This window comes from Petromyzon marinus, chromosome 33, assembly GCF_048934315.1.
Source record: "Petromyzon marinus isolate PM22_M1 ecotype Great Lakes invasive population chromosome 33, UKy_Petmar_22M1.pri1.0, whole genome shotgun sequence".
Taxonomy (NCBI): Eukaryota; Metazoa; Chordata; class Hyperoartia; order Petromyzontiformes; family Petromyzontidae; genus Petromyzon; species Petromyzon marinus.
Genome location: NC_133699.1, coordinates 3,046,363 through 3,190,541, shown reverse-complemented (window position 1 = coordinate 3,190,541; position 144,179 = coordinate 3,046,363). Strand labels below are relative to the sequence as shown.

The 144,179-nt window shown below is 44.0% G+C and overlaps 1 protein-coding gene across 4 annotated transcripts; it reads left to right on the top strand.

The window, feature by feature from the left end:
- The first annotated feature begins 64,691 nt into the window (after window positions 1-64,691).
- Window positions 64,692-143,911, top strand: LOC116948318 (muscarinic acetylcholine receptor M3-like). 4 transcript variants are annotated; one of them, XM_032964870.2, is made up of 4 exons: window positions 64,692-64,968; window positions 125,057-125,134; window positions 140,056-141,295; window positions 142,374-143,911. In XM_032964870.2, exons 3-4 carry the CDS (start codon window positions 140,420-140,422, stop codon window positions 143,559-143,561), a joined length of 2,064 nt encoding a protein of 687 aa, XP_032820761.1. In that variant the 5' UTR covers window positions 64,692-64,968; window positions 125,057-125,134; window positions 140,056-140,419; the 3' UTR covers window positions 143,562-143,911. The 4 variants fall into 4 exon arrangements, with proteins under 4 accessions (XP_032820761.1, XP_032820763.1, XP_032820760.1 ...); XM_032964869.2 differs by having other exon boundaries at window positions 64,693-64,927; XM_032964872.2 differs by lacking the exon at window positions 125,057-125,134 and having other exon boundaries at window positions 64,692-64,927.
- The last annotated feature ends 268 nt before the right edge of the window (window positions 143,912-144,179 follow it).

Sequence of the window (144,179 nt, the reverse complement as noted above, 5' to 3'; positions counted from 1 at the left end):
TTGCCCTTAACCTTTCCAGAGCATTACCCATGCAGAATTTGTTGGGGTACTCTGCATCAGCAAAATTATGTTATTATTATGTTCAGCACTGGTTTGGAACAGGGGCAGAGGGGTGAATAATGTGCTGAGCTATGAACCCATCACCTGAGTTCAATTGCCATCCACGACCAACATCTGTACGGATCCTGGGAAGCAACTTCACTAGCTCGCTCTGACCTTCGTGGTTACGTATCGTAAAGCGATCCTCCCACATGAGCGACACGGCATGGGGGAGATCTTCAACCAGCAGTGGATAGAGGAAAGGGTGTAAAATTATGTTCTAATTATTACATCACCAACTCATGAATTTAAGTGACTGCTTCAACCTCGATTAAGTGATTGTTAGTTGTATCTGCAATGTTTGTTCCAGATAGTCATCATTATTTTTAGTCTGTGAAGGGCTCCTGACTAAAGTGTTCGCGATAAATATTTTAAAGTTTAAAGGCAGTTACTTATTAACGGATTCAGCCGTCGTGTATTTTAACGCGCTTCTGCAGTGTGGTCTTGGAATTCAGTTCTACCAATGTAGTCCCCGAGGTTGTGTTTGAAAACAGACAAGGTGAAAAAACACAAACAAGCATTTTCTACGTCTGCTTCGCCTTGTGGCGATGATACAATAAACGCACGGGCCCGTAGATGTACATCGGCTTAAAGCGGTTGCAATAGACAACTGAGGGCACGTGTCTTAAGTGTGGGAAGTGTGAATCGCAAAGGCATTCAATTTGAAAAATAAATAAAAAATACCGTACACTAATACTCTATAATAGAAGTGAAGGAAGGGAGCTGTGGGTCATTTGGTGGTATAGATGAGGTTGGCGAAAGTCTCGAAAAAATAGGGGGCTTACTCCTGGGAGAGCAACAGCCGTGGCACGGAGAGAGAGAGAGAGGGGGAGAGAGAAATAGACCTGGCGGCTGCAGCAATATTATTCCCTTTTTAAGTCTAAAATTAAAATGCAATTTGAATTCACGACGTTTTCTGCATGCGACCACAACTCAAGGATGCCAAATGAAAAGCATGATTCGATTATATGTAACACCATTTTTGTTCCTGGGTAGTAAGTGTTATTTTCTAATTGCTTATGCCTCAACATTTCGATTTTAAGCTTTCGTGACTGCAGGGATTCATCTTATTGGTTCTTTCGGTAAAGTCACGTAGAATGGAAATAAAATAATACAAATAAAACATAATCAAATAAAATTCTCACGACGTTTCGGCCACAACACAAGTAGCCTTCTTCAGGTGAAGGAGCAGAACTGTCGGGACGACAGCACTTCAATGAACGCTGCTAAGCTTCGCAGCGTCTTTTGTGCTAGGTGGGAGGAGCAGAGCGCCTTGACAAAGGAGTTTACATATCAACAGAATAATTTAGCATTGAAATAGCTGTGTTAAAGTATTAGATTAGCAGGGTGTTAAAGTCAGAAATGAGCATGTAACTGGGAGATTATCATGATGTTAATGTGAGGGATTAGCATGTAACTGGTCACGGAAATAGCTATGTTAAAGTCAGAGTTTACATATCAACAGATGCATTTAGTATATTGACGCTAAAGGACTGCAACTACCCAACTATCATACAATAAACCGATGTGAAAAAAAACTAAGTATAAACTACATCAATATAATAAATGTACTCAATATTTTCTTCAATAAGTTGAGCTATTAACATAAAGAAACTGGTTATACACTACACTATATAATGAATACCATATAGTAAACTGATAACAAACTAAAATATAAACTACATCAATGTTATCATTAACCTTGATGTAGTTTTTATGTAAATAGAAAATGGCTATTATTCCCCACAAACTTTGCTTTTGTGACCAGGACTTTATGTGAATTCATGACACAAATGCACACCACGTTTTCTGATTGAAAATAGGTACATTTCATAATATCGCTGTCCTGGTCACAAAAGCAAAGTTTGTAGGTAATAATAGCAATTTTCTGTACTTTTGAGGCATAAGCAACTAGGAAATAACACTTACTACCCAGGAACAAAAAATAAATTAATTTGTTACACTGTTATTAATAGAGTGGATGATTAACTTTGCTTTCGTGTCCTGGTCACAAAAGCAAAGTTTGTGGGGAATAATAGCAATTTTCTGTACTTTTGAGGCATAAGCAATTAGGAAATAACACTTACTACCCAGGAACAAAAAACAACATTTTTGTTAAACAGTGAAATGGGGGAAATGTGGGCCCTTTTTTAATCACATTTTTAAGGATGGGATATTAGCAAGAGGGGCAAGTCTCACGTGTACGTATTTTTTTGCAGTTGAGCTGTACAACTCTCCGTGTATATTCTTGGTTCTTTCGGTAAAATACCGCATCGGAGAGTCCGCGGAAGGAGTCCCTGCGAAGGCGAGGACATCGCTTCACTTCCTCGCGGCAAAAACAAAGACGTGACGATGGATACGCCCGCTCGGTTCGATCCGCAGACGTGCCGGAGCCTTAATTACGACCATGTTTGGGGACCCCCCCCCCCCCAATTGTGTTTTTTTTTTACATTTAAAAACATTTCCACTTCTAAAGCACCACGAACGAGCGAGCGAGCGAGCGAAACCATTTCTGCCAAAAAGCCTTCTCGGCTGCGCTGGCCGACTGGACGTGCAGGATGCAATATCGATCCAGATGCGAGCCACGGCGCTAAAATGATCTCGGAGCTCAGCACTAAGGAAGTGTCGCTCCTTCTTCCCCTTCCTCCTCCTCCTACTCCGGCCAAGCGGTGTTCGCCAACGACGCCGCTATTGACTGGCACGCCGGCCTCATGCAACACGGTCCAAGCAAGCCCCTTCGGCATCGACTGGCGAAACATCCTTTTGATTTATCGTTACAATTTGCGCCGTTACTTACGCTATTAATTATAAATAGGCCGGTCGACGCATTACGTGCGATGCATTTTTTCATTACCATTTTAATTATGCACCGTTTTAACCTCCCGCCTCGAGAGACCGAACTAATTAATATCGAGCCATCTTGCCAGCCCCGGATCATATTGTTTTGACCGATTTGGTATTTATACTTGTACAGTGGGTGAGATTGGGGTGGGGTCGAAATGAGGCGTGGGGAGATGGTGAGGATTATAAAAGAAGCGGAGGTTACTTTGGGCGAACAGAAAAAAAAACGACGTGAAATTACAGAGCAAGCCCCGATGACACCCCCCCCAGACCGCTCGTATTTGCTGATGAGATTTGCTCTTCGAAATGCCGAGGTGGGATATCTCGTCAAAGCAGCTGCCCCTCTGAAAACTAAAATCGGAAAGAAAAAAAAGCACTTCGAGTAGACGGACGTTCTACACCACACTGCGGCGATCACGTGGAAATTAGTTTGCAGAGGAGTGCTCGACCTGACGAGCCACAATTGAACGGAGCACCTGGAATGGGATGGGATGGGGGAGGGGGGGTAGTGAATCGTCCCGTCGATGCTTGATAATGTCCACGCCGTCCATTCAAGAACAAATGAAAAACGCGCGCACATAGAGAGATATTCCTGTTCTCTACATAGCGTGAGCGATTCTAACACGAAGTAGACTTTCGCGACTGATCTCATTCATGATGAAGTTTATTTTTGTTCATTTTTGGGGTTACATCGCGTCAATGTAAATCCGTCGTACACAAATCTGTCCTCCACCTAACACGGCCAAATCGGCGGGGTGTGTCACCTGAGCAGAACGTGCCCGTGTGTCACGGCTTCAGCACACCGGTGTGTGAAGAGGGAAAACGTTCCGGCAATCGCCTCTTAACTCGCCGGCATACTGACGTGCAGTGGACTCGCAACGTCGACACGTTTCGTGCAGGTGACAAACCTTACTAACCGGCTGCGTCGTGCGGAGTTGGGTGTCCGACGCGCCCACCAATCTCGTGACCCACAAGTTCGTAATCACGAATAACGCGAAGCACTTTCACAGCGGCGTCTATCCCTGGCGCTATACGCACACCCGTCACCGTCAAACGCAAAGTCCTCCGACAGAAGAAAAACTCACCGCGAGAAAAACAGAGACGTGGGCGCGCGCGCAAGTAAATAAATGAAGCGCTCACCCACGAGCAAACGTTCTGTGGAAATAAACGCATTATGTTTTTTTGCACGCGTGTACACGTGTGTGTTCTTTCGCACTACAGACTGTCAATCTCCTTAACCGATTCAAGGAGGGGGTGGGGGGGGAATACAGCTGACACTCCTACCCTCATAGCAAATTACGTTTGGTGCTTTGAGCCATAAGTGCCCAGGCCTTTTAAAGGATGTGCAGAGGCGCCAATTAGGGCTGCTCGCCTCTAATGGCTTCCATTGAGGGACAGGAGAATTAAGTGACATTGGGTTTAATTGACGTTAACCACAGTCAAGGTACTTTGCACACACTCATGTTGAACAACGTTACCATCACATTTTCGGCGAAGGACAAACACACACACACGCGCCTTTGTGTTGTTTAAACATAAACATTCCCGACCAGACCGCGTGCAGCACAGCAATCTCAGACGCTTTACCTGAGGGAGAGCTTTTGACTCTGAAACGTGCATGTGAGAGGAATTCGCTTGCTTCAGACGAAGGCCTACGCGTCCCAGGATAACCACTTTGCTCATTGGCCTTTGTGATCACGCTTTGCTGTCGGCACATGCCCCAACTCGGCTGTCCACTCATCGCCTAGCTGACGTTCACAAACAAAACAAAATTAATAAGGGCATTTTTATTAACAGCTTTCACTTTGGGGAAAACGGGGGCTCTTTGCTCCCCAGGGACCCCCTCGAAGCCGATTGCGCCTTCTGAGAAATGAGTTGAGATCAAGTGTGGATGTTGGGAATATCTCTAAGGGGAATAAGGCAGAATGAAGAAGGCTTAGCAAGGGGTTACTAATGGTCTTCAGAAGGAGAGCAAAGCAGAATGGAGATCGTTTCGGGCAGGTGTTTTGAAAAGACAGATTATGAAATTATGAAGGGCTGTGGAGACCCGTACACTCACATAGAGACCAACAGACTAACACAGAGACCCATTGTATCACAGAGAGACCAACAGACTAACACAGAGACCCATTGTATCACAGAGAGACCCGCGGATCGGAGGGGCTATGGAGATGCCACCGGTGCAGCGGAGAAGGGCTAGACAGAGACCCAGGGTGAATATTGGAGGATGCAGTGGAACGAGATTCGAAGACGGTGAACCTGACTCAAGAAGAGGCACAGCAATATATGTGCGGTACATGGGGAAATAAGGATTGAGCAGCTGACACGATGCGTCCATGCGACTATTGGCTTAGAAGGAGAAAAAAACACGGCTAATCGAGCCAAGATGTATTTTCTTCAGATGGGATGGTGACGTTAATTCATTCGTGGACAATACGTGTTTGAGGCTATTTTTACACTGATTAAACGCTGCCTTCACTTCAATGCAACGTGTTGTTGTCGTGATCGATGGCGGTGTGTGATACACAGGTACACATTGGCGTGAATTATAAATACCAGCCTTCATTGTCATGCTCCGTTTCCTTGACAGATATGGTTAAAGATGAGAGTATATAAAACACTCTCGCTGCTTACATCTAACCGCGTGTGATCCACTTTTGCCATCAGTCCACGGTTTAATTGCAACACGAGTGAAGCTCCCTTTCCTCCTCCTCTTCCACCCTCCTCCTCTTCTTCCCCCTCCTCTTCCCCCTCCTCTTCCTCCTCTCCTTCCCCCTCTTTCCCCTCCTCTTCTTCCTCCTCCTCTTCCTCTTCTTCCCCCTCTCCCCGTCTTCCTCCGCTTTCTCCTCCTCCCCTTCCTCCTCCTCTTCCTCCTCCTCTTCCCCCTCCTCCTCCTCTTCCCCCTCCTCCTCCTCCTCCTCCTCTTCCTCTTCTTCCCCCTCTCCCCCCTCCTCCTCCGCTTCCTCCTCCTCCCCTTCCTCCTCCTCTTCCTCCTCCCCTTCCTCCTCCTCTTCCTCCTCCTCTCCCCCCTCCTCCTCCTCCCCCTCCTCCTCCTCCTCCTCTTCCTCCTCCTCTTCTTCTGCCACACATCACTCCGGGCCGCGTTCTCCGCACCGCTGTTTGCTGCCACACAAATGGCTCTGCCACTGCGGGACACGACACGGAGCGACGTGCGCAACAGCGCGAGCGCGTCGACTGCTCGTAAGTCGGACGACTGGGAGAGAGGGCTCCCTGTAGCGCAGCAGCACAGCAGAGTGCTTTTCCGATAATACGAATACAAAAACCCACCTCAATGAGACGCTCAACACACGTGTGAACACACACATACACACACACGAAGACTACTGGAGCAAGGGCTGCTCGCGAGCATCCTATGATAGCGCCAATCCTGGTCGCCTTTGTCTCTCCAGTACTGATTTTCACAAACCTGCAATGGATGACTCATTTTACGGCTGAGTCCGTCTAGGTGATTCCCAGTACCGGTTCATATGTCAGTTGACCGTGAGTGGGAATTGAACTCAGGTGAAATGTGTGAAAGGAGCGGTAGTGGGCTTGTAGCTTGCAGCGCAGTTGCGCTAACCACTACACTACCGCTGACCACTACACTACCGCTCCTTTCATTCATACACAAATGTAGAGATACATACACACGCAGATATATAAACACACACAGAAATACGAGACAAAGATCCCCCGTATAGCCTTAATGGACTTTTGGGGCAAGTGCTGTTTGCGGCCGGCACGGTATTCAAGGGGATGGGTGGCCAGCACCACGCCCGACCGCTTTTGTGTCCCCAGTGGCGATGTTTACACCGCACTTGGTACTCATTTGAGGCTGAGTCGATCTGGGGGAGGCTTAAGACCAGTATAGATTATCGTCGCTGGTGTTGGCCCTGAGCGGGAATTAAACTGGGTTCGCCGGGTTCGTAGCGCTGCGCCCAACCGCTCCCCACTACCACGTGTACACTCAAGTGCCCACATGCCCACACACTCTCCGGCTATTGCAGTAAGTTTCTCTCCCTTGGCGATGGGAGAAGCTAATACAATTCTTAGTACACAAGGGCTGCATCGTGGATAATCGCGTACACCCCACTGCTCTCCCATTTCTCCCCACAATGGTGCGTCTTCAAATTAGCAATCACGGGGGCATGCACGGGGGAGTGCGGTAGAATGCAGGGCAACGCAACCTTATGGATCTACCGGGACATTTCGTCTGACCTTATAATGCCGTAATTAACGCTGCAGAATCCAGTCGCCCCGTTCGGTTTGAGGCGTGGTGGCCGCTCGGTGCCGGGTGTGTGTTCAGAGTTAATCTGAGAGCGTGGGTGGCGGAGCAGATTGACGAAGAAGAAAAAAAAATCCAACCCAAAAATGTGCACAGAACAAGATAAACCTAACAAGGAAGAGGCAGGTCTCTGCCAAACAAGCTCATTCTCCCTGAGCCCAAAGCCAATATCCCTCCTGTCTCTTCCCATACAGAGCCCCACGCAAATCATGGTCTGTCTCCTTTGATGGCTAATGGGAGATTTGTGTATTGCCGCTCCACGGTATTTCATCAGGGCGCGATTGAGAGAACATTGTAGAGCTCTCTGCGTGATTCCATCAAACGCCGATGAACTCAATGCATTGTGCTGCATTCGTCGGTGCAGAATGCCTGGGAATTGAAATCCACTGCACTGGCTCGAGTGATGACCGTACAGAGTCAATTGTCCGAATTACGCTCTCCAATGTGTGCATTAACCCTCAATTTCATTAACAAATGCGCGTGTAGAGCAACCCCTTGAAGATCAAATATAAATGTTTTCTGGGTCGCTGCTTTATCTCTGACCTTGCCACGTTGTCTTGTCTTTACAAACATCTATTCTCTCTTATCATCTGTTTATCTGTCTATCTTCTGGCCTTTGTGTCTTTGTCCATATGTCTCACCAGTCTCTTTGTCGGTCTGTCACTGCCCCTATCGCTGAAGTCTCTATTCTTTTGTTCTCGATCTATCGCTCTCCCTCCGCTCCATTTTAAACCACGTGGGTTACAATGCCTCTGGCATACAGTAAGCAAATGAAGGTCTTTGAAGAAAGGTATTCTAAACATTTAAATGCTTAAACATCATGCCCTCAGGATTTATCTTAGTCTTGGCAGACCACAACATGGGTCATTAATCAGCTCCAGTCATGGACTGTCCGGACTTAATTAAAGATATGTAACTGTAAAAGACAAATTAATTCCCACTGTTCTACAATTGCCCATTTGTTACAGTTCTCCTAATTGCTTTAGGTTGACAATTCCCTAATTCTAAGTAATGAGATTTCTTTTTGCTGTACGTTAATCTAAACTGATCTTTTTTTTAAAGTGCCCCTTTAAAAGAACGACATATTACCGTGATGTAATGTAGAGGACACTGAAACAATGGGGATTTTTTTTTCCCCTCCACTTATGTCCACCCAGCATAAGAAATGGCTACATCACGGTTAATGTATCTGCAGGTCATGCGTGGTGGGGCAACGTGTGGGTACTCCCACCTTGACATGGATCCTTGCCTAGCGTGGAAGAGTAGGCCAAAGTACATTTTTAAAGGAGCTTTTTAGGGTTTCCTCTCGTGGAGGTCGTTATACCAGCAGTGGCGTGAGCAAGCGGTTGCAGGGCTGCACATTTACCATATTTTAATAAGACATGCACTAAATGGTTCACACGTAGATTTAAAAAAAACACATTTCATATTTCTCAAGTAAAATAATGCACACTACTATACGTTTGGAATCATATAGCTTCCAAATGTAACCGCATCTCAACATCCATAATTATGAATGTATTTATTGCTTAATGTTCATATACCCGCGATGTAACGTAACAACAAAGTGTAATGCACGATGGTAAGAAAGAAAAGGACATGCAATAGCTGCACTATCAACCTGTAATTGACTTCAAAGCTGCACAATATTCTCTGAACAAATTAATGACCGCTTACGCATTTTCTCTTTCAACCACTTGATCGATGCGGTGTATATAACATTTGCGAATACTAAAGTTGTCCTCTCCGTGCCGAGAGGAAATTAAGCGGGTGCTAGTGGGGGGGGAGGGCGGGGGCAGTGTTTAGAGTGGTCGAGACTGAAGTCTTAAACACAAATGTAGCATCCTCGGCTCAGTGCTGTCACGTAGATGAAAGCAAGGCTTGCGTACGGGAAGTAGAATTGGACAAACATTGACTGTAAAGGTGTTTATTCGTGCGGTCGTGCTCTGACACGCGGCCGTATACCACCATGAGTGCACATCAGTGTGGAAGGGCGAGATTGTGACATTTGAAGTCAGAGCCAAATGCCGAATCCGTGCGTGGGCTTAATTTATTCTTGTACGCATGGCCACGGGCAAAATGCGGGCAACAAAACCCAAAGCAATTGTAGCGTTAATTGGGGACGCCCAATTCAATATGCGATCTCCCACCAAAAGACTTCTCGTCTATTGGCGGCACCCCACCCAGCTGCCGTACACGCGCGCTCCCTAGGAGAGCTTCTCCGGCGACCGCGTGCCAAGCGGGCACCGGCTCTCCTTCTATCGGCCACGATTGAAAAGACACCTGTTCAAAACAACAGCAACAAAAATAAAACCGAGTCTAAACCAGGTGACGAATAATCTGTCCGGTTCACGACCGCTCCGAAAAAAAAAGACAGAGGGTCCAGCTCAATTTTAGCCGGCGCTGTGGAATGGGAATTTGAAAGCCAGCTCCGTTTTTTGTGCTCTGCGGGGAGGCGGGTCAGTCGGGGGGTGACATGCTTTGTGGCGTGATATTTGTGAACACTCCCGGTAGAAATGATGCTCATTTAATGTGCCGCATTAAAAAACGCTTCTCTGCCGCCTTAAATGGCTTCTTTTCCCCTTTGCTAATGGTGCACTCAAGTTGCGTGGAGATAACATTGGTAAAATCCAAAATAATGAGAAGTTGTAAGTCCCCCCTTTTTTTATAAGTCGCTTCCCTTTTTCCATGACAAAGATCAATTTTAATTGCGCGCCACGTATGTTTGTAATCATACGTTCGTATGCTGTTGTTTGTTTATGCTGTAATTCTTATTGATGTGCGTAACGCTGCTGAATGTGATTCTTACAGCCCTGTCAATGTGCCCCATTGCAACATGAAAGCCTCCCGGTGCCGTGTCAATTGGCATGCGTTGTTTCACCTTGCTTCACCACACTGACCAGTGCGGATTGGTGAAGGGGGATGCCCTCAATTACTCGTTCAGATATTACTCACCACTGATGTTAGCACGGGCAGGTGATGAACCTCCTCTGACTGACGAGTCCACAGTGCAATGCGCTAACCGCTCCACCACTTCTCCACCCCGTGCTCATCTCCTGTTTTACAGCACTGATGAGCCAGTGTGGAAAATTCCACATTCCTATGACGGGGGTGAGCATTTAACTAAAATATTTGTTTAAACAATTTTAATGTTACCAGGTAAGGCCCACTGAGCTATACTGCTCTTTTTTCAGAAACGACCTGGCCACAAATGATAGCTCAGCGAGGTGGCTTATCACGTGGAAATCTATAGCAGCCAAATACTCTAAACGCACGCAACCACAGGGAGAACATGCACATTCCAAATATACAGGTGTCAGGGTCGGGATCGAACCCACGACCTCCTGCATACCAGGCGAGGTAGTTATCATATCATAACCACCGTGGCACCCATTGTTGATCGCCCCACAAATTGGTAGTCGTATCGATCGCGGAGGGATAATGGACGAAGCCAAACCCTCAACCAGGATTTGAACTCTCAGCCTTCCGATTTGGCGCCCCTCACTCTATCGCTGAGCCCCATAGCCGGTTCTGATATGATTAGGTTTTACAATAAAATAATGAAAACAGCAACAAGAAAAAAGTAATGTAACCAATGTTTGAGGTGCAAACAAAACACGCAGCTCTACACGGTCACTCGAAGAAAATGTAACGATCACACTTTAACGAATGCGAACCAGTTATCGTGAGCACGAACCCATGGAATGGCATTTGTAGGGAGAAGCTGAATATTAATGTCATAATAACTGACTCGGGCTCGTTAAAATGTTCACTTCAAAATAATGCTCACTGTGTTCTATATTTTAGCATACATTTTTTTCGCCTTAAAATGTGATGGGCAAATGCAACATTCTACCAACTTAAATTGGACCATTACCATTGAAGTTAGCCCAATGGCCCAGAGTTCCAAAGAGCTGATAATCTTACATTTAATTAATTTAAGTTTGCCCTGTACAGTCAGATACAAGTATAAACAAAGCGCGTTTAAAAAAGCCAAATTACCCTCTGATTGTGCCATTACATTTGAAATCAATTATCAAACGAGGTACAGTTTATAAACAATTCACCCGTACGATGATGTGGTAATAATAAGCCACTTTATACGAATTTCAGGGCATCTGCACACTTCGCTCAAATTGCAGACACTTATGAACGCAGCAAGTCGCCAGTGTAAATGATGATTCCGAAAGAGACCCACCGCCGTTTTCATTATCCTTCAAGGAAACATCAAGTAAAGCAAGCTCAATAATGCCTTACATCCTTATTAGCTCTGAGGCAAGAATGCTGATTCGTCGAAGTCATAAACACTCGCGGTATTTATCAATCAGCGGCCCTGCAAAAATATATATAAATTGATTGCAGAGGGGAAAGTAATTTGTACGCCCCACTTAATTCCTCACCAAGGGAGAATTATGATAATTGATGGTCTCTCACGTAATGCAATATGCAGTAAATTTCCAAAGCTGTACTTTATTTACATTAGATATCCATGCGGAGGGCGGGTGATCAGAATGTTTACTGGAGTTGGAAATGTAAAGGATTCACGGACCAACCCTGCCGGGATTTCCAGGCTAGTTCCAATCTCAACTGACAGCTGATGTCAGCTGTGTCAGGAATTGAACTCGGGTCACCAGGATTATTGCGCGGTGAACCAACCAGCGCGCCACCCACCGCCTCCGGCAGTACGCAATATGTGAATGAATGCGCGGCCTTCTCCAATGCTCTATCCATATTGCCCAATTGCCCTTGCAACTTATCAGTCTCAAAACATATTTACTGCCCATGCTGTCTCCACTAGTGACCCGTTCTGTGTATATATATGTGTGTATATATACACACATGTATATGTGTATATATGTGTGTGTATATGTGCAAAGCATGCGTGCTTGCCATGCGGCATAACTCAATCCCTTATACTCTTTGGTTCTATTGGGTAAAGTCACGTAGGTGAAAATAAAATAACAAAAAATCACGACGTTTCGGCCACAACACAAGCGGCCTTCATCAGGTGAAGGGACGAGACACTCCAGCGCTGTCCTCCAGACAGTCTCGTCCCTTCACCTGATGAAGGCCGCTTGTGTTGTGGCCGAAACGTCGTGATTTTTTGTTATTTTATTTTCACCTACGTGACTTTACCCAATAGAACCAAAGAGTATGGATCCTAGCAGTCACGAAAGCTTTAAATCTAGAATTAAATCCCTTATACTTTCATAAGGCAGATATTACCTTCTTCACTTCGATACTGATGACTGCAGCATTGCTATCATGATGCCCATTGCACTGTGGCTGAAACGTATCAGAGTCTCGTGTCAGCGTTGCTTCCACCTGCGCCTTCATTAAATGTCTATATATAACTAGATAATTGTTATTTCAACTTTTACAGAAGTATGCATGGCCAGGAATACATTTTTTTCTGTCAATGAACGAAGACAGCATGGTCACTTGTGAGCAGGAATAATTGAGCACAAACGCGCGAGCTCCGATGCAGTGACATCCACTTTAGATGACCAACTTTAGAAGTGACATTTTCACAAAGTAAAGCAACTTCACTGTTGTGTGAGTCCCACATTTGTTTCGCACGTGTACCTGACGCCCAGCATTGCTCAAGTCAGATCGATGGCAACACAGTTATTTGAAGCTTTTTCTGTCTCGAATTTAGCTTTATCCGAGTCTGAATACAATCAAGCTAGGGATGAGTGTATATATGTGTCCAAGTGGATAGCGGCAATCCTAGGGCTTATGGGATTTCTGGGTAAAAACAGTGATGTACCGCTGCATGTATGTCTTCTCCGCTGTTTGAGTAGGTGTGAGTTTGTGAGTGTGCTAGTGTGGGAGAGGTAGTGTAGTGGTTCGAGCGCTTTCGCTACGAACCCGGCGACCCAAGTTCTATCACGCTCACGACCAACACCAGTGATGATTCGATCCTGAGCCTCCCCTATGTCGACTCAGCCTCAAATAAGTAACTGGCACGGTGTAAAATACTGCTAACGGAGAGAAAAATGTATCTTTAGGTGCTCACCCATTGTGGACTAGTTGTGCAGTAGTTAGAGTGACATGCTATGAACTCAGCGACTTGAATTTGATCCCATCCATAGCTGACGTCAGCTGTGAGCGATATCTGAACCGGTCCCGAGAACCTGCCTCCAACAAAAAACCCATTGACCAGCGTGGTAAAGTATGGTCCAACGACTTCCTTGACCGACACATCGCGAGGAGGCCTTCATCCAGCAGTGGATTTAGCTGAACATTTAAATTGTTACATAAACCATCGTCTGTGCTTCGTGAAATTAACGTTTTGTTATTAATTGAGGTTGAAAAGTGCACGTGGAAAATACTTGGTTTGTAACAAACTAGGCCTCCAAGTGATTTGACGAATCGTCACAATTGAGGGTTGTGATTCGTCTCATTTTCACTCTCTTATTGTATCATGGCATTTGTTCCTGCTAGTTTTCTTTACGGTTTTGTTCACTCCATTATCATAAATGTGGATATGCACTTAATTTGGCAAAAAAATTCCACCTCTGAGAATTAACCATCGGAATAAACCGTCGTGCCGATGATCATCACTCATATGCCGAGTGGGTGGGGAAGTTTTATCCTCGACTGGACCAGAGGCCATCTTAAGGCATTTCTGGGACCTCAGCTGTTGTGGGCCGTTCTCTCTAACACGACGAGTCGCACTGCTCTGCGACAAATCTGAATGGATACTTCATCGCATACCATAAGGCCACTAGCGCTTTCTGGATACATTTGGGGGGAGAAAATAGATTTGAATTTTTTTTTAAAGACTCCTAGCTTCACAAATCTTGTGCTCACTGTTAATTGGACTTGGATGCATCGTGAACGTAATAACAGAAAGGTATTCAATGAAATGATCTGTTGTTACACGTCTGGAAAATAGCACTTCTTAGCTTCTAGATAATTATAATAATTATGATTATTTTCTCTGTAATGAATGTAGATTCTGTACGCTTCAGTAATTTTATATTGTGTTCTATAGATGCATAGAGCGCCTTATTCCAAGGCGCTTTACAGCAATTCTAAAATTGTATGTACGTAAGAAAGTGGTTGAGATAAAGAGTGGGATTGTCATGAGCAGTGACACACGATAAAACATATATAACATAAACATTTAAGTGAATACCTCCACGAAAATCTTCCCATACGTATGGATATATTAACGGAATGCCATGATCAACATTTCATAGTTCAGATTGATCCACACCCACATATTTCCATTCAAAAGCATGTACACAGACACACAAACAGATGCACGCGTAATCATTCAAAGTATAATACCGCTGGCAGGAAAGGTGGCGTAATATGCCCACATATTCCTTTTGACATTAAAAAATGTCATTAGTAATTAGCCTCTGCGGATGTGTATTGTAAGAAATAAGCAATAAAGTATGATGGCAATGTATAAATTTTATATCATTGCCACCTGGGGATACACAAGGTTGCTATGCACCAGCAAGATTAAAACGGCGGTAAAATGGTATAATTTATGCGATGTTATGCCTCCCAAAATAATGGTTCATGATTCTGTAAGTCATCCCGCCAAAGATGAGTCCATCTAGTAGATCAGCTTACCTTATTAAATATCTCTCAATACATTCGACCTGAACACTGCTTTAAAAGGAATACATAATAGATGATTTTTGATTTAAAACTTTCGTGACTGCAGGAATTCATATTCCTGGTTCTTTCGGTAAAGACACGTGGAAGGGAATCAATAAAATAAAAATATATAAAACAATAAAATTCTCACGACGTTTCGACTGCAACACAAGCAATCATCATCAGGTGTGAAAACCACAGCAAGAAAAATTGAAAAAAGTGGCGTTTTTTTTAACGTTAGCACCACGGAGAGCGATTTGGCAGTTATTCAGATGGACGAGTCCATCTATGTTCGGAAAAGAGGAAGGGGAGACGAAAATAATGGATGCGGTCTGAAAGCCACCGTAAGCGTGAACAATCAATTAAGACCCGAAATGGTTTATCAAATCCTTCCAATGATTGCTAAGCCAGAATCCATCTTCTCGGTTGAAATTGTCTCTGTGTTTGTATATGTGGATAGCCTCATGAACGAATCTCTCATGGTAGCCAAGTCAATGTCATGTGAGCCTACTGAATTATAACAGTGATCTGCCACGGCCGAGGTGTTGGTCCTACCGTGTTTTAGGTCTGCTTTGTGTTCACGGATGCGGTCCGAGACATGTCGTTTGGTTTCTCCAATGTAACTACTACCACAGAGGCAACTTAGTTTGTAGACGCCAGGGTACTGTATGTCCGAAATCACATCTTTTACAGATGGAACGAGATAATTTCAACCGAGAAGATGGATTCTGGTTTAGCAATCATTGGAAGGATTTAATAAAACATTTCGGGTCTTAATTGATTGTTCACGCTTACAGTGGCTTTCAGACCGCATCCATTATTTTCGTCTCCCCCCTCCTCTTTTCCGAACATAGATGGACTCGTCCATCTGAATAACTGCCAAATCGCTCTCCGTGGTGCTAACGTAAAAAAAAACCGCCACTTTTTAAAATTTTTCTTGCTGTGGTTTTCACACCTGATGATGATTGCTTGTGTTGCAGTCGAAACGTCGTGAGAATTTTATTGCTTTATATATTTTTATTGTATTGTTTCCCTGCTACGTGACTTTACCGAAAGCACCAATAACATAATAGGTGATGTTAAGAGCAACGGCTCTTCTCGTATGTGCGCTATACAGAAGCGTCATTGTACCAAGACGTTGCCTATTGTACATTTTTGAAGAATTGTGTTGAGTTTTTTGTGCATGGTTGTGCACCATTGCCAACGGTGCATCACCAAAACATTATATTAACATTGCATTAAATATCTCCGTGCCATGCGAATATAGAGAGTAAAATGCAGTTAATCAATGCATTGCCCTTGGGTTTTTTCACATTCCAGGTGTCAATGAAGAGCAACCGTGTGCTTGGTCACTCTGCGCATGCCAAGGCCTTTATTATTAACATGTTCGCTGCACCGCGGTGTCAAAATGCCTGGCAGTATTTTTGGACTGTTTTCAAAAAGAATTTCCCCAAGGCCAGTTAATGCATCTTCCTCGCGAACTGAAGACAGCACATCCCATTGTTACCTCGATGTACCAGTGCTCCCCGCCACTGCCTAACACTAAGGGAGCGCACTCTTTAACGAACTTACTTTACAAACACGATGTAAACGTCTTACCTGCCTGTCTCTCAAGGCATTTTGAATGAGAATCGAAATGGCTTTAGTCGGGGGTGGCCGAGTGGGGGGGGGGGAGAACGGAAGAAGGAGAAGCAGTGGGAGCGAGTGATTTACACCGACAAGTGAGAGTTTATTAGTGTTGTTGTTGTTGTCGTTGTGCTGTGTGGTGAAGGAATGCTCACGTGGTAAAATCGGCCATTCAGGCTTTGGTGAAGTGGCTTATCACAATTTTATCCGTAATAATGTCAACGTCTCGGCACACCGTGCAAAGTCGTCCCCGCTCTTTAAAATGCGAGCTGACCGGCCTACACATTAACCTTTAAAACATTTGTAATTATTGTCCAGTGTTGGCCATGTGCACAGCGAGTTGAGAGAAAATCTCCAGCAGCGGTGTCTGCCAAAAAAAAATCCTTGGAATATGGCTCCCGAATCGCGTAACTAAAAATGTTTCCTTTAATCATTCCAATTTTCCAGTCCATTTGCAGGCATATTATTTAATTACTCTCCTGACACGAATAAAAAAAGTCTATAAAAAGCAGCAGCAATTGGTGAAAAATGCCATTATATTTAGAGACAATAAGCTCATGCATTCTGCACAGCAAGCATCCTCAGCACAAAATCCAATATACGTATGTTTTCTATTACATATTTAACATAGGTCAGCACGGAAAATACATTTTATCAAGGGTGCAGAATAGGCCCTAAGGTCTGCGAGGATTATAACTCAAGATAACAAGTACAGCAAAGATTAATGATGCGTCTGTGTGTGTGTGTGCGTAACGTGTGTATGGTCTAGCGGGAAAGGGCCCGGGCTATCATTTTAATCAGAAGCCGCTCTGCTTGTAAGATCAACCTCATTCCCAATCACCGGCTCGGAGGTAACGCTTTAAACCTCCGCGCCCAAGGTTCGCCGGTTCATAAACTCATTCCTGCGCTGCCTTTACATTCATCTTACGGCCCCGTGAACAGCCCTATGGATTTCACCGCACTCGTCACGCCGTGCGGGCACATTCACCCTGCGCGTCCCTCGTTCACGTGGCCATCCGTCCGTCGGCGAGTCCATGCGAGCGCGCGCGTGCGTCCGTCTGCCGTCCGTCTGTCCGTGCACACCGAGGCGGAGCGAACGGGCTCACAAGCGAATTTCGAGAGCGATGGCGCTCGACGGGGGAGCTGACGCATTTCTTCAAGTTGCTCACGGAACCGCGAGGTCAGCGAGCGATGTCCATCTGCCCACGGGCTTCCACGTGTTGCCTGCCCACACCCAACCCCGGCTTCTGTCGCGCCCCATCGCCCCCCCCCCCCCGCCAAAAATGCCACGCACGGCGAATCAACACGATGCTGCCCGTGGGCCACTTGGCTCGCTCTCGTCACGTGCGTAATGCAGCAACTCAGTGCCCCGTGCTCTTCAGTCACCTGATTGCGTGGCCTGTATAGCTGCAGTCAAGCCGCAAAGAGGGGGCCGACTGTGCGTCTAATCGCTTACTCCGTGTGACCTTGAGGAGTCGAGTGAGGAATCGTGCATCACACAGCAGCCAGCATGTTTTAAGGGACAACAATCGAAGGGACATGGTGGACGGGGGTTGTGATGATGTGAGTGTTTTTTTGTGTTCGTGTTCTGTGCAAGGAGCAGGTAGGACAAGAGCACGATAGAACTCAAGTGACAACAGTGGGAGAGGAGTTGGGTTTAGGGCTCAGAAGAGCCTTGAGATGTTCTGTACATCATCAGGTAAACATTTTAATATTATGAACAAAGATTTAAGTGCTCACGTCACTGCTGGCGGAAGGGTCTCTAGTCGCGAGAGAACCCCTCTAGAGGGCATTTTGGCCTCCTCTTCCACGCCTGCCCAAACGTATTGTAGGAGGTGGGATATACCCCCACTTTACCCCACCACATGCGACCTGGTGTTCGACAAACTGCGGTGAACCCACTTACACTGCTGGGTGGACTGTGGTGGGAGAGCTTTCAGACACGTGTCCCATTGTCTCAACTTCTGCGCTGGGAGATTAAGATAGTGACCTCAGAATTACAAGTCCAGTGCGGTCACGATTAACCCATCAAATTGGTAACCAAATATTGAACAGAGAAGAGAAATTCAACAAAAATGTTGCCAAATATATCCTCAACTGGCTCGACCACAACTAACTGACTGAACCATTTTATTTCTTACCAGGCAAGGCCCACTGAGCTACAGAGCTCTTATTTTCAGAAGTGGCCTGGCCACAAATGATAGCTCAACGAAGTGGCTCATCGTGTGGAAATTGATAGCAGCCAAAACTCTAAACGCATGTTTAAAAAAATACATATTTAACGAAGTCCACTAGCAGCTCGGCAACCACCTTCTTGACTGCCATTTATGATTCGCAAACCAATGGATGTTTTCATGAATATGAGAGCGTATGTTTGGACATAGCGATGGGAGAGAGTGTAGTAATAGCAAGCGATCATTAACCGTTTATCGCGGCGAACGGCCTTGGAAGCGATTTAGCGGGGCAAAACTATTTTTGTTACTGGCTGATTGTTTTTTTGGCATTTGGACCTGTGCTCAGCAAGCCATGACATATAATTATAAATACATGCTTATAGACAACCATCATAAGAATGATTGCGCAACGTATCGAGTTTTTCCTAGAAAACCGATTTATGTGAAACGGACACGAATCATAGAAGATACACCACGTCATCCTGGATATGTCAAGACTGGTATTGAGTCACAGTACCTGACACATTGATTAATAAGCATATCTTAATTAGTTAAAGTTTTAATCCGGTATAAATAAGCAAACAGGATAAGCCTAAAAGCAGATCTTTTAGTTTACGTTTTGAAAAACTAACTTAGACCAGCGGATATTTCTTTGTTGAGACAATGAAATTTGGACGGAACCGAGATCATAAACCTATAATGGGATTCAAGCCAAGAAAGCTGGGATGAGATGTTCTTTCTGAAATTGAACCACGGGGTCTTTATAATCCACAAAGGCTTCGTGGCCCCAGTATTTTAGCAATACAGGTTTGATGATTATTTCTCACGTTCTGAAGGAGTCAGTTGCGCTTGATCAATTTCAGACTTGTTTGTGGAGTTAACTGTCTTTTTTTCACTGAAAACTATGCACAAAAAAATGTTGCTTCAAAAAACAAATTAGTCGCTAGAGTAACTTGGTGCTAATTAATCCCAAAACAATATACTGAGCAGGATTTTTTTCCACTAAAAAATGTACATCTCTGTCAGCCAGAATATATTTAATTCATAGCACGTGGGCTGAGTCATTGCTCTCCAAGCCAAGTTATGAAAACCAAAACAGTTGCTCTGGTTTATAACCTACACTTGATTAATTCATGGCTTTGAGATCTATTACATGTATACTGCGCTTCTGGATAACGTATGAACAAAGGTGAACAGTGAAGGATCCCAACCAAAAATCATCATCATTTGTAAAGACTCGTAAACCGCGAGGACACTCTCTCTACCCGCGCGCCGTTGTTCCACCCGCAATGCTAAAAGAGCGTCCCCGATTAATGCGTGCGTACATTTTTTGTTCTTCCATCGCGCGTACAAAAAGGGGGAGAAGCCAGACGCTCAATGACCGTGCGCACGTGTTGCCGCGGTGGCGCGGGTGGCGAGGTGCCCTTGCGTGCGCGCGCGACGTCAACAGCGATGTCACCCACGCACCGCGGCAGATGCGCTTCGTGTAACCTGTGACGACGATGGGCTGTGCACGCGCGTGCCACTGGCTGCAATTCTGACGCACTTCGTGAATAACATTTTTTTTTAATTCAGTCATAAAAGTGCTCGCGGCACGAGCGCGTGAGTCACCCGAGCGTTGTTCTTTTGTCCCGATGTTTTTTTTTTGTGTGTGTGTGTAGAGTATTCAAAAAATAATAATGTATACAAGTCTTTGAGAGATCATTAAATTTTGGTGAATGTAATTTTAAATAAATAAAGCGCACGAAAAGGCCATAATGCACTTTTCTGTGCCACGAAAATGTGTTCGTGTATTTACCCAATGGTAAAAGATTGTTGCTGAAATAATATAAATTGTAATGTTTACACTAATTATAATGGTTACGACAATAATTTAAAGGAATACGTCTGAAGTTTCACCACCAGTTGTTTCGAATTCCCATCAACCTCTTTTGTTTTGTTATTCGGGGGGGAAATAATGAATAAAATTACACGAATCATCCATACAAATGAAAGTTAATGCAAATGAGCTGTGTGGGATCAAAAGGAAAGGCGAAAAAAAAATCCTGCATTTCTCCAATAAATGATTAAATTGACACCCGGCATAGATTACATTGAAAGCATTGTCCTTTGCTTTTTCCGATATCGCCTCTTTCTCTGGTAATATTGTTCTGCTTTGTGGCCTTGATTACACTGTAACACATCTTTTTTGGGTAGTAAGTGTTATTTTCTAATTGCTTATGCCTCAAAAGTACAGAAAATTGCTATTATTCCCCACAAACTTTGCTTTTGTGACCAGGACAGTGATATTTTGAAATGTTCCTATTTTCAATGAGAAAACGGGATAATTTGTGTCTTTTTGTTCACATAAAGTCAGAAAAAAAACATGTGAATAAAAATTAACATCTATTTATACTAACGTAATACAAAAATGACTACAAAATATTTAGACACCAAGGTGCACTACCACAGACGGGACTGGCCACAGCGGACCGAGTTCTCTGTGGGGAGGAACAATCTCGAAAAACGATTCACTTCTAAATCTTTTGTAGTCATTTTTTTATTACTTTAGTATAAATACATGTAATTTTGCATTAATATGTTTTTTTTCTGACTTTATGTGAACTAAAAGACACAAATTCGCCCGTTTTCTCATTGAAAATAGACAAATTTCAAATATCACTGTCCTGGTCACAAAAGCAAAGTTTGTGGGGAATAATATTAATTTTCTGTACTTTTTAGGCATAATCAATTACGAAATAACGCTTACTACGCAGGAACAAATATTGTATTACATAGTGTTATGAAATAGTCACATCAGTCATTATATCTAATTTCACCATAACAGTCTTCAAATGTACAACAATGTCCCGCATGAACAAACCCACAACTGTAGAATCACATTCCCTCCCAAAAATGTAAGGCCATTTCAGCATGCTGTGTGCGCTCTTGTATACTAATTTAAATGCAGGCACGGAATTACCCCGATGTCGCGATAATCCATTGTCAAACACCAGCATGTGAAATGCTACGGAAAGATCCATTTGTGTTATTATTATGATGATGATGTGATGATGATGAGACGAGTATACCCAGGGAAGCTTTACTCAAGAGTCTCATGATGCTTTTTTCAGGAGGGTCCTGTCTGTCAAGTTTTCACAGCATATTTGCTGCAATGTGTAATCACAAAGAGAGTAATTAACAGATAAACTTTCAGCCAACATCAACATATACATTTTTATTGCTATAGGACGAAACTTTAGAACCTAAAGGATACACCCACGCAGAGCAGGAGGAGAACGTACAACCTCCGCACAGGAAGGCACCCTGGTCAGGATTTGAACTCCAAGTGACCTTCTTGCTGTAACTCACGAGGTGTGACCCCTTCGCCACCGTGCCCGGGCTGCATTGAGTTCGTCTCGTCGAATCTCTTTATTGCAAATGAATAGACCAAGTCACGTGTAAAATTTAGACAGCAATTCATCTGCGGGATTTTTTTTTTGTTGTCGACAAAGTTCAGAGGGCCACAAATGCTGTTGCCGGTCTACGAGAAAATCCGCGCGCCGGTCTACGGCAGGCAATTTCGGCAATGCCACGGTTTGCTATACTGCTAGAATAATAAGTCCTGATGGCTGGCTGAGTCACTGCTGCTGAACTTTGGTAGAATTTGGATTCTGCACACGACCATGGCAAGAGATTAAGAATCGCCGTAGATATAGCAGGCCGGTGACGAGTGCTGCGTTTCTGCACACTTTGTTCAACGTGAATGAACCTTGTGGCAGTGAACGTAGGGCCACAGCATCCAGGGAACGAAATCGCTATGTATACACTATTGAGAGGCAATATTTGTTTTGTAAATATCGTAAACCATAATTGTACAAGCACACTGTGTAATGCGGAGCACATCAAGTACCGACAGCTCATTAAACTGAGGTCGTGGAAAATATAACGCCTGTTACATCGAGTTTATCATTTACATATGAAACGTTACAAAAGAGACACATTTCCGCGCTTATCTTCACGGAACGTCAGGGGGTAAGTGCTGTTAAAGAGCACCTAGGTGAACAGAAGATTACTACGGACACATGCACACACGGGCACGCACACACGCCACACGCAAGCACTCAATATCTGGCATACACGCTTTCATTTATCTGTGAAAGCTCCCCTTTCTTCAAAGGCACACCATGATTGGTTGTGCAAGCGGGAATATATGTGGATCAACCTTAACCTTAAAGTTAAAATCTCTAAAAAGCCATGTCAATCACGTTTCGGAAAGCTTGGCCCAATTTCCACCGCACACGTGTGAAACCAGACACCGCTCAGCTCAAGCACCGGTTTGAATTCTCCAAGTTGCGTTCACGAAGACGCAAGAGCAGATGCAATGGAAGCAATTTGTGGTTTCTAATCACTTGCGGAGAGTTGAATGGTGCTCCAATTGCACCAGTTGATGGTCCTGAGTGAGTGTTGGAAATTCCACAGTCCCGTGGTGGGGATGAGTGCATTCATTTTACAACCACTCTTGGATTCCTCCATCAAAGGATATTACGAGGTGGTGATCATTGCGCATATATACTCTACTATTTTACAATTTTTATTTTACCAGGTAAGGCCCACTGAGCTCTATGGCTCTTTTTCAGAAGTGACCTGGCTACAAATGATTGCTCAATTAAGTGGCTTATCGCGTGGAAATGTATATCAGCCAAATACTGTACTCTAAACGCATGTTTCTAAACGTGGAGGGAATAACCGGAGGACCCGGAGAGAAATCCACGCGACCAGGGAAAGAACATTCAAACCCCACCAGGCGAGGCGGTTAAGATCTCGCCACCGTGGCGCCCCATGGTGGCGCAGTTGTCAATCATCCCAGGTAAACGGTGATGGCGTCACCTAAAAAAAACACTTCGGTGAGGCGTGGGGGAACAACCTCAACTGTCCTTTCTTAGTAGTGGCTCAAGCACCCCAGGGCATGTGGCGAGCGCGGTGTTGCCAAGTGAAGAGGGGATGTGGGGGCAGATTGAATGGAGGCAGCTTGAGCTCTGGACCTGCCCCCAAGGCATAGAGAGCTTAAGAGAGCAAAGACATGATGGGTTGAACTAACCTTGGACAGGATTTGAACTTGTGCCCTGTAAAAATCATTGGTTTGCCACTCTTCTGACTGATCTACCTGGGCTATTTTAGGACTGCCTTAGGCTCATAACTAAAGCTGCGATTTTGGCAGAGGTGACGAACGGTGGTCACGTAAATCGTGAATTTGAATGAGGCCCGTGAAAGATTGGGATAGCCTGATTAAAAAAAAAACCCGCATGTGATTAAGGCCCATCCTTTATTTCCTTTTAACAAAAATGCCACACGTCATGCACTGAAAATATTATTGCAGAGGAGGGGCGTGGGAGGGAGAGGCATAAGGGCTTTTGCCAACCCAAGTGACCCTGACTTTGATTATTCATATTCGCGTTGAATTAATTATACCCAAATCTGAGTATGAACGCAAAAAAAATTCTTATACTTAAATTGACCACACTTGATAAAACAAACAAAAAAACTTTCGAAGCTTATTTGAACAGATTGTATTTTAGTTATAATACTATATTTGAAAGTGCATTTTAAGTGCGGCACCACATCCCCTGTAGTTGTTCTCTGGATTATAGGAGCGGGGAGCGTTCACCGCACCTCGGCTGTGAATTAACTAAACGTTACCGTATCCCCAAACGTGTAACCTTACCAACATCACCAACAACAAGATAGAGAGCGATATAACAGCTCTTATCATCCACGGTTCCCTCAAACACCCCCAACCCAACCCCCAGCAGCTAGTCCGTAAATTTGATCACTACGTATTTAATGTTAACATTAACTTCTTGCATCGCTTCTTCGTGCCTGTCTTGTTAGTACACTGTTGCTCAATTTGTTAGCATAAAATGTACACTGGCATAACATTTGCATAGACATTGCACGCATTGCGATAAACCGGTTCTCAAGTGCACAATTACACACGTGTCGTGATGCATTGCTGCAGGCCCAGTGTTTACTGCCCCTGGGAGAAGCTGCATCCCCTCCCCCCCTCCATCACGAAACCGGCTGCCGAAATCCCTAGCAGATCTCTAAATCAAATGTTCTGGAAGCACCACGCATACACGACTGCCCTTGGACGACAGGGAGCGAGGTAGGAGAACGTGAGAGGGGATGGATCGTTGTTTTCGTAGATTCACCAGCGCACCTTGTTTCCCATTATGGAACTATTCCACCTCCAGTCGTGGTGTGCATGCGACAATAATCATGCTCGCAACGCGTTGTGTCCTGTCACGAGGAATCATTTGAGCCAACGTCTGTCGTTGACCCAGAAAATATATCTGCACCCGGCACACCATATCCAGCAGATCCCCCTCTCGCTATCGAGCACACCCCTCCAATTGGCCGGCAAACCCGGAAAATATTCAGTGAGAAATGAAGCCCTGGCTGTCACCGTTTGTTGCTCAATGCGCAGACTCCTCTGGTCCCATTTCAAAAAATTATATATAGACAACAAACAACCACTTTCATCTGACCTCCCGTGCCCTGGGCTCATTACAGCTTCGGAAGGAATATCGTGCGCCACGTAAATCCGCATCGCTCGATTGTGTAGCCAGGCTCTGAGATCATCTCAGTTGTTTGGCTTGCACGCCAATCTTGAACACCCGAAACACTCTAAGCTGTTTGAAAATGTGTTCCTGCCAAGAAAAATGCACGAAGCCTGATTGTTTTGGTGACGCTGCGTTGGCAGTGGTGCCCGAATGCAAATAACAAAAAAATAATCGTCAATACCGCTGTGGCCTTAAAATGAAAAATGGATAATAGGCGACGTTGTTTGGGAAATGGCCTTTCTTCATAGCGTAAATAGAGAGCCCAGAGAGATAGAGTCGATAAGAATTGAAGACTGCTCTTTATTCTAAGGGGGCGTGATGAAATTTTACATTTGTAACGGTCTCCCGATTATATGATCAGTTTTTAAACTAACACATGAATGGCTACCTATTCATGGCTTGTGAGTCATGAAGAAACTCTTCAACAATCAAAGCTATAATATAACAACAATTATAATTGCCGGATATGGAATAATAATAACAACTGGAACAGCGTGGCTGATACCCCAGTCCCAGTACCTTGCATGAGTCGTAATTTATGACCTGTAGATTCTCAACGGTGCACTGCCCTCCGCAGTCACCATTCGGGCCTCTTGCTCATCACGCCCTGACATTGCGGCAGGGCCGAGCTCGACGTTACATATCCCTGCTGCCACAGTGCCGTAACAGCCAAATCCAGAGTTCATAATGAAATCTGTCACTTCCGTGCATCTTCCACTTCCCCCAAGCCCTCTCCAGCATTCGCCAGACGTAATGTATAATAACAGCATCTACACGGCTGAGGTGGCTAAGGTGAATACGTACGGGGGTATGTGTACGAAGTGTGTTTATAAAATGTGAACCTGATCATAATGACGATGATGATGATGATGATATGGAACTTCAAAATTCGGAGCAATAGAGGTTAGACATGTACAGTGAGGGAAAAAAGTATTTGATCCCCTGCTGATTTTGTACGTTTGCCCACTGACAAAGAAATTATCAGTCTATAATTTTAATGGTAGGTTTATTTTAACAGTGAGAGACAGAATAACAACAACAAAAATCCAGAAAAACGCATGTCAAAAATGTTATAAATTGATTTGCATTTTAATGAGGGAAATAAGTATTTGACCCCCTCTCAATCATAAAGATTTCTGGCTCCCAGGTGTCTTTTATACAGGTAACGAGCTGAGATTAGGAGCACACTCTTAAAGGGAGTGCTCCTAATCTCAGCTTGTTACCTATATAAAGGACACCTGTCCACAGAAGCAATCAATCAATCAGATTCCAAACTCTCCACCATGGCCAAGACCAATGAGCTCTCCAAGGATGTCAGGAACAAGATTGTAGACCTACACAAGGCTGGAATGGGCTACAAGACCATTGCCAAGCAGCTTGGCGAGAAGGTGACAACAGTTAGTGCGATCATTCGCAAATGGAAGAAACACAAAATAACTGTCAATCTCCCTCGGCCTGGGGCTCCATGCAAGATCTCACCTCGTGGAGTTGCAATGATCATGAGAACGGTGAGGAATCAGCACAGAACTACACGGGAGGATCTTGTCAATGATCTCAAGGCAGCTGGGACCATAGTCACCAAAAAAAAACAATTGGCAACAGACTACGCCGTGAAGGACTGAAATCCTGCAGCACCCGCAAGGTCCCCCTGCTCAAGAAAGCACATCATACATGGCCGTCTGAAGTTTGCCAATGAACATCTGAATGATTCAAAGGACAACTGGGTGAAAGTGTTTTGGTCAGATGAGACCAAAATGGAGCTCTTTGGCATCAACTCAACTCGCCGTGTTTGGAGGAGGAGGAATGCTGCCTATGACCCCAAGAACACCATCCCCACCGTCAAACATGGAGGTGGAAACATTATGCTTTGGGGGTGTCTTTCTGCTAAGGTGACAGGACAACTTCACCGCATCAAAGGGACGATGGACGGTACCGTCAAATCTTGGGTGAGAACCTCCTTCCCTCAGCCAGGGCATTGAAAATGGGTCGTGGATGGGTATTCCAGCATGACAATGACCCAAAACACACGGCCAAGGCAACAAAGGAGCGGCTCAAGAAGAAGCACATTAAGGTCCTGGAGTGGGCTAGCCAGTCTCCAGACCTTAATCCCATAGAAAATCTGTGGAGGGAGCTGAAGGTTCGAGTTGCCAAACGTCAGCCTCGAAACCTTAATGACTTGGAGAAGATCTGAGATGTGTGCAAACATAGTGGCCAACTACAAGAAACGTCTGACCTTTGTGATTGCCAACAAGGGTTTTGCCACCAAGGCATGTTTTGCAGAGTAATCAAGTACTTATTTCCCTCATTAAAATGCAAATACATTTATAAAATTTTTACATGCGTTTTTCTGGATTTTTTTCATTGTTATTCTGTCTCTCACTGTTCAAATAAACCTACCATTAAAATTATAGACTGATAATTTCTTTGTCAGTCAGCAAACGTACAAAATCAGCAGGGGATCAAATACTTGTTTCCCTCACTGTATCCCTTGTTCATGAGGCAATGTTGTCTCGTTTTCCCAAATGTTTAACGTAAATTTCAAATAAATTAAACTCAATAATCCACATGGCATTGGGATGATAATGCTGCTGATGCCAAATAATATTGACTTTACACCACCAAGTTGTGTTTATTATTGAAATTATATTTTTTTCCCTGTGGCAATTAAACTCGTTTGCACCAGGAGAGTATTCATGACAGACTCAGGTTCCCTCTACGTGTGACAAAGACAACCATGTGCCTATCGCACGAAAATAAAATGCAAACAAAACAAACACATTTGCAAGGCCCTCTCTGGGAGGGATATGCCGAGTTATGCAGCCAATATTTAAATGAAATGTTGGAAAGGATGAAACTCGACAGTACACATGGCTTTGACAAGTGATGCTGAAGCCACTCTGTGTTTACCTTCAAGGTGGCACGGTGGTCGGCGCACTGCGCTCCAAACCACGGCACCCCGAGTTCAACTTCTGGACACGACTAACAATCAGCGGCAAGTCTGTACGCATGTACGCTGAACTTCTTTCGCACCGCACGTAGCCAACCGCGCTAATCGGAGGTGCGGGGGGAAGTGGTATCTGAACTGCGTCTGGACGATCTCTCCATCACCGACACCGCACTGACCAGCGTGGCGAAGTATGGTCAAACAACCCCGATAACTGCAACGGCGTGTGGCTTTCACACAGACGGTGATTGACGAAGGGCCGTACATATTCACGGTTCCCCAGACAACGCGAGACTGTGCTCGCTTTGAAACTCTTATCCGACTGCTGCATTGACTTGTGCCACTGCGATGCGATTCATCTCCTTGGAACCAAGTTCTTTTCAAACGGACATAGCCACAAAATCTGTCCGCACGGTTTGACACGGGAGATAATGCTCCGAGAACACGTGCTCGTGGCGTTCTCTATCTCTCTCTGTGTGGGTGGGGGTGGGGCATGAATGTTGTCGGGCAATGTTTTCAGTGAGTTGGATCACAGTGTAGCTGCATAGGGCAATGCTAACAAGACCTTTTACCCAGAGTACGGGACTGCACAGTAGCTGTTCTGCAGCAGCAGCAGCAACAACAACATCACGAACAAAATACACGTTACGTCGGAAAACTCGGTTAATACAAAGACGAATGCCCTTTATTTACACGAAAAAAATCTCACCAAGCCATACACTGGCATGTTTGGCCAAATCCATTGATGGCGCTGTCTTGTAGACTTGAGTTGTATCGCTTTGCCTGACTCCGCCTAGGATTTGTATTTTGTTACTTTCTTCATGCAATCTCAGTGCAGCTGTTCCATATTTACATTTGGATGTGATAAACTTTATGCGTCAGATCAAAATAACGAAGCTTTTCTTGAAAAAATAAAAACCTCGGTGATGGATTCAAGAATCTGTTGTGGTACCTGCCATCTCCTGGGTCATCACGCAGCCTTCTCACTCCACTACGGCGCTGCCTTAGCGATGAGAAGAACCCACGCATAACCCAATTACTTTACAAACAAGCCAAAAAACAAATACATTGGAATGAAACTCAGAGGTTTTTTTTTACAAAACAGTAAAACACGTATAAGGCTCTGGCAAAGCTGAACTTTTATTTACATCGATATATAATAAAATCTAACACGTTTTTTTCTTCTTCTGAGTAATAAATAGCGATCAATTGTGAAGTTCTATCAACTGTTGCTTCCATTTAGTTCAAGCAGCGCCGTGTTGCTAAGCTACTGTGACACACGGCGACAGGCATTTTCATTGGGTCGCAAGTCGCACGACCTTCTGCTTTGCAACCTGCAAGCGGCTGGGCACAAGCCCCAGGCCCAGAGCGTGTCAAGGAGCCAGCAACAAACAGCACTATCAACGTTGTGAGTCGATACGGGTCGATAAGCGTCCCGAGCTCAGTGGAGCAATGTTAAATTTTGATTTAAAGCTTTCGTGACTGCAGTAATTCATATTCTTAGCTCTTTCGGTAAAGTCACGTTGAAGGGAAACAATAAAATAATAAAATATATATGAAACAATAAAAACATTCTCACGACGTTTCGACCATAACACAAACGGTCGTCATCAGGTGTGTCGGTTTGCATTAATTTGTATTATTTTAATATTTTTAAACCGTTTTAAAATAAATAAATTAATGCGAACCAACACACCTGATGACGACCGTTTGTGTTATGGTCGAAACGTCGTGAGAATTTTTTTATTGTTTCATATATATTTTATTATTTTATTGTTTCCCTTCAACGTGACTTTACCGAAAGAGCTAAGAATATGGAGCAATGTTGTTATTATTATTTTTTTGTAAGAGCTTGGAATTTGAGACAACGAGAGATAATTCTGAAGTTGAGCCGTGCGAGGGAAGATGTAGGAATTGAAGTTGTGGGCGATTTAAATTTTGATTTAAAGCTTTCGTGACTGCAGGGATTCACATTCTTGGTTCTTTCGGTAAAGTCACCACGTAGAAGGGAAACAAGAAAATAATAAAAATAAAAAACAATAAAATTCTCACGACGTTTCCATTGCAACACAAGCAATCATCATCAGGTGTGAAAACCACAGCAAGAAAATTTGTGGGCGATTGTTTGAGCGCAGTGTGGATGAGACGAATCAGTCTCTGTCTGGTAGACCGAGTCCCGGGTAGGGGAATCAGTGGGTGAAGATCACACAATCAGTAACCATGCTAGACGAGTAATACGGAGGTGCCCTGCAGCTGGGTATATGATGTCAGGCTAGGATTAACACCAGGGTTGGCGAGTTATCATTTTTTGACGATACGGCGATTATCGCAATATCAGTTTAGTTGTAGTAAGATTAGTTTAGTTAGTGAATGGGTCTTGCTTCGCACGGCTCCGCTTTGGAATTCCCTCCCATCGCCTCTTTTCGCAAGCTCCTATAATCATAAATCTGCTCAATTCAAGAAATGTGTTAAGTTTGTTGTCCTTTCCCCCGCACCTCCGATTAGCACGGTTAGCTACGTGCGGTGCTGAAAAAGTTCAACATACGTACACACATACATACAATCAAAGCCTTCCCATGCATTTGAGAAAGTGTCGAGGCCCGTAGCTCTACTGCCAGCCTAAGTGGAGTAATCTAATTGAGGCCACCCAAGGGGAGAACGACAATGGGTGGTATGAGTGAGAAATCTCACCTCGCTCTCAGCCAAACCCTGTCGTATATAAACCACTGACCCAGCAGCCCGACTATCAAGTTTTATCAAGAGCGATTGCTATTTTTCACTACTTATATTTGCTATGAGCATGACCTCTCTAAAAACTTCCAACCGCCTTCACGATGGAGCTTCATACATTATTTATAGACATCCGTATGTGTAAATATTTCAGAAGTATGCTTGTATACAGCCATCATTGTGCAGGCTTTGAGCTGTTCAGCAATGTTTGTACACAACATTCGTAACCACGAAATGAAACGTCTGTCGTTTAAACACAACGCATCTCGTTTTATCTTTTGTTTGCTTGCTTTTGCACTATGTTCACATCCAAATGTGCAACCTGGGACTCAATCCAAATAAAAGGAGAGTTTTGTTCAAACCTGTGATGCTGAGATAGAGAATATTTTTTTTTGAGAGACAATAAATTCACAACTTGTACCGAACACACTCTGTGCTTCATTATTTAAAGGAAAATGTGAGTTTCTGACAAATATGACATTTTAATAAAGAAGAACGAAAGTTTTCTTCCTCGGTCAAGTAACCACACACTGCTACATTTTTATATTCCCTGGAACACGACCATGTAATGTAAAAGTGCCAGATATCGACATGTCATATCTGCAGTTTGCCACGGAAAATGTCGCAAAAATTGGAGATTGAAGTATGCTAGATAAAATAACAGCAATTTTGTGCTCAAAATTTCAATGGAAACTTTGAAGCAAGCAAAAAAATCTAATTATTGCGCATACTCTGCACAAATATTAAATCTGACATCGGCAAGGCATGCACAAAGAGGTAGCAACAATTAATAAATTGGTCTTGAGCAGGCAATTAACAGAAAAATGTATTTTAATTAAAAATTAATAAGCACTGCAAACCATCCTCCATTTCCCCACAAACTGCACACACAGAATCAGAATATGTATTTATACTGGATGAATCAGATGAGCTATAAAGCTCTTTTTCACAGATGTCCAGTAGGGGCGGATCAGAACGTTACAACAATAAACAATACAAAAACCACGATATGAGTGCAAAATATAGGAAAGGCAAACAAATCAGAAAAAATACAAATACATCTAAACCATATATATTTTTTTATTTTACCAGGTAAAGCACACTGAGCTATTAGCTTCTTTCTCAGAAGCAACCTGACCACAAATGAAACCTCAACGAAGTGGGTTATCAACGTGGAAATTTATAGCAGGCAAATAATGGTCGCGAAATAAACCTCCGCCTTCGCACCTGAATTTTTTTTTTGTTACGTGATATGTTTTAATATATATAGATATCTGCATAATAATTCACTAGTTTAATTGTTCTGTCACTCATCCTAGCCACGGCTAACATCAGTGGCGATTGATATCTGAACCTAGTTAAATGGCCTTTCCCATGCCCACTTCACCAACACCGCAATGACTGGCGCAGTGAAAAGATGCTCGAACAAATGCCCGTGATCTACACAGCATGAAAGAGGCCTTCATCCGGAAGCAGACAGAAAAAGGTGTGCAAATTATTATAATTATTATTATTGAATCCCCGTGGCACAAAGTGTGGCTCAGTGATTTGCACACCAGTGGGCCATTAATGAGTCACTGGCTCTAACGACTGCTGCGAGCTCAGTGGATTCGGATCCACAGTCAAAGCCTGCCGTTCGTCATTTGTACCTCCGCAGAGCGATGCATTAGCATGGTCCCCGCATTGCGTTGCTTTGCAACAAACAATGTTGTTGCAAGAGAGAGGCAGAGAAAAAAATGATTCTTACAACTGGCCGCATTCGTTGGTGTCATGTCGTGAGGCAAAATATCCGGAGCAGTGCAACCCCGTGTTACGGAACAGCCCTCTGAAGGAGAGATCATGGAACTACCTCTGAAATCCTTTCAAGGGATGATTTTTTTTTTCATCCACAGGCTCGGACTTTCCCCATTTGCCGGCCGCCGTGAAAAGTTTAGCGCACGACGATCCAATAATTTTTCAAGGAAATTAGCAATTTGCATTCACCCCGATAACATTGCGATCACGTTTTGCCGAGCTCCCAACGGTTTCGCAGTTTTGCACGCAAATGTTGACTTTAATATGCGCACGAGTTTATTTTTCTATGCATGCCGCGGCCGCATTTGCAAAGTGCCGCGGGATTAACTTCCTAATTCAATGGAAGAGCATACGATGAAACGCAAGAGCAAATCGAGTCACTGATATTTTAAAGCGAGATGTGTTTCCTCTGTTCGTCCACATAATGTGTACGTTTGAAAGAGCGAGCAGAATAGAATATGGGAAATAACGGGGCACAGAGGAAGGACACTCAGCTTGAGCCAACATTTGCACACACGCACAAGGCTGAAATGGCTCCAGGGGTACAAATATATGCGCGTGGGCACCCTTCGGCTATTAATCACCTCGTTTCACGTCATTAAAGTAGGAATTTGTGAAGCAAAGAAGAACCCCTCTGGCAGACCGTGCCTATTCCATCATTGGTTAGTTTGGGATTTCTCTTTCGTTGCATCTCCTCTCACACACAAATTGGTATCAGTTCGTTTACAACGTCGCTCTGTCTTTGTATCGAACGTGTCCGAGACCAGCCCATGGCCGTGATGAAAAGGCATCCATATATGAACAGAACACTCAAGGAATGTGTCAATTACAGTCGGCTGTGAAGAGCCCTCAATACACATTGATGCCCATCGCATCAATGTGTATGGAGGGCTCAATTTCCCATGGATATTTTTCACAAATATTTTCTGGGGGAGGGGAACAAGTATTTTCCAGAGCTCAGCCTCTGATAGTTCGAACTGAATTGAATACCTTGTTTAGCTTATTTATATATATGAAAGCTGGACGAGGGATTCATTTGAGATATATTTTTTTAAAAACTAAACCTCGTGCAGTGTTTTCATTTCAAATGGCTTCCTGCCTGTGGTGAGCGCTGGCGGAATTTTTGCCGAGCACGCGCGCGCGTTGGTCCAAAAGAACACGGTGTGAAAACTACACACGGGCTCACGGACGTGAGACCTAACGATGCGTCGGATCGCCTCGAAGGCAGTCAATGAATATCATTACTGTAAGATCGATGTCAACACTTGGGCGGTTTGTCAATCCGCACTGCCCGAGTATTTTTTTTTATTATTTTGTTGGGGGAGACGACCACAGCCCCTTGTGTTTCTTCGCAGATAACTGTTTTCCAGTTTAACACGTAGGCTTTCGCGACCAATATCATCCATATAATACAGGGTGTTTTTTTGGGTTAGATCGCGTAAATAGAAAAATAAAATAAAAACACATTCACGTATTACTTTGTACATAGACCTCAAAGTCAGACCACTTCGAATATTATGGAAAAATGTCATTATCATGATCAACCATGATCATTGCCACTTCCGCATGAAAGCCACCACAAGTTGCCATTTACGCGACCTAACCGAAAATGTGTACGCCATCTAAACCAAAGAAACCTGCATTATGAAATGCCTTCAATTTACGGTCGCCGCATCAGCGCCACGTGATGTAATTGGACTCTTAGATAACGGAGCCGATTTCCTTTTTTGGAATTCACTGCGACGCATCCAGTCTGCGATTGCCCCAACAACTAAAAAAACACACGCGACTGTTAACACCGGTTGTCTACGGTAAAACCCCGAGGGATCAATATGCGACATCAAACAGGGGTATTTTCCTAACCCTGAGCTGATTAACGGTAAGTGTACTCAGGGTAGGAAAACAAGCCACTGACCGAAACTGTAAACGTCAAACTGATTAAACAAACCCACGACTGCAAACGTTCCTTTCACAACCTCCAAATATGAACTTTTACAAAAGGCAGAATCGGTAATTATCCCAGTTTTTTTTGCCCATTTCTCTCTCTCTTTCGTTCTCAGTGGAGTAAGCGATATTGATTCCACATTGGTAACTACGCCATCTGAATTTACTCAGGACAAATGTTCACATTAACAGCACTGATCTCTGAAAGCATTTGTTCCACCGCTGGCCTAATGAAGAGTTGCGGAAAACGTGGGTGACTTTTCATGAATTTTACATTAGGGATGCCACGAGGAAAGCCCAAGGGTATGTTTTGCAATTAGGGGTTTTACCCACAACTTTTGTGCAAGAGTAAAATAAAACCACACTGACATCACTTTGTACATAGACCTCAAAGTCAGACTACTTCCACTATTATGGAAAAATTTAATCATCATTATCAACCAATTATCATTTCCACTTCTGTATGAAAGCCACCACAAGTTGCCACTATCACTCATGGTCATGCGATGTAATAATCCACATCGCACCAGCGTAGGTTTCGATTTCATCATTCCATCCCCTCTCGGACATAATACATTGGAAACATATATGAAAATAAACTCTATAGCTTGCCTTTATATATTATCTGCTGCTTTATTTGTGTTTTCTTTATTCCTCAACTATGATATTTCCAGCGTTGTCGTGACATTCACCTAAAGGTATAGGTGCAGCACTGCAGTTCCTCTCTCACGCCACTGCTGGCAGAAAGACCTCCACGAGAGGTATCTTCGAAGAGATCCCATGGAAGAGATTTTGTTTATACTCTTTGGTTCTATTGGGTAAAGTCACGTAGGTGAAAATAAAATAACAAAAAATCACGACGTTTCGGCCACAACACAAGCGGCCTTCATCAGGTGAAGGGACGAGACTGTCTGGAGGACAGCGCACTCCAGATAGAACCAAAGAGTATGGATCCTAGCAGTCACGAAAGCTTTAAATCTAGAATAGATTTTGTTTACTCTCCCACCCTGGCCAGACATCTTGGAAGAGGTGGAAAGTGCCCACACTTATGAACACCATAGCAGACCTGTATGTATGTATGTTGCACTTCGTTTGCACCGTACATAGCCAACCGTGCTAATCGGAGGTGATGGGTGGGGGAGGGGGGATAACAAGCTAAACACAATAAGCAGTTCTAAAGAAACGAGTTTTCAATCTAGATCTCAAAGTGCATAGCTCCCAGCGGCTTCCTAATATCGGAAGGAACAGCGTTCCAGACGGCCGCAGAAGCACATCTGAAAACGCGCGTTGCAGTTGGACCGTCTTTGTTCGATGGTCAGCCAATCAACTGCGGTGTAGCCATTTATTGCTGGGCAGACACAAAGAGGTGAGGGCGGGCTATTTAAGAAATTGCCCCATTGCTTCAACTGCCGCGCCAGAAAATGCAACTGTACCGGCGACTTATACACTTATCAAATTCTGCGTGCTAACCGTGTACACCATGGCAGGATCCTCCATAACATTCCATTGCTGCTTTATAAATACTGCTCGTGCTGTGAACACGTGATGATGATGATGACGACGATTAGGAGAGGCCCCGATGTCAGGCTGGTGACATTTCATCTCCACGCGCGAAAGCAGCCGACGTTCTGAGTGAAACATCGGCTGCTTCGCTACCATCCTTGCTTCACCTCGTCCGCCCCCCCCCCCCTCTGCACCCAGGAACCAAATGTGTGAACCCTTGACCTAAGCATGCATGCTTCCTCCGCCGGAACCATTTTGACATTTTCACCGCTCCCCCCCCCCCCCCCCCACAGATCCATTCACACATTTGTAAGGCTATTGTCGTGAATGTAATGAGTAAAAGCGGCTCAATACACACACACACATTTTTTTTTATTTGGATCCGTCAGCGGGCCCGTCTTGCCCGACGCGGAATTTTCCCGCGGCCGCTGTGGATGCAGGAATTGTTGTAAGAATGAGGAAGGTTGTGCTCTCGTCGTCACGTTATGAGACAAAGAAGCCAATTTAGAGCCTTCGCAGGCCTCTTTTTGTGCGTTCATCGCGTTACATATAGAATGGGTCCGCGCAAAAGGCGATTAGCAATGACAATTATTTGTTCTGATATTTCAGAGCGCAAATGAACGGCGCGTTGTACGCATTTATCTCACATTTGGTTGTGTTAGTGCGGCACAGAGCGACTAGGTGAATCAACTCAAGATATGGGCGTTGCTGCTCACAAACCATTGCCTACTGGGAAAAGGGCAGAGCCCCCCCCCTTCACCCCCCCTCCCAAAAAAAATCGCCCACCTTCACCATTGCCACGGCCTGCAATATGAACGCAAAACCCATTATCCCTGGGTGATTTCACCACCTTATCGCAAAGTTCAATAAACCAACCAACCCAATAAAAATTGGAGCTCTCTTTCACGAAAAAAAAAATTGCATCGAAATCAATTTTTTTCAATTTTGTTTTCCTTTTGCTTGTGCCCACGCTGTGAAGCATTTTCATGTGTCAAATATAATTTTCTGCCCGTAATGAATTAACTCGGCTTGTGCGCTAATGCAATGTGCGGAAACGACATCATGGCAAAAACATCATACTAAACGTATTGAATTCAAAACTGTAAATTTCACAAGGCTATCTGCATTGCTTCTGTGCTCTTTAATCCACATGTTGTTGAATGAAAGAAACGCGGCACAAGCCCATGAAGAATTCTTTTTTTTTTAATCGGGAAGCGTGGTGAACAAAGAAAACACCCGACATGCAGATGTCGACACTACAACGTGAAAGGTTAAGGTTGCAGCCCTGCAATGTCTTGCTAATGCCGCTGCTGGCAAACGGGCCTCCACTAGACGGAGATCTTCCAATGGACATTTGGCCTACTCCTCCACACTGGCCAGACACCTCGGAAGACGTGGGCGTATTTAGCACGATCAAAATAGCGTCCCAATTTCCAGTGGGAGACTGCAGACACATTTCTAACAATTGCATATTTTCATTGCCCGTCCCTTCATCTTGTTTCAGTTACATTTCCCTTCACCTTACACGTCTGTGACCCGCCCAATGCAGATGGCCGCACAAATGCACTCTGGCCTCGCAATACCGAGTCACGGGGTCAACTTCCTTGTGTGGGAACGTTAAATGTTGAGCCATTTGCGTCACGTGACCACTGGCCGTGTGACTACGCAAGATTCCACACACAAACAAAAAAAACCACCCCACAGGGGACCGCGACAACAGGCTGGTTTGGGTGTCGCTTGCGGTGTGGCAAAGTGTGGGTATCTCCTTCTTTCTACGGCACATGGTCAGGGAGGAGTAATATTGTGTTAAATTGCACTGAAAAAGCGGGGGGGGTTGCGGGGGACTCCCTCCAGCTGTGAGAAATGGGCCCGATATGCAGCCTGACATTTACCCTCGACGCTGTCTTACGCGTGAGTGATGGGTGCGCAGCCTGATTATTACGTTCTGCCCGCTGCTCCCAATCGGAGAGCCGAGGCACAGCCCTGCGCACCTACCCCAGTAAAGCTGTTGCATCACTGTGTCCAAGTACTCCTCTTCAAACACCTTAACCAACGGATAATTTCCAAGGCAGTTTCCCTGGCACGTTTTTAGGGGGGGTGGGGGGGGGTTGGTCACGATGGACTTGCTAACGTGTTCGCTATCGCACCGACAGACTGCGGGATAACGGATTCTCCAGCGCATCACCTGCCGATGCCTGCACCTCGCCGAGCTGAGCGTGACCAAACTAAGTGCAAACACACATTTGTGTGAACATTCTTTGTGTGCAAATACACACGCACAGGGTCGACCGAGCTTGCGAGCAAATGTGCCGCGCGTATGAGGACCTCTTTTTTTTTTACGCTTCCAAATGGGATGGAACAACTTTATTTGTTTATGCTCTCCTGCCTCGCGGACTTAAGAGCGAAGATCACAGAGGTGATTGCTGACTACCCGGACACGATGCATTTATTCCAGGAGCCACCAAGTAATGTTAAAGTGGGATTTTTTAGTTGTGCATTCTACCGCAAAAATAAGGACAAGGGATCTGTATGCACCCCCATCAACCCCCACAAGCGCGCAGGGGAGGAGCTCATTGTGGCTTCTTAAATTTCAAATCATGGAGAGGTAAAGCCAGGTAGCTCAGGGGTTGCTGCCCCGAACCACTGGCCCCAGCTGATATACGAACAGCCGCTCGTGATTAATCTGGGATCTCAAGTGCAGCGGGTTAATGGTCTCAGCCCAGTCGCCAATGCCCCCACAAATGACATTATATTAAACCTGGTTTGTCACAGAACGTGGCACTATTCCAGCCCTTGCAATTAAATAATATTGGTCTGTCGTCCAACAAACATGTGTCTGTGGCTGGCGAATTGCGAAAGTCGTGTCAAATGTGCGTGGATTTGAAGAAAAAATTACTGGAAGGGATCTCAGAGGCACTTCCATGATGTCTACTTCAGAGGGCTGTTCTCTAATACAGGGTTGCACCGCTCTGAGAAAGTTCCACGTGGATATTTTGGCTCATGACATGACACAAATACCAGTGGTGGAATAACAATGCACGTCCTTTACAGTAGTCAAGCCACTGCTGGATGACGGCCTTACCAAACTGTGTCAGTCACAGTAATTATTTTTTTTATCATACTTCCCCATGCTGGTCAATGCAGGGTTGGTGAAGGTGGGGGCGAGGAGGGCCGGAGAGGGCCGGTTAATTTATGACTAACCACTGAAGTTAGCTGTGGTCAGGAATTGAACTTAGGTCGCCAGATTCACAGCAGAGCGAATGGTCCACCGTGCCACCGCTCCCGATTGAAGTGGAATAAAATTGGGGAAAAGGAGACAATATAAAAAAAGTAAGGAATTGGAAAATACATCAGTGTTTCAATACTGAATCAATTCTGACTAAAATCAATGACACTTTGTCAATTCTGATTAATTTGCTTGTCGATTAAACAAAGATAAATTTAACGTTGTTATATGTCTATGTAACCAACGCACAAAATGACTATTTGTAGGTTTGTTTATTTATAAAATAATCACTGAGCCTAAGGGACTATTTATCAGGAAGATACTGCTTGGGACATTTGTCCAACATATTTAATAAAAAAAAACATTACCTGGAACAATCCATATACAGTACTCTATTGACAATGGTAACACTAAAACATAATTTACCTACTTGTGCCGCTGCCATCTGAAGACACCTCAGATGTGCACAGAATACAGGAGGGGTTATCATTATTGTTGAGTTTATTATATTGATCAACTCCGTATAATTCTATTCTTGAGAAAAGACAATGTTTACATATATATGCAAATGTGATTTTATTGGGTAAAATACAGTAAATACAGATTATATAAATACATATCATTATCAAAAAATAACCATAACTATATCTTTTGATTTAAAGCTTTCGTGACTGCAGTAATTCATATTCTTAGCTCTTTCGGTAAAGTCACGTTGAAGGGAAACAATAAAATAATAAAATATATATAAAACAATAACAATTCTCACGACGTTTCGACCATAACACAAACGGTCGTCATCAGGTGTGTCGGTTTGCATACATTTATTTATTTTTAAACGGTGTATTTATTTATTTTAAAAAAACGTCAGCGCCACGCGCAGCGATTTGGCAGTTTATTTAGAAGGACTAGTCCATCTATGTTCTGAAAAGAGGAGGGGGGAGACGAAAAATTAATGTATGCTGTCTGAAAGCCACTGTAAGCGTGAACAATCAATTAAGACCGGAAATAGTTTATCAAATCTTTACAATGATTGCTAAGCCAGAATCCATCTTCTCGGTTGAAATTGTCTCTGTGCTTGTATATGTGGATAGCCTCATGAACGAATCTCTCATGGTAGCCAGATGGCTTACAAAGAACCTCTGTCTTGGAAAAGTCAATGTCATGTGAGCCTACTGAATTATAGCAATGATCTGCCACGGCAGAGGTGTTGGTCCTACCGTGTTTAAGGTCTGCTTTGTGTTCACGAATGCAGTCCGAGACATGGCGTTTGGTTTCTCCAATGTAACTACTACCACAGAGGCAACTTAGTTTGTAGACACCAGGGTACTGTATGTCCGGAATCACATCTTTTACAGACGGAACCAGATCACGGATTTTATGTAATGTGTTGAAACGGACCTGGATCGTGTGTTTATTCAAGATTTTGGAGATCTTTTTTGTGATCCCCGCAATGTAGGGTAAAGTGATGGTTTTGAAAGGCTCCTCAAGAGGGTCCTTCTTCATGGTTTGAGTGATAGCTTTTCGGATTGTATAGTCGGAGTAACCATTAGCCTTAAGAGCTTGGTATACGTGCTTGAGTTCACTGCCTATGTGTTCCTGGTTGAATATGCATTGGGCTCTATGATACAGAGTCTTGATGAGATAATTCTTCTGTGATGGATGGTGGTGGGAATCCGGTTTCAGATAAGCATCCGTATGGGTAGCTTTCCTGTAGACAGAGTGGCTCATTGAACCATCAGGTCTCTTTTTAATTAGGACATCCAAAAAAGGTAGCTTGCCATCTTTTTCGACTTCCATGGTAAATCTGATGGCTGGGTGTATGGAATAAAAAAGGTAGCTTGCCATCTTTTTCGACTTCCATGGTAAATCTGATGGCTGGGTGTATGGAATTTATGTGGTCAAAGAATTCGTCTAGAGCAGGCCGGCCATGTGGCCAGACGACAAAAGTGTCATCCACGTACCTCTTCCATAAGGTTGGGCGCAGAGTGGCAGTCTGGATGGCGTCAGTCTCAAATTTCTCCATGAAAATGTTAGCTATAACCGGAGAAAGGGGGGAGCCCATTGGGGTGCCCTCAGTTTGTTTGTAGAAAGTTCCATTCCAAGTGAAGTATGTATTGGTTAAACAGTGTCTCACCAGGGGGGATACCTCAGTGTTTAGTCCTTGATGAACCAAGTCTTCAATGATTGCGATGGTGTCAGGTACAGGAACCCTGGTGAACAAGGAAACTACATCAAAACTGACAAGCAGGTCGTCTGGGGACAGGGAAATACCCTTGATTGTCGATACCAGGTGAGTAGAATTTTGTACCGCAGAGGTGGTTTTTCCAGTGAAAGGACGCAGGATTTCAGACAAAAAACGAGCCAGTTTGTAGGTGGGGGAGTTGATAGTAGAGACGATGGGACGAAGGGGTGTATCTACTTTATGTATTTTTGGTAAGCCGTATAATCTTGGTGGCCTGGCAGCAGAAGGTTTCAACGAAAACTGTTTAGATTGGTCAATTAATGCGGTTGAATCAGAAATTATTTCGTTAGTTTGTGTGACGAGGCTGTTGGTGGGATCTCTTTTTATTTTTGTATAACTACCATCGTCGAGTAATTATTTAATTTAGTTGTTGTATTCTATTTTATCCATGATGACAGTAGCATTGCCCTTGTCAGCTGAGAGGACTACAATATCATCCCTCTTTTTTCATTTGTATAATTCAAAACGCTCATTTTTGCTGAAGTTGCTAGCTGGCATCGTAGCATTTTGAGGGTTGCAGCGATTTCAGATCTTGCTACGTCTGCAGCGATGTGACCCAAGACCCTGAGAGCAACGTCTACTTGGGCAATTATATCATTAACTGGTATGTGTTTAGGTGTGACTGCAAAGTTTAGATCTTAAGCTAAAACAGATTTCAGACCATCGGAAATAGAACTGTTACTGTGATTAATTACGACTTTGTTAACGTCTAACTTTTGGTGTGTGGGTCCGGTCTTTTGTTGAAGAGGAGGTTAAATTTGGAAATCAGGTTGTCCTTACATTTGGTCGACATAGTAGCAGCTGAAGAGGCAGTCATATTGTCTACATGTTCCCAATCCGATGTGGACATTGTTGCCATCAATGATAAGTGTGATTTGAAGAGTGTCTTGTCTAACTGATCTAGTTCGGTGCGTATAAGTCTGATTTTTTCCGAGATAAGAGCTAAGCTAGTTTTGAAAAGAATTCGTTTCACATTAGAAGAAGTTACAGCAGCAGAGGTCAGTGTAAATGCGATTGGTATTACCCCAGAGTCGCGGCATCTCTTCAGAAAGGTGAGAGACTCGATCAGCTGAGCCTTCTTATCCCGGAGTTTGTTGAAGGATCTTAAAGTTATGTGAAAACCCTCCCCGTAGAGGCGGTTGAATTTTGATTTAAAGCTTTCGTGACTGCAGTAATTCATATTATCAGCTCTTTCGGTAAAGTCACGTTGAAGGGAAAGAATAAAATAATAAAATATATATAAAACAATAACAATTTTCACGACGTTTCGACCATAACACAAACGGTCGTCATCAGGTGTGTCGGTTTGCATAAATCTATTTATTTTTAAACGGTGTATTTATTTATTTAAAAAAAAACGTCAGCGCCACGCGCAGCGATTTGGCAGTTTATTTCGAAGGACTAGTCCATCTATGTTCTGAAAAGAGGAGGGGGGAGACGAAAAATTAATGTATGCTGTCTGAAAGCCACTGTAAGCATGAACAATCAATTAAGACCTGAAATAGTTTATCAAATCTTTCCAATGATTGCTAAGCCAGAATCCATCTTCTCGGTTGAAATTGTCTCTGTGCTTGTATATGTGGATATCCTCATGAACGAATCTATCATGGTAGCCAGATGGCTTACAAAGAACCTCTGTCTTGGAAAAGTCAATGTCATGTGAGCCTACTGAATTATAGCAATGATCTGCCACGGCAGAGGTGTTGGTCCTACCGTGTTTAAGGTCTGCTTTGTGTTCACGAATGCGGTCCGAGACTGACGCCATCCAGACTGCCACTCTGCGCCCAACCTTATGGAAGAGGTACGTGGATGACACTTTTGTCATCTGGCCACATGGCCGGCCTGCTCTAGACCAATTCTTCGACCACATCAATTCCATACACCCAGCCATCAGATTTACCATGGAAGTCGAAAAAGATGGCAAGCTACCTTTTTTGGATGTCCTAATTAAAAAGAGACCTGATGGTTCAATGAGCCACTCTGTCTACAGGAAAGCTACCCATACGGATGCTTATCTGAAACCGGATTCCCACCACCATCCATCACAGAAGAATTATCTCATCAAGACTCTGTATCATAGAGCCCAATGCATATTCAACCAGGAACACATAGGCAGTGAACTCAAGCACGTATACCAAGCTCTTAAGGCTAATGGTTACTCCGACTATACAATCCGAAAAGCTATCACTCAAACCATGAAGAAGGACCCTCTTGAGGAGCCTTTCAAAACCTTCACTTTACCCTACATTGCGGGGATCACAAAAAAGATCTCCAAAATCTTGAATAAACACACGATCCAGGTCCGTTTCAACACATTACATAAAATCCGTGATCTGGTTCCGTCTGTAAAAGATGTGATTCCGGACATACAGTACCCTGGTGTCTACAAACTAAGTTGCCTCTGTGGTAGTAGTTACATTGGAGAAACCAAACGCCATGTCTCGGACTGCATTCGTGAACACAAAGCAGACCTTAAACACGGTAGGACCAACACCTCTGCCGTGGCAGATCATTGCTATAATTCAGTAGGCTCATATGACATTGACTTTTCCAAGACAGAGGTTCTTTGTAAGCCATCTGGCTACCATGAGAGATTCGTTCATGAGGCTATCCACATATACAAGCACAGAGACAAGTTCAACCGAGAAGATGGATTCTGGCTTAGCAATCATTGTAAAGATTTGATAAACTATTTCCGGTCTTAATTGATTGTTCACGCTTACAGTGGCTTTCAGACAGCATACATTAATTTTTCGTCTCCCCCCTCCTCTTTTCAGAACATAGATGGACTAGTCCTTCTAAATAAACTGCCAAATCGCTGCGCGTGGCGCTGACGTTTTTTTAAAATAAATAAATACACCGTTTAAAAATAAATAAATGTATGCAAACCGACACACCTGATGACGACCGTTTGTGTTATGGTCGAAACGTCGTGAGAATTTTCTTAATTGTTTTATATATTTTATTATTTTATTGTTTCCCTTCAACGTGACTTTACCGAAAGAGCTAAGAATACATAACTATTTCTTCAATAAAATTACATAACAATCGGAAGATGTGCTCCAATTTGAATGTTTAATTCAATGATGTGTTCCGTGTAAATGGAGTTCGCTACCCGGGTACAGCTAACATCAGTGGTGAGTGATCACTCATTCAGTCCTGACCACTCCACCCATGTTTCATGGGCTAGGCCTTAATCCAATAGTGTATGTATCTTGAACTTATTTTGCACCCTGCAGAGCCAACCGTGCTAATCGAAGGTGTGGGAGGACAACAAAATAAACACAAAAAACTGTTATAAAGAAATTAGTTGTCAATCTAGATCTCAAAGTGCATAGCTTAAGTGGCTTCATAATATTGGAAGGAAGAGTATTCCAGACGGCCGCAGAAGCGCCTCTGAAAGCATGTAATGCACCGACCGTCTTTGTAATGACCCTGCATGATAAACATATTGATGAAATCGCTTTGCACTAAAACTTGCGTAGTTGTTTTTATTTCATACGTTTTTAGTTTACAAAGATGCATCACTATTAATTTGACTTGTATGAAAGCATTACAAGCAGGTGTATGTTTTCAGATTGTATTTAATTATTTAAATTCCATGTGTAGGGGACTGGAAAGAGAAAGTGCTAGAGTAAATGTTGAGATAATTCGGAACAGGTGGCCGGAAGGTACTGTATAGATTAAGACACGTGCCATAGTGGGGTGGAGGCCACTGTCCGATAGGGGCAGGGCTGAGTGGATATATAAGGGAGGCGAGGCCCGCAGTCTGGGCACGTGAATGGGGACCAACAACGCACAAGGTGGACGACATTGGGGCTGACTGATCGTGGAGCGATAAGGTGTAAACCATCGGATCTGGCGAATCGGAGACTGGGAGCGGAGTAGTAATTCCAGGCGGAGTTGTAATTATGCTTGAAGTTGTTATCTTTAGAAAGAAAGACACTACCTATTCAAAATGGACGTCTCAAAGGAACTCTTTTACACTGGTGGCAGCGGTGGGATGTCTGTCTTCGGTATCTCATAAGAAAATCCAAAGAGGAGCTGAATTAGAAAAGGAGGCATCGTCCCATAAGCGCCCCAGCTTCTCAAGACCCGGAACCCAGCGGGAGCCGGACTCCACTAGCAGCTACATTCCTGAAGGAGGTGGAGGCCCTGCCACGGACCGGGGAACTAGAACCGCCAAGCCAGGAGAGCTCCCAGGAAGGCTGGAAGCAACTAGCTTGAAAGACTGGTTCATCTTACCTCGTCAATTGATCGACTTTTGACAACGATCATTCATGAGAGGGAAGGGGAAAGAGCCATCGCTGTGTGACCTGTGAGCAGCCGCCGATCCCCGTAGTCCAGGGCAGCGGTAATTCCCCACGGAGCGACGAGCTGATATCTCTGGGCCCGGGGCGGCCGCCTCCCCTCGCAGCGCAGCAAGCCGGGGCCGATCCACCTGCCCGGCCACCATTACGTGCCGCAGCCACCTCGCTCACACGGGGGCTGCTCCCAGTGGTGCCGCAAGCCGAAACTGTATCGCCCGAGCTACCACCATGGACGCTCACTATGGCCACCGGAGAAGACTGGGCTGCATTCGTCAAGCGATTCGAGGCGAAGGTCAAAGTCAGCGGATGAAACGGAAGAGGAGGCCCTCCCAAGCGTTACTGACGGTGATCGACGATGGAGCGCTGACGGCCTTCTGTACCATCCCTGAGAGTGAGCGCGCCACGCTACAACAGGCATATGAAGAGATGGCAGAGATTCTTTTTTTTTGCCCTCCATCCAGTGCAAGGCAGCGATTTTCAACCCGGCGGCGATGAGACGATGAACCACCGATAGCATACCATAGCGCCCTGGTTGGCGCCCGCTAAAGTGGCGTTCCCACGGATAGACGAGGCGGCTAGGGATGCGCGCTGGTGGTGGAACGGATAGTGAAGCCTCCAAGGGGGGAGTGGCCTTGCGCTACCTGCGCGCTTGCCCAGGGAACCAACAACGAACAAGGTGGACCATATCGGGGCCGACCGATCACGGAGCGACAAGGTGGAAACCATCGGGGCTGACCGATAGCGGGGTAGTAATTACGCGCGGAGCCGGTGATTACGCTCGAAGTTGTAAATACGTTAACTTTAGAAATAAAGACTCTACTTATTCAAAATGGACGTCTCGAAGGAGCGTCTTTATTACACATGTTTGGACAGCATCAAATATTTAAATTGAAGCCACTCTATATTTATAATGAGAACTTAAATCTGCCTTGCCATGTGCTGTAATAGTCAGAACAGCTCACCTCAAGCCTGTTAATTATGAATTACGTGGAAAGGTCAATTTACAATACACACTGAAATCATCTTATTTCTTTAAAGGTTACTGACTTTAACGACATAATTTTATTTTATGAATGTTAAACATTTAGAAAAAAAGGTTTAATTGACTTTTAAATGGTGGCATATTTAACTTTCATCTATAATGTTGCTTTCAAAGGGCAGATGCTGTCGAGTTGCCGCGTGAGAACTTTTTAATTGGCTTAAAATAAAAATGATATATCTTCATTTGTTTATTGTTTGCCACGAACTAGAAGTGCATTTATAATTAAATTGTGTGATTTCCACGTAACAAAAATAGTAAACAAAATGTGATTCAGCTTGGGGCTTTCAAACTCATTGTTGTGGAGCATTGTGTCAAATAATAGATATATTTTTTTAAGATATAAAATAAATGGTAGAAGCAGAACTCCATTCTGTATATACACATAGTCCATCAGCCTATTGGCTTTCCATGGTGAGACCTCGAAGTTGGAAATCGGTACACAGCTTGTTCGCTTATGCAAAAACTGCTCAATGCACATTAATCTGTACTGCCGATCGGCCGATGAATTTAGAACATTCCTGTTTATTCGGATTCACAGAACACAGCGCTGCGTATATCAGGGCACTCGCTGTGAACTTGCAAGGCACTGCAGCACGGGCTGCTTACATTGCCAAATCATTGCACGTAAATATATTTCTAGTTTCCCCCCCCCCCCCTCTGGGGGAAGAGCTAATGAAATATTTCCAAAACCGGCTCTATTCAGAGGCATCTGGCTCAATTTTATAATCGCAAGAGATTGCCATCAACATGGGAAAGTGGGGAGGGGGCGAAAGACTGGGTGTTGAGGAGGGAGGAGGGGACGAAATACGGGGGGCGAAAGATTTGGGGGGGTGGAGGGGGCGAAAGTCTCGGGGGGGGGGGGGCGGTGAGGAGGGAGGTGGGGACGAAATATTTGGGGGGCGAGGAGGGAGCGTGGGCGATAGATTTGGGGGGGGTGGGTGGAGGTGATGGGTGAACGAAGCGGGAACATTTCGCGGTGCGGTGCGAGGCTCCGAGGGAGTTGGGGAGAAAGGGAAGGAGACCTGGAGGGCGAAACTCTTCAAAAATCAAAACCAAATAAACGCTCTAGAGTGGCGGCACAGAAAACTGCATTCAAACACAAACTGGGCTCGCAGATTACAGAGCACAATGGAATTGTGATTTCGCTGAAATTACAATCAGGAGACGGAGTAATGCATAAACATCAAAAACGTTACCAGCTCTCTTGTGTATGTGAGGGTGGTATGTGTGTGGTAGCAGTTGATTTTCTTATTACGACATTCAGTAAATCAATTGTGTTCAGGTGATGTGAAAACATATGTTATGCGCTAGTTAATGCCTAAGCTTCAACAATTTGTATTGGGGGGAAAATAAAATTAAAGAACACGGCAAACTTTATATATAATGTAGTGTCGTTTGTAATACCTTTCTTGCACCTGCCACGGTCGCAGATAAAGCAAGCCATCCAATTATCACGGAATGATAGCGCTGCACGATTAAAACATTCCTATCGAACCATAATGCTGTACCCAGGGAGAAACGACGCATTCTCCTTCCATGGCACACGTGTGAGCTGGTGGAGAGGGGGGGGAGATGCAGAACAATTGGGGGGCACAGGCCGTGGTGATGGGAGAAGGCGGAGGGTGTGTGTAGGCAGTGTGTGTAGGGAGTGTGTGTGTGTAGGCAGTGTGTGTAGGGAGTGTGTGTGTGTAGGCAGTGTGTGTGTGCAGGGAGTGTGGGTGTGTGTAGGGAGTGTGGGTGTGTGTGGAGGGAGTGTGTGTGTAGGGAGTGTGTGTGTGTGTAGGGAGTGTGTGTAGGGAGTGTGTGGAGGGAGTGTGGGTGTGTGTGTGTGGAGGGAGTGTGTGTAGGCAGTGTGTGTGTGGAGGGTGTGTGTGGAGGGAGTGTGTGTGTGTAGGGAGTGTGTGTGTGTAGGGAGTGTGTGTGTAGGGAGTGTGGGTGTGTGTGGAGGGAGTGTGTGTAGGCAGTGTGTGTGTGGAGGGTGTGTGTGGAGGGAGTGTGTGTGTGTAGGGAGTGTGTGTGTGTAGGGAGTGTGTGTGTAGGGAGTGTGGGTGTGTGTGGAGGGAGTGTGTGTAGGCAGTGTGTGTGTGGAGGGTGTGTGTGGAGGGAGTGTGTGAAGGGAGTGTGTGTGTGTAGGGAGTGTGTGTGTGTAGGCAGTGTGTGTGTGTAGGGAGTGTGGGTGTGTGTGGAGGGTGTGTGTGTGTAGGGAGTGTGTGTAGGGAGTGTGTGTAGTGAGTGTGTGTGTAGTGAATGTGTGTGTAGTGAATGTGTGTGTAGTGAGTGTGTGTGTAGTGAATGTGTGTGTAGTGAATGTGTGTGTAGTGAGTGTGTGTGTAGTGAATGTGTGTGTAGTGAATGTGTGTGTAGTGAATGTGTGTGTAGTGAATGTGTGTGTAGTGAGTGTGTGTGTAGTGAATGTGTGTGTAGTGAATGTGTGTGTAGTGAGTGTGTGTGTAGTGAGTGTGTGTGTAGTGAATGTGTGTGTAGTGAGTGTGTGTGTAGTGAGTGTGTGTGTAGTGAATGTGTGTGTAGTGAGTGTGTGTGTAGTGAATGTGTGTGTGGTGAATGTGTGTGTAGTGAATGTGTGTGTAGTGAGTGTGTGTGTAGTGAATGTGTGTGTAGTGAGTGTGTGTGTAGTGAATGTGTGTGTAGTGAATGTGTGTGTAGTGAATGTGTGTAGTGAATGTGTGTGTAGTGAGTGTGTGTGTAGTGAATGTGTGTGTAGTGAATGTGTGTGTAGTGAATGTGTGTGTAGTGAGTGTGTGTGTAGTGAATGTGTGTGTAGTGAGTGTGTGTGTAGTGAGTGTGTGTGTGTAGTGAATGTGTGTGTAGTGAATGTGTGTGTAGTGAATGTGTGTGTAGTGAGTGTGTGTGTAGTGAATGTGTGTGTAGTGAATGTGTGTGTAGTGAGTGTGTGTGTAGTGAATGTGTGTGTAGTGAATGTGTGTGTGTGGCGTGTGCGTGTGTGGAGCAAGCGGGGTGGGGCCGTATGTGTTTTTTTTTGTCAAGGGTCCAGTCGCTAGCAACAAACCCGCGGCTCCGCCTGATTGCAATCCAGGCGGAGTTTCGGCTTCCCGTCTCAGAGCCCGGGACCCCGGCAGTGAGCGACACGCGCGGTTTTAATGCAAAATCCCAGATCGCTGCCGCCGTCATCCTCGGCTGCACCTCGCGACACGGACATCGCCGCGCCTGCTTGACAGCTCTGCCGTCCGTGTTTCATTGATTCGTTCGTTTCCGCTATTCACATCGTGCGCACAGCACACACGCAGCACACCCTCCCCCCCCTCCCCCAGCGCATATCTGCACGCATTTACATGCGAACACACTTGCCATAGTCATGCAACGCATGCACTGACGCCAAGGAATCCGTACGCAAACGTAGAAGAGGTGATACAGAGCCATGGGTGGAGACGGGGTGCAGTCCTTAGCATGCCGCGATGCCGCGCTATGAACCCTGTGACCTGAGTTCATCAGCGGTAATTAATATCTAAACCGGTCCCGAGTGGCACCCTTCATCAACCAGCAGGGTCAAGGATGGTTAAAGAAGCCCCATGAGCAATTCAGCGTGGGGAGGCCTTCATCCAGCAGACGATTGACGAAGGGCTGTAAATTAAAGTGTCCATCCATACACAAACATACCCAGCACGCACCTCCAGACATATATGTGCATACCGAGACACGTGACCCACCGCACAGAATAACACTTTGAACACAATGCTCGGTAATGCATTTTAGTTTTTTTACAAGGCGAGGAAGTTGTTAAAAAATAAATATGTCAATATATAAACCACTTTCATGCATTGCCCATCTATAACCATTTGATGCCCCTTAAACAGTACCCCGTAGGTTCCTCGATGTGAGATAAGTTGCTTGAAGACTGACGGTGAGACACCCCCCCCCCCCTTAGGAGGCACAGTGATGCTTTGAGTTGAGCTGTGAACTGACAAGTAATGGCATGTTGACGAGTGGAGATGTCTACAACTGTGGTGGCTTCTTGCGAGCGTTAATAATTACCGAGGCTGTCCGCACGAAGCCTTCAATTAAACGTGTTAACAGAGAAAGAGGCGGGGGACTGTGGCTAATTTTGTGCCCTGTTTTACATATTTTTTTTTCTAACAGTCACCTTTAAGGTGGTGGCTTTTGCTAGATATCAATGACGTGACACGGTTGAAAAGGGAACACATTAAAATAATATACTGCTTAATATTGAACACTGCCGTATGAACTGTTAACTTGAGGCATATTAAATGATTTCCTTAACTGCCACACGTACATCATTGGCTGATTGGGGTTATAATGTACGTGCAAAATCGGAAATGAATGCCAGCAAGTATTCGCAGGATGAGTGAACTTGGAATCCTGCCACCACTTAACAGTGCACGCCTATGAGCCGGCTTGAATGAAATCCACCCAAAATCGTCCCTTGAAAAAAATGAAGTATCATTACAGGTTTGAGAGAATTCTATGAAAAATATCTAAGTATTTCTAACGATGTCACTGTCAGGTAATTATACATTGAATTCAGCCAACAAACAATTTAAAGCAGAAAATCATTACCTGCCTCAGCTAACATTTTGGGCTTAATTCATCACTGCCACCGTTAATACGAAACTCCAATTTTAACACTGACATTTGGAATAATTTATCATATTCGAAATTAATGACCTATAACTTTACAGAACAACGTGAATATCGCAACATGCATCGCACAGCCGTGCGCAGGAGCCGATGTAATCAGGTGATTAATTATGCCGCACAGAGACAAAAACACAATAGAAATGTAATGAAGAATTGTGGCACACGTTGAAACAATAACATTGAAACGAGGCGGGCGAGAGGGGGGGGAAAAAAGCCGCAGCACGACAAACAAAATAATGATGAAAATAAAATTTAATCAAATCTTACGTTGCCACACCAGCACTTGGATTGCCTGTAGCAATGATGAAGAATATTGCCCCACGATCCATTTGATTAGCGTAATGAGATGGTTGAACGAGCACAAACCGAGGTTCACTTTCTTTTGTTCACAAACGCTACATAATGACCACGGCACGAATGTAGTTTGCTGTTTCGCAAAAGCAGGTTGCTCAGCATTGTACTGTGGTGGAGGGAAATTAAAATGATGATGCTGTTATATTTGTTTGGTAAAAAAAAAAAAACAATATATAAATATATGAGCATGTAAATAATTGAAGTCTTCTTAACTTTCTTCTGCCCATTCGTAATGCTGTTAAATAAATTGATATTTATAATTATCCTGGGAGTATTCGGTATCCGAGCGCGAATCACCATTTTTTTTTCTATTGTAAGCTTCACAATGTCCTCATTAATAAAATAATTTCATATTACTGCTATAATGAGCCAAGAATGTCCGTTTGTGTGTGTAACGCGCGTGACGTCACTCCGCATGCCGCACCCCCATCATGAATATTCATGAGCGGGTGGATTTTAACACTCAGGCAGAAGAAGGTCGAGCGGTAGGAATATTTTTTTTCGCAAATTCGCATTAAGATTAACGTTTCTTTATTGAAATTGAATCAAATAAATAATTATACGCAGCAACAACGTGCATTTGGTGTCTTTATTTATTTCTTCAGCACTTGAGACAAAAGGTAAGTCTAATTTATGCTTCTTCATTCTGCTAAAATCGACATTTCTCGGTGATTTTCCAGATATTGTATCGAATTCCAATTTATTTCAACCCAGCGACCGAAAGCAGAAGAGAATAGAGTATCAGAGCAGTGAATTTAAACAAATTGAAGGTCAATAATACACAGTGCTACAGTGACATCAAGTGAAGTATTTTATGACGTAGTCTTGTGCAGGATTCACTGCCATTAATACAGTGCTACAGTGAAATGCAGTAAAGTCTTTGCTGACATTCTTTTGTGCAAGATTCACTGCCATTAAATTTACACAACATACAAATATACTCTGCTCATATTCTTGTTTTTTTCGGTAAAGTCACGTAGAAGGGAAACAATAAAATAAAAAAAAACTATAAAACATAAAAATTCTCACGACGTTTCGACTGCAACACAAGCAATCATCATCAGGTGTGAAAACCGCAGCAAGAAAATTTGAAAAAAGTGGCGGTTTTTGTTTCAACGTTAGTACCACGGAGAGCGATTTGACAGATTGGTCAGATGGACGAGTCCATCTATTTTCGGAAAAGAGGAGGGGGAGTCGAAAATAATGGATGCGGTCTGAAAGCCACCTTAAGCGTGATCAATCAATTAAGACCCAAAATGGTTTATCAAATCCTTCCAATGATTGCTAAGCCAGAATCCATCTTCCGGGTTGAAATTGTCTCTGTGTTTGTATATGTGGATAGCCTAATGAACGAATCTCTCATGGTAGCCAAATGGCTTGCAAATAACCTCTGTCTTGGAGAAGTCAATGTCATGTGAGCCTACTGAATTATAACAGTGATCTGCCACGGCCGAGGTGCTGGTCCTACCGTGTTTTAGGTCTGCTTTGTGTTCACGAATGTGGTCCGAGACATGTCGTTTGGTTTCTCCAATGTAACTACTACCACAGAGGCAACTTAGTTTGTAGATGCCAGGGTACTGTATGTCCGGAATCACATCTTTTACAAACGGAACCAGATCACGGATTTTATGTAATGTGTTGAATCGGACCTGGATCTTGTGTTTATTCAAGATTTTGGAGATCTTTCTTGTGATCCTCGCAATGTAGGGTAAAGTGATTGTTTTGAAAGGCTCCTCAAGAGGGTCCTTCTTCATGGTTGTAGTGATTGCTTTGCGGATTGTGTAGTCGGAGTAACCATTAGCCTTAAGAGCTTGGTGTACGTGCTTGAGTTCACTGGCTATGTGTTCCTGGTCTGATATGCATTGGGCTCTGCACCATAGAGCTGTGGTTTTCACACCTGATGATGATTGCTTGTGTTGCAGTCGAAATGTCGTGAGAATTTTATTGTTTTATATGTTTTAATATTTTATTTTTCCCTTCTACGTGACTTTACCGAAAGAACCAAGAATATGAATCCCTGCAGTCACGAAAGCTTTAAATCAAAATTCTCTGCTAAATTTATTCGTAAATATTACAGCTTCCGTCCTCGGACGGGCAAACAAGCTAGCTCCCTCATTATTAATAATAATGAACAGGTTACGTCCTCCATATGGACCCCCCCCCCATTCATAATAATTAGCAGATCAGGGAAAGAGACATGTGGCAGAATTGGATTCCGCTCTGTAGTCGAAGACTAGCTGATATAATGGACGTAAGAACATGCACTGATCATACATTTTCTTCTTCAAGCACATTGATATTTTTATTTTCATCGTCAGCTTCAGTCTGCCAACAGCACTCCTCGCCTGCTCTTTAGCTGTCTCTTTAATTTATCTTGAATGTGGTTCCCCTTCAACAATTACCCTCGCAATGCGTATTTATTATGCGTTTTTTATGTTTCCCGCCAACAAATATCGCACTTGTTTACGAGCAAACTTGTTATACAGGACTTTTGCTTTGCTCATATTTATCTTGAGCTCACCTTTGCTTTTTTCTTATTATCTTTGCAATGAATGGAAACAAACATTATTATTGTAAAGCTTCAAATATTTACTGCACCATTCTAAAATAATACACACAATGAAGAATACAAAAAAAATAAGCACATTTTTAAGCTCCACGAAATGTTAGGTTCAATCTACTGGACATGTGCACATCTGAAAAAACACACGTGCACCGACACACACACATCACCACGCAAGCCTTGTGAACGTGTTTGTAGATAATCCCAGCTCGCTGAATAAACCACGCGAGAAGAGTAGCCACAGATGTCAAGTGTTTGCGATGGCGAAGTCTCATCCAAAAGATATCATCTGACAGGACTGTTATTTTGAAACGGATTCAGTTGAACTCATTTTCCGGAGCATCAATCAGTCGACCAACTGCTGTAAATCTAGTCCAGGACACTAAGGAGTTCAATGCCTTCAGTCACTGTGTGTGTGGTACTAAGCATTGGCAAGGGAAAAGAAGGAGGAAAATTGTGGATGGTGGAGGAGCTGAAATCAAGTGAAAAATTGGCTCATTAGCCTCAGTGTTCAGATGCAAATTTTTATGTGACTATGGCCATCGCTTGTGATAGAGAAGCGAAAATGGTGTGACCGTGGAAATTGTACAAAAATATTGTCGGGACTACACGTTGCATGTACACAGTTGGAGCGTAATTGTCAGTGGGAGCGAGATAATGCACGTGTCTGCTATACGTTGTTCATCTCCCATAATCCCACATTAATTAATTACAGAATTTTAAATTAATGCCATCCCTAATGGGTGATTTTCAATCAGGCCTTTGCGCTTAATACCACAGCCATTAATACGCCAGTCATTAGAGCATATCTGCGATGATAGATATGAGAAGATTTACATACAAAGATATACATCATCGGGGTTTGGTCTTGTCTTACATCAGTACATGTAAGGTTTCCAAGACTGGCTAGAGTCGTTTATTTCCACAAACACTCACGTACGACCTTTTCTTACATTCTCTGCAACGTCCGCCACTTCTTAACATGTGCTGGATCAAGCCTTGTAACGGATGTCACAGTGACCACGTAAAATTTATTATATTTTTCATGATTATAAATGTAAAAGGTAAAGGTGCAGCCCGACAAATACTTGCTCACGCCACTGCTGGTGGAAGAGCCTCTACGAGAGCGAGTTCGAGAAGGTATTTTGGCCTACTCTTCCACCCTGACCGAACGTCTCGGAGTAGTTGAGTAGGTAAACATACTCTACCCCGCTACCTGGGACCTGTCGAGTAACTAGTGTGTGTTAACACGTAGGAGGCTTTCGCGACCAATATCATCCATCATAGAGGTTTTATTTGGGTTAGATCGCGTAAATATAAAAATGTGTCGTTAAAACACAGATTGTAAATGTTGTTGCTTGGCTCTTCAATACACCGGTGTGCTGTACTAGTATACTACACTACTATCCAATACACTATACACTAGTGCTGTGCTAGTGACGAATTGGCTCCGTTCTGTTTACGTGACAACCCTTACTAGTTGGCTGTGTCGGGTGATGGCGGGTTTTAACGACACATACATTTACGCGATCTTTCCCCAAAAAATACCTCAATTATGGATAATTGTGGTGTACTCATTTATCCCGCATGGGTGGCCAGAGGTGGGCTGATTTAAGCAACGTCCCTCTGTGTTTCAACTCACCGCGCCTGGAGATCGAACCGGCGATCTCTGTGTGGTGTCAACTTTTACACCACGCACGGCATCGTTCCTCACATACAATATCCAGCAATACGAATGTCATGAATTTAAATAAAATAATAATAACAACTGTTTTGCATGACATTGAATACGAAAGAGCATACCTTTCCATAAACTTGGTGATGTTTTATATTTTTAAAAAGTTGAAAGTGATAATGACAGCGATGAGAGTGATACAAGTTTAAGGGAGGATTTAGGATGTCATTAGTGCACAAGGCATGCCACACACGCTTTATGTTTTTTCCTTTCAAAGTTCAGTTTTTCTCTGATGCATAAATACTCTCAAATCACTTTCCCGGGGCAAGTTCAGCAAAGCAAAGTGTAAAATGGAGGAGGAGTGCTGGGGGCAATATAAGAATCCTTATCGGTATAATGCAGCGGGCAAACGATATCTCTAAGGGCCCAAGTCATGGTCTACATGCCTTAGGAGGGAGTGTATTTATAGCAAAGTAGTGCATTAGCATGCTGATCTGGAGTTAACCATTTCATCAATGGCCATATTTTATTTTCGTGACTCTGGCCAGATTTAGAAAAACAAAACAATTAGGGGCTTACACTTGCACCAAGGCAGTTTATTTATGCTCCCAAGTGCTCACTGTAGGCGAGGGGATTTTGAACACAATACTCGAGATACCTGATATATATACACAGTATATAGAGTATATGTACAATGTGTACGTGCCGTTCATGCCATTCTCTTTTTTTGTTTCATTGTCGGGAACCAAGTATGTATTTTATCGTGATTCCTCTAGGATAAATATTCTGCATCTCACCTTTACGTGCTCATGTTTTATCACTCTTTTTTTCTCTCCTAGTGACCAATTACATTTATATATGTGCTGCATTCTTTGAACTCAGCCTGGCCTTACAATTCAATCACACGTGCTTTCCAATCATGCCTCAATAAGGTCTTCATTCCGCAGATGTGACCTTCCGGTCAAAGCGAGCCATCCAGATGCCATTTTTATGCCAATGGAAATCCCCCTTGAACCCATTGCTGCCAGGAACCCACCCCTTTCACCTGCTCGTATTTTGGCTATATCCCAGATATAGGTCAGAGAGATGAGAAACAAGCACACTCTCTCTGGAGTTGGACACACAGGAATGCACAGATGGGTGTGCGGGGGAATTTTTTTTTCACTCATGATGTTGCAGATATGGGAGAGGGGAGAGTCTACAGAGCAAAGGTGGTGGGTGGGTGCTAATTACTGGTGGGCATTGACTCTCGGTTGACCCACGCATGTTACGAAAAATTGTATTTTTCTCTGGTCGTTGTATAAAATAGAGGCACGTGCGTGAGCAATCTCTCCGAGAGGTGGCTGGGTGGTTTAGAGGTCAGAGCCCTGAGGTGGCATTGCTGAGATCGCGGGATGTAATCCATGCAGCTGCCCGTGATGAAACAGGGGTTTCTCAAGTGGAGCGAGTTGGTGATCTCAGCCTGTCCGCGAATGACTGCACACACACACACAAAACCCATCGCGATAAAATTTAGTACTGCATTTAATTGGGATAAATTTCAAGTATGAGAATTACAATATAGGTGTCACTGTTATGTGACGAACATCTCATATGCAGAGTGGTTCGGGGAGTGATGCCCTCTACTATGTTGCCCAGAGGTCATTTGAATGAAGATATTTCAGAGCTGGCTGCTCTATGGTTATCCAATTCTCTCTCACGCGAAGCGTTGCACTGCTCTGTGAGCGATCCAAATGGATCCTTCGTCTCGTGACAAGATGCCAATAGCACAATTGGGATAAAATTGGGGAAAATGACCAAGGAAAAATATAAGCGCTATTTCGATTAAAGCAGCGAGGGCAGTAGAGGTGCAGGGGTGATTGTGAAAAGTTTGATTCCTAGTCATGGTTAACATCGGTGGCGAGTAATGTCTGAGCTGGCCCTGCCCCCCACGTCCCTCCCTACTCACCAACTCACCCTGACTGGCATGGTGAAGTATGGTCAACCCCGCCACCCCCATGAACAACATTGAGTGGGGAGGGCCTTCATCCGCAGTTGCTTGATAGATGGATTAAACATATTACATGTAAAAATAATATATGCACGTTATTCATAAATAAGCATAGTTATTGGCACGGAACAGCAGGGCATTCTATGTCGTTAGTAAGCAATGGGCCCACAAAAAATCCCTACCTAGCAATAACAGGCACTGCTGGAGACAATGAAGCAAAAAAACAATAAACATTAGTGGGGAAATATTGCCGCTTTCAAAAGCAGCGGGAGCTCTGCAAGCGTGGGGTCCTTGATCAGCATCCGTGCGTGGTCACCAAAAACCGATAACTACATTAACCGAATCTATATATAGCACACATTTTAAAACCTTTCCTGTAAACGCATATCGCCAGCATCTTATATCGGAGCATTTTTCATTTCCCCTCGGGTAATTCTTCTATATAATAAACCAGGATCACGCAAGATATCCGAGGTTGATCATGCAGGTCAAAAAGTGTGCTTTTAATGAAAAAAATAACCCAGATATGCCAATATGCAATACAGTGCACGCTTTGCCGTATCGCTCATCATACAGATGTTGATTAAATAGAAATAAGAATTTGAGGCGATATCTATCTCGCTGAAAGGGGAAAAGTTCAATTGTGAAGGCAATTGTGTGTTTTTTTAATTGTTTAATATTAAATAGTGAGGTAGGATAACATTTCCTTGGACTGTAGGCACGAAACTTTGTACACGCGAAGTGGGGGTGGAGTCGTGGCAAAGTGATTAGAACAGTGCACACTCGTGAACATGGCCACTTGAGGTTGATTCCCAGCCATGTTCAACAAGTCAACAACGAATTTCAGTCCCGGAAGCGCTCTCTTCAAAAACCAGAGCGAACAACATCGTGAAATAGGGTCAAACAATAATGAACGTCTTTTTGGGTTCGATCGTTTTAAATTTAAATGTGTCGTTAACCTGCCACCACCCGACACAGCCGATGAGTAAGGTTTGTCACGTGAACACAACGTGCCAATCGATTACTGCTTCAGCACACCGGTTGTGTTGGAGAGTTAAACCACACGACATATTTATATTTACGCGATCTAACCCCTAAAAAACTGTATTATTATAGATCATATTATGGATAGCAAAAATGGTTAAACAAGCCTTCATAACCTACGTGTGAAGGCTTTCATCCAGCAGTAAATTGACATGGCCGTAGATTATACGCTATGTTAAATAGTTTATTTATCTGTACCCTTAAAATATTAGATGTAAATATGTTGATGAATATTGCATTTAAGGGATGCCACCATGGTTACCACACACAGGGCTTGCAATCCAGACGGCGCCTCTTTGATCCCCACGGCGTAGCAGTTGGAACAATTTGCCAAGTTTCTTAAATCCCTTCCAACGTCTGCCAAACCCAGCGGTGCAAATGAAATGCACGCATAGTTAGTCGATGGGCAAATCGCGTGCGGTGGGGTAAAGTGTGGGTAACTCGGACATATTCTCAGAGGTGCGATGCGTCTGATCTATTCACTTTGAAATGGGAAAACAATCTTTGAACGTTTTGAATTCGCAACAATAGCGAATGTTTGTGAATTATTTTAAGCCTGCGTAAATACGCAATTTTTCTTCTTGGTTCTTTCGGTAAAGTCACGTAGAATGGAAATAAAATAATGAAAATAAAACCTAATAAAATAAATTCTCACGACGTTTCGGCCACAACACAAGTAGCCTTCTTCAGGTGAAGAAACAGAACTGTCGGGACGACAGCGCTTCAATGAACACTGCTAAGCTTCGCAGCGTCTTTTAAGCTAGGTGGGAGGAGCAGAGTGCCTTGACAAAGGAGTTCACATATCAACAGGAGAATTTAGCATTGAAGTAGCTGTGTTAATGTGTTGGATTAGCAGGGTGTTAAAGTCAGAAATTAGCATGTAACTGGGAGATTAGAATGATGTTAATGTGAGGGATTAGCAAGAGACTGGTCACGGAAATAGCTATGTCAAAGTCAGAGTTTACATATCAACAGATGCATTTAGTATATTGACGCTAAAGAACTCAACTACCCAACTATCATACAATAAGCCGATGTGAAAGAACTAAGTATAAACTAGATCAATATTATAAATGTACTCAATATATTCTTCAATAAGTTGAGCTATTAACATAAAGTAACTGGGTATACACTACACTATATAATGGATACCATCTATTAAACTGATGAAAACTAAAATATAAACTACATCAATGTTATCAATAAACTCAATATACTCTCCAATCAGCTGAGCTACTAACAATAAGTCGTTATACATTACAATTCTATGTCGAAAAAAGTGGCGGTTTCTTTTTTCTTTTCAACGTTAGCACCACGGAAAGCGACGAGCTTTGTTCAGACGGACGAGTCCATCTATGCTCGGAACGGAGGAGGGGGAGAGAGAAACAGCCACGATGCGCTGCACTGTCCTGTGTTGCGTTACAACTATGCTATAAACTAGACTACTATACATTACAACATTATGCATTATATTGATATGTCTCCAACTAAACTTTTTTCTACATTACACGACTATACACCGTAATATACACTGCCATAGACAAACCCCACCCTTGAATTATACAATACGCTACTATACACTACCCTATACTTTAGACTATAAAATATTAGACTTGTAATATTACGCTATGTTTTATTCTACCAACCCTACTGTATACCACACTGCTGTATATTCACTATACAATTACGATACTATATATTGCCTTATGAATTATGTCAAACATTACACTGTTATACAATTGATTATTATACAACATACTATAAACCATACCATTGACCGTCATGTGAAAGGTATTAAGAGGCAGTGCCAGCGAATGGACTGCAGTCTGAAAGTCACCGTAAAATACAATCAAGAGCCGAAATGGTTTATAACGTCTTTCCAATGGTTACTAAACCAGAATCCATCTTCTCGGTTGAAATTGTCTCTGTGTTTGTATATGTGGATGGCCTCATGAACGAATCTCTCATGGTAGCCGGATGGCTTGCAGAGAACCTCCGTCTTGGAGAAGTCAATGTCATGTGAGCCCACTGAATTATAACAGTGATCTGCCACGGCTGGGGTGTTCGTCCTACCGTGTTTCAAGTCTGCTTTATGTTCACGGATACAGTATGATAGTTGGGTAGTTGCAGTTTTTTAGCGTAAATATACTAAGTGCCTCTGTTTATATGTAAACTCTGACTTGAACATAGCTACTTCCGTGACCAGTTACATGCTAATCCCTCACACCAACATCATGCTAATCTCCCAGTTACATGCTAATTTCTGACTTTAACACCCTGCTAATCTAATACTTTAACACAGCTATTTCAATGCTAAATTATCCTGTTGATATGTAAACTCCTTTGTCAAGGCGCTCTGCTCCTACCACCCAGCTTAAAAGATGCTGCCAAGCTTAGCGGTGTTCATTGAAGCGCTGTCATCCCGACAGTTCTGTTCCTTCACCTGAAGAAGGCTACTTGTGTTGTGGCCGAAACGTCGTGAGAATTTTATTTTATTATGTTTTATTTGTATTATTTTATTTCCATTCTATGTGACTTTACCGAAAGAACCAAGAAGATGAATCCCTGCAGTCACGAAAGCTTTGAATCGAAAATTTACGCTATTTTTGATAGATAATTAAAACGGCAGATGCTCGTCAATATAATCATTTTTTTTCTCTCTTGATTTTAGGTTTGTGGTTCACAAGAGATGCACAGATGACTACAGATTGTGCCATATCTCTTTGAGAAGAAGGGAAAATTAAATATATTGGATTGAACTAAATATGTCAGGCAAATTAAATATTTTAAATTTCCCCGAAGTAAACACAAGTAAATCAAATTACAAATGCTGGCATCTTCAGATTAGTCTTATGGAGATGATATGAATCTAAATTACATCTTGAATTGCATTTTCATACAGCGATTAAATATTTAGTTGTGGGCAGTCCTGCGTGAATAACTTTTTTTAAATACATAATGAACAGTATTTTATTGACTCTTTGATGCAGACCTCACCACTCCATATTTGTTATGGCGGTGTTTGAGCAGACCTCAACACTCTGGTTTGTGTGGGTTGATGAAGGAGGACCTGAGATCAGTCAGAACATCGCTTCCGTCGGATGTTAGGCACGTCAGGAAAATAAACTTGGGTCGCTGGGTTCATGATGCAGCGCGCTAACTATGCCGCCACTCTTATCCATCAGCTTAACAATGCTCCTGAATCAATGGAGATTAAATATGACTGCATTTTTTTCTATAAGACATTCACTTGACTGCTGATAGAATTATGTATACCTCCATTACAAAAGTGGGTGGAAATTAACCCTCGATCTGTGCAAGAAACACAAGGATTAAGTAAAAGCATTAATGCTCAGGTTCAACCAGGAATGCTGTAACATGAGAGAGTTTAAGCAATTAAATCTGCCAACACCTAGGCGTGGCCACACACTTTGATGCAAAGATAATTACATCTTTTCCACCGTACAAACGAGACAAGCTGAGCCATCGCAGTGTAACGAAGGGAGGCACCGGCATGTGTGTATCTACTGCAGAAGCTGAGCCTGGCAGCTAACGTCACAGGTAATGAACGAGTCAAGACTCACACGAATGACGCGGTAACACCGTCTTCTCACAACGTGCTGATTGACATCACACGTAATGAATCTGTCATTAGTGTGGCCCCTGGCCCTGCTTGGCCCTGATCCAGATGCCGGCTCGTCTCGGTTTGGTTCTGGATCAGCAGAGTAGATAGCCAGTGGAAAAAGCACCCGCGCTACTGGCTTGGCTCAGATGCGTCAGTGGAAAAAGGGGCATTTGTAACCATTTCCAGATCATTATCGCTCAGTTATCTTGCGAATTTATTCAGCATAATTATTACTTTGACATTTGACCGAGTACCATTGCCTGATAGAAATAGACTGGTAAAAAAACGACTATTTATAATATATTTTATATTCTGTAAAAAAATACATATGATTGAGTGTGTACAGCAGACACATTTCAATTAAAATGTACCAGCTGGCTAAGCTGATATCAAACTCTTGCAGTATATGTGGTTTTGCATCGACAGATGCACAACATATTAAGAATGCAGGTTTCAATTAATTAATTTTAATTGCAACTAATTTAGTGCCAAATATTTAATGAACAATAAATTAAATCGATATTCCAAGGCTTTTTTCCCCATCCAAATCCTAGATATTAAACCATTAAAGCCCCACGACTATCGTATGAATGTTTAATTAATTATTTACCTTGTGCTTAGGAGGCTTTGTAAATGTTATACCATGAATGAACTTAGATTGTGCAGTAATTTATGGAAGAGGGGAAATTGTAACATATCTAAATGCCACATTGCGTACCAACCCATAAGCAACGCGTTATCCCCTAACATGATTTAAATGGAAAACAAGACCAGGCAAGGCTTGCGTGAACATGTATTTTTTTTAAATGCCCACACACAATATAAGAGGCGCACCTTCAATGCGTAACACGTGCATACTTACAAACGAAACATTTATAGACGCACAAAGGCGTATGCTGTATCAAATAGGGTGCACGGTTTGACAACTACTACTGCAGAAAACAAATGAATGTGAATTTATAACCCTGGAAACATGCATGTAAACTTTACACATGTATAAAATGTGCATTTATATATATAAAAAAATGGATTTACATAGAATGAAAATGCTAAAAATATTGTTACGTACAAGAGGTAATTTAAACATATGAAGATTTTATATATAAACAAGAAATAATGTTACATTGATAACACATTCAGAATTACTTGCTGTACCCACATGTACACACATGCATAAAAATGAAGAAAAAAACCCAACAGACCAGTCAAAGCTATACATAGTGGTAATTAAATTAATAATGACAGGACATTCAGTTAAATTAAACGGGCAATTTATCCACCACCGAAAGGGAACCATATCTCACGATAAAATGCTCTTGATATGACTGGCACACTGCATTAGACAACTTTCGTGACATTACGTGGCACAATAAATTAAGAAAATATTTTTAACGGGAGAGAATACCAAAAAAATGGTTAAATAAAACAGCTCAGAATGCAGAAGCAAGCTTATATGCAAATAGGCACGCGGGCGCACACAAAAACAAAGATCCCCCGTATAGCCTTAGCAGACTGTTGGGGCAAGTGCTGTTACCGAGCAGCACTCATGAAGATGCTATGCACGGCACACGAGGGGGTGGGTGGCCAGCACCACGCCCGGTCGCCTTTGTCTCCCCAGTGCCGACGTTGACACGCCGCACCAGGTACTCATTTTACGCTGAGTCGACAAGCACACACACGCACACACTTACATATGCACACACACACATTCACAATGAGCATAACGCTGCCACGCACGTGGGAACACACCTTTCCCCGGTGTCTGATAAATGTGTGACGCCACAGCTCCTCCAACCCTCCCTCCCTCCTTCCCCCTCCCTCCCTCTCTCCCTCTCAGGCGCGATGCTTCTTTGCTGCGAGCATCGACCAAACGGCGTGTGAAAGCAACGGGTAGCGGGGAACGCGAGCGCCCCTCTGCTTGCTTCGCGTATATCCCGCCTCCACATGGGCACTGATGCTGCGCTCCGGCCGTCCCACCAGCCTGCGCTGACCACCTCCGCCACCACCACTCCGTCAACAACCACGGGAGACGGCGTTCGCCCACGGTCCCCAGCATCAGGTGAGAGGAGACTTTGCATGAACGGCGACAAGGAGGCGGCGGTAAGAGCTGTTCCCCTTGGCTCTCGTTTGGCGTGTTGCGGTTGGTTTTGTGTTGGGTTTAAACGAAAGCAAAATTGTACGTAATTTTTCTCGTATTTACGGTACTTTGTGGTTGTGCAAATGTGAAAAGCTGTTAAGGCTGCTCCGCCAGATATCATGCTCTGTGTTTTTTTTCTTAATAATTTTTGGGGAGTAGTGGTCAAAGATAAGTAAGTGTGTGATTTAGAGAACTGCACCTTACCTTCCTCATCAGCCACATCAATCAGTTTTAGTAGAAGTAATTACTTAATGGAATTACGATATATTATCAGTACAGCTATGAGAACTGTGTTCTTGGCTAAGTGTGTACCACACTGTTACTATGATGGATTTGTTATTTTGTTTAATGCTCATTTCGTTGTGGTTTAACCACGAATGCATGTTGGTGTGTGCTTGCTACAAAATTAATGTGATCGTTCAAAATTATGACATTTTATTTAATTACCGCAGTTAGCGAATGGTCAACGAAGCATGAAGCTACAGAAGACGTATTTACAATGTTTAGTTTTTCACCCAAAAGAGAACATACAATTATATCATGCACCAAAACAGTATGACAATCCACTGTTCTCAGTGTCAAAATAATGCTGGTAGGAAGATGATCATTAATGTAGCATTACAGCAATGCATTTAAATATTCAACAGGATCTATTTAATGCGTACTTACAAACAGGCTGTAGAATGCTCAGCAGTCACAATTATGATCTGGCTTTCGTTGCTTTTAAAATAATAATGATCTTTAAAAAATGTACGTGTCAGACCCTTGTGAATTAGCTGACAGCGCTTATGACTAATTTTCCATTTCAGTCAACTTAGCAGGAGACCAGATTTCTCGCTTCAATTAGATACTACAGCGAAAGACGCAGATTTACCACTGCGAGATAGTCTACACATGAACCAGAGCAGAGGATATCATTTTCGTGGTATACAACCAATTAGGTACAACAACACAAACCCAATTACTTTTATATATTTAATTGTTCGTTTTGTTAATTGTATGAGACATGTAGCCAAGTGACACGTCTTAACCCTTACTGACGATCCTCCCCTTTTGTGCAATAAAACGAGAGCCAAAAATATCCCCGCAGCACACTGTTGGTTTCCAAGCCTTCCAGAGGGATTAACATACAGCTATTTTTGTTGGTCTTGCTAATGCGTGCAAGCGTATACTGTGCTCATCATCATCGGCCACGGTCGGTCCACTGCTGGATGAAGGCTTCCCGAGCTGCCTCCACAATTCACGATCCGGTATATTAAGAAAGAGGTAAAGATGCAGCCTGGCAACTGCGTTACTCTTGCCGCTGTTAATACACAGAGGCCGGGGAATACACCTATTTATTTTTATTGTGTGCCAGATAAGGGGGAAACAATGGTGAACGAATGGTATAAGAGCCCAGTGACAGAGATAAGATGTCTCTTTCACGATGGTGCCTGATGGAACGCATCGCTTTTCAATTCACATATACCGTCGGGATTGATGTGATCAGTTCACCTTCAAAACAAACGTCTGGAATCCATTCCTGAAAGGCTGAGCCTGGGAGAATTGCGTCTGCGTGTATAGTTGCACCGTGATTGAAGTTCACAGTTGTCCAGCAATTAAGTGGCCACCGAATCTCAGGTAAAAGCCCACATTTAATTTAAGCAGCTTGAAGGCGTTTAATGGAAGGGAGGGGAGTAGGAGGGAGGAGGAGGGGGGGGTGCTGTAATTGAGAATTCAACCGTCGATCACGGCCAGTCTGTTTTTGGAGCCTGGTGTAGCGACCGGAGAAAAGCTGGCCCCGAAAGAAGGGGAGAAAAAAAAAACCGACGTGAGCTTTTTTTGTGTCATTGATAATTTTAGTTGTTTCCCGAAGTGGGCACCAGGGGAAACGTTACATTGCCGTGTTTATTTTGGGGGGGGGGGGTGGGAATGAGAGCTCGCCCACCTTGCGAGCACGCACACACACACACGCACTTGCGCGTGCGTACGCATGCGGCTATTCAGTGTAAAAATAAAATAAGCGATAAGTCATTTGGCGTATTATGTCAAGACTTATTGACTGAATTTTAAATGAGCGCTTTATGACTCTATGTCACGTTGGCAGGTATGCTGCGCTTTGTGTTTGAAAACAAATATCGTCTCGATACACAGATATAAGATCGTTAAATACTAGCCATAATCATAATAGTCATTCACAGCCTTTTTGCCAATTTACTGTTGGATAAAAGCCTTCCCCAGGCCATGTTGGTCATGGTGGATTATTTGACCATATTTCACCAAAGTGGTCAATGCGAATTTGTTAAGGGAGAGGGGGCAAAACTGTTCAGAAACCACTCGCTACTGATGTTAGCCCGCGACCGGGAATCGTTACTGGGTTCATAGTGCTCCACACCCAATCATGACGTACTTGTAAGTAATTCAAACGTGGGCTCATTTTCAACACTATAAGTCTTGGGAGACACCACGGGTCTAAGTTAAACACGCCCGAAGAATATTAATGGACACAACTAAAAGGGAAGGAAACTATAATCTCTTAATTGTTGACACCTTTTCACACGCAAAATCTAACCGTGTGTTAAAATACGTGATACGGAAACTTCCTGATAATATTTTTTGGTTTTCAAACAAGTTGGGGGGTTGGAGGCGGTGGGGGGGCACACGCTCCGAAACGAGAAAGCAGGTTTGGTTCACTCAGGCTCAGGGCACACGCGGTTTCACGCGCCTTGCGCGAATGGCTGGGAGGCGTGGCAGCGCATTGCTTAACGTACCGTGTGCCATATGAACCTGGTGACCTGCGTTTGATTCCTTGCCACGGTTCGCGTGAGTGGCGAGCGATATGTGCGAATCGGTCCTGAGGTCACTCCTGACACCAACTCCGAGCGAACACAGCTTGGGGAGGTCTTCATCTAGCAGTGGATTCACAGAGGGCTGCAATTATCGTTGGTATTATAATATATGGCTGACATCTTCATATTGATTCATGTAAATACTGCCTGCTGCTGAGTAAATGTTAAAATATTGTGTCTTCCTTTCAATATTTAGACATCACAATATTGGGTTTAAAACCCCAACTTAAAATGCAAATGGGACGAAATGTTTTTCCGTATTTTTTTACTCTGAAATTGTTATCACATTGCTTGTGCAGTGCAATGTTGTGCGTCAGAATAATAAAATTTAAACTGTATAATTCAATGGACTATACAAATCTAGCCTTATTCTACTTCAAAAGTGAACTGCATGATGTATGTTGTAAATAATATATACGTTTTATGTTTCGCAAACAACTGGGACGTAATTTGCATTTGTTGAAATGAGATTGAATGAATGTGTGTGTGTTCTAAAAGGGGGTTTACGTAGGGGAAAGAGGACTCCATCCGTGTAAAGCCATGAATCAGGTTAGTCGCAACACAAAAAGCAGTAATGAAAATCACAGTGATGTGTTTGTGATGGATGTCCGAGGACTGGAATGGCACGGCGAAGGCATTTACTAAAAAATCACCGCCACTTTAGGACCTCTCGTGAATTTACAGCAATGCCTGCAATCTGTGGAAAAATTCCCCCCCCCCCCCCAAGGTTCCAAGGTTAAAACTGAAAGTATAGACATAAATAAGACTTCATTTCTGCTTGTCAAAAATTTCTGACAAATGTAAAAAAAAAGATATTGTTAATGTAAAAACAAAAAACATAAATGTTTTGTCCATAGTTTTAAGGCATGACCAAGCCCATTGTGGACAATGCATGCCACAAAAGTTTGTATTATCCTGAAATGAATCAGTGGAATTTTGGTTGATAGCCACATTCGCGTAATCCATGTTACTTATAATTGTGGTCAAGTTTGTGCAGTTGTTGCAGATTGTTTTTAATTCAAGGAATTTCAATTTTTTTTTATACTAACACAAACATTTCTCATACTTAGCATTTCAGGAATTGGTAAACATGTAACTTAAGGAGTCGGTGTGAGAAAAAAAAATTCACGTGAAATTTTGCACAGGTTAAATTCAAAGCAAGACATATGTCAAAGCCATGCGTTTCTGACTGATGTCAAAAGATGACAGGATATTTTACAACGAACTGTTTGCAAGCGCCTACTATGGCCACACTGCTCACGAGGGGATGGTGGGATCAGGACCATGCCCAGCCAGCCACTTCCGTCTCCCCCTTGCCCTGATGTTTACACATCCATTTAAGGCCGAATCAACCAAGGGGAGGCCCAGGAACGGTGCTGATATCACTCGCCACCGACGTTAAACCATGAGCAGGAATCAAACCGAGGTCATCGGGTTCCCAGTGCCAACTGCTCCCCACACATGCACACGCACACACAACACATTTGTAACGGGTAGAGACGTATGCAATGTTGAAGGAAGGCGTTCGTGATTCCAATACGAATTCTAAAGAAATGAAGTTTTCCCTTTTTCAGGGTCCAATGGTTGATTTTTTTTCCATCTCCGTGAATACTTAGGCATCCTTTCGGGAGGAGCTCATTAATTTTTCACGCGTCCGATGTGCGATGTGCATTCTGCTTGGACTGACATAGCTCCAGCCAAGCCACCCCATGGGCATTTTATCGAAGTCATACATGCTCAGAGATGCACAATGTTTATATGTACACGTTTATTATATATACGTGTGCATACACAGCGAGTGTATACACACACAAATATACTATATGTGCTTGCGTATGTGTATGTATATATGCATTGCATTATTGTGCATTTGTTAACAGTGGAGTGAGTGCATTTTTTCCCTTTTTTGCTTTAAAGAATAAAAAAAACGTGCATTCAAATAGATTTCAAAATATGCTTGCACAACCCTTGGATGAGAGCCTCACCATGGCGTGCGGGTCATGGGTGTTACTTGACCATACTTCACCAAGCTGGTCAGTGCGCCTTGGTTGAAGGCGGGGAGCATATACGTTGGAGCTTAGTACAGTACAACAATGAATACTGATGGCAATGTAATTCCGCTGCAGCCCTACAACACCTGTTTTATGCGCTGCAGTCACCCATCCAAATACTCGCCAAATCAGTCTCAATCCTACTTTTGAGATCTGATGACATCGGTTGCATCTAGGTGATTTGTTCATAGGCCATAATACATATATATAATTATTGAAAGCTGTGTTTATCCACTGCTGGATGACGGCCTCCCCATGCTGAGTCGGTCATGGGGGGGGGGGGGGGGGTTGTTGGTTGGTTTGACCTTACAGTCACCACACGATCGAGCATCCAGCAGTGACCCGACAAAGGGGCTGTGCACCATATAATGTGCACGTGTTTATATTTGCATCACAATAACGTGCGCACTTGCGCCCATGTCTATATAGAGCTCTCGAGCACGTAGATATCGACTCGCGCCAGTCAACGACGCTCATGAGTGGCTCGGGCATGTATGCACGTACACACGGCCGCGGCTGTGTGTATGACAGTTGTAGCCGGCTCATCGGTGAACGTAGCCCGGCACACGCTCGGACCGAGCTTGCAAATACTTCATTTTTACAACCCTCTTATCCTGGTCCACAGACTACAGGAGGATTTCAGCGGCTATAAACCCACGCGCGTATTTGAGTGGTCGTGAGACTCGACAGGCGGCGTGTATGAGGGATGCACGACTTGAAAATAGCGTGCAACACAAAAAAGGGGGAACTTTATCTCTTTAAAACAGGCACAATGCGGCCGGTTTTTTTGTGTGTGTGTGTGAAATCAGTGCAATGGCAGGCTTGGCGTGTTGTCTGGAATGGGATGAATTTTTGCATCGTTCAAGTGTGCCGGTGTATATGGATGAACACCGCATGGCAAGCACTGCTATGGCAAGGATCCACGGTACCGCGCTTTTATTTGTAAACCATGTGAATCGCATAGAGTTAATCATAATGAATCTGTAACCAGTGGGATTACTATTGCCACGGAGAAACGTGCCTTGCTTTAGTTTAATGTCTGTAATAATGGTTCCGCAGTAAATTTGTGCAATTCGGCCTTGAATCAGGCTTAATATAGTAATTTCTAGCGGTGGCACGTCTTGAGCAAACTGCTATGTGTTGATTTTTACAGGTCCCGCTATGATTCAGCGGCTCGTATCTTGGCAATACAACAAAGTGCATAGCCCACCACAGCCTCACACTGTCTATTTTGAATACAGGAACTGTGTAAATATGCGTAGAAAGACACAAAACTTAAATAATTTCAGTGTCGCTGCTTGGATGGATAGACTTAAGTGAGTAAAGCGAATGTGCTCTTTTTTTTATTTCACCGTTGATGTATTGGTCCAGAGATTCTTAAAGACTTGCAATCCGTGTGTTTTTCTCCTTCAGAATTCAAGCATACATGCATACATTAAGATCTCCCATGAAGCGTTGGGATTGCTCGAGCTGGTCCTGTTCGAGAGCACACATTAAGTGCAGGCATGGCATTCGAGGCCGTGGCGTGGCTGGTTTCGCGTGAAAAAGGTGTCCTCCCGTTTTAGGAAGTTCACACACGCACGCAGAAGGATCAATGCCCACGTACGCTTATAAGGCACGTGGTGAAAAAAAAAGAATAGGTTTTACCCTTTTCATACTTTGATACTGGCAAAAAGGTCACATTTTGAAGGCGCGTCGTCGTTACATCAGACGAATGTGGAATTATGTTTGAGATCTGCATTTTGCGGAGGATGCAGGGAGGAGGGCGACCACAATTGGCATTGGGCATTATCAAATTGAGGTAATTTGCTCTGAAGCGTTTTAGTCTCTCCTAAAGGCATGCTCGGAATTTGATTTGACAGACAGAAAGGGGAACACATGGAATGGAGAACGTGCGTAGGTCTGAAGACATCCTGTAACTCAAACTGTTAATAAAAATGAAATTAGTCTGGGCACGTCGCGTCACTGGGAGGGATGGTGACCAATGGTAGAGCATCGTGACGGACTGGCAGCCAAGGAATGGAGCGTGTCTGAACGGACGTTTCTCGTGGAGATGGAGCGACGAACTCACATCGTGTGCAACTGCTAAGTGTACTACTTTAGAGATGGCAGTGGCTTAGAGAAGTCATCATTAGGTGAAAAAAGGCCGAGTGATTCAGTCAAATGTGCTCTTGAAAGACGGTGGATTCTGTCACTTTATACACACTACACCCGAGCACAGACAAAGATCCCCCGTATAGCCTTAACAGACTGCTGTGGCAACTGCTTGTTAGCGAGTAGCACCTGTGATGGCCGGAGCCACAGACGAGGTGGGGGGGGGGGGGCAACACCACACCCAGCCGCCTTTGTCTCCCGATTTGGCGATGTATACACACTACACCAGGTACTCACTTGAGGCTGATTCGACCTTGGGGAGGCCCAGGACCGGTTCAGATCATCGTCATTGGTCTTGGCTGTGTGCGGGAATCGAACACAGGTCGCCGGGCTTGCAGCGCACCTCGCTAACCACGACGCTACCGCTCCATAGCACAGCACCCACAGACATATTTAATCAACGAATGGCCAATGGTCCCACCGATGACCTGGCTACCTGTCATGGACTACCTTACTGCACCAAAGAGTAGTAACCCTGCCATCAAAAATGGCTCATTGAAAAAAACCTAAAAAGTCTGTTAACTTGCAACACGCTTGCAGAATTGCGGGTCATAGAGACCGAATTGAAACTGTCTTGGTTTATTTGCCTGAAGGTGATCCGGAATTACAAAAGTGTCGGCGTTAATCGCTCACTTTTAATTTTAACGAGTGCTTTGTCATTTAAGAGTTACTTTCCGATTTCCATATTGCTTGCCCGGAGGTAGCGTCTGGTGGAGTTTAAAAAAAGAAAAACGAGTGTGCTCATTTCTCCACAGACGAGATTGAGAGATGCAAGGACAAGGGGCACAAGCAGTTCTCACTTTCATGATCATTTCACACTGCTTGCATCAGCGACACGGAATTATAATTTTTAAGGTTCAGAGCATTTTTGAAGCATTTTTTTTCGTATTAACCATTGCCTATTGGTAAATAATGCAACGGTGGCTATTTGTTTATCCAGGAATGCCTCACCGAGTCTCAAGACTCCCTTTTAAGGAGAGGAGACCCGCATTGGGATGTTTGGCCAATTCCATAAACGGTGCGTTGTTGCATGTGGAAGAAACGCGGAATTTTAAGCACCTGCAAAAAAACTAGCACGCAATTTTTATTTCTTAACTAGAATTTTTAACCTGGGAAATCGTTTAAATTGGAACAGCTCATTCTCAACGCGTCAATGGTGTCAAGTAACACAGCAACATAAGAAATGGGATGAGATGACACTCAAAAAAGACTCTGCAGAGATCGGCTCAAAATCCGCTTGTTGCACCGGCCATCTCATTGGTCGACTTGCAGCCCAGCGGGGTTTTGAACTCTCAGAGAGCAATGCGATACACGGACCCCCCTTACCTCCAACGTGTCGGATAAGAGGCGTTCCCTCGTCATCCAGCTCACCCACGGTGCTTACTGATGCTGCCAATTTTCGGTGGCTCGCCATCATTTCCACCATCGCCAATGTGCCTGTAATTTCGAGGTGGGGTTTTGTGTGGACCAAGCATACGTTACGCAAACGAGAGACACAAAAAGCGGCACAGCGCCCGTAGGAAGATATGAAGCAAATACATAACACAAAATAATCAAAAGTGTGATTGGGGAAAATATAAATGTCAAACTAGATAAGCATATATGTCTCTCCACGTAAAAAAATATATAAGTATTTCCAAAACAACCCATCAGCTCAACGGCCTTGTGGGATTGCATAATTTGAGTAACAGGTTTCTAACGTATCTGTACAAACTTGAATAATTTATAATAATTGTTATATTATTAAATAATAACTATTATTACATAATGCTTACTGTTAAAGAATGCAAAAAAATGGCATTCGCACCATTCTTAAAGTTTCACGACTCGGGGGCGATGTTGCTCTGCGTAATCTTAACTGAGTAATTTGTGGGTAATATTTTGCGAATTTGACAACCCTTAGACCATGATGCCAGCAGACAATGGCCGATTCGTTTTAAATTGTGTTGGGGGATCTTTGGCGTGCACTGCGAAGCAGACGTCTTGTATATTTCATGGTTGATACACCCGTGGCAATAACCAGGGCGGCCTGCCGGATTTGAACTGTGAACCTCTGCAACAAGCGGTAAACGCATTGTGACTGGGCATGCTATTTTCCTCCCACGGGAAAAAAAAAACGACTTGGTGAGACGATTTATCGAAACTTGCAACCGGCATGTCCTTTGGACGTGACCGCCAGACCATCCTGCTATCCGTCCGAGCCAGCCAGCCAGTAAACGTTTAATCTTACATAGAGCCTTGTCTCTCTTCACCTTTCTCTTGCCTTCTCTGTACTCAAAAATCCCTATGCATCTCGATTGTGTCACTTTGTTTCTATTTCTATCTGTTTCATCAATTCATATATGCCCTCCCTCCCTCCCTCCCTCCCTCCCTCCCTCCCTCCCTCCCTCCCTCCCTCCCTCCCTCCCTCCCTCCCTCCCTCCCTCCCTCCCTCCCTCCCTCCCTCCCTCCCTCCCTCCCTCCCTCCCTCCCTCCCTCCCTCCCTCCCTCCCTCCCTCCCTCCCTCCCTCCCTCCCTCCCTCCCTCCCTCCCTCCCTCCCTCCCTCCCTCCCTCCCCCTCGTTGTCCTTTTTTCCCATCTCTCCCTTTTCCCTTCTCAATCTCTCTTGTCTCTATTCCTAATCCTTCCTCCGACTGCTTGTCACTCCGTTTCTGTCTTGCTCTCTCTATTTCCTCTCCATTTGATGCCCTTCCACTCTATCCCCGCTCCTCTCCTGTCCTCTCCGTATCTTCCTCCAGGCAGGAAGCCAGCCAGTTAAACTTTTTTTCCAAATATAGTATGACATAATGAAGCAGAATCCTCATTAACGATCATTTATTGACTGGCCAAAGCTTTCCTCGTTGAGTTATCAATTATTGTATGAATTGTTGTTATTCAGTATACGCATTGTAAACAATGGGCTTGTTGTTATTCACCCTTACCCACCGAGATATTTACGAATCGTCACAACTCGGGGCTGCCACATTGCTCCATTGAGTCTTCGGGTCGTACCGCGTGTCGTTCGGCACGTTGTCCGATATTTCGATTCACGTGCCGAGAACTTATTCAGGAACTGAGCGGGAATTGAAGAGAAGAAGCTCCCAGAATTTTATTTTTTATTTCATTTTATTATGTTTTATTTTTATTATTTCATTTCCATTCTACGTGACTTTACCGAAAGAACCAAGAAGAAGAAGCTCCCAGCGTTGAAGAGAAGAACTGAAGAAAATTATCTCCCCAGCGTTGCGGAGCAACGCATCGGACGCCTTGCCAAACAACTCAGAGGTATCAACAATTGAATATTCCTTGTCTCTCTTTTTTTACCGTCTGCCTTGTAGTGGCTTCACTATTTTCATTTGTCTTGTTTGATGCAATTTTGTTCCCACGATTAGTTTAAATATAGCATTAGAATATCATTTGCGTGCAATTTCTTTGGCGCGTGTTTGAAACTCGCCAATTCTTACCTGCACCATGTTTGCGCTTGCATGTCGAGGCTATGCACTGATTTTAATCTATGAATCTATACGTTTCATCGTTATACGCTTGCTAAACAAAAACAATACTCTCGAGTCGGGTGCAAAAATCATAATGCGATGAGATTTATTTATTTTTACACAAGGTTTATTCAACAAGGGAAATGTGAAGGTACTGCTATTAATGTACGCCTCAATTAGCTACATTGGGCACATTTGACACGGGGAATTCGCAAACCCCACAGCGGACCATTAAATGCTCTCCTCCCAGCCAAAGATTGGTGACGCCTATGTCACAAAACCCCATGAATGCATGAATTAATGTCAATAAACAATGCATCTGTATTACACTCGTGGTGCCTTTCCACAGCCCTAGACTCCTGTGGCAATCACTGTAATTATTCCCTCTCACGGAATTACTTCATTTAAACAACAGGCAGGCATGCATAACCAGCCATTCCCAGCCTTCTTTTGTTCTCCAGCCAGTGCGCGCGTGCGTACGCGCGTCTGGGCCAGCTCCCCTCCCCGCTGCCACTTCCCCGGGCGAAGCCAAACCTGGCCGCCACTACATCATAGCGCCGCAGATTGAATTATGACATGCAGATAATATAAATAAGGTGCATTAGGGGTGAGTCTGCGGGGGGGGGGGGGGGGGAGGTGCAGCTTCCTGACCGCCTGCCCCTTCGCCATTTATTCCCCCGGGGGCACTTGCTCTCAGTCTCTCGCGTTCCAATATGTGCCGTGACGCCTCCCGCATGTCCGGGGCTCTCTTCTCCAAAGGCTAAAACAATCCCAGGCAGCCACCGGACCTCCGCACCCCACGGGAGCTCCTGTCAGAACCAATTTAGCACACCGGGGTACTGAGCTGTGCTACCCCTCACCTCCTTCCGCGGATAGCTCATAGGAGGGCAATTCTTTTTTTTCCCCCCACCATATTCAACGCGAATTTCTGAAAAAATGCAAAGTTACTGCAGATGAAATTAACAAAAAAAAACACATTGTTAAAGAAGACGGATGCAATCAGAAAAATTACTTCAGTGTCAATGACGTTCACATATTTGACTTAATGTTATTTGCGGTCGGTTTTATTATTCGTGGCGAGGGGGGCGGTTGTATTAGCACATGTTATTCTCCTTTTCGGAATTACCACCACATTTTGCGACAGGCTCATTATCAGCTGCTCACTTATGCCCAGTGTAGTAGCAAAGTGTTGCCATCCTATATTTCACGCACCCTCGTGCAAAAATGAAAACCTCGCGTAGGCTTTAGCCTCCTGTCGCTGTTCGTCTTGCTGCTCAGCCTGCCTGTATGCTGGACATGTGCTCAACACGAAGCACACGGTCTGCAATGAACCGTGCATTATTCAAAACACACACACAATGCATTTGCTTTGTGTATGCACAGCGTTTCTGTAGCCACCAATTGGCTGATCCATGTACCGATATCCCACCAAAAAAAAAGTAATGTTATAGAGGAAAATACAAACTTATTTTCAAAGGCTCTACATATCTCCCGCTGATCTCAAAACATTCATTCAATATTTTAATATGCTCTGATAACCTCTGCCCGACGTAGCTTTCCCCATATTCAATCACCTGTCGAGTTGAAAGCAAGAGGTTCATCAGAAGTCGATGTGGTATCTATTAATCGATCATCAAGTCTGTAACGAAGCATGCAAAGAAGCGTGGAGAGATGCACGCTTGGACTTACACTGCGAAATAGAAGAGGGGAGGAGATGGATTCAGGGAGTTGCAAAATCAGAGACATCAAATATTCTTTGGGTCTTTCTGTAAAGTCACGTAGATAGGTTCAAAGAAAATAACAAAACACTACGACGTTTCGATCGCAACACAAACGGTCATCATCCCCCCCCCCCTTTTTTCTCGATGACGATAGCTTGTGTTGTGATCGAAACATCGTAGTTTTTCATTATTTCTTTGAACCTATCTACGTGACTTTACCGAAAGACCCAAAGAATATGAATTCCTGCAGTCAGGAAAGCTTTAAGTCAGAGACATCAAATTGGCTGTAAATTAAAGTACGCGGACTTGGGCAGGAGACACATCCTGGCTATGAGACATGATGGACAATGGAAGAGGCTGGCAACGAAATGGAAGCTAAAGGAGGGAATGCGATCAAAATGACAACCAGCACGGAGACGGAGCAGTGAGATCGGGTCGGTGCACAGCAATGTGACTGATTGTGGCATGACGGGAGTGTGAGGGATGGCGACAGCACGCCGAGGCCTTCATCCAATGGTGAATACTATTTTATATACACCGTATATTAATATACTTGAATATCTATGAATTCCTGTAGCAGCCTTTATTTGTAAAGGTGCCGTGATGTCACGTCCAGAATATCTATTACCAAACGCCATTATTGTCAAGCCACGCTTTGAAAGGTATTGCCTGCAAGCTGAGTAAAGGCATTTGCCTGTGCCCCAGATGTTTGCCGTGAAAGGCAAATTGGAGCATCAAAAAGCCACTCGGACTTCAATTGTGCTTCGTGCAGGCTGCTTTTTAAACACCCTGTGCAAGTAACAAAAGGCAGGTGGAGCTTCAAACAGTGTGCATCGTCAGTGTCATAGCATTTGAATTTGAAACAAACATTATTGCATACAGATGTATGTTTGCTATCGTTTTTAAAAAGCCGATTCACGACAGCAAAATAGCGTCTGACTGGGCGGAGGAGTGGCGCAGTGATTTGCGCACACTTGCACTATGAATGTGTCCATCTGGAGTGTGATTCCCGGTCACGGCGAATATCGTTGGCGAATGGCATGTGATCCAGTCCTGAGAACCAACCACCCTTCACCAACACGCACTTTTTAGCGTGGTGAAGTATGGTCAAATACTCCCCATGGCTTGATGAAGGGGCTGTAAATCGTTTTTTGTTTTGTGACATGTGCACAATAGCATGCAAAATAGACAACTTCCAGGCATGTGTATACGTATAGGTTTATTAGTGCAGATGTGGTTATGTATATGGGCCATTCCATGGTAACGGAATTGCAAGAACAATGCAGGGAGAATATTAGACACAGCAATGAAAGAGGCACTTTTATGCATCTCAATTGCCTGCTGTGTGAGAACATTTAGGATACACTATGAAAGCCAAAACGATGTATGCGTTAAATTTCATGATTATAAGGTTCTGTGTCCCATGCTGGAATTCCATTACCATGAAATGACCATTTGCAGTATAAATTATCTATATTCTTATAGACCACTCGAACTATAAATTTCAACAAATATTGTGTGAATTTTTTTTTTCTTAAGACATGGAGCGCTTTGAACCCAACAACCCGAGTTCGATTCCCAATCACGACGAATAGCATCAGTGGCAAAGTGACATCTAAACCGTTGCTCGGGTGCCCCTTCAACCAACCCAATCTGACGAGTGACCTGGGTGGTGAAGTACGATCGGCACGGCATGGGGGAGGCTATCATCCAGCAGTGGATTTGGCAAAGGGCTTAGGAGTGAGTGAGTTTACCTGCTTGTGTGGGGAGGGTGGTATTGAACAAGTGTTAAAGAAGCAGGTGGCCCTGCTGGGACATTGCAAAAGGCCAAGGCGAAGCGGCAGCATGACACAACAATAGGTGCCCAGTGAGAGTTTGAAGGAGTCAGGCGGCACATTGTGGCCTTCCTTTACAAACATCGCTCGGCCGACCTTTTTTCTACGTCCAAGAGTGAAAGAGAGGGAACATTCCGCTTGCAAAAGACAGCGCAAATCAATTTCACTGCAGTTTTTTTTTTATTTCCCAACACAATTGTGCTTGGCTTCGTCACACCGAAAGCGTCCCACCTAGCAAACACAAGGGGATCCCCTCCTCCAAGGTTTACCCGGTGGAACTCGGCTACTCTCTCCAGAAATGAGAGAGGCCGTCTCACCGACCATCCACACGCGCGTTCACCGTGCGTCCGATGGCGCCATGTAATTGTACGAACACGAGAATGAAGAACGAGACGCTGTCAAAAAACAGTGCTCAGTGGGAGGGGGGGGGGGGGGGGCATAAGGCGAGGTTGCGCCTGCGAACGTGACATTTGTGTTTCTTTGGAGACACAAAACACAAACACATAATCGGCTGGGCAGATCTGCTTTTCGGGATTTTTGACATTATCATTTGGCATCTGAAAGATAAACCATGTACCACGCGCGGTATTGTGAGCCAGCAGGCCAGTTCGCTCGTTTTAACGTACGAGTGGTAATAATCATCGCTCCCGATCAAGAGAGCATTCGCGAACCTTTGGATCTTCATTCGGCGCATGAGATTGTAATAGGAGACACCAACAGTCGCAGTAACACTCACTGTTAAAGATAGCATCGAATGATACTGTCTGAAGTAAAGGTTTCTGGATGGGAAGAAAAACACGTATTTGCGATATACTTAAAGGCACAGCAAAATAAATAACGTGAGCAGCAGTAGCCAATTGCTTGAGTGGCCAATTCAAGCAAAATCACACGTGCTTCCTGGGACAAGGAGATGCATAGAGAAATGCATGGATAAGATACATAAGACGGTGGATATAATATGACTACGGATCCTATCACGTTTTGAAAAATGCGGTTCACAAAACCGAGGAAATGTGTCACTTGAAGACGTCATCGTGGGATAAGCAAAATGCATCCTCAGCAATCCCACACCCTGTGATATTTAAGAGAATGATGAATATATATACAAAAAATATTTTTGCCAAAATTTCCTCCATTGTACAAATAACCTCATTAAATACGGGACGCATGAAATAAAAATCAGACCTAAACAATTCTAAAATGGTTTTTAGCATCCAGATATGTTAAAAAAGAATGCTTTCAAGTTCCATGTAGGTCTAAGACAATTTGACTGTTGTATTAAGGCAGCTTATCTTGTATAAGGGCAGATCAAGTATACATTTAACATGAGAGGCATGCATATTTAATTTCAATCCGTATAATTGGCTTAGCAGAATAAATATATGAAAGTTTGTGTTGCGTTAATTTGGATTTACACACCCACCCTCCCAAAAAAAATTACGACGCCACAGTAAATGTTGCCTAATTAGTCACATTGTTCTCCTCATCATCTTCCCCTCGTCCCCATTCCCTGCTCCTCTTCTGATAGTGAAAGTGGGGGAGGAGGAGGTGGATGGGGCTGAGGGAAAATTTTCCAGAGCTCAGCCCCAGACAGCTCCAGCTGAGATTAAGGACTGATCATCGTCATCATTCCATATATGTAGCTTCTCTCGCACGCAGTTTAGAAGTATTGTGGCTGGTCAGGGTTAAAGGGCAATTAATAATTTGGAACATTACACTACAACGCAATGAAAACGACATTTTACGATCATTAACCTTCCTTTTGCAGAAGGTTTGCTTTGTAAATTCCCCACATAAAAGTAGACCGGATACCCCTGAAATTTGAGCCATAAATTCCGTGCAAAATGCCTCCAAGGGTAAGCGTACCACCTCCTAGGCAGCACTGCAAAAATACAGGTGCACAACGAACGACCCTCCTTATATTTGTATAGCTGTACGGACTGTTGTAGTTAAGTGCTATTCGCGAGCATCTATGAAGGCCAGCACGGCACACGAGGGGGTGTTGTGGATAGCATCATGCCCCGATGCCAATGTCTCCCCAGTGCTGAGTTTTATATAGCAACATCAGGTTTTCATTTCGGACTGGGTTGAGCTCGGGGAGGCATAGGGAAAGTTCAGATACCGTTAGCCGTTGATGTTAGCTATGGCTGGGATTCGAACCCAGGTGGCTGAGTTAATAGTGCAGTGCGCTAGCCACTGCACCAATAATTATCTCTTCCGCACGCGCAAAGGGACAAATGCAATGGAAAGAAACTGGGTCACGCAGCTGTATAAAAAAAATGTTATCATCGGTAGCAGGATTTATTTGGGTTTAACTGCTGATGGCCACTGGATTGATTTAAGCATTTATAACTTGTTGCGGCCTGATAAGGGGTCGGCAATAAGGGGAACAACCTAATGTCCAGTTGATCTTTTGCTGAGATATACAGGGAGCATTACCTAAGCCAAGAAACTGCATTGACTTTGTCATTGCGCATAGATTTTTGCTTGCTGCATTTAAAACAGTTGGAGCGCAGCTGTGTCTGTCCATTGTTAGAATTAAAGGTAAATACACCCGCGTGCTTATTTAGTTCCATCCGTTTATCCTGTAAAGAGCGCTGACCCATTGCGGGTTAATATTTTGAATTCGGTTAGAAACAGGAAGTACTGGTTTGGTATGTTCATCTCAACCACAGGCCAGACAGGACATCAAACTAAAATTAAGGGTGATCTCTGCATAAGTGGCAAAAATATATTCTCAAATATTGGATTGTGTTATTAACTTATTGATATGTCACTTGCCAAAACCCGTGTACACTTTTATATAGCATCCAGAATGCATTTGCACTCACATGGTAATGGAATAAATTGTATTGCAATTTATATATTAATTTTTCTAGTTCATACGTTATATAAAAATATATAAATATTTCAGATCAGGCCAACGTTGACTTAAGTTAATCCTTTATGCTAACACTTTAAAATACATTTAATGTCGTTCATTTTACAGTCCATTCCATAATAAACAATAATAAATGAGATATGAATGACAAAATGTTATTAGTCTCCAACACGATGCCATGCCAATCATCGGGGTTATTTGACCATACTTCACCATGCTAGTCAGAAAAGGTTGATGATGGTAAATGTTTCTAAGAATTAAAATCAGATAGACGTGTTCACATGCAGTGTGTTAACCATTATGCCACTGTTTCCCCCCACATATATAACACATGAAATTTTAGACCAAATGTTATTCAAAATAATACAGTATTTTGGTTCCTAATTGGTTTATATTGGGTTAGATACTGAGGTATAATGTCAATGTTTTATTTTTTCACTCCAATCCTCCACCACCCGACCGAGGGAATCCAATGAAGGTGTCACGTGGACAAATGTGCAGTGTTGAAAAGTAAATTAACATTTGACAATTTTACGTACCGCCTTTCGCTGGAGATGATATCCAGCATCATCAGGTGCTAAACAAAAGCTCGGCTCTCACGCGACGGTATTCTATGATATTATTATTGTTATACATATTGAAATCGATTACTAAGGCCGCACTCATTAAACACAATGTATATATGTACTGTATGTTGAACTTCTTTCGCACTGTACGTACCCAACCGTGTTAATCGGAGGTGCGAAAGTGTTTGCCACAAATGAACCACAATACCTTGCTGATCTCGTTAAGGCGCATGAACCATCATCACGCAAACTACAGTCGTCCTTGCAGCAGTAGCTTGTGGCTAACCATCGAACGAAGACGGTCACTGCATCGTCCACTTTCAGATGCCCTTCTGCGGCCGTCTGGAATTCTCTTCCTGTCGATATTAGTAAGCCAGGGGAGCTAAGCACTTTTAATCTCGATAGAGAACTAATTTCCTTTGGAAACTGATTCTTGTCTTGAGTTTGTTGCCCACTGCACAGATTAGCACGGTAAGGCTACGTACGGTGCTAAAGAAGTTCAACATACGTACAACATGCTAACCACTGGGGGGGGGGGGGGGGGGGGGTGGAGTGGTGGCTATCAACCGGGAAAAACAGAATTTAAATTCCCTGCCACGGCTAACTTTAGTAGCAAGCGATATCTGAACCGGACCTGAGCCTCTCCACTTGTCCAACCCGCACTGACCAGCGTGAATCGCTGCGAAACAACCCACACGATCGACGCGGTGTGGACAGGCCTTCAGCCAGCAGTGGATTGACACGAGGGCTGCAGCTATTGTTCTAATTGTTGCACTCGTCGCTCGCTTGAACATCTAATCATCATCATAATTCACGTTGTTGTACAAATGTCACGACGTGTCTTTAAAATAGAAACCCTCACAGAATGGTGGGGTGGGTGGTCGTAAAATTGTAAGTTTTTTTTAAATAAGGCCCTACATGAGAAAAATATGTATTTTTCTGGTAAATGTCAACAAAATATGTTCAGGGTCTCAAAGGGGGAGGAGGGCTCTAGACCCCATCTACCCCCCTCCCTGGATTCACCACAGAGCACAAACAATCCAATGCAATTCCCACAACCCAGCATTTATGCGACTTCAGTCCTTGCATCATGATGCACGTTTTGTGTTTTTCTTCTTCATATTTTTAGGTAGAAAGCTATGTAAAAGATACAGGCGCAGCCTTGCAATTGCTTGCTCACGCCACTGCTGACAGAAGGTGCGTCTCCTAGAGGGAACCCTTTCCAGAGGGTATCTGGCCTAAAATTGTCATGCTGGACAGACTTCTGGGAAGAGGGGGAAGTAGCCACACTTTACCCTATCACACACGACCTGCCGATCAACTGACTACGGAGCAGCCATTGATACTCCAGCGTGGACAGATGCAAGAGGTGTTAAGAACACTGCACCGTTGTTTCAACTGCCGCTCCGGTCTCACTGAATCGAACGAGCATCCTCTGGAAGTCCACTGTGCTAATTGGCCCCTAACATGTTTGTCCTTGGCGTATTCATATGTTTTTTTTTAATACACCTTGATTAAAAAAATATGAATTTTTAGAGAATTACATGGGGAGGGGGGGGGTTTACAAGAAATCTGGACCACCCTTACATTGGCATAATGTACGGGACATTTGACGAAAGAATATTGACAGGTCACAAAAAGGTGGCCTCTTGTTTTGGCATGAGGACTGGGGTGTGTGAATTCCTATCCTAAGGCGACAATATCCTGGGATTTATGGCGTGAGATGCCGTGGTCAAAGGGGTTTGCCTATCCTACGTTGACTTAAAAAAAAAGATGGACATGTCCGCAGTGTGTGTGTGTATTTTGTTTGTACTTACACGATCGTTAATACATTGATTACAATTCTTAATGCAACGCCCACCTCTGTCCCGAGCACCAGCATTTAGGCACTCACAATACTGCCCACACATTACAGCCCACACATTATAATTAACTAACCTCAACATGTCTCCAAAACATCACTGAAGTAAATGTCAAATCATAAATTGCGCAATTAAATAAAAAAACACGGGACCTTTGTTCAGTGGTACAGCAGCATAAACACAGTTGTTCCTTCGCACATGGCACAATTTAATGTAACTTGAAGATTAAAAAAAAATAATTGCCAAATAAACAACTCACGCAATTGGCATTGATAGACTCTGGCAACCCTGAGACTCGGACCAGTAATGTTTATAACATTACACAGCCCCGCTGATATATGTGCTACATTATTAATGATAAAATATGGTCTCAAATCGTATAATTTAAAACTGCCCATTTGCAATCAACCATACAAACTTGTTAACCGTGTGTGCACCTAAAGCTTTCGTGACTGCAGGAATTCATATTTTTTGTTATTTTTTTAACCTATCTATGTGACTCTACCGAAAGACCCAAAGAATACGTGTGTGCACCCTCCATCGCAAACGCAAGCTTGCCACCGCAGGAAGGTACATATTTGATGACTCATGTCTGTAACAAATACCAATTGTAATTCCATGCACTTTTCCTCCACGCACTTTTTTCCCCCCCCAGAAAACTTTTGGTCCTCCCACGCCTCGGAAGCCGTGCATGAGACGAATCTCTTAACATTCTCAGCACACTTGTAAGCACATCTACCAGGTTAACTCCTGCAAGGGGAATTTTGGTGTCGGTGTTTTGTTCATATTGCCAGTACGAACAATGACCCAGTCTTGGGCCAGCCATCACATTTTGGCCGGCACGTGTCCCCGATATGCTATGAGCTTATACAACCATTGGATATTTCGAAAAAGAATTTTGCACACGCAACGTTATTGATATTTAATAAGTGCCTACAATACAAAATACAATTTTTAGGGTTTTACTTGCAACGGTGCTATAACACGGCTCCGTATAACTCAAATAGAATATCTCCCGCTGCGTCTCAAATTGTCGCAGAAGCAGCATTGGGAATTTCACGGCGCATTCCGGTCCAGATAACCGTGGACGACCGCTCCCAAACTTTTGGGCTCGGTGGGTTTCATTTCATATATCAGATGAGAAAAAATTGCCAGGGGAGATGGATTCAAAAACCCTTCCCCCTGCGGTCCATCTTGGCCGAATGGATGCCATCAGATGGAACACCAGGAGAGGTTCGGTGGCTGGGGGATTAGGCTCAAGGTAATGACCCCCCTCCCGACTCCCACCCCCTGCCCCCTCCTGCCGATAGGAGAGGAGCACAGAGATAGAGGATAGAGAGTTCAAGGCAGCAGCCACTTCGCCGGCGCGGTAACGTAAGACAAGACGACGGCTGCACTCTTCTGAAATTACACTTCGATCTGGAGTTTGCACATTTTAAGAATTCATGACATGTTATGCAGAGAGAGAGAGAATACGTTTCGTTCTCCAGACACGGTGTCCTTTGTTGTTGTTGTTGTTGTTTTGGTGTAATGAAAACCTGCGGTGAGGGCGTCACGAAATTGTATTGCATCCTATCTGAAATAACAGCATTACCTGCCTCGGACATGCATGGAGTGCACTGTTAAAGTGTTCATGACTGAGGTGGAGGGGGTGGGTCCTCGGTATGTATGAGGGTATGAGGCAGTGCCACAGCCTTAAATCTCGACTCAAATTCTGTTGCATTCACGACTTCGATTTGTGCTGGAGTTTTCGTTTTTTCTTTCCATGCGTACACATTTTTTTTTACTTCGTGCCATCAGCAAGCATTTCTGGACGTCATGCGGGGACATCGGTTGCGAAGTCCTTCCCCCACAGTACGATAGGATTATCAAAAATGCACGCTCCTAATCTCATAAGGCTGTTCTTTATATATGTGTATTCCCTCTCTCCCTTCTCTAGTTTTACTTCTTATTGTTTCTATTTTCTCTTTGAATCCGTCATTCTTTTTCAGCTTTCTTACATAAAACGATCTGCCTTCATTCAACAATGTTGCAATTATTGCCAAATACAGACTTGGTTAAAAATAAGACCCCCGAGATGGAGCAACAAGGTGAGCCAAACACGCACATTCGACGTGCCGGTCAGAGTCCTTGTTTATTTTGCTACGCAAGTCTGCCTCCCTTTTCAAAGGAGGAGAAAATCAAACCAACTGGAACGCCACCCCGTAGTCCGAGCCCAGCCGCCGTGGCGTGCGCGCGTACTCACGCGGACGCCAGGGAGTAATAATTCAACTTAACCGATGAGAATAAACTCCACAAAAAAAACAAAACCCCCGCCGCTTTTTTTTGTTGTCGTTCGATTTGCGAAGCGCCGTTGAGCCAACTCCCTACGCGCTGTCGCGGTGACATTCGGAGGACCGCCTGCGCTTAGGCATTCGGGGTGCTGACCTCTGGCCGGTCAAACTCGCCCAACGGCGTTGTCGTTTTGTGCCCTCCGCGAGAGGCCACCGGGTGTAACGAGCGAGGCGACGCTCGCGGCATGCCGACATCGGCGCCGTCGCCTCCGCCGTCCCTCCGAAGCCGCGCAACGCGCGCACCTCGAGGTAAGCCACCTCTCGGGCGGCAGCCGCCGCGGTTTCACCGCCGCGGATTTCACCGCCGCTTCTCCGCCGCTTTCCGCCACCAAGCCGCGGCTCTGCGGGAAGGAATCGGAGCGGGCCGGCTCAATTTGTAGTCGAAATCAAGGCGCTGCCGACGGAGTGATGTGCAACTGGACGCGTGGAGAGAATGGTTGCACCGAACGGATTTCATGCACGCACTCACTCGTCAAGCGTGACGCTGCTACGTCGGTGCCGACTGCTCGCTTGCGAGGGATGCTGCCGTGCGGTCGTGGTTAGCGCGGTGGACTTGCGATCCCGGAGGTCGCCGGCTCGGGTTAGCTCTGCCGGCCGTGGCTGTAGATACAATGGGCGGGAATCTTTAATCCCTCCCCATCTCGGCCGAGCATAAGTTAATATGCCGCAGTCCATCAGCAGGTCGTGTGTGGTGTTGTAAATCGTAGGTACTCCCACCCCGTGCACGATGTCTGGACAACGTGGAAGAGTAGACCAAATACCCTCCGGAGGAGATGTCGAGAGCACTATACAGTGGAGACCGTTCCACCAGCGGTGGCGTCAGCAAAGCATTTGTAGGGCTGTGATTTTACCTTTGACTTGTCGATACAAGCGGGGCTTCTGTGCTGGGAAACTAACGCACAGGGCACAATTGTAATGGTCAAACATTGAAAAGTTGGGCGGTCAAACCGCTTAATAATGCAGTGCTGGTTGCGTTCAAAACTTCAAGTAAAGTGCAACACGGTGTGTGTGTGTTAGGTACATTGTGTTCACGTGCTGTCACGCCTGAGGGATGGTAATTCCGGCTGCCCAGAATGTAATGAAATGGTGTAGTTTTAAGGAGTTTGTAGGGTGCTGGCGGGGGAGGTGGTTGGAGATTTGGATCGGCCGCTGGGGGAAGCTCATATCGCAGGCGACGGGACCAATACTCGAGGAATGGCCGTGGAAACGGCCCATCGTGCCAACACCGGTGGCTACATTGTGATAACCGCGGTGGTAATGACGCCGACAAAAAAGCGAGCTACCCCGTCCAGGCGCACATTGAGATCGGCAGCGGCACCGAATAACAACAACAGTGATCAGCCATCAGCGCAAACAAATTAGACTAACGTAGGAGGGGGTGGGCCAGAATAAGATGAAGAAGACGCCGCTAAGATTAAATTGTATTTGAAACGCAGTCGGCAAATGATAAATTAAGGTGCGCGGTGGTCTACAACACTGACCTACGCTCCTGGCCTTGGCTAACATCGGCTAATTATGGGCAAACAACCGACGTGGAATGTGGAGGCCTTCATCCCGGAGTGGTTAAGTCATTTCTGAACTAATCCCTGGCGACGCGATCGACACGGCGTGGGCGGACCTTCATCCAGCAGTGGACTGACTTGACGAAATACTGTCAAGACGTGTTTACTTTACTCAATCTTTGCGGTAAGAAAATATAAACTCCAGCAGGTGGACAAACTCTGAAAAGGCATGTCTAATACATCGGGGTTTTTTTTCTCTCTAAAAACGGTGGGGTTTTTCTTTCTGAGCATATGATAGTATAGTCACAGATTCCATGCGAACAATGTCTGATAAACCATTACCACGGTCCTATCTGAATTTCGTTTCCAAACAGGGGCATATCTATTTTAGTAGCTCATAAAAGTTAGAATTTGTAACAATTTTCTATGATTGTTGTGTATATGTATAAAAGTGAACAAAACGCTATACACTATTATTATGAAATGAGATTCTGTTTCCTTGAATAACGATTCTCTTTGGTTTTTAACATGTTGACACCTGTTTTATTTTTTTATTTAAAGCTTTCGTGACTGCAGGGATTCATATTCTTGGTTCTTTCGGTAAAGTTATATTGTTATATTTAATACTGATAAGAAAGGTCCCATATTGTAGCTGCTCACCCCGAGCTATAAATGCCCTGATAGTGGCATTGTCTTTGTGCTGTTCGCCTTTTGACGTTCTCTGGTCTAACACTTCGAGACTAGGCTAAAAACAGTTGTAGAGATTTTGTCAAAATAGTGGAGAAATTTAATTAATTTGACACTGATAGGAGAAAAAAACGAATGGAAGCAAGTCAACCTTGAAATAATTCATCAAGCTCCGTGACAGAAACATTGACTCACTGGTGCTTTAAATGTATTCCCTCCTCCAGGATTGTTACACTATATGATCCCAGTATGGGTGCACGCGCGTGCGTGTTTGTGTATATGGGGAGCGATGGTGCAGTAGTTAACGCACTGCTACCCAAGTTTGATTCCCGCTGACGACCAATGATAAGTAACGAATATTTGAACTGGCCCTCGGCCTTCCCTTGGATAACGTAAATTAATAGGGTGCCCTGATGGCGAGATGTTGTCTGGTATATAGGAGATCGTGGGTTCGATCCAGACCCTAACGTATGTTGCATATTTGCAGTTTGCACGTTCTCCCCGTGGTCACCTGGATTTTTTTCCGGTTCCTCCGGGTTTTCCCTCCACATTCAGAAACATGCGCTAAGAGTAATTGGCTGCTATAAATTTCCACGCAAAAAGCCACTTCGTTGATCTATCATTTGTGGCCAGGTCGCTTCTGACAAAGAGCTGTAGAGCTCCGTGGGCCTTACCTGGTAAAAATTAAACAAATAGTTTAATAACTCGTGTGGTGTGTAAATATCACCACTTGGGAGCAGGTTGGCCACCCGCCCCCATGTGTTCCGTGCCAGCCTTCATAGGTGCTCAAAAACAGCACTTGCCTGATAAATGTCTGTTGGTTCCATGGTGATCTTTGTCTTTGGTGTTATGGTATTATGGTCCGTGCACTGTGCTATGGTGTGTAAACAGTGGGGGCACAAAGAAGGCCAGGAGTGGTGCTGGTCACACCATCCTTTCATGTGGCTTGCCAGCCTTAATAGGTGCTCGCTAACAGCAGGGTCTTGGCGCAAGTGCACACAGGCAAAGATGGAGGGTTAATAAAATAAGTGAACAATACATTACAAAATATCATCAATTAAAAATGTCATTCATTGAAATTGATTAATTAAAATAGCCTTTTTAAACACCTGTGTGACTGTGTGAACATGTGCGCCTGATTAAATGTGTTTGTGTGTACATACATGTAGAGGTATGTACATGTATGCATTGTGGGAAGCAATTGTGCAATGGTAAGCCTATGAAGCCAGTGACCCGAGTTCAATTCCCTGCCACGGCTAACATGATTGGTGAGTGAAATGTGAACCAGTCCTTGGCTCACCCCCGTTATGTAAACTTCGGTTTAAATGAGTATATGTTGCGGTAAGTAAACATTAGCACTGGGGAACCAAAACAGATGAGTGTGGTGCTGACCACACCATTCTCTCTTGTGCCATACCATGCCAGCTCTTAATAGGTTCTCACTAACAGCATTTTCTTCAGCAGACTGTGTATACGACTTTGTCTGTGTGTTTGGGTGTGAAGCGGTAGTTGTGGTGGTTAGCGCTCTGCTGCGATACAAACGCAGCGATCCAGGTTCAATTCCTGCTCACAGCTACCAACGCCAGTGACGATTATCTGAACTGGTCATGGGCCTCCCCTAGGTCGACTCAGCCTCAAATGAGTACCTGGTGTAGTGTGTAAACATCGCCACTAGGGAGACAAAGGCACTCGGGCATGATGCCGGCCACAAACCCCCACGTGTGCCATCCCGGACATTATAGGTGATCGCAGACAGCACTTGCCCCAACAGTCTGTTCATGCTGTACAGGGGATCTTCATGTGTGTGAGTATACGCATATGTAATTTCAAGTGTGTACATGAGCGTGCATGCAAAAATGAAAAACACTTTGCGTCCAGAAAGTAACGCATATTTAAAATTAACGTGTTTAATGTATTCGTCTTAAGCTCATTGTATTTTGTAAGAATATTATGAGCAATAGTCTATGGTAAGAATTTATTTGCATTCCAAATTATAGCTTGTAACAAATCCAATAAAAGTCGAACAACATCCAAAAAAGGTTCAAATACTTTCTGCAATAACATCGGTACAAACGATAGGCAGAGTTATTCATCCGGCATTTTGTGCCATCAGCTCCATTCAAAGCTGCGGCTTGCGCTGTTGGGTTTATTGCCAACAATATCTCCTCCTAAGTTCGTGGGGCATCTGCAGTATGTGCCTCCTGTTAATTGAAACATCTGCTGTGGCAGCACACTCCAATATTCTGTTAGAATTTAACGTGCCTTTGTGGAGGCATCTGACGCGCACCAACAGCGTGCATTCTGAAAGGGGTTGGCAGAAAGATGGCAAAAATATGACGTGTTAAGATACATTTTTTATTATTATTATTTGATAACTCTATGTAACACAATTTTTGTTCATGGGTAGTAAGTGTTATTTCGTAATTGCTTATGCCTAAAAAGTATAGAACATTTATATTATTCGCCACAACCTTTGTTTTTGTGATCAGGACAGTGATATTTTGAAATTCACCTATTTTCAATGAGAATTTGTGTTTTTTCAGTTTCAAAGACAATGCATATATTATCAGAGTATGTTTTAGTTTGCATTCTGACCACAAGTATTCTGGTTAATGCAGACATGATTCCTTGTAAAAGGTTTTAATTTTGTGTTTTAACATCTTAACACCTATTCTTGGTTCTTTCGGTAAAGTCACGTAGAAGGGAAACGATAAAATAATAAAAATATTTTTCAAAAAAATTCGACACAAGCAATCATCATCATCAGGTGATGATTGCTTGTGTTGCAGTCGAAACGTCGTGAGAAACTGAAAAGACACAAATTCTCATTGAAAACAGGTGAATTTCAAAATATCACTGTCCTGATCACAAAAGCAAAGGATGTGGAGAATAATATCAATGTTCTATACTTTTTAGGCATAAGCAATTACGAAATAACACTTACTACCCATGAACAAAAATTGTGTTACATCGAGTTATCAAATAATAATGATAAAATTATCTTAACACGTCATATTTTTGCCTTCTTTCTGCCAACCCCTTTCAGAATGCACGCTGTTGGTGCGCGTCAGATGCCTCCACAAAGGCACGTCAATTCTAACAGCATATTGGAGTGTGCTGCTACAGCAGATGTTTCAATTAACAGGAGGCAGGTGTGGTTTTCACACCTGATGATGATTGCTTGTGTTGCAGTCGAAACGTCGTGATTATTTATTTATTATTTTATTGTTTCCCTTCTACGTGACTTTACCGAAAGAACCAAGAATATGAATCCCTGCAGTCACGAAAGCTTTAAATCAAAATCTTAACACCTGTTTTGTTGCCAGAAAAAAGGGGAAAACCGATTATCATATTTTGGTACTGGCAAAGGAGGTCCCATGATGAACTGGTGGGCTTAAGGCCCCTGTATTTATACTACTATTTATATTACTGGAAAGGTCTAGAATGTTCTAGAAGTTACTCCAAGTTTACTCAGCACTGAATCTATTTGGAATGTTCATGAAAAATAGGTGAATTTCAAAATATCACTGTCCTGGACACAAAAGCAAAGTTTGTGGGGAAAAATAGCCATTTTCTGTACTTTTGAGGCATAAGTAATTAGGAAATAAGACTTACTACCCAGGAACAAAAAAAAAACATTTGTTATACAGCGTAATAATAGTTGTAAAAATTGTAAGTTTTATTCTTTTGCCATTTTTAGTTTTAATTAGAAAATAGCAGACTCACACAGGGGTTAATGGGAATAGCAACAATTTCTTAATTAATTACTTTTAAAGCACCATTTATTTATTCACTTAAAACTGCACGGAGTTCCTTACCAGAGACTGGGAGGTCCCGAACCATTCTTTACTAGGACGACAGTCAACCCTCAAAACATTTTGGCAGACCGCCATGCGCCAACAACTTATTGTCTCCCCCCCCCTCCAATTAAAACAAACTGCTCCGAATGTGCAGTAAATTGGTAATACAAAAATCCACGGAAACGACGGACTCGCATTTGTGTTGACCAATCTAAACAGGTGCGCAATGGCGCAGTAAAGAACGGTGTTTTGTAACGTAAAATGTTTTTTTTATATATAATCTTAATGTCTGTCAACAGTTCGGCAGAACACTTAGCCACAGCCTTGCGAATCACCAGTGGCCCACAAACCACAGGTAGGGAACCAAGAGCGTAGGGAAAAGGCCTCCCGTCAAGAAATACATTAATTCCGCTGCTTGTTAAATTCGCATTTATTTTTGTCACGAGAAGGAACATTTCTGCAGGCAGAGTATATCAACTGAAATATATTGACTAAAAAGAGAGCTTTTTTAAAATTAGTAATGTGATGAGCTATTAAGTGTCTCCCAAGCGTGAGCATGAGTTAAATAAATCACAAGATGAAATTGCTGGATATCAAGATATTTTTTTCATCTCTAATTTTGTTACATTATATTGCCTGGGAACTTACCATTGACGATACACAGTTAATGAAAATGAGGTAAGTTAATGAATACTGAAAAATATAATCTACGTAAAGCATTTTTACAAAGCATCATGCAACACTGCAATTCATGATTCCTCAATTTGCTGGAAAGCAAACGGACTTGGGCAGGACACAGCCGCAAGACAGAATGATAGCCAGTGGGAAAGGCTGGCGAGGGAATGGCAGCAGAATGAGGGAACACATCCAGGAGGACGACTTCTGTGAAGATGGAGCGATAAGATCCGCTCATGTGCAGCACCAGTGCTAGACCGCGAGGGATGGAGAGTGGCCTTGGGAGACCTTCATCCAGCAATGGTTATACAATGGTTGATGATACTGATGAACGATATAAAATATATACTCACTTGTAGCTCTGCACTAAGTATGTCGAAAGACTGGATGATGATACATGTTATAAAATAACAAATACTTTACAGCCGTTTGTTAGCCGATTGCTGGATGGAGAGCTCCTCACTTGGTCTCTCGCATGGGGGGGTTGTTTGACCATACTTCACCACTGCCATTTGGTGGAAAGAAGAGCGGGAAAGTGATTCGGAAGGGAACGGATATCATTGGCCACTGGCGATGTTCGGCGTGACTGGGAAACACATGATTGAGGTTGCTGGGTCATAGCTTAGTATGCTAATCGCTGTGGCCATGCCCTCTCGACGGGACCTCACGTGAGATCAACCACAAAGCCGCAATGTTATTTAACAAATGCACATCACCATGTAAAGGTCCCGTTTTGATAAATGCAGGAGCTATTCGGAAACCTTGAGCAGCCAGCTGAATTTACATTATTATGTCAAATGGATTAAGTATTTTAAAAAACCCAGTTGTAAATGCAGACCTTTACTAAAGAAACAACGATATGAAGGGGTACTCGATACTATACTAGGAACAAGTTATCAACATTACTGTGACTGTGTGATCACACTTACAAAGGAGTTTCATACCCGAGGGATTTTTTCTCCTTTTTGAAAAGGGGCTTTCGTTTGCACATGCTGAACAAAACTAAAAAAAATAATCAAAATTGATATCGTGAAATGTTTTGCCTTGTTGCACCGTGGTGCCAGATAAGCTGTTGAGCAGTGACAATTGTTTTGAAGGTATTTGATGTTGCTGTGTCAGCCTTGCTCATCCCTCTCCACGGACTGGTAAAGAGACGGCACATGTTTCAAATAGGACAAACTTCCAGACACTTAGCCCGTTATAACTTTGCATTGCCCACTTGGGAGCGTTATACCTAATCCGTGTGGTGCAGTGCAATGGGATGTGACGGCAGCTTAACTTGCTTTGATGTCCGCTAAAACTGAAACAAAAGTTACGTACTGAAAATATTCACGAATAAAAAATATATTATGTTCATGTATATATACCGCAAAGGTATAATGGTTGGCACACTGGACACCCCAGAGGTCGTTGGTTCGATCTCCCTGGCGAGATCTCCTCAATGCCTCCACCTCTGTCCACCAGCACCATGAATGGGTGCATCGTCATGAGTCGATCGGCAGCTCGCGTGTGGCGAGGTAGAGCCTGAGTATAATTCTAGATTTGAAGCTTTCGTGACTGCAAGGATTCATACTCTTTGTTTTTTTTTTCGGTAAAGTCACGTAGGTAAAAAAATAAAATTAAAATAAATGAAAAACAACTAAATTAAATCACAAATCGTGAAAAACATAAATATAGATGAAAACAACTACATTAAATAACGATTTGTGATTTAATTATTTGTTTTACCTACGTGACCTTACCGAAAATAACAAAGAGAAGGGTCTGAGTACTCCCACCCCTTCCGAGATGTCTGGCCAGCATGGATGAGTAGACAAACTACCCTCTAGTGGGGCTCTCCAGAGCTCCTTCTAATGGAGGCCCTTCCGCCAGCAGTGGCGTGAGAAGGAAATTGCAGGGACTGCACCTTTACCACTTTTGCCGTTTGTATATTTATACTCGCACGGCCTTGCTGAATCTTGAGGTGTTTGACCGATTGAATATGCATTAAACATGTTGTGTGTAGGCATACATCAAAGTGCTTAGAAAAAGAAATCCATGCATAGCAAATGATATGATTCAAACGCCACACATATATGGGTCAGCATCTTCCTGGCTGTGCTGTCACCTGCATGCGCCTCGCTGCATCTGCAGGAGGGTATACCCATGCATATGAAGGCCCATTCACGTGTTGGTAAATGTTTCTCATCCACCAAATGTTTCGTGTGAAAATCTATCGATGCCTCTGCATACCATTTGGTGAGGATGCCTCATGGTTTCGACAACAATAACAACATCTGCCTCATGAGGCCCTCATTTTCAATATCATTTAGCATTGGAAACAATGTTTTCAAATAATTACCAGTGCTAACATATAGTAATTTAAAAATATATTTTTCAAGAGTAGAGTCAGACCGAGGGGGGAGAGAGAAGGATATTGTGGACCGAGATATGAAAGCGGTGGAGGGGAGGCACAGCATAGAAGCATACGGAGAAAGAAGAATCCAACAGCCCACCCCATGGAACAATACTACTGCTACTAATAATAATAAAAATTCATTAAGCACCCTAAAACAATCATTCTCAAGGCGCTTTGCATGGAAATGTGGAAATAGATTAATATCAAGCAAGGGAGAAGAAGTGAGAGGCTCAAAAGAAAGCTGTCTCGGGTGTGGACCAATCGGTTTGCAGGGCAATGCGTATATTATCAGTGTGTTTTTTGTTTGCATTTTGACCACAGCGGTTAATGCAGACATAATTCCTCGTAAAAAGGTTTCAGTTTTGTTGCCAGAAAAAAGGGGAAACCCCTATTCTTTATAAGAGAGAAAAACGTTTGCAAATAACTAAAGAGAAAGATCCATTTTAAACAGATACGTTTTTAGTCGAGATTTGTGGATTTGTAAGTGTCTCGAAGCCTAAGGAATTCTAAGGAATTCCTGAGTTTAGGTGTCGCAATTACAAAAGCTCCGTCCTCACCCCGAGTGTGTAGCCTCGAGACCGTGGGACAGTGAGCGATGCACAATCTGAGGATCAATGGGACTATTGGCTTAGAAGAAGAATATATATTTAAACAAATGACAAAATGTACACCTACAGCCCTTTGTCAATCCTTTGCCGGATGAGGGCCTCCACACGCCTTATAGATCGTGGAGATTATTTGACCACAGTTCACCGTGCTGGTCGCTGCGGGCTGTGAAGACATGCTGGCACAGAAGGCCGCCACAATGATGCTTATATTCCTGTATCACGTTGCCCCCACAGCTGCCTACAACGACCTGATGCTCGCAGCCGTGGCCCATCCAAGCACGATCCATTCTCAACCGTGCTTAGCTTCTGACATCTGACGAGACCAGGCCCGTGATTAAGTTATAGCCAATTTGAAAATACACATATATCGTGTAGATAAGTTGTTGCGCTGCGAGATGCATGCGAGCAGGGCACGTGCCGCAGCTGATTGTATTGCTGAATGAATACATGATGAGGTCGCACTCATTGCACACAAAGTGCTTGCCACAAGCGAACGACTCCGGTCATCCTCGCAGCATCTTTGTCTAACCATCGAACAAAGACGCTCACCGCCTGCGCGCGCTTTCAGATGCGCTTCTGCGGCCGTCTGGAACGCTCTTCCTTCCGATATTAGGAAGCCACTGGAGCTATGCACTTTGAAATATAGATTGAAAACCAGCGTCTTTAGAACTGCTTTTTTGCGTTTAGTTTACTGTCCTTCCCCCGCACCCCCGATTAGCACGTTTGGCTACGTACGGTGCAAAGGAAGTTCAATGCACATGCATACAACTGTGCGTCAGAGGGTGTCACGACATAGCTACTGGTGACAATGGCAGCGCAGTGCGCATACCACTCCACACGGCAGCCAAATGTCTTTCCCGTTTTTCCGTGCCACAGCCGCCAAACAGACTCTACAAGGACAACAAGTACGAACCTTCCCCTGCCCGGAGCAGCAAACAGGGAATGTCGTGCTTTAATTCAGGAGCTTGTGAAGAACTCTTTGGGAAGAACTGCCGAGCCGCCGTCAGTTTTCAGCTCGCAGCACTCTTGTGCTGCTGAGCGCGGTGAGTTACCGGGCTCTGAGTTGCAGCCTTCAGTTGGAATGCGGATCCCTGGCCGATGCACGTGCGTGTGTATGTATGTATGCATGTCAAAGGGGGCGCAGTGGTTAGCGCACTGCGTAACGAGCCCGGGAGACCCGAGTTCAATTCCCGCTCACGGCCAACATCAGTGACGAACATCTGAACCTGTCCTGGGCATCCACTAAGTCAACTCAGCCTTAATTGAGTACCTGGTTTAGTGTAAACATCAGCATTCGGGAGACAAAGGCGGCCGGGTGTGGTGCTGGCCACCCCCCCCCCCTCCCCCCACCCATGCATCGTGATGTCCTTCATAGGTGCTCGCTAACAGCATTTTCCCCAAATGTCTGTTAAAGGCGATACGGGGGATATTTGTCTTTGTATGTAACATATACGACGAGCTGTCCATGCGTTGCGGGGTTGTATGCGAGGCTTGATGACCCATGCGTGTACGTACGGGAGGATACGCCGCACATCCGACCATCGCACATCCCCTCCCATGAACAAGTGCCCGCGCCCAGAGCAGTGTGTGTGTGTGCACGTTGTGTGCCTATGGTTTTCTACAGATGTTCACGTACCGATCCTTTTCACATAATCCATCTGTACGTCAGTTATCAGGTTGTATGATCCGTGACCTTGTACTCTATCAGTTATATAGCTAACATAGCTCTTTTTCAGAAGCGACCAGGCCACAAATGATAGCTCAACGAAGTGGCTCGTCACGCGGGACTTTACCGCAGCCACATACTCTGCACGCGTGTTTCAGAATGCGGAGGGGAAAACCCCGTATTGACTCGGGAGAACACGCCACACGACCACGGCGAGACAGGCACGCAAACTCCACGCATACAGCATCGAGCCCGTGACCTGAAATACGGACGTATATATGTTTAAACATTTTCGTGTAATTAACCCGTCGTTTCGATCCGAGGAGGAAATGTGCGTGGACGGATGGATGAGCGGCACAGGCAAGGCAGCTCGCACGGCAGCGCTGCTTCTGGCGAAGGCTGTGGCAATGCGACACGCCACTCATCCAGTTGGGGGGGGGGGGGTGGAGGCTTCGCGGGGTTTGGGGTTTTGAACAACGTTGCAACAAGTAGACACTGTCCGAGACGTTATACGCAACAACAGTGCTTAATGTGAATGCATAGATTTGTTTTGTCACTGGGCTAGAGAGAAAAGACAGGATGCAGTGCTTGCGTCAAACCCAGAAGCGCTATCCAGCCACGGTCGCGCTTAGCATCCTCATCCTTTCATGCCATTGGGAACATTACGTGTGAAGTGTATATCGACACGAGTACATATGACTTATTAATGGGGTTTTTTTTTTGTTTAAACAAAAACAGCCATCATCATAACTTAGCGTCGTGCTAGGATAAATAGACTCTTGAGTATGTAGAGGAGCGAAGGACTAATCATAGCAAGCCACGTATTGCCTATACGCACACAAAGCACGATGATAAGAGGCAATTAAGAGCAATTTCGGCCTCTTTCGGAATTATTATGTATTCATCGAATGTATCCTTTTGTTTATGCACCTGCAATGCAATTTTGTTTTTAACAGAAAATCGCACGTAATTATCCTCTGTTCGGGTCTCTATTTAAGCGAGCTCAGTCCAAGCATCCACACCCAATCAGCCGTGGCACATTAACTTGAACACCGACACCAAAAGTCTCCCAAAGTTTCCGTGGCCACGGTGAGCTGCGTCCAGACATTAGAGAACTCAGAGGGGCAATTTTGTGAGCCACGATTTGAACGATGACCCAGGGGGAGGAGGGGGCGGGGGTGATTGCTTAGAACTCGTTCGGCAGAACTCAACCTCCCCTCTCTCACCGCTTGTGCGAGTGAGTTTGTTGGTTTTGACCAAGACGCCCAAAGACATCAAAGTTAAAATACCACAATGCCGTGCGGTCTGTTTGCAATGCAGCAGACCCGATTCGGTAATTCTGGGCTCTGAAAAGCTTTGGCAAAACAAAAGGAGCGCGAAGATTGGCAGCCAATCTTGCCTTTTGGGTGTTTAAGACGAGGCACATTGGCTCGTCTAGGGGAAAGTTGTACATTGTTGAAGGATTACCCGTGTTCCACCCAATGTTTATTAACTTACACTTATTGATAAACAAAATAATGATTTCATGCAGACGGTGCATAGGCACGAGACTCGAGGCTTTGTCTCGCGAGAATGCTAGGAAACAGGTTTTCTTTTCAGCTTGGCAACAGAAAAATAAATGTGTAGCTCGTCGTTCATTCGCTCGTTTCTCAATCCGTTCGTCCTCGTGAGGATCGCGGCGACAGCGTGTTGAGTATGACGGTCCAGACCTCCCTCTCCCTGGCAACGGACTCCAGCACTACTACACTATACACTACACTACTGTACACCACACCACTATATACTACACCACGATACACTACACTACCATACACTACACTGTACACTACACCACTATACACTACACTACTATACACTACACGATACACTACACCACTATGCACTACACCACGATACACTACACTATACACTACACCACTATACACTACACTACCATACACTACACTGTACACTACACCACTATACACTACACTACTATACACTACACTATACACTACACCACTATACACTACACTACTATACACTACACTATACACTACACCACTATACACTACACTATACACTGCACCACTATACACTACACTATACACTACACCACTATACACTGCACCACGATACACTACACTACCATACACTACACTGTACACTACACCACTATACACACACTACTATACACTACACTATACACTACACCACCATACACTACACTACTATACACTACACTATACACTACACCACTATACACTGCACTACTATACACTACATTATACACTACACCACAATACACTACACTACCATATACTACACTGTACACTACACCACTATACACTACACTACTATACACTACACTATACACTACACCACTATACACTACACTACTATACACTACACTATACACTACACCACTATACACTACACTACTATACACTACACTATACACTGCACCACTATACACTACACTATACACTACACCACTATACACTACACTACTATACACTACACTATACACTACACCACTATACACTACACTACTATACACTACACCACTATACACTACACTACACACTACACCACTATACACTTCACCACTATACACTACACTATACACTACACCACTATACACGACACCACTATATACTACACTGCTATACTATACACTACACTACTATACACTACACTACTATACACTACACCACAAACTACACTACTATACACTATACACATACTCTAGCTCTTTCCTGGTGAATTCCCAGGGCCCGGGTGTCTTCGCCCAGTGGGAGGTGCTGCTGCTGCTGCCCGGTAGAGTTCCAGACGGAGTCTACAGAGAGGGCATCCTTACCATGTGGCCGAACCACCTCAACTGGCGCCTCCGAAACTGTTTAATATAGATACTTTTTTTTAAATAATGAAACTATTTTAGCGGAAACATTTTTTTCCACCAGCTATATATAGACCCCAAAAAGTCTGGCACTAATTAAATACACATTTCTGGGTTAAGCTCTCTAATGTATGCACGCTTGTCTATTCTACACAAAACACATCGTACCACATAAAAGTATGAAACATATTAATAGGTTTTACATTTTTTTCAAAAAAACAGTTGTGTTAAGATGTTCAAACACCAAATATAAACCTTTTGCAAGGAATCAAGTTCCTGCATTAACCACACACAGCACTTGTGGTGAGAATGCAAACAAACACGCTCCGATAAGATATGGCATTGTCTTTGAAACTGATTGGCCTACACCAGAGACAGGCTTCTTTAGGGCCTTGTCTCACTACCAGTGTCAGACCAGAGGACGTCAAAAGGCGAACAGCACAAAGACAATGCAATATCGGACCATTTACAGCTCGGGGTGTAATGTTTAAACATCACTTATTTCAGAGATTCGTTTACTATAAAACAAAATGAATACATGACTGATGATCAGCTCCTGCTATTTAGCACATAATTAAATGCGTCCATGGCATTCTCAATCAAATAACGATTCATGTTCATACCAATTCATCACCATAATTATTTAGCTTATCTAACGACCTTTAATATTATCGATTGGAGAAACCCCACATAAAATATATATAGTATGGCTCCATTGGGCTTTCCTGACGAAGATGTCCTTGTATTCCCTCTCTCATCTGTCAACTCCCCCCACCTCTAACCCCCACTACCCCATCACTTCCCGGCCCCCGCCATTCCTTCTGACATCGCCGTTTTTCTTCAATTGGTGTTTACGGTGTGCACTTGTACTGTGTGTGTAGGTCAGAGCACAGGTCAGTGATGGCTATCGCCGTTGTGGGTGTATGTGTGGGCTGCCCTCATTTAGTTTTTCTTTTGGGAGGGGGGGTGGGGAAGAAGCACATCCGACCATAATTTGAACAAAGCCGCTTCGTGAGAACATCTGCCCACGACACACGCACGCGGAATTGTGTGTGGTTTTTTTTTATCGTGACACGAAAATAATGAGAGAAAAACTAAAGCAAGAATAAGAGCAGAATACAAGGATATTTACATCCACCGATCATCGGCCACAGGTCCGTTTGATTGTCGGTATTATTCAAGTTAATTTGTGCCAAATTAATTAGTCATTAGATCGAATCAGCCACCATGATCAACGTGGTTTATGTTTTATTCCTAAGCAGGTCTTTCACAATTTCTCGGCCTAATTTTCATCGAAAAATGAAAATATATTAGCATTCAGATTAGTCTGGATAGAAATGTAATTCCATACTGACTTGAACACCTTTAAGGCCCATACATATATTATTTAAAATTACATCCAAAGAGAAATGCAAAATACAAATGAAGACTCAAACTATATATTTTAATATAATAGTTCGATGAAAGAAACAATGTGCTGTAAATTAATTCTTTTGATATTCGCTTGTGAAAAGTATATATTTCAATGGCACTAAAAGTCTCCTATATAGAAGATATTTAGCGGTTAGCACATTTTTTTTGCATGAAATATAAAGATTAACGGAACATTTTCGAACGCACCGCACTTTTCGGTATGCAAGAGCTTAATTGGATTTTGTTCTCAAAGTAAGTGAGGTCTGTTAATAATACATTTAAATTCCTATTCTAATTTCCATCTATAATAGATTACCAGCAGTGTCACACGCTGTCACGTGGTCAGGATGACCAGTGAGTCGCATGAACCTCTTTCAAAATTAGACACAAAGCCGTCGAAGAGACAATTGCACGTCCGCGCTCATGGCCGTATGATTAAATGGGGAGATGAGCGCGGCAACTAACTGGAAGGGAACAAGGGCAGACGCGAAAGCTGCTAGATAAACCAAAAAATAATCGTTTGAGACATAGCACTCGCCATTAGGATAAAGGACATGACACAGGCACAATACATCACGAGGACAGGTGACAGCCGATGAATATACAGCAAGGGATGGAATATCAGGCTGGAGAATAGAATCCATGACAGCGAGACGGAATGGGATATGGACTGATGAATTATAGTTTGTGTTCACACGAAGGATTACAATAAGACAAGGAACAGTGGTTATTGAGTGGTTTTCATACAGCAGGGGATTGGGAATGACCAATAACGATGATGAGACACAATCATCGTCATCGTCATCAACGTTGGCATTTCAACTTGGCTGTTCTCTGCGTACAGCGTCAGAGACAAGCAAGCAGTGGCCGAGCAGTGGTTGGAAACAATGCTCGCGTAACACCTTCCAAAAACATTACACGTGCTCTGAATGTTTGACTTTGAGCAATCACATCAATCATATCAAAGTAAGGCTCTGTCCGCTCACACTCGTGTTACCCTTTTTTAATAATACTAGATGACAAGCCAGATGTCTCAGTGGGTTCACGGAGGGACTGACAGAAGGTGATTGCCAATGCGAAGAGAATGATCGGCTAATTGTCACCCTATTACCCATGGATCCTGCAGCGTCTTCTTCTGTCTTTGCTCTTTTTTCCCCAATCAATATTTTGCATGCAGCAGCGTTTTGCTCCCTGGATGCTGCTGCTGCTGCTGCTGCCGCCGCGGTATAATGGTTATATTTGCAATACAAAGCGTCGCCTGTTCATTCTCCAGGCACAGAGGTTGAAACAATTGGGCACGTTTATTAAATCCTCCTCTATCTCTGCCCACCCAGCAGCATAGATTGGGTCCACCATAGTTAGTCGATTGACAGGCAGCACGTGGTGGGGTAAATTGTGGGTACTCGAAACTTCTTTCAAGACGTCCTACCGGTGTGGAAGAGTAGGCCAAAATTGCCCTCGAGAGGGGCTCTTACAGCGTTCTCTCGAGTGGACACTAATTTTGGCACAGCAGTGGTGTGAGCACGCAATTGCAGGGCTGCACCTATACCTTTTGGCATTTGTTGTATGCTCCCGGCCAAAAGTGCAATACTGTCTGCAAGACTTCTCATCTGGCCAAACAATCCTTGCGTGTGGATGTCCACAAAAGACAGGTGTCTTTATGCATCACATCTTAATCGACGAATCCAACCATCCAGCAAATAAAAAACATTGCTGAAACATAATTAAAAGAACGGACTGATATGTAAAAAACGGAATTTGGTCATTTGAAAGCGTGACCTGTGCACTGCAAAATCAACAAACTCATAAACGTATGCCGACAATTCTCCACACTTAACCTCTGCTTCCCTCTCGCCTCAAAACACATGAATCATTGATTTAAAAACAACGACACAAGAAACAGCGTTCAAGCTCACAGTCATGATTAGTTTATACGAGGCGCCTATGTTTGATGAAAGCATCGCCAAGGGGGGTACACCATTACGGTGAAAAAAAAACTGCAATAAAAATACACAAACGGCATAGTTGTGATCTTTGATCTTTAAAAAAAAAAATCGACCATCGCGTCTCATATGCAACACAAGTGAGTTTTCTTTTGTTTCCTATACATTTTGTTGTCAAAAACCCATTGTTCATGACCGTGCTGGATTGGCTTAAATTCCATGTCATTCGGAGTCCTTGTCCTCATCCATAATACGTTAGAGATGGGGACAGGATGTGCTGTCAAACACAGCCGCGCGGTGTAGTGCGGCCTATTGCTCTTGGTCGCCACTTCCAATTGTAATAGCAGGCAGTTGCTAATGAGTGTCTCGTCCAGCGCCTGTTCTGACCAGTGGGCATCCGTGGTAAATGGAGTGTGTGGAACGCATGGCTACGGCCATCTGTACCTCCAAAGGAATGCCAATTGATGGCACGTGGGATATGATTTTTGGATGAACGGAACAAAAATCAAGGTCAAGAGGTTATCATTGCCAATGCTGTCGATGCTACCACACATAGCCATCGATTCCTTCCTTCTGTTAGAATCCTGCAGGCGTTGTGAAGCTGACAGCCAACATTGACGATCTGTTCTCTTAGTAGCCCACTCAATGTCTCGCAGGCCTTGATGCTGGTCACTTAACCTCCTGGGCATCACTCCAATTCGCAATCTCGGTGACCTTCCTTTGTCCATCCTATGCACACCACGTCCTTTGCGACGGTAACCTCTTATTTCACAACAAAACAACAAAAAGCAACATATAATGTCTCGCAACAAATTAAGTTTTCATTTGTGTGGCTCTTTCAATATTACACATCGCAAACTGCCGGAGAGATTTTTTTGTATAAGTGACGCCTCAATTAGACGGTTTTAGTCGTAATTATCAAAGGACATGCAGAAGCCATTGGCATTGTTCAGCTATCAATGACAACTTAGAAATTAATACGAAATCCAAAAAGAAAAGTCTTTATGGATGGTATACATATTTAACAAAAGGTCAAGCAATACCACCTGTCCTGCAAACATTTGTCTGAAAGTGTTATCCATCAAGTATTTATTTATAGTTGTTCATTGAGTGGACATGCAATTACTACTTTGTACGGCGATGCCACGACTTTAAATATTGGCCTGGTTCCTGTCTTTTGGATGGGTGGCCCTGGCTATAATTCAGAGAAGTTGAGAAATAAAAGAGAGAGAGAGAGAGAAAAAAAATCCTTCACGATCATCCATTCATAGATTTAGTTCATAGTTCCATGTATTTGGTATAGCCCTGTGAGCCATTCGGCTCTTGAATCGGGTGCAACCGCAACATGTGTCACCCCTTAAATTAGTTACAAATTTCACGGTATTTCTATTTCCCTCTCCTTGACTTACAAGCTGCCGCCCTTTCCTTTAAACAAAAAAAAATCGCTGAAATAAACCAGTGATCCAATTAGTACCCGATCTCATCTACGCGTCTCTGCCGGTGCCTGCCATGGGTGTGTGTGTGTGAAAGCGAAGGCGGGAGTCTGGCTTCGTGACCTTGACTGTGAAGTTGAACCCCTGGTGCTCTGCGCTCAGGGTAGTGCCCCGACGTGCACCTTTGCTGGTTTCACGTGGTGCCCTGACCCTCGTCAAATTAGCTGCACTTCAACTTGAGGTTAAATAACAACAAGGACGGCGACGGAGGCGACTAACGACAAAGCGGACATAAATAAAACACGGCTGCAAAAGCATTTCTCTCAGAAGAATGTTGAGCGCTAATGCTTTTGATCATCGTTCTTTTAGCTCGTCTAGTTGTGTGTCGTCATTCATTGCCGCGTGTTGAATATGCGACGTATTATTAGTTTATTGGATTTGCATTTAATTTAATGGCTTGTGCATGATATTTTACATTTTTAATTCCTGTATTATGTTTGTACCTGCCCTATGTGACCCGTGTCAACACAGGGCCTCAATGTACTCACAACTGGAAATAAATAAAGGTTCGTACGGACTGCGATCCTCTATTATACTCAACCATAATCCCCCGTAGATTTGTTTTTCCTTCAAGAAACGTTGGTGAAAAATAACAAGGAGTAATGCAATTAATAATTTCAGTCAAACGTCAAATGATTTCCTGAGGGAGTGCTCAACTCGTGCTATACGGCCCTGCACAAGAGGCGGAATTTGCACATTCCCATGGTGAGGATGAGTCTTCTCACACGACAGCCGCTGTTGACTCCCCCACAAAGTGTTATTCATTTTATCGACCCCAGTGGGATAATGGGCTGCGTCATCACCCAACCAGGATTTGAACTCGCAGCCTTCCGAATGCGAGCCGCTCGCTCTACTGACGAGGCGGTGAGGCTGGGTCATAACGATCGCAGTGCTAATTAGCAATTAACAATGGTGGAGCAGTGGTGAATTGGTGCGCAGACTGCGCTTTGAACCCAGTCATCTGAGTTCGATTCCCTGCCATGGCTAGTGATATGGCTAAGTGGTGAGTGATATTGAAATTGTCTGGGGCACCACCTTCACCAACCAGGCCTCACCAGCATGAATATATGTGAAGTACTGAATTTATAAATGCAGATATGAAGGGAGAATTTCCATAGGATGGAGATGCATTCATCGAAGAGTGGATTGACACAATGCTGTCAAATATTATTGTTAATTATTGTTATATAAATGCCAAGGCAATTATGAAAAAAAAATATTAGAGGTTAAAGTGTTATACAAGTCTTTGAATCATCATCGGCATCAATATTGCGGTATTTCTGTAATACGTAGATATGTGCTGTTCCTGCAACCTTTTTTTTTTAAGTGCATAGAGAAGCTTGGAGAGATGCGTGCTTGGAATTATAATGAGAAACAGAAAGGAGAGCACACGGATTAGAGAACGTGTGCAGGTTAAAGACACGATTCGAACTGTTCATAAGAGCGAGTGCGCTTGGCCGGGACACGTCGCTAGAAGCGATGACGGCAGATGGCCAAGAGAAATTACACGAGTGGCAGGCGAGGAACAAAATGCGTCGATAATAGGACATACACCAAGGAGATGGAGCACTAAAAATCAGCTGTTGTGCCGGAGCTACGTGGATTCTTGCTTCGCAGAACTGTGAGAAGTGCCAACGGCTTGGGGAAGCCTTCATCCAGCAGTGAATTGATCATAGCTGATGATGGTAAGTGGCGATGTGCTGCTTACCGCTTTTGAATTTGAACAAAATGTGCTATGGTGAAGAATCCTGGCTTGAACCACCCAGAGGCCCATACCCCACAGCGCAGGGTGCTAAGCTGATATCATGGGGCGATGCCTCCACACGTGCCAAGTGAGTGGCCAAAAAAGCCCTTGGCGCAATATTTCACATTAATACATTTAAAGGCACACCCAGTAAAAGTACAAATAGTGGCACGCAAACGGGAGAAAAAAAACCACATTCACAGTTGCTGCAATGAGCGTAGTGTGCTCATTAAAATAAAATCAGCAAAGCTACGTCAATTAGTCAGATGCTTGTTCTTGCTGATAAAGATTACATAGAGATATTAGTTACTCTTAGAGGATATTGCCGGTGCAACCTGGTGATTAGTGGCGCATGTCACTGCTGGCAATAGGCCCTCCACAAGAGGGAACTGCAGAGAGACCCTCTGGGGGGTAATTGACCTCCTCTTCCACACTGTCGTCTTGGACGATGTCGAAGTACCCACACTTGACCCCACCAAACACATGGCCTGCCGATTGACTAAGGTGTACCAATTTATACTGCAGGGTGGACAGAGGTGGGTTGTATAATGCAACCTACTCTTCTATCGAATACGATTTTGTCCTGCACTCATCATTCAGCGAATGAGACCTCTTTGAACGTGTAGTGCCATGAGTTACTGTCTTATAAAGTATATAAATTAGACAGTAAAGATGAACAGTTTTTTTTAACACGACAGGAGATTATATACATACAGGTTAGGCCATAAGTAACGAACTAATTTGTTTTTCCTTTAACTTTTGAAAAATGAAATAAAAACACGAACTCTAAAAAATAGACAATGATTTAATGCACGGAGATTCGATATAGCTATGGAATAATATAATTATCGAATCTCCATGCGTTGCGTTGACGAATCCGTGCTCTTTCAACGGCATTTTCCATCACGTTGACAATCTCCCCTGACTTGCTCAATAAAAGTCGGGATCGACCACTTAGAGTTCGGTCAACACGACGCTTTTCATCCACCGTGGGTCCAGATTCCCGAAATCGGGAAATCAACGCCCGAAAACGGTGCAAAGTTGGAGCAGTTTGGGTCTCAGAATTTTTGCAACAGTGTCTCCGTGTTCAAATAATTGAACAGTTGATTCTGAAATAAATTTAAACTATTCTTGCACGCTGCAGAGGTGTCTACCAGTTCATCATAAACTCCCAGACGTCTACTTTATTTCTGCAAAAAAACTTTTTTGCAGAAAATAATTTAATACAAAATACGGCGATTTCAAATCAGCTAGTTACTTATGGTCTACCCTGTATATGCAAACGCAGATTTATTACTTTAACTTCGGGTGTGATCGCATCAGAGCAGCAATTCACAGAGAAGTCATAAGCTTCGGAAGTATGGGGGTGTGGGGTTGGTTTATTTCTATCTCAGTGCCTTTGTCCCAGTGCAGTGGCAATTTATGAAGGCATCGCTGTAGCCTTGTGTGCATACCACTGCTATATTGCACTATTATTTTCCAGGCACATCTGTGAAGGTGTGACAACTCACAAATGCATCAAATCCCAGAAGAATCGTACCATTTATTGTAGCACATGTTTAAATAGGACACAAAGGTGTTTTAAGCATATATACATACTTTAAAAAACGCAACTGTATTTGCAGAGTGCAGTACTGATTATATGTCAGTATTTACGAAGTGAAGTACTGATTTATACGCCAGTATTTGCAAAGTTCAGTACTGATTTATAGTTCAGTACTGGACTTTTAAATGACAGTTGAACTCTTATCCACGACCATATTAATCAGAACTCCTATTCCCCATGGGAACTATAGGGTCCGATAAAAACTCATTATCTGCACCCCTACTATCTTCAATTATCTAACGTTTTCCAGTGCCTCATTGCAAAACAGCTTTCCATTATCCACCCTTTTATCATGGATAAGTGCAGTTCCAACGGCAGATTCACCCTATTGTCCACGTGGTTTGTTTTTTTTTCCCACAGATAAATTCCATGGATAATGGAATCCATCATTTCTGTTCCCACGCAACTGCGAGTGAGAGGAATCCTCCGGCAATGCATATACAATGTACGCACACGGGGGGGGGGGGGGTGGGCAGACGTCACTGCGAGTGAGAGGCATCCTCCTGCAATGCATATACAATGTACGCACACATAGGGGGCCAGGCGGCGCAGTGGGAAAGCGCATGACTTGCACTAAGAACGTTGCGAGTTAAAATTCCGATCATGGTGAATCCGTCCATTCATCCTTTCCGAGTGGATACACGTACCGTATTCCCATGTTGTGGGGAGATCAAAAGAGATTGTCCTATACAGGGCCAGGTTAAGATTACAGGAGGTAAGAGCCTAAGTATGTATTACATATTGCAAAAAAAAAACATTAAGTCATCAAAAATATGCATTTACCTATGTGAAATTTACAAATGTGTTCGACTTAAGGTAAATTCAACGAACATAAATCACTCACGACACTAATTTCTTCAATAAAAAAATAATTTTCCCTAGCTTTAGCTGTGGCAAAGTCATGAATGCTACGATCGTAATTCTAAGACAATTATTCCGATGGCCATGTTACCGTAGCTCAATTGTTACTAGAATATGGAATGGAGGTCCTCCAAAATATTAGCCTGTTCAGGTTAATCTGACTCTGGTCCTATGGAAGACTCATCCCCACCATAGGAATATGGAATCTCCACCACTGGCTCAGGGCTGTAAGCGGGAAGATTAGCACAGCCCTCTACGAAATTCATTTGGAAACCACTTTATTTATGTGTATGTTTTTATATATAAACACCCATGAATATAAGTGCGTGCAACATTCATAGTATTGCAAATTAAAATTAATAAAGTACATAGGGATCATATATATTTTCGATGAAAAACGCCCTGAGAAAAACATTAACGTAATGATTTAATTTTATAAACATCTATGTCATGTCCTATTGGGGATAGACAGAAGTGGAGGTGACTTCCATTATATATTTCAACAACATATACAGTGTCAGCGGATTACCAATAAAAATAATTGTGATTTTTAATTTATACAAACGAAGTCAAAATTACCCCTAAAAACGTACCTTTGATCTGATGTTTTTAGTCTTACATCAGCTCTAATGTTGCTCATGCACTCAACCATTTTGAAATGTCCTAGCCTGTGACACGTATGCTCATTTTAAAATAATAGAGCAGATAGGAGTAACCTGGCATGTGAAAAACAATTCTGCGGATGCCTCGAAGTCATTTATTACCATTGAATGCCAAAGAGCTCCCCACTCGTATCTTTACGTGCCATCATTGCATGGAAGTATCCCAAAAATCCCGACAAAGGTCCAACTAAGTGTCACAGCCCTAGCTGAAACATGTTATGCGAGACCTTTTAACGTCCGCGCACTGAGCAGAACTGATTATGTTGAAAAAGCCACATGTGAAATGATTTTCATATACGGTATAGCGTGTTTGTGTGTGCGCTGCATCTCTGTTTTCGTGTGTGTGTGTTTTTTTTAAGGGCAAGACATTCACTATTATGACATTGTCAAGTGTTACCGCGTTTCACATTGCCAGAGGATTGACAGAGGGTTTCAGCAGAATCTCTGGCTCTGAGAACTGCAGTGCCATCCAGCACGAGTAAATGTGGCAGCATTTGGATTTTTTTTCTCTCACTTTAAACCCAGACACTGTGTACTTGGCAGGAGAATACGATGATATGCATTCCATACTCACGGTCATCCACATAACATGGATTAACGTGTGTTCCGTGTCCACTTTATAGGGTTGTTTTTTTACATCTCACGAATTCATCCGTGCAATTGTCTTTGTTGTTGTTGTTGTTGTTTTCATCACGATTTGCATCAACGTCATTATTGTTAACGAGGGCTTCAGTCGTTGCATCTGCAAAGGCCGATCACCTTGCAATAAAAATCTGTCATTGCAGCCGTGCTGTGGTTCACTTTTGAAGTATTTTTTTAATTCAGAAAATGTCAATAGTGTTGAGTCACCGTCACAATTACAAATGCACACACATACACCCGCTATTGATTCATTGCACACACAAATCTATTTATTTGCAGTGACGTTTGGCGATTATAAAACACTGCACATTTAATGATACGTAAACATTTATCGGTACGTTATTTAACCCGCTGATTTCACCAACAGCACACAAAGCAAATGCCAATGACTCTTGGATATACAGTGTCAACATTTGCCCTACCGAGAAAATATACGATGCTCTAAAGATGCCGTTCATAACCACACGTTTGTTAAACGTTGTTGACAGGTGAAACGTGAATTGTTTTGCCAGTGCAAGGTTCCGTTTTTTTTTTTAAACAATAATTTGACAAGTAATCTCCCAAAGTGCTGCACGCGACGTTCAAAATGTCAGGTTGTTCTTTGTGCACTGAAGTTATTTGTTGAAGCTGCACAATGACAGGGGAGGAGTGTGATGCATCGGTCTCGCGCAGCCAGAGTAACAGATTCATGCAAGGCAAACTGCCATCACGCAAGGCAATCCACTTACCGAGCCAAAGCTACGCAATCGGTTGTTAAGTGGAGTTCATCTTCTGTGGTTCTTTCGGTAAAGTCACGTAGAATGAGAATAAAATAATAAATTAATAAAATAAAATAACACAATAAAATTCTCACGACGTTTCGGCCACAACACAAGTGGCCTTCATGTTGTGGCCGAAACGTCGTGAGAATTTTATTGTGTTATTTTATTAATTTATTACTTTATTCTCATTCTACGTGACTCTACCGAAATAACCAAAGAAGATGAGTCCTTGCAGTCACGAAAGCTTTAAATCGAAATTTAAGTGGAGTTCATTTACAGGCAACCGTCAATCCACTGCTGGATGAATACCCACCGGCACCATATCTGTTATATATATTTTTTAGCATACTTCACCACGCTAGTCAGTGTGGGTTGGTGAGGGGAAGGGGGGGTATGTAGCCAGTCGAGATATCACTCGACACTCAAGTGAGCCGGGAGTCGAACGCAACTTGGCGGCTTCATCGTGTCAAGTGTAGTTAAACTCTCGTACATTTTCATCGATGACGGTCTCGGCTGATCATGGACGCATGATTAATTGGCTGGCAGTGTTTTGTGTAGTATTACAAATCATGCCGCGGTCAAATTAAATTAGAACAATGGATGGATGTAAAACTCAGTCCATATGGCCTCATTATGAACCCAGGTGTTATGCCATAATCAATCATTGGAAAATATTCAATGCTCATCTGCAATTATATGAAAACAGATGTTAAGGTTAAAGCATGACCGTGCAATTTTACACTTGTAAATCTCGGCTCTTGAGCTGCAGAAAAATATTACGCGCAAGACGTCAATGGAACCGAAAAAGGCACAGGTGCAGCCCTGCAATGTCTTGCTCACACCACTGCTGGCGAAAGGGTCTCCACTAGAGGACATTTTGCCTAACTTCCCACACTGGCCACACGTCCTGGAAGACGTTGGTAGCCCCCCTCGCTTTAAGACCTCACCAAACTTGACCTGCTGCTCCACTAACTGTGGTTGTACCCATTTATACTGCTGAAACAGAGGTGGAGGGATTTAACGAACTTGTCATATTGTTTCAAATGCCGCGCCTGAAGATCAAACTGGCAAACTGTGGATCATAACCACCAAGAACAAGAAGCAACAATGATCGAGGTTTTGTGGGTTAGGTCACTTAAAAAGATTGTCACGTGACAAATGTAACTAATTGGCTGTGTCGGGTGATGGTGCGTTGAACGACACATGTAACAACACTTACATTTATGCGATCTAACCCAAAACACCTATATTCTAGATAACTTTGGTCGTGAAAGCCTACATGTTAAACAAGAAGCAACAATAACAGGAGGCACACCTAACCAAACCCAATGTATGCCCGAAACCAATACGAATTCGCAATAAACATAAATCAATTGTTCAAAATTAAGAATTATCTTTTAAGGTCACCACAAGATAAAATTCGATTTTCCCAATTCATCATCCTGAAGTTCACTCCAGGGCAATATTAAATTTTCCAAATTTATTTCAGCGAGAATATCCCATCCCACCTCTTCACCCCATAACTATAATCACTCCCATCATGATCATAATTAGTATCACTGTCATCACCCCTACGTATTAATTCGTCAATCACGAGCTGGTGAGAGTACATTGAGATTAAGAGCCCCTGCATCTTCACCGAGCTGCACCCTATTTTATTTTTGCTTACGGCTCGCTGACCCACGCGACCCTAAAGATCCTCCTATTTCTCATGCTGGAGACACGACGGGCCAAGGGAAAGTCATTCTCTCTGGATTATTACAATAAATGGTGCCTCCACTGGTCAATACTGAAGCGCATGCTTTGATACGTGGTTCTGCCATTTGACTCGGAAACAACGCTACCGACACAGGGCATCTCATGCTTTGTTCGCGCCCTTGACAGATTGTGGGTGCATGACGAGCGGCATAACATTCGCTTTAAGATATTAGGCATCCTAATGTAATATATTTTTTGGTACTAACAATTGACCACCCCCTTTCCCTTATTTGCTGACACGCCCCCCCACCCCCCCCGTGTCTCTAAACTTCACAAGAGCTTCGCCGATCGGCGTAATGAATAAAACGCAAGCCACGTCAAGCCTGTCAAAAATGGGGAATTACTGCCGTGTGTATTGTGCATTGTAACCTTGACTGAACAAAATCGACGGCAACTTAACTGTAGTATCATATAACTGCAACTGCGTAGCGTGTTAGCTACAATGGTAATGGCTCACCATTAATATCATGTGGGTTTTGGTGCCCCGCGTAAAATAACGTACGTGACCACTTCTGTATGACTTAATGTAAAGCACACAAAACAAGCATGTCAATGTACCACTTGTTATATTATTTTTCGTAAGAAATTGACTAAACATAAGGTGGAATGTTCATCTTAATGCATACTTAGAATCAAGTATGCAATTATTAATGTCAGAGGAATGTTCATGCATTATGTGCACAGATCGAACAGTAATTTATTCATCATTAGACCTTAATGATTTTGTGTGCAAGTGCAGTGCTGTAATCTGCTCATGCTATGATTTAAAGCAGTGGAACAATTTTATATATTTAGGGACGCTATCTGCTTCATTAACCCTTAGAGGGAAAGTCAAACTGGCTTTTGAAAATTGCAGATTCCAGCTCGTTTTTTTTTATTATTCGCGAAATTTGTTTTCGGTGTAGAGGTCAAATGTACCGTATGAGTGCTTTAAGCCCAGAAGCGAGTGTGCTTCCCAACAACCTGCATGCCCCTGCTGTTCCATGCAATGGTGCAGGATTCTCGGATAGGAAAAGAAGCTCAGTCATCATCCAATAGAAGTTGAATAATATGTACGTTATTATGTTTTTACTGCTAACCTAATTAATTTATTAAATATATAAATTCCGGGGGAGGGGGGGGGGGTAAGGTTTACAGCGCAGAGAGGTCGAGATGTCTTATGACCCCATTTAATTATCTAAAAGTAATGTACATTTTTAAGTAAGGTTCATTTAAAACAGAAATTAACATGCAAAGGAAAACAAATGTTGGGGTACGCATTTTGGCGTCCTCTGGTCTAACACCGTTTGAGACGAGACTCGAAAGAAAGCCATCTCTGGTGTGGACCAATCAGTTTCAAAGACAATGCAAATATATTCCCACCTGAATACGGTTGTTTGTGTGGCGATCGAAACGTCGTGATCTATTATTATTTTTCTGCCTACGTGACTTTACCGAAAGAACCAAAGAGTATGGATCCCTGCAATCACGAAAGCTTCAAATCAAGATTGAATGAATATATTACCAGAGTATGTTTTTGGTTTGCATTCTGACCACAAGTAGTGTGGTCAGAATGCAAACATGATTCCTTGTAAAAAGGTTTCAGTTTGGTGTTTTAACATCTTAACACAGCTGTTTTGTTGCCAGAAAAAAAGGGGAAAACATATTCTCAAATGTTGGGGCTCTATTAATTGAGAGAGGGTCACAAGACGTCTTGTCCCACCCTGTACAATGCACAATACAAACGACAAGCATTCCTCAATGGCACGCTTTGACGTGGCCTCCATGTATTCCTATGCCCATCATTGAAGCTCTGAGTGAAAGAGAATTACAGAGTTATGAGCAACATCGTGATACATACTAGTGTAACCATTCTAAATGCACGCCAATTCATTGTTTTATAAATTGCTGTGCATATATATCGCATGTTGTATTCAGTGAGGAAAGGGGGGGGGGAATGATGCCGTATGAGAGTACAGGCGATTTCTTTCTACATGACAAAAGTGCGGTTACATTATGTATGGAATATATATCGAAAATAATTAAACAATTAATTGATCTCATTTTGTGGAATGGGGGAGGCGGCCTGAGCCCGATAGAGATGGCACACTCCCGTTTGCTCTCCAATTAATGTGTTCACCTGTACGTCAAGCAGCAGGGTCCCTTATTAAGTCAGGCACGTGTAATTAGCCTAGGCATTTGTGGAGCGTACCATTTATCATAGAGGGGGGGGTTATTATTTATTAGGTGAAGTTATCATCTTGAAGCGACAAGGTTGTGGTTGATCATGCAAGTGGTTTAAGTAGGCATGCAGCTACCACATTGGTGCAAAGCACAATACATTCGATTGCAAGCGTGCAACAAAACATTACCAATACATCATTTGCATTTACAGCACTGTGCAGGATTTTGTCAGCCCATGGCTGAAGCCCCCCCCCCCCTCCTCCATTATGCAGGTCATGGGTAGTCGTTTGACCATTCTTCACTATATTGGTGAGTGCGAGCTGGTGAAGGAGAGTGGTCCAATATTTGTGCCACATGACTAGCCACTGATGTGGCTGTGGCTGGGAATCAGAGCCGTGGTTCATTGCACAGTGTGGGAATTGCTGCACCACCGCCACACCCCATAATTATCCATGGCACCGTGGGACATACCATTTTTCACATCTAAGCTATTTCCCCACAACGGGAGAGGTGAGGTACAAAATACAAATCTAAATTTGCAGATGCAGATGCGAATTCATATTTCACAGACATCCGTGTAACACTGAATGCAGTTTTATAATGAGAATATAACTTATCGTGTCGAAGGTTTACTGTGGCCTTGTGTTCTGTGAGTATAAACAAGCGGGCGCATTTCGTTTGGCTTTTTAAAACTGCTCGTGCCATTGCCCCTGTTATGCATTCCTGCATCGTGGTGCCAAAGCTAAATAAGTATTCCGGGGGGCAGTGTCTTGCTTCAATCAAGCCGGCAGTAATGTTCGCAATGTTCGCATTACTGCCGATCCTTCCTCTGCCGGCTTTTCGATTCAGACGGCCCCGGACATCTGGAGCGAGTGCCGTCCGCCCCTCTTTCATGCTCCTCAATATTTATCCTTTTTACCTTCTCCGTGGCCTTTTGTGCAGGCTCGCAGCAGGAGTGTGCCCTACATGAATAGAGTGAACAGCACAACCTTTCTGAGCCTGCATTATTCCGTACGCCAGTCACACGTGCCGGAGCAGAGCACGCGGCAAGATTATAATGAACGCGACACAGAACCACAAAATGGCAGTCAATGACGCAATTACATTTTTCTACCCCCCAACCCTCAACCACCACCACCACCACCTCTCAATGCTCCCCTAATGATATTTCTCATACTCTGTCATGAGGTCAGCTTGTGGTGTGGAAGCATATAATTTTCCTAATTAACTGATAAGAGTCTAAACGGACACTCCAGACGTGCAAAATCTAAATTCCTAATTCTCGCAAACTGAATTCACGATAAGCTGCTTAAATGCAAATGCTGACATTTATACGCCGTGTACAATAGGCTTGTTTCTTGGAGCCACTTTTTGTTCCTCTCTGCAGCTCGATGTTTTATTATTATTCCACTCATAAACAACTGGTAACCTTTCACAAGATAAACAAATAGTTTATGTAGCTGTGAACCTGATTTTGCTTCGCCATTGCTTGTGTGACTTACAGCTATAATAATGGCTTTCCGTCAGCCATTACTGCATAAAAGACACCACTGCAATTAAAGTAAATATTTGATCAAGGCTGCACTGTCTAATGTCACTCTGATTTTGTGTTTGTTATTAATCAAGCATCCCACGTATGTTTCTGTTTTCATTGCAAATGATCACTTTTTAATATTTTTCAAATGCAAGGTTATTACGTGTGTAATTTAAATAGTGAATATATGAAGATACACTATTTCCTGTCACAGGAAAATAGCAATGCACTTCCAGATGGTGTGAAGGTTAATGTGGGTGTTTGCATATGTGAGTGGTGGTTTAAGTGGTTACCATAGTGTACTACGAAGTTAGACACCGTTTTCGATTTCTGGCCATGGCTATAACACCGGTGGTGATTATCAGAAACAGACCTGGGGCCTTCCCTTGGTCAACTCAGCTTCAAATTAGTTACTTGGTCCAGTGTGCGAACATCAGCACAGGGGACACAGAAATTAGGCTGGGCGTGGTGCTGGGCGTGTGAGATGCTGGGCTTCATAGCCACTGGCTAACAACCCTTACCCCCAACAGCCTGCGTAGGCTATATTGGGGGAAATATTTATTTGTGTGTGTGTTTGTAACATAGCTGTTTCCTCATACATCATTATGAAGAAGATACAAATCCCTACAAATCAAGTCATATTTTTATTTATTTTACCAGGTATGGCCCACTGAGAGAAATAGCTCTTTTTCAGAAGCGACCTGACCACAAATGATAGCTCAATGAAGCGGCTTTTCACGTGGAAATGCATAGCAGCCAAATATTCTTAGCGCATGTGGAGGAAAAGACCGGAGGACGCGGAGAAAAATCCACACGACCACGGGGAGAACATGCAAACTCCAAATATACAGGTGTCAGAGTCGGGATCGAACCTACAACCTCGTGTATACCAGGCGAGGTCACCATGGCAGGGAGATGCTATTTTCACACCGATACTATATATTTAAAATATTTTGTTGGTGGAAAAGAGAATAAATGGCCTGACCACCTGTCAATTATCTTGTGTAAAAGGCCTCGCAAAATTAAGTTTCACTGGCTCGTGGTGTTTAATAAAAATGTATCATCTGTAAACAACATGAAATGCCATCTTTTTATTACATTAATTTGGTGTTTCGGTAAAGTCACATAAGTATCAAATAAAATAAATCACGACGTTTCGGGTGCAACACAAGCGTCCATCATCAGGTGGGAAAGCATGGCATCAGCAGCAGGCCATGCTTTCCCACCTGATGATGGACGCTTGTGTTGCGCCCGAAACGTCGTGATTTATTTTATTTTATACCTACGTGACTTTACCGAAAGAACCAAAGAGTATGGATTCCTGCAGTCACGAAAGCTTCAAATCAAGATTAATTTGGTGATTGAATGTATATATTGGTGCTGGGATTTGACTTCATTGGAAAGTGCTTGGTGCCATGAACATCCAACATCCAACATATTTTTTTTGCATTAAAATGGTCGCATTACTGGCAAACATAGTTGCATGCACAGCAAGAGTCGCGCAAGAGAGGCTGAAATTATTACAGTACTCAAGTTTTTCATTTTGTGAATTATAATTGGCTTTTAATCAGCAAGTAGATAATTCTGCAATGCAACTTTTAAGAAAACCCATTCGAGCGTGAAGCTATCTCAAGTAAAAAAAAAATCACGTCAATGAAATGAATAGCTCATATGTGTTTTTTGAAGCTTGCTTGGAACTTAAAATACATAATTGTCACATTGTTTTGTTATTGTCTGGTATTACAAGTCACACAAAGTTGGAGCGTTTTATTTGTAGGAAAATTTTATTGTAAGGTTTATCACGTTGCGTTTGTAGTCCTTTGTACAATGTGAATGCATTTTTTCAAGATATGTAAATACATTGAAATTCCACAGGAATAAAATCACTTCAATTTAAAATTAATCATTTCAGAATTCGTATTTTAGAAATCTCAATTCCACATGCAATGAGCCTCATCTGGCTGCTGCGGGTAATCGAACAATAGCAGGAAAAACAAGTTCAGCACAATCACATCTTAATTTTAAATCCTCAGACCTGGTCACGTGACTGTTGACAGAGGAGTTAAGGCGACGGGGAGCAAATCTTTTTCTGTACCTCACGGCTCAATTTCAGAAATTGGATTTTTTTATATATATAACCAGAAAAATAAAACAGCCACGGCGTTACAGCCGACCAAACAACAGAATTCAGATCCGTGTGTGCTCTATCTGCATGCCTGTGAGTGCCTTGCTACCACCAAGGATACACGGTGGGCTGTAGAGGGTGGAGGAGGCATGCGGGCGCGAGTTTGGGGAGGGGCGCGGAGAGTGGGGTGGAAAGGTTGGGGGGTGGGAAGGACGAGGGGGGGGCAGGTGGAGTGGGGGGTGGGGTACATGTGGGCAAGTGGGGGTGGGTCACAGGGGTGGGAGGGTGTGATGGGCGTTCTTCGTTTCGTGACCTTCAGCGAGGGCTTGTCCGCTACGATCGCTAATTTCCTCGCGAATCTTCGCGACCATAATGAGAGGCGGCGAGGTGCGGTGGTCATCAGCGATTCGGGCGGCATAAATGACGTCGCTATGCCTTCGGAATCCAATTACACTTCTTGGAATTTAAACGCACGTCAAGTGAATATTTAACAGCTAAAAGAATGGAGCCCCATTTAACGATTCTTTGAAATTCTAGAGAATATTACAGTCCCCCTTTTTTTAAATATTATTCCAACGACACTGAATATATAACATGCCTCTAGCGTAGCCGACGGTCCTAATGTTTTTATAAGAAAAGCAATTACGGCTCTGAAATACGGCGCTGCGCCACAGAATATTTGTGTATTGCAATATTGTTAACTCTGTCCTTTGCGGAGACACCGCTGTTCACGATGATCATTCCGACGATGATTTCGAGGATCGATTTTAAATATATATTTGATCAAGAGCAATGGCAAATTTCGCTCTACAAATCGTTATGGATGGATGAACGTATGTTAAACTTCTTTCACACTGTACGTAGCCAATCGTGCTAATCGGAGTTGTGAGGCTTGTGTGCCTGAGTTGTTTTTTTTACAGTACAGTAGGCCTTCGTGAAAGTCAGCCTTATGTATCATATAGATGTATTGGCCACAATATTAAGATGCATCGGATCAAGATAACGGCACTGCGTATATGTGGGCATTGTTGCGTTTGGGTTAAACGGACATTTCTTTAGATGCGTGTCAGTCTGGTCACCAGATAATATATCTCCCATCTTTTATTATTATTATTGTTATCAAAGCATGTACAATGAAATATGTCCTTTTTGCATTATCACTGAGACCAACATTTGCCAAAGTGTATAATACCATGGGTTACATTAAGACACAGATACAATCATATGCACTATAAAAACATCTACCGTGACATAAATATGATAAAGTGTGCTGTCGCTCTCATACTGACTGCATTTGGCGTAGAAGAAAATTAAATGTTGATAAATGTTAATTCATGTGTACATTCCAGTTCTTGGTGCAGCATAATTTCATAGCTATGATGTAGTAAAACCAATGGCACGACTTAAATAGCTCGTCGCTACTTGGATTGTCTTCTAATGTTGCTGTGAATTGCTTTGATGAGAGACTCGCATCTTGCCTGACTCTTTTGCAATCTCAACGGAGCTGGTCCATCTCTTCAGCAATGCTTTTTGACAATTTCTATATTTTGTTGTACATTAATGCCTTTGTAAGAGCTTAAATGACTGCATAGTCACAAATGAATCAAGTTAATTTTCATAGTTTATGCGATATGATAATATTCTTAAATTTTTCTTGGGATCTGATTTATAGTATGTTGGGTGGCCCATGATAACAAAACCCCCATTGTAAATTCCCAAAACTCAACACATTCATCAATAACACCGTGGCCTTAAAAGGAAACAAAAATCGTAGACGACGTTGCAGGCAATGAGCCTTTTTCTTCTTCATATCAAATTAATCAATTCTAAATCCATCCTGCTCACGTCTTTGAGATGGCCTCTAAAATAACCATTGCTCACTTCCCTGTGGTTTTCGCTAACAATATATACTCTACTGTGCATGTAATAAAACAACTAATCGGTCTGTACATTTTTCAGATCACGTTTTTCTCCATTTTTTAATTATACGTGTGACGGAAGCATAGCTCCAGAACTGATGTGTTTTACTTCTGCCCACACGTCCGATACATATGCGTGACACTTCTGTTTCAAAACCTGGTTTGCACGACTTGGATGAAACTTTAGAGAAACAAAGGCAAAAGCATACACGGACAGAGTATTAGCAATCTCAGAATTTTCTGGTGGCATAATCAGCATAACGCCCAGGGAAAATTAACTGCAGATTATGATTGAAGAGAACTGAACAATGAAGAGTGCCAAGCTGGGCTCAAAATAAATGTGAGCCAAACAACAACTACACACGTATGACAAGTTTGCTGAATATAAAGCTATAATTTTTGGAGGGGACACAACTGGAATGAGAGCACAAAAGTTACCCCCGAGGGCGTTTATTGAAGGTGCTCCAGGATCAAAATAAAACAAAAGGCAATCGACGGGAGGATGCAATGTTTTTGAAAAGTAGATTAAATCTGTTTTTTTTTTATCAAGGTCAAGATTGTGATGTTCCTGAAGAAGAACGATTTAAATACATTCACGGGGCAATGACAAACAAAATGGAACAAAAAAAAACACGTCGACACACAGGATAAGCATGGAGAGGATACACGATTGGAATTACACCGAGAGACATAAAGAGGAACACGTGGATGAGGGAATGTACACGTGAGTGACGGACACGCCGTGGTGACTGTGTAGGGGAGTCAGTAGGCTTGGGCTGGATGCATCGCTAGAAGAGACGATGGCCAACGGACGGGACTGGTAACAAAAACGAAGGCCGACGGAGAGCGCTTGCCTGAGACTTACTGCCACGACGATCGAGTGATGAGATCAGGTCAAGTGCAGGAGATGGACTGTGGTTATCAGTAGACCAGAGGAGAGAGGGTAACAGCATGTGGGGGCCTGCATCCATCAGTGGATAGACAATGTCGCAAGATTATGATAATGAAGACCACGCATATTAACACGGCTTGTTAAATATGCATGCGTTTTTTGTTTACTGGAACCCGTTTTCATAATTTTCACTTTCAGCTTATGACTGGATGCAGGCCTCCCTAAGTTGCTGCCACCTCTCACGATCCTACGACGTAGTAATCCACCTAGCATCTTGCACACAAGCTGATTGCATCGCTCCATCTCCTTTGGAGGGATGCTGTTCGACGCCTTCAATTACTTGGCTGACGCTCTCGGTCACTATCATTGATCATCTGGCATCATCCCTGTCCAGGCCCACTTGGTTTTCTCAACAGTTTGAATTGTCTTTAACCTGCGTGTGTTCTAGAATCCACGTGTTCCTCTGCTTATCAACGTAATTCCAAACCGCCTGCATCTCTCCACGTCTTTTAGCACGCTTGAAAGCTTTTGTTTAAAGCAAAAATGGTGTTGTTAATGGCCATTGTTATTAATCAAGTATCATAATCCTGGAAAAGTATAGGAACTCTCACCTCTTGCAAGCTGATAAATCAGTATGAAATTATATAACCTCAAGCGCCATTAAAATGTGGGTCTATTAAAGGAATAGCACAAGTGCCGGGATGAATACTTATACCAATCCAATGTGACCTTAACGATCCATGCAAATGAACACACACACAAAACGCAGCCAATCCCTGGACCTTTTCACAGCTTTAATACTTAAACTAAAAATAGGCAAAGAAAATTTTTTTACATTTTAATAACATTCATTGCTTGCTAGAGTTCGATTCAAAGTGTGTACGTTGGAGATGTTTTATTTATTATTATTCACATTTCAAAAGGACAGCACTCCATTGGAAAATTCAGTCGGCTTTGGTGTGGAAGGGTTCAAGCTGTTTATATTTCCACAAAAAAAATGTGCTGCAGGGAACGCCATATTCAAGTTTGTATTATGGGGTATCCAGATGGATTTTTTATGCAAAAATTAAATGTTAACCCGAAATAGAATATACATAAAATGGGCAACGTGCAGATGTTAGTAGTCCTGCTTAGAGAAAACAGCTGCCAATCACTTAAAGGGCGGGTGGGGGTGGGACTGCAACTGGATCTATATGATTGACTGCTTGCATCGCAGATCACATGGCTGGCTGCTTTGATATCATCAGCAAAAAAGGCCAAGCCAAAAAAAAACGACGAGAGTGATATTTACCGTCTATTGATGGAATTGGTATACAAACATGGAAACCCGCCGAATAAAGGGAGGCTTGTACAAAGACATGGGGAGACAGATAGGGGCACAAAGAAATAAACAAAGCTGTTAGAAACAGATTAGAAATACAGACTAGCCATCAGATAAACAGATGAAGCAAAACATTAAATGAAACATAAACAATAAGCAGGACAATTTATCGTGATATTTTTACATGCTGGGCTCTTTAATAGACACACGGTCCCATTTTCAACAAGAGCAAATTAACGTTCAATGTGTGCTGGGTGGAAAAACACATGGAGAGAAGACTGTGCGTGTCAATGCACAGTACATTTATTCATGGAATACTTGCAAATAAAATGGAGTTGGCAGAGCTAGAAACAACTGTCTTTGTTAGCATTTACATTCGTAGGATCAAAGGGATCGCGCAATTTCAGCATTATTTTGTTTGAATGTTATTCTCCTCGATAACCATAACATTTATACATCTACATACTCAAATAAATAAATATTCACTTTTATGACATTTTTAATCGAAAGTGCTGCTTACGGTCATCTTACAACCAATGGGTCAACTCCCAACCAGGTGGCCTTCATCAGCTTGCGCTGCCGATATTCACATTTTTTTTAACGCCCATGGTCAGACACACAGCTTTACAATTATTCCAAGTACTTCAACAAGTTGGCAGTCAGCCGTGGCAATAGATGCCTCCACATGCCAGCCTAAAGGCAGAAGGAGCCCCCGTGAGGTTCCACCGTCGTACTCAAGCGCCTGTAGGCACTCATTCTTAGGTTTCTCTCGTCGGTAACTGACCAGGGTTTGTTTTCAAGCCCTTGTTTTTGCTTGACACCGTATTCATAACGATGCCTTTTAATACGCGCAGCGATAAAGTCGTGCATCTCCATTGGGTTTAAAAAAAAAATCATTTTATGGTTGAATAACACGAATCGAGATATAAATGAAATATTTATTAGGGAACAATGGGGGCGATGATTAACGGACGCGGAGTTGGCTGCCCGGTGAAGACTAAGATCAATGGCGGCAAGTGATATTTGACCTGATACCGGCCGCCCCCTGCCACGCCCCCCCCCTCTTCACCAACTTGCACCAAGCAGCATGGTGAAATATGGGCAACTACCCCCACCCCCAACGATAAATACGGCACGGGAAGGCCTTCGCACAGCAGTGAGATAACGCACTGCACATTGTGCATTTGATCAATTCATTCCTGTGTAACTGACAAATGTGAACAAAGGCACATTATGAACATCAAACGAGTGACATTACTTATGCTGGACTTGTGTCTCCTGTGCTCTTCATTGCAGAAGACTAAGATACAGAAGACGAATATTGAAACGATGAAAGGGGATGGCACCATCTGTGGAATAACGTGCACAAATATGGTAAGAGAACATATTTCTTAAAACATGGAAAGCCTCAAATCAAGCATTACGCAGAGTCGCAAAGAGGTCCCATCGCTGTTTAATCAATACACAATTTAAAGTTTCAACACTGTATGAATGTCCGCAACACTGATATGCATTAGAAAGTTTCACGGAGTTTGTTAATAACAACAATCACTAATTAGATCAAACATTTTAGCGATTTTTAATTAGTTCTGAGCGGTAAGCCTAATTAATTAATCACAGTGTAGAATAAACGGGAATTTACATTCCCCACTCGTTTAATTCGCACTGTGTAGGTCATTGTTTGACCATACTTCCCCACGCTTTGCCAGTGCAGGCTTGTGACGGCGGCAGGGAGCTCAGGAGCAGTTCGGATACCACTTGACGCTAATGTTCGCCATGTCTGGGAATCTAACTCGGGTCGCCGGGTTTCGGAGTGCAGTCCACATGCTGCGCCATCGATCCACCTCTTTACAAACTGATTTTTTTGTTTAAATTATTTTTTGTCACTCTCCACACTGGCTCTCCAAAGTAATTTAAAGGCGTGTAAAATAAATACCATTAACAATTTAGGTGACGACGAATGGCAGCAAATCAAGCATAAAAAACATGACATTTCTGACACAAAAACTAAATATATAAAGAACTCACCATGGTCCCTTTGTTGGTACAAATTAGCACAGTTTTGCTCCCGTGTCACCAGGTTCAAAAAGGTGCAGCTATTTTTAAAACCCATTTCATTGTGCAAAGCTTGTATTATTTAATAAAGGTCACGTGGTAATTCATTGCTAATAATTCGCTTTTAAAAAAAATAATCAAGCGAGCATTTACACGGAGCAGTAGTTTTGCCAACTGCTCATAGGGCTTAACCCAGCATGGCAGGCACAACTCTTCCCCCATCGATGCAAATCACCAAGTGACAGACAATCAATCTCACTAAGCAGCTTCAAGAGAGATTAGGCAGTGTAATGTCCTCGTCTCAGCATACTGGCCACACACAAGCCGGGCACACGTTCCTATGTCTGTCAGTACCATCCAAATGACAATAGCCAAATGGCAATAGCCGAAGGTGTCCAGCCTCCAATGCCGCCGCGCGTGCCATTTCGCCACGGTGACAATGCAGTAAAAAAGGAAGCGGGTGGCAGTCGCAGAGCGTTACAATCCGCACTCTGCGGGGAGAACAAACAACAGGACGTGTACACTCTCCTGTCGCAAACCACTGCTGAACGAGCGTCTGCCCATGGGAGTTGATTGATCATAGTTCATCACGCTGATCAATGCGGGTTGGTTGGGGAAGGGGGGGAGCATAGACGTCGGAGCATAGTGCAGTACAGCGATGTATTTGTTTTGCAGTGGCCCCGGCTGACAGCGTAGCCCCGCAGCGCCCTGTCGTGAGACACTGGGTCAAAAATGACATTAAAAAAGCAATATTAACGTATAATACTTTCCAGTACGATTGCACTGCAATACGATTTTCACACCAGCATTGATGCAAGCAAGCGCGACTGTTGATGAGACACTGTACGTCGAAACTGCTCCAGAGTTTGCTTGTTATGTATATGTATGTATGTTGAACTTCTTTCGCACCGTACGTAGCCAACCATCCTCATCGGAGGTGCTGCTAAAATAATGCACTCTCACAGGGCCGTGCGACCAATGGATTGTGTAAGAAATTCAGGAAGGAGATATGACCAACTTGTCTACATCGTTATTAAAAAAAGATCAATTAATTACCCAATCTGGCACATTGTCTTCGAGTCTGCCGAGTACTCCTGACGGACTGACATACCACACCCGATGCCCTCACACGGTCACCCGCTATCCATTTCATCTTGAGATTAGCATGATGGACTCAAGTGCAAACATAATTTTCTAAAAACCAGTTTTCATCCTCTTGAAGTCATTGTTGACTTGGATGAGCCCATATCGGTGACCGAATGCGAGATGAAAAGCATTTTTGGACCAAGGCACGGCGATAGAATTCTCAGCAGGATGGCTGAGCCGGGAAAAGCGCAGGATGGGGCGCATTAAAAAACTATCCGAACCCTTGCAAAACGTCACCTTATTTAGACGACCAAGATCGACGGAATATTGTACGAGAATAATTAATCGAGTCGTGCATAATTATTATTATTTCAACATTAACACCTGTGAACCTTAATACAGGAGTAGGAAGTCAGTATAAGACAGACGGTACACTAACTTATTTTCTAGCCATCTCTGTTTATAGATTTCCATGCTTAATGCAATTTCATGTCGACAAATGTTTTTTTTTCTTCCTGTTGCAGCGTGAATTATTAATGCCAACATGATCTCGAGTGTTTAGCAGTGGATGTTCTGACACGGCAAGAGCGAGGGCAATATTACTAATGCACAAAAGGAGCTGGCAACATTAATGTTTAATTACCGAGTTTTGCAAACGGCCGTGTTAATGTTTACCTACATTAGCACCCTAGAGGGTTTTGCATGGGCCACGTTGGTGGGTAGCAGGAGGCAGCGGCAGCAAAAGTAAAAAGTACTATACTCCTACGCTCGTGAATATTCACCACCGACCAGCACTGAACGGCACGGTGAAGTATGGTCAAATAATGGTGTGGGGGGGTGGAGGCCCTTATCCAAAGGTGGAATGAGAGTCGCACGTAAGTTATAACTGAACCTCAGTCCCCCAAACACTCACGCGTGCCTTGTTATATTGTAAACTCGATGCATGTTAGGCCCATTCACAGTCACAGTTTAGAAATAATGAGGTGTTAAATTTGAACTTTCCACCGGGACGCGAGTAGATTGGGACCTCAACACATAAACCGGCAATGCTTTCAGAGTTAATTCATCCACATTTTGCATCTGGCATGTGGTGTTAATAGTGATAATGATGGTTCATAGTTTTCCCGGCTTGGTGTTATGTGCTTCACTGGTTTTTGAAAAGGATTGGTAATTCCCGTAGCTTTGTGCCAAATAGCTGGTTTATAAAGGAAACACAAATTTAACACACTTGAATGTCATCCTTTAGCAGGGTGATACACATAGTGGGATGTGGTTTGAGCCATGGTGAAAAAACAAATGCCATTTTTTCAGTGTCCGCATGGCAAGCAGTCAACGAGTAGCCAATTGTGATGTGATCAATGAATTTAGATTCACGTATATATATAAAAACGACTTAAATTGCAATGTTAGATACCTATGCATCCCAGCAATCGCTTGCTCATGTTCACTGCTTGCAGTAGCGCCTCCACTACAGCTCTTTCTAGCAAATGATGTTGGCCTATTCTTCCATGCTGGCAAGATGTATTGGAAAGATGTGGGCATACCCACATGTTAACCCCATCACATGTTAACCCCATCACATGTTAACCCACCACATGTTAACCCATCACGTGTTACCCCACCACATGTTACCCCATCACATGTTACCCCACCACATGTTACCCCACCACATGTTAACCCACCACATGTTACCCCATCACATGTTAACCCACCACATGTTAACCCACCACATGTTAACCCACCACATGTTACCCCATCACATGTTAACCCACCACATGTTACCCCACCACATGTTACCCCACCACATGTTAACCCCACCACATGTTAACCCACCACATGTTAACCCACCACGTGTTAACCCACCACATGTTACCCCACCACATGTTACCCAATCACATGTTACCCCATCACATGTTAACCCACCACGTGTTAACCCACCACATGTTACCCCATCACATGTTACCCCATCACATGTTAACCCACTACATGTTACCCCACCACGTGTTAACCCACCACATGTTACCCCACCACATGTTAACCCACCACATGTTACCCCATCACATGTTAACTCACATGTTAACCCACCACATGTTAACCCACCACATGTTAACCCACCACGTGTTACCCCACCACATGTTACCCCATAACATATTACCCCACCACATGTTAACCCACCACGTGTTAACCCACCACGTGTTAACCCACCACATGTTACCCCACCACGTGTTACCCCACCACGTGTTAACCCACCACGTGTTACCCCACCACGTGTTACCCCACCACGTGTTACCCCACCACGTGTTAACCCACCACGTGTTAACCCACCACGTGTTACCCCACCACGTGTTAACCCACCACGTGTTAACCTGCCAGTTGACTGTGGTGTCCCCATTTATTGCTGGCCAGCGACAGGGGGAATTCAATAAACCTGGCCTCTGTTGCAACTGCCCCGCCACGAGACTGAACCAATGACCTCTGAATTGCAAATCCAATGTGCTAAGTAATAACCCATAATTCTGCTTATAACTTGACACCAAAAGTCCAATGTGCGAACCATTACACTGTGGCAATATCCTTAAATTACAGTAAATATTAAAAATATGTGAAGCCCAATGTCAGTCCACTGGTGGATGAAGGCCAACTCATGCAATTTGGTTTACCATGCTTCTATACTTGCTGGTCAGTGCAGTGGTGAAAGGGGTGATCACGTTGTGGTTCCTATATCACTCGCCACTAATGATAGCTGTGGTCTGGAATCAAACTTAGGTTTATGGCAGGGTGTGATAACCACTGTGTGACCTCCCCCCCCCCCCTCACTAATTTATATAGCTGGATGAAAATAAATCGAATTTGTTGTCGTGAATATTCTAATCATCGTCATCATTATCACATTTTCTAAATACTGTATTTAAAAAAAAATGAAATAATTAACATGAGGGATGACTCTCATAATCACGAAATGGAATTGCATATGCCCAACAACCTGGTGATCAAATCTTTTCCTCAAATTATTTTCATTCGCCACGCACCGTTTAAGTTTTTTTTTTTTTACCAGCAAAGGAAATGGCATCATACGACAATACGAGTTGCATCGCATTGCGAAGTGAGGAGCTTTTGCCTATTGAAAAATGTTGCAATTTGAGAGTTTATTTCATGCCTATTCAGATATCCCAGCGTCAGTTTTTTTTTCTTCCCTTTACACTGCGCACGTTGCTCTACATTATGTTCGTGTTTGCGCCAAATCAATGGGACGAAGATTGCGTAGAAGCCGGTTGTAAGACGGCCAAACTCAAATCGAGAGAAAAAGAAAACCACAGATATTTTTCGCGTTCATTAGATTTTAACTATGCAGGAGCATTGTACTCATTGGCTTTTTCGGTAAAGTCACGTATGTAGAAATACAATAAAATTATATTGAAACAAAACAAAACAATCACGACGTTTCAATCACAACACAAGCGATCTTCATCGGGTGTCAAGAACAAATCATGGAGGTAAATACAACAAGAAGATGAGAGACGAGAATTCAACAAACGCAAGAAACATTATGTGAAGCACAACCAGTCAAGCCAACAACACAGTTAGACAATTCCTGGCGGACCACGGATTTCAGAAGAGTGTTAAATTTCGTGTTCAACTTCTGGATTACACTTACCAGCATAGAGTGAACAAATACGAGGTACAAAGCCAGCAGAAATACATATAGGAGCATTGTACTTTTTTGTATAAATCAGCACAAATAATTTAACATGGAGAGAAAGGAGAGCACTGTCCAACTTTGAATAAATTAATACGACTAACGGCGTAGATATTCATTCGATTTTTGTTTGCATTGGTTTTCTTTTTGAAACACTTTACTTAATTGCCACTTGGGGAAATCATGTGAAAGCGGCGCTTTGCAATTTCTCTAAACCTAATCCTGCAGCGCAATGCAAGTCAATACTGGGCTATTAGCAACATGCGGAGAGACGTTGGACACCTGGATATTTACCTGGATATTTACCTGGACATTTACCTGGTGACCAGGGCTAAAATCCCAGGGGCACCCCCTTCACCAACCTGCACTAACCAGTTTAGTGAAGTATGGCCAAACAACTCCAATTATAATCCGAGCGGAGTCGGGAGGCCCTTATCTAGCAGTGGATTGAAAAATGGCTGTAAATTATAAAGACTGCACATTTATAGCGTACACAATCGACTCTTCGTAATATTTGCATATATATCGCGTGGCTATGTAATACAGCGTAAATTCATTTAAAATTTTAAGAATAAGCAAAGGGTCACATTGTGAAATACAATCTAAATACAATGTAGTACCGTGTTGCTATTACAAAAATAGGACAATCTTGATTTGAAGCTTTCGTGACTGCAGGAATCCATACTCTTTGGTTCTTTCGGTAAAGTCACGTGGGTATAAAATAAAATAAATCACGACGTTTCGGGCGCAACACAAGCGTTCATCATCAGGTGGCCACCTGATGGTAAAGTCACCTGATGATGGACGCTTGTGTTTTGCGCCCGAAACGTCGTGATTTATTTTATTTTATACCTACGTGAAAGAACCAAAAAAATAGGACACCCATAGAAGTGCTCAGACGTACACGTGTTATGCTGAGGCTCTATGACTACAAAAATTATTTTTAAAAAATCAATGTCAAATGCACTGCTGCCAAAACTCCATTCATCATTGCAGCCTCACTTTGAGGCAATGAGGATATTTAAAATTAGATTATAATTTTCTCACAGTACCTCCACTATGGCTAAACAGGGTAAGGAGACGACAAAATCGTCACTGCTGCTTTGGGGTGGATAGAAAATAGCATTGTCAGCGATGTGGTGGTAGCCGATTCCCAGTAGCATCCCTTTGCTAAAAGTGGAATACTCCACACAGTCTTAAATTAAGGGCACATTGGGCCTCACGCCAGGCATTATTCTATACTCCCTCAAGCATGTCACACGTGTGTGTGTGTGTGTGCGTGCGTGTGTGTGGCCGTGTATGTGCGCGTGTGGCCGTGTGTGGCCGTGTGTGTGTGTGGCCGTGTGTGTGTGGCCGTGTGTGTGTGGCCGTGTGTGGCCGTGTGTGTGTGTGGCCGTGTGTGTGTGGCCGTGTGTGTGTGGTCGTGTGTGTGCGTGCGTGTGTGTGCGTGCGTGTGTGTGTGTGGCCGTGTGTGTGCGCGTGTGGCCGTGTGTGGCCGTGTGTGTGTGGCCGTGTGCGTGTGGCCGTGTGTGTGTGGCCGTGTGTGTGTGGCCCTGTGTGTGTGTGGAGAGCGGAGGTGTAGCGATTCGCGCCGTGTGCTATGAATCCGGCGACCCGAGTTCAATTCCCGCTCACGGCCAATACCAGTGACGATTATCCGAACCGGTCCTGGGCCTCCCCTAGGTCGACTCAGCCTCAAATGAGTACCTGGTGCAGTGTGTAAACATCGGCACTGGGGAGACAAAGAGGGCCGGGCGTGGTGCTGGCCACCCACCTCCTCGTGTCCCCGTGCCGGCCTTCACAGATGCTACTCTCTAACAACACTTGCCCCAACAGTCCGTTGAGGCTATACGGAGGGACCTTTGTCTTTGCGCATGTATATTCTTAAATTTCAATCCCCACGGGGTCCTTCACCACCAGCCTGCTGTGGACGCTGGGAAATCGGGGTTCTGATGGACAGCGCGAGCCAGAGACCCCGTGGTCAACCCCGGGCTCATTATCACGGCAAGCGTCGTGGGCAGGCGTGCGAGCCTTCGGGGAGCCGACTTCTCTCAGTGCGGTGCACCTGGTGTGACGGTTACTCCGCGGTCTGACCGCGTGCGGAACGCACATCACGCCCACACGGCGACACGTGGGGGGCCTGCGCAGGTGTGGTTCTATTTAATTAAGCATGTACCCCCCTGCCCGCCCCCCCCCCCCCCATTTCCCCCACGACTCCCGGTCGCCTGGGCAGAATCGATGAATTCCGCTCCGCCACGGTGTCGCGGTGATAGAATGCGCGCCCTCTCAGCCGGACGCCACCGATCCCGCCGTTATCCATTATCGGTGCGCAGCCGCGGACAAAACAAAGTGCTAACCTATCATCTAACGCGATGGCTTTTGCCGTTATCTACGGTATATATATATATATACCACCGTGCCTTATGCACAGACATCATTTGGCAGTAATTTAGTAAATGCCAAGTGCCATTTCACGCTCCATGCGCACTTGCCTCGAAGGGCTCCGAGGCATGCGGCAATAAACGAGCGCATCTGCCGCGCTGCATTTTGCAATAATTGCAAAGCCACTTTAGGTGAACGCCACATTAGCACACCTAGTGCACACACCGTGCCTTTGTAATGGATAAATATCCCATGGATGTGCGGACGCGTGCTTACCCGCGGCCCACAGGCGCAAGTCCATTTGCGTGTCTCCTCGTATGTCCACGAGCACGTGTTTTATCGGAGGCTCTAGATAATGCAATGATTTAGCAGACAAACGGATTACACAGTAGCGATAGGAACTGAATTAACGTTTCTGCCGCAGCCTTTTTCCGAACATACTTTTTCCACCCTCGCGTGTACCTTTAAGCTTTTAATCCCAGCAATCTTTCCAAATTTATATGGCTGGCCATCGCTTTTACGGATGGGCTCAAGATTTCATGAAAACGTTTGCCCGCCCGTTGGAATAAAGGAGAAAACAATTTAAATGCTTCGACTAATGGATAAGCAATGAGAGAAAAAATCATTTTAAAAAAAGTTAAACGGCCTATGGGAAAGCCTGGTCAGACTGACACAATCTGATGTTGCCAATGAATTATAAAATTGGCTAGAGATTCTATGATTGTTGGGTGAGGAAATCCCACGCACATGGCTGCTCGTGGCTCAGTGTTCCATTCGTACGAGATGGCTAGGACGGTGCCCAACATCAATCCAATGGAAATGCAGATTTTGGCATTATTATTGCAATTGACATTTTACAATAAAATACGATATGGATTTAGTGTCTAAATGCAATCGCATCTCAAGACACTGGTACACGGAGAGTGGGCATATTTAACTTTTAACAGTCTTTAAAAAGCAACAAGGGATCTGTGACATTTCATACTGTGCCATTCTCATTTTAATGACCCCAGAGGGATGATGGGCTGAGTGGGACCCCAACCAAGGGTTTGAACTCGCAACCTTCCCCTTGCGAGCTGGTAGCTCTGTCGCTGAGCCACAAGGCTAGATGACTTGTATGCAATCAATCAATCAAACTTTATTCCTTAACGGCATCTTTCTTAATATCAAGCCGCCTGTACATAAATTATTATCCTCCATTATGTAAATAAAATGGGTTCACGTGACCCTCGCAGCTGCTAGAGGCACTGAATTCACCGCAATGTTTACAGATATTGTTTTTTGTATCGAATTGAATCGCGACCTTGAATGGTGACAATCGACTGCTGGATTAGGGCCTCCCACGCCCGTGCAGGCTGTGAGGGATCTTTTGACCATACTTCATGCTGGTCAGTGCGGGCTGATGCTTAGCTGCTGAGAACTGACAAGATCGGGGGCATTGAGGGTGTTTTGTTTATAGACACATTCCTAATATAGTACATCCATATTATTTCGAGGAGCACAAACACAAGCTGAACTACACAATGCATCTACACAGCCCAGGGGGTTTAAGGGTGTAACACAAATACAATACTCTGTTGATAAGAGTGATCAAGGTCCACGATGACGATGTTGACTGCAGGTTCATGATTGGGGTCACTGAAGCCAATTGGAGATGAATTTGCCAATGTTTTGGCTGCCTGTCTGCCCCTGCTGGGGATTGCAATCACAGGTTTACAAGTGTAACCTCGTCTTTAAAAAGAATAACAATGGTATTATTTTTGCATACCGCCTTTAAACCAAATCCCGGGACGTGTATTTGCTCAACGGCAAGTTGCAATGTACTGATGCGAGTCGAAGGGATAGTGGCCGGTGGTCAAGACAGACGTGATAGTGACAGCCAGTGGAGAATGGGCTTGAGAGAATGTCCGTCGCGGAAATGCAGCAATTGGGGAGCAAGCGATGAGATAAGCTCGTGCTCGCATAGCGCCAGTTGGATTGGAACATCACGGGACGGTGAGAGTTGGCGACGGCTCGGGGTGGGAGGCCTTCATGCAGCAGTCTATTGATCACGGCTGGCTGACGCCAAACATGTGAACAGAAACATTACAAAAAAAACATCCAATGAAACAAAAACAATCTTCGTGCAATAAACAAAAATACATCACAATTCTGGAAAAGCCAATGTAAAAAAAAAAATCTGTTTTTGAGATGTTTTTGTCCTGGAGACGGCATAACTCGTGGCCTTCTTGATGGGTCCAGGCAGTGCGTTCCATCGCTCCACCATGACGAGTGCCATAGAGCCACTCACCTCACACAACATCGTTTGGACGGAGGGTTCGTTGGTGGCCTCTATGACTTTTCCGGTAATGAAGTTGCAGCAGCAGCAGCAGGAAAACTCCCATTGTGTGCACCCAGTTCGGCATTCGCTGCACCGTGAAGCAGTTGACGAATGTGCGGCCACTTTAATACGATGGAGCGTGCGCTATGCGCGGCACGGGGCGCGTTACAGGAGGTCGAGGACCCCCCCCCCTCTCCCCCCCCCCCCATAGCACCACTAATTGGCCAGGAGGTCCCTCAATTGTATCCGCACGGCAGTGCCGCTTGCGCGACACGAGGATGGGAAATGTCGACCAGAAAAAAAGCCACGCAGACTCGGCCCGTGCGAGGGGCATCGCTCGATCACGCGCGCAGTCACAAGTGCGTGTGAGGAGGGGGGTTCTGTGTTGGTTCTTTTGCTTTGCTGAAGTCATCCCTTCTCCGGTTGCGGCAAAAGCAGCAGCAGCAGACGACGCAGACCCCCCACGTCGAAGGACCCCATTCGGCACACATTAGGGGCACTGATGACTTCTCAAATATTAGTTTTGGACGCTGGCATGAAGGTATTCGCGCACAATAAACAGAAGCAAGGGAGTCGGTGCGTAGCAACTCGCCGACTAAGTGCCACATTGCGAAGGCAAAAATCAGCCAGAAAGCATTCAAGGGTAAAAAGATCTGCACATAATGCCACCATTTAAGCGCCCTGTTCACTAGTAAAGCACCACTCTATTTATAACCTATTAACCAAGAGTCTGTGCATAGAGCTCTGGGGATACAGTGAATGTGTGGCGTGGGTATGGATTGCAATTTATTTCTTAATTAATCGCTGAACATATCAACATTTGCACGAGTGGCAACATGTTGGGGACCATTAAGACAATTAACTTGCAAACATCATCACTTTCCCCGCACCTCCGATTAGCACAGTTGACTACGTACCGTGCGAAAGAAGTTCAACATACATACATTTTCCTTAGAACGTGATGATTTCAGAACAGGGCAACTAAAATGTTGGAATTTACAAGTGTTTACACCGCAATTTACTCTCTCAATTTCTCCTCCCTCTGTTGTCCTCCGTATGTTCTCTCTCAGCCCCCCCGCCCCCGCACCCTCCCTCGTGAGGCGCGTTCCACTTGTTTTATTCGCACGAAATCATTATAATCAGCCAAGGTTGCCACACGAACAAGCGTGCCGATTGACGACTCTGCTTTAAGCGCGCAGGTGTGTTGGTGAGTCACGTGTCAACGTTCACGTGGGTACGACGTTTCGCTGCTAGCCGCACCCAGCGTCGACGGGCAGTGGCCGGAATTGCTTGTTTGTTCAAATTGGCACGTTCGTTCGCGCGACAACTTTAGTCACCGGCTGTGTGGCGTGGAGGAGGGTTTTATGGCACGCATTTTTTTATTTACGCGACTTGATCCCAAAAAAAAAACCGACGTGTAACGTTCACAAAATAATCATTTGAGTGGTCGTTGAGAATATAAGTGACACGATAAATAAGCAGCTACTATCCCTTGTTCCCATCTGTCCCTCCACGTAAACAATCTAAGTACAGTGAGGGAAAAAAGTATTTGATCCCCTGCTGATTTTGAACGTTTGCCCACTGACAAAGAAATGTTCAGTCTATAATTTTAATGGTAGGTTTATTTGAACAGTGAGAGACAGAATAACAACAAAATCCAGAAAAACGCATGTCAAAAATGTTATAAATTGATTTGAATTTTAATGAGGGAAACAAGTATTTGACCCATCTGCAAAACATGACTTAGTACTTGGTGGCAAAACCCTTGTTGGCAATCACAGAGGTCAGACGTTTCTTGTAGTTGGCCACCAGGTTTGCACACATCTCAGGAGGGATTTTGTCCCACTCCTCTTTGCAGACCTTCTCCAAGTCATTAAAGTTTCGAGGCTGACGTTTGGCAACTCGAACCTTCAGCACCCTCCACAGATTTTCCATGGGATTAAGGTCTGGAGACTGGCTAGGCCACTCCAGGACCTTAATGTGCTTCTTCTTGAGCCACTCCTTTGTTGCCTTGGCCGTGTGTTTTGGGTCATTGTCATGCTGGAATACCCATCCACGACCCATTTTCAATGCCCTGGCTGAGGGAAGGAGGTTCTCACCCAAGATTTGACGGTACATGGCCCCGTTCATCCTCCCTTTGATGCTGTGAAGTTGTCCTGTCCCCTTAGCAGAAAAACACCCCCAAAGCATAATGTTTCCACCTCCATGTTTGACGGTGGGGATGGCGTTCTTGGGGTCATAGGCAGCATTCCTCCTCCTCCAAACACGGCGAGTTGAGTTGATGCCAAAGAACTCCATTTTGGTCTCATCTGACCACAACACTTTCACCCAGTTGTCCTCTGAATCATTCAGATGTTCATTGGCAAACTTTAGACGGGCATGTATATGTGCTTTCTTGAGCAGGGGGACCTTGCGGGTGCTGCAGGATTTTCGTCCTTCACGGCATAGTGTGTTACCAATTGTTTTCTTGGTGACTATGGTCCCAGCTGCCTTGAGATCATTGACAAGATCCTCCCGTGTAGTTCTGGGCTGATTCCTCACCGTTCTTATGATCATTGCAACTCCACGAGGTGAGATCTTGCATGGAGCCCCAGGCCGAGGGAGATTGACAGTTCTTTTGTGTTTCTTCCATATGCGAATAATCGCACCAACTGTTGTCACCTTCTCACCAAGCTGCTTGGCAATGGTCTTGTAGCCCATTCCAGCCTTGTGTATGTCTACAATCTTGTCCCTGAACACTTAGAGAGCTCTTTGGTCGTGGCCATGGTGGAGAGTTTGGAATCTGATTGATTGATCGCTTCTGTGGACAGGTGTCTTTTATACAGGTAACAAGCTGAGATTAGGAGCACTCCCTTTAAGAGTGTGCTCCTAATCTCAGCTCGTTACCTGTATAAAAGACACCTGGGAGCCAGAAACCTTTCTGATTGAGAGGGGGTCAAATACTTATTTCCCTCATTAAAATGCAAATCAATTTATAACATTTTTGACATGTGTTTTTCTGGATTTTTTTGTTGTTATTCTGTCTCTCACTGTTCAAATAAACCTACCATTAAAATTATCGACTGATCATTTCTTCGTCAGTGGGCAAACGTACAAAATCAGCAGGGGATCAAATACTTTTTTCCCTCACTGTATTTGTTACACATCCCATCAGTCGCAGAGCCTGCTGGGAAAGCCATAATTTCAACAGCAATGTTCCAACACAAGCAAACTTCGGATCGGTTTTAACATTCAACGTCTCATCAGAAGAGTCAGGATTCCTTGAACCAATGCTGGTAAAATGCCAGATGTTTATAGGCAAGGACCCTCTCTGTTAGATATGGGTTCTTGTTCAATGTAAAATCATATACATCACAACCGAAGATGACTGTGGATCATGTTTATTTTCTTATTGACCTCTATTTTTCTCTATTATTTGGTCCTGAAGTGTTGTTGCAAATCACAAATATATATTTAATAATTGCAAATGTTTGCAAAATACAACAAAACTACCAATAGTGCAAATAACCTGCATAATTTAAGACATTGTTTAAATAAATAAATACCTTTCCCCCCCCCCCACATTTTTTAATGTTCTAGGCTGTGAAATTATGATACTCTACCATACACACCTTCGGTCAAATTACCTTGCAGCCTTCCTGCACCATAGTTTCATTAAACGAGTCGGGAAGATCGCCTAACGCATATCTAGTACCCATGGAAATGTTATTTGATCTCCAAATGATGTCCTTTACTGTGCGTAGCCAATTCAGCAACAATGCCAGTCAAGTTGAATCTGAAATTTGTGGAAATGGGGTATTTCATGACCTTCAATAGTTTTTTTTTATTAAAATATCTGGGATATGTGAGGACATAAGGTGATTCATGGTCACAGCCAATAGCTCAAAATGTATAGAGCGCCTTAAAGAATCACAATATCTCTACAAGTGGGAAGGCCTTTCAGACATATTCCCCGCCCAATTTGGTTCATCCTCATATTTTTTTCCAAGAATACCAAAATTCACAGAATATAGATACATACATTTGCTTGGTTTCATCCTGTCTAAACGCCAACTCCATAACCACCGACCTTAGCTTCACGTTTGAGCATCTCGAAGCGGGGGGCTCTGCCGGAGACGCGCGCACGCGACACTCACGGTTAACCGTCGTTAACAGATGGCCGTCAAAAGTAATTGGCTCGGGACAGCGGCACGCTCGGCCGACGGGGTCAAAAAATACCGCCCGCGGAAGCCGCACGGGGGAAACGAGGATCGCGTGGGGAGCGGAGGAAGTGTCGGCGATGATTAAGTTGCGTGCGTTTCAAAACAGAGACGCCAAAGAATTACACGAGAGTTATGGCGTACACGGGGGGGGGTGGGGGGGGGGGTTCCTCAGAATCTGCCAAGGGGCTTGTACGGCCGTCCGAAATCTGCGCTGTCACGTGACCATAAATGACAGTTTGCCGTTAGCGAGCGCGACGGACTCTGCCACAATGTGGCGTGGCTCGAACGATCGTTCGAGTGTATCAAATGCAATCGAGATTTCACGCTAACGATTTCGGCAAATAATAATCTTTTGTCACGTTCGCATCCAGGCTCGAAAAGGATGAGAAAAATGAACGTGACAAATGTCAAACTTGGATTAAAAATGATGAAATCTGATATGTGCAGTGTTGTATGTTCATGCACTTGCAATTTATGAGGCTATAATACATTTCTTAAAATAAATGAAGTGTTACAATAACTCACTTTTCTGAACATTTCATTTCTTTTTCAGATCAAACCAAATACGGACAGTAATTCCTTAAAATAGCTGCGTGCTGCTACACCGAAGCTTTCTCTCTTACCTCGATCTGAAACGTCAGTTCAATAAATTCAACTGCGAAGACTAGACATTTTAAAAGCAGCGTCCTTCAAACCATCGTTGAACAGACTAATAACGTGAACCCGGGCGCAAAGAACTTTGAAAATAACCGAGCGATGAAAGACCAAACAGCCATCGAGTGACAAGCATGGAGATGTGTCTATGTCGCAAATGCTATTCACGTGCAGTGGGACGACTCAGCGATGCTCTAGAGTCTGCAGGCCAGCGTCGCTGTCGCCAGCATCACGCCGTTCCATTCTGACGCAGCTCGACTGCTATGGAGGACACTGAGCGGGAGTCCACCGACACCATGTCCGCCGACTTTTTGAAGAACCTCTCGGACCCTCTGCTGGACCACGCCATCGCCGGCAACGACCCACTCGGCGGACACACGGTGCTCGAGGTGATCGTCATCGGCACGCTGACCGGCATCGTCAGCCTCCTGACCATCGTGGGTAACATTCTGGTTATGGTGGCCTTCAAGGTCAACCGACAGCTCAAGACGGTCAACAACTACTTCCTGCTCAGCCTCGCCGTTGCCGACCTCATCATCGGCGTGGTCTCCATGAACCTTTACACAACCTACATCATCATGAGCCGCTGGGCTCTGGGCCAGGCCGCGTGTGACCTGTGGCTGGTGGTGGACTACGTGGCGAGCAACGCGTCCGTCATGAACCTGCTGGTCATCAGCTTCGACCGTTACCTGTCCATCACGCGCCCGCTCAAGTACAAGGCGAAGCGAACGACCAAGCGCGTGGCCCTCATGATCGGCCTCGCGTGGGTCGTCTCACTCGTGCTCTGGGGCCCGGCCATCCTCTTCTGGCAGTATGTCGACGGCAAGCGCACCGTGCCGGACAACGAGTGCTTCATCCAGTTCCTGTCCGTGCCGGCGATCACCTTCGGCACGGCTATCGCCGCATTCTACCTGCCCGTGACCATCATGATGGTGCTCTACTGGCGCATCTACCTGGAGACGCAGAAGAGGACGCGGGAGCTCGCCGGGCTGCAGGGCTCTCAGTTCGAGTCCAGCAGCCGCATCCTCACACAGCCTGGCAGCTCGCGCCAGTCGAGCACGGCCGAGGGGACGGCCACGGACGCGGACCCCGCCCAGCCGGTACAAGTCAAGCGGCCCTCCAAGTATGGCCTGCTCAAGGTAAACCCTTCGTCATTATCATCATCATAGTAATTATTATTAAACGGTGTGCAGGAGGTCGTCGGCTCGATCCCGACCCTGACGACCCCGATATTTGGAGTTTGCGTGTCTCTCTCCCCGTGGTCGCGTGGATTTTTCTCCGGGTCCTCCGATTTTTCCCCTCCACATTTTAGAAACATGTGTTGAGACTATTTTGCTGTGATACATTTCCACATGATAAGTAAGCCACTTCGTTGAGCTATCATTTGTTGCCAGGTTGCTTTGTCTCTGAAAAAGAGCTATATAGCTCAGTGGGCCTTACCTGGTAGAGTGAAAATAGTTTAGTTTAGTGATAATTATTAATCGTTTTTGATTGAGCGTCATCTACTATGGGATATGTCTCATAGCGCTAACAAGCGGTAAGCAACTTATTTCCCATCTCATCTCCAACATTTGGCGGGGGTGCCTTGCCTCAGTGCCTGGCCTGCAAATGGGCATTTTTCTGCCGGTAGGGGGCAATGATTACGATGTATAATCCGAAATTGAGTAAATTGCAGCATGAGTTTGGTTGCTACATCTGAGGACATTTATATATGTATCAAGGATGTAGAATATCTGAATATATCGGAAAATACAGTTTAAAAATTGCGATGATTAACGTGATCTGGGGAAGGCATTCATTTCATTGGTGGATAGATTATGGCTTTGATTAGAGTTGTCACTTGTCCTGGTTTCTCCAGAGTGATCCTTTTTTCAATTAGATGTCCTCCTAGGACATTACATAACACCAATACCAGAAGAGGGGATAACTACATGTTAACGCATTGTCTTGCGTTGTGTATTATAATAATTGTTATGATTACTACGATGCAAATTACAACCAACGGGACTTTCAATGTCGGCTTCTGCAGTGGAATAACAACCTGGTCCCTCCTGAGCTGCATCGGCCTCGCTCAGCAAGGATCAGGCTCGGCCCGGTTGTCCAGTGGAAAATAAATATTGTGGGCCACCAGCAGTGTCAGTATGCGATATGAAAAAAAATCATAATAATCCCCAACTTCTCTATTCCAAACCTCCCCCTCCGACCCGTCTTTCACAGCGAGTGAAGTCCATAAAATCGCGGGATGGCCGGGACCGAGCGCGCAAAGTGAACTGGAACAGCGTGCGCGAGGGAGACCCCTCGCCCATCCATTCCCTCTGCTCCGACGAAGACGACGACCCTCCGCCACAGAGGCCCAAGGCCATCTTCTCCATTGTGCTCACGTTCCCCGGCCACAAGGCCATGCTGCACTCGCCAGAGCCGTCGGACGAGGAGGACACGGACGAGGAGCGCAGGACGCGGGGTGCTCGCGTGGCCATGTCCATCGCGAGCAAGATGATCGCAGCTTCCGCCATCGCCGCCAAGGTGCCCGCCGCAAATGCCGCGAACGCCACGGGCAACGCCAACTCCAAGAACGCCAACGCGGCCGTGGGCCCCGAGAAAACGAATGGAAAGTGCGAGAAGGACGGCAGCGCCGCCGATGCCGCAGCCGCAGCCGCCACCACGACTGTCGCCAACGACTCGGATGCCGCCGCCGCCACCACCACTTCCGGTGCCACGACTGGCGCCGTCGTGGCCGCCAACGGCCACGACGGCGCCATCGCCTCGCCGGCGGCGAACGCCACCGCCGTCGCCGCCACCGCCAACGCCACCGCCACACGCGACGATCGAACGGAAGCCAACGTGGACAACTGCACGCAGCAGCAGCAGCTGCAGCTGCAGGGAGCGACAGGGGCCGAGTCCCCGGACGGGGACGACACAGCCGCCCCGCCGGCCAACCCGGACAAAGCGGCGAGCGACGCGGAGAGCGCCCCCCCGGTGCGGCTGCCCGGAGGCATCACTCTGAAGGAGGCGGTGGTGGCCAAGCAGTTTGCGGCGAAGGCCCGGAGCCGCATCACCAAGCGGAAGCGCATCACGCTCATCAAGGAGAAGAAGGCAGCCAAGACTCTGAGCGCCATTCTGCTGGCCTTCATCATCACCTGGCTGCCGTACAACATCATGGTGCTGGTGTCGACGTTCTGCGACAACTGCATCCCGAAGGTTTGGTGGCGCCTCGGATACTGGCTCTGCTACGTCAACAGCACCGTCAACCCGATGTGCTACGCGCTGTGCAACAAGACCTTCCGAAAGACTTTCAAATGGATACTTCTGTGTCAGTGGGAGCGCTGGAAGACGCAGGGTTACCTATTCCCGCACATGCAATCCATCATTACTGGCAAAAGATCAGCCACCAATGGTAACAGATAGGTGCCCCTGGCCGTAACTTGATGTAGTGTTATGCCCCTTTTTTGTGTGCAATGGAAAAAAAAGTATATATATAAAAAGAAAAAAATACGTGGCAAAATATGAATGCATACTTATACATATGCACAGTATAAGCCATGTCAGGTTTATTTTTTTGTGTGTTCACACAGTAATATGTTGCCTTTGTCCCGTTTCAAAATGACACCGGTATATATTGTACAATGTAAACTATCGTTCGAAGAATAAGAAAAAAAAATGGAAAAAAAAGTGTGAAAAATCACTTCCATACAATGTTGTGCTGATATGAAGTGGTACATTTTGTACATGGTTCATATTAAAATGTTTAAATGGAACTCTGCGTCTCGTCTAACGATGATTTGATTTTAATTAGGGCATTCATGCGTCTCTCCATTAAAATCCAATACACGCACCGTCAGTGACTGCAGCAGCTTGAATAATTTTGTCCAATCAATTTTCGGGCAGAGAACTGTAGATGGGCAGTGGTGGCCACGCTACACGTGGGCCGTAGTCCAACCACGTGGAGGAGGCAACGAGGGTTGGTGGATCACCGGGGCAGACGTTGCAAAACTCCATCCTAGCTGGTGCAATACCCTGGATGGC

Excerpts from the sequence above, each read along its gene's own strand:
- LOC116948318 (XM_032964872.2), top strand. The coding sequence starts at position 140,420 with ATGGAGGACACTGAGCGGGAGTCCACCGACACCATGTCCGCCGACTTT. Across the intron at positions 141,296-142,373 it reads CCAAGTATGGCCTGCTCAAG|CGAGTGAAGTCCATAAAATC; the intron begins GTAAACCCTTCG and ends CGTCTTTCACAG.